The sequence below is a fragment of the Pelecanus crispus genome, chromosome 1, assembly GCF_030463565.1.
Source record: "Pelecanus crispus isolate bPelCri1 chromosome 1, bPelCri1.pri, whole genome shotgun sequence".
NCBI classification, from domain to species: Eukaryota; Metazoa; Chordata; class Aves; order Pelecaniformes; family Pelecanidae; genus Pelecanus; species Pelecanus crispus.
Genome location: NC_134643.1, coordinates 127,820,170 through 127,964,348, shown reverse-complemented (window position 1 = coordinate 127,964,348; position 144,179 = coordinate 127,820,170). Strand labels below are relative to the sequence as shown.

The 144,179-nt window shown below is 43.4% G+C and overlaps 1 protein-coding gene across 1 annotated transcript; it reads right to left on the bottom strand.

Annotated features, from left to right (window-relative positions):
• Window positions 1-93,453: 93,453 nt before the first annotated feature.
• PDXK (pyridoxal kinase) lies at window positions 93,454-143,900 on the bottom strand. Its single transcript, XM_075723811.1, has 11 exons — window positions 143,808-143,900; window positions 120,645-120,699; window positions 112,516-112,620; window positions 109,471-109,554; window positions 107,502-107,548; window positions 105,256-105,341; window positions 104,395-104,440; window positions 101,614-101,725; window positions 100,089-100,225; window positions 99,436-99,502; window positions 93,454-98,662 (listed from the first exon to the last, which is right to left on the bottom strand). Exons 1-11 carry the CDS (start codon window positions 143,898-143,900, stop codon window positions 98,550-98,552), a joined length of 945 nt encoding a protein of 314 aa, XP_075579926.1. The 3' UTR covers window positions 93,454-98,549.
• Between the last annotated feature and the right edge of the window lie 279 nt (window positions 143,901-144,179).

Sequence of the window (144,179 nt, the reverse complement as noted above, 5' to 3'; positions counted from 1 at the left end):
AGCGTGGGGAGGAAGGGGAGAAAGAAACAGGGCCTTGCTGTAGCGAAGGGCTTCTAAAATAGGAGATGGGGTTGTCATGCATCCACATCACCATGTCCTGTTCTGCCTTTGGTAGTTCAAGGATTATGTTCACAGACTGAAAAGTGTGTGTGGAAGAGCTTCACAAACAATTTCAACCACCAGAAAACAAGTTTTCAGCAGAAGGCTCAAGAAGGACAGCCATTACAAGTTTAAAGGGAGGAAAAAAAAAAAAAAAAAAACCCAAACCACCAAACCCACAAACTTGATCACAGTCTAAGTCCCCACATAGAAACAAGTTTTACAGCAGATTAAACCTCAGCTGTTAGAAGGAAAGCTTGGTAAACAAGAGCTATCAGCTTCTGGATGAAACTAAAAAAAGTCAGGTCACAAGCCACATATGTCAGCAAAGATCACCAGCCACTGTAACAACTCACCGAGGGCCAGGATAGTCTTCATAACTAATGCATCTTTTAAATCAAGTCTGGAAGTTTTTCTTGTAGGCAAGTTACAGTTTCAGTACAGATTTATGAGACACAAGGTTAACCCTGGGATAATTCCTACACCTTCAGCCTTTGGCTTATGACCTGAGAACCCAAGGGGTGGGTGTGTGAAGGGGCTGGGGAATGAAAAAGGGGCAGGAAAAGTAAGAGAAAGTACAGAAAAAGATATAGAGGGAAACAAAGACAGCATACTGATAATGAAGTAGAATGAGTAAAAGCGGCCTAAGAGAGAAAGCAAAAGGATGTACATAATCATTTTATTTCTTTTAGTTGAAGATGCATGAGAAGAAGAAAAGAAATGGAACAAGAGAAACCAATTCTGTGCAGGGGACCTGCGCTGGAGAGGGTGCAAGGAAGGGCCGTGAGGGAAAAGACAACTTACTTTCTTTGTTTCCTCAGATCACCGGGTACTTCAAGGGTGAGTTTTCCAAGCACAAAATTCCCCGGACCAGAGAACCTGGGACCAGCTTGCCATGTTCACAGAAGGGCAACAAGGCTGGTGAAGGTCCTTATGAGGAGCGGCTGAGGGAACTGGGGTTGTTTAGCCTGGAGAAGAGGAGGCTGAGGGGAGACCTTATCGCTCTCTACAACTACCTGAAAGGAGGTTGTAGCGAGGTGGGTGTTGGTCTCTTCTCCCATGTAGTTAACGATAGGACAAGAGGAAATGGGCTTAAGCTGCACCAGGGGAGGTTTAGGTTGGAAATTAGGAAAAAAATTTCTTTACGGAAAGGGTGGTCAAGCATTGGAACAGGCTGCCCAGAGAGATGGTGGAGTCCCCATCCCCGGAAGTGTTCAAAAAACGGGTAGATGTGGCACTTTGGGACATGGTTTAGTCTAGTCTACCCTTGATTGGTTTAGAGTGGACTTGGTAGTGTAGGTTAATGGTTGGACTGGATGATCTTAAAGGTCTTTTCCAACCTAAACGATTCTATGATTCTATGTGGTACGTCAGCCAGCCTTGCATTGTGTAGGCAGTACACAAAGCCATGTGACAATACGAAAAATGCTAAACCTAAAACATGCCCCCAGTCACTCTCACACACAGCCCGATTCTTCCAGGTGGCAAATCCTTACACTTAGTGATTCCCTGCCCAATGCTAAAGCAGATGCTCTATTAAAGCCACTGTATTCCTTTGCATGCTGCCTTCATCAATACCGCCACTGTTTATTTACTTTGTTGTTTCAAGCTCCGTGACAAGGTACAGCAGCAAAACTTTACCTGGACACCAGCTCTATGGGGGATCAGATGTGCGTGGGCATTGTGATCTATGCAAAAGGAAAGGAGACACCAGGACACCAGGTACCGATACACAAAAGCACAGGAAGCAAGGGACTACCTAGCTGGGCGCTCTGTCCGCTTCTTCAAGCGACAACTACAGGATCAAATAACGATAACCAAATTGCCACATAATGGTGTAAAGATCTGAACTTTATAGTCAGGGTAGCTAAGGTGGCAAACTATATAGGACAGATCAAAATGTACTGATCAATTCGTTAGCCATGGAGGCTTTAAAGCAGGCTGGTTTGTCTCGCTTACAGCTCTATCAATGAAAGCAATCAGCCTCTCAGAACACAGCAAGAAAGTTTATTTAGGGCAGCACAGCACGCTTCTCACCTCTGCTAGGTGTGGGATGGTAACTCGCTGGGGGAGGTGGGCAGAAGGATCAATTCCCTCCTCAGATCCGAGTTCACTCCTATCTTTGCTCTAAAAAGATCACATCAGCAAAACACACGCAAACAGAAACTTTTAAGTAGATAAACACTGCATAAAAGCTTACACTTTCTGCAACGGAGCACTCACTCTCATTAGGCAAAAAGAGGCAGAAAATACACACAGCATCATACACGTACACAAAAAATCATGGGCAAAACTCAAACTTGGGGAAAATAAGCCTCCTAAAAGCCTTAGGGAAGTAAAAAAAGGGGGTTTGTTTTGGTACATCCCCTTTTGCTTCCACCTACATTTATGTTTCATCCACACAGCTTCTTCCACTCGAGACTTAAAAACAAAACACAAAAGAGACAGACAAAAAAACCCACAACCACAGACATTCAAAGGCATGTTTCCCGCCACCACCAATCCCAAATAGTCTCTTTACAACTCGTGTAATAGTCCTCTGGCTCAGCTCAGTGATCCCCACACTGCATGAAGTAGTCCCAAGCAGTGTTCATTCTGGAGGTATCAGGAGGAGAGACAGAAAAAAAAAAAAACCCAAACACCAACCTTGCTAATGTATAGATATACTCCAGTGACTCCAGAATGACTCTGGGAAAGGGGAGCAGTTCTTCCTGAACACTAAAGACAGCCAGCAGTTTACTCACACCCCATGCAGAAAGACTTTGAAGTGTTAAACAGCATAGTCATAGAGAGATTCATTCCTTCTCGTGTGTGCGCTTCCCCCCCCCCCCCCCCCCCCCCCCGCTTCCAATCGCTCTGCTCCTGGCAGCTCTATTACTTGCGTTAAAGAGAGTATTCCTTTTTTAATCTACCTACTGCTTTTCAGATTAATTTCACAGCACAGTTTTTAAAAATTTTAAAAATCAAAGAAAAAAGATAACACAATATTTGGCTGTAAGAAAATAACATTGTCCAAATAAGCCAATTTTTATACAGAGAAAGAAAATAGTAAAATGAATTTTTAAACACAAAGAAGGGCAAAGGAAAAAGAGAAATGAACAGTCAGATACTGAGGAACTAAGTTTGCCTTCAAGCTCCATGAAAGACAGTCACAGCATCTATATATCAGAAGCCTGTTTTCACACCTCGTTGTCAGCCTAAGCATAGGGGTTAGGTTTCTTCTCATTCTCATTTCCCAGATACCACAAGAGGCTAAAATTGAACAGTGGAGCCACCTCCTACCCCACTAAGAAACTAAAAGATTTTAAAAAATTTTGAAAAGTGAGATGCCTCTCTACATCCACCACATTCATTTATTTCCACATATCATGGGAGGCAAAAACTGCCTCCTTAGTATCCTCACAAGAAACAGAAATTCATACGTAAAGACAGCATTTCCTAAGCGGAGGAGAGATTTAAAAAAGGATTGCTGTCTCAGGAATACAGAACCCAAAAAAACAATGAAACAATATGAATAATTAAACGTTAAAATATTTATTGGCACATGGAAGATAAAATTCTGTGTTGACAGAGCATCCTAAGTATAGTGCATTCAGCATTAAGTGAAGTAAGACCTCATACACACTTCAGAGGAGACACCTAGGGGGGTTACAGCTTTTCTTTTGCTAGTTCCCAGCTTCACTTCGCCCCCCCAACACAATCATCACCTTAAAATATCAAATCCCAATCCACTTTTAGCAAACCAAGAAACAAGGTTGCACCACTCGTGCTAGCTAACGGGTAACTCCAGCACCAAAGACCTGCGGATCCTAAGCAGACAGCCTCGGGCCCCCAGAGAGGTCCCTGGGAAGCGCTGCTGGCCGACCCAGCGCAGGGACTGCTGCTCCAGGAGCAGAGGAACCACACGCCGCCCAGACTGCCCAGGGCCTCCAGAGGAGCCTCCCCAACCTCACCTATCCCTCCACCTCACACGGCTCACGGGACTTGACCTCGCACCGCCCAGGCTCACCGGCCCAAAGGGATGGCCAACTCCACGTTCACGCCTTCTTCTTCATCCAGGGCTCTTTTGCAGATGAAGCGCCTCACGGCATCACCAGCGCAAGAGACAGCTGGTCAGATGCTTGCGTGTTTGCACACCCTGCTACGGCCAGATGTGTCCAGCCAGATGCACCGCTAGTATGTCAAAAGATTAGGAAGGCATTGCTGAAATGGCTGGCGCCAGCCCGTGCCGGTGCAGAGCACATCCGGAGAGGAACAGCAAGTATTTACTGACCCTTATGTGTGCGCAACGCCACTCGCATCCTTTAAAGATCCGGCTGCAATCTCATATTGCTTAAAATATAAATACCATTTTGAAAAAAGTCACAGAATCAGGGTAAAGGGCACAGGTAAAGCAAACACGCAAAAACCCTCTGGATCACCGAGGCCAGCCCTAGCGCTGCTCGTACACAGGCAGATGAATTTGAGAAACGTTGTCATAGACTTCAGCAAGTTTTACTGACCAGCACAAGTCAGCATGAGCAGATTTCTCTTTGAGTGCTTTTTACAGTCGGAAGGAAGGAAGGGTTATGATTTCTCCCGAGTGCATTTTGCCACACTTGCCTTTTCAAGCCAGTGTCCTGCCCTGCTGCCGCCTCCTACCCAGGCTACATCCAGCCCCTGGAAACATACTCGGCCCCGCAGCCAGTGGTTTGCTGTGCTATAAAGCAGCATTTGATTACAATCCTCAAACACACTTTGAACTATCTAGAAAGCGCAAATTATAGTATTATTTACCCATTTCATTATAATGTTATAACATGCTGTTGTAAGACTTTTTGCTCTTCAATTTACATACTGGTGACTAAAAATGTATTCTGACCCATATACAAAGTCCTTGCTGATTTTTAGACAAAGAAATGGTAAAACAAACACACAGTTCACACCTTCTGAAATCAGACACATTAACTACAACTGCAACCAGCATTTGATGCACTCCAAAGAAAAAGATGTTCGCTTTTCAGCACTGCAATAACCTGGATTAAACATCATTTGAAGCGCTGGTTACTACTGAGATCGGCATGCGTTACTGAACTCGGGGGAAGGTTTCCAATTATTTATTTCTAGGCTTAAAGTGCTGCCTATTGCTTGATTCTTACAAACAGCCAACTATGCTCCTGTCTTTCTCTTGGACATGGAAAAAAAATAAAAGAAAAGGAATATATGCTTAAATACCTTTCCAGGAGGGAATACATACAGTGGAAGGAGATAAGGGGTTTTTGTTGTTCGTTTGTTTTTTTAAAAAAAACATTAAATGCTTACTCAAACTAATAAACAACTGAATCTACATAGACCATTTATATGCACCTACATATAAGTAGTTTTAATAAAAACTGAATGCTTAGTAACCAAGTAACTTCATCACCCTCATTTCAGATAGGCATTCAGCTACCAAGATCAACAACATTCAGAGACTCCATGAATCTTATCCAAATTTGTACTACTAATGTGACTGCTTTTCAGAGGCTGGACTTTCTTGTAATATCCACACTAATCATTCTTTCCACAGCTCGAGATGGTTGTCATATTTTCTATTCAAAGATGGTTTTGAAACTATGGCCCCTTTATCAAAGTCCAAAATACTCTTTCTGAATGTTGATGATGATAATAATAATAATAATAAAAAAATAGCTTCATTCAGGACACATGGGATCTTGAAATCAAGAGGACTTAAACATATATCTGAGTGTTTTGATGAATAACAGGATTGGAAAGCATAGAGATGCGAGTACTTTTTGCCACGGAATGACTTTGCTCTTCACATGACAAATATGTTTCCAAAGCTGGAAACCTCTGCAGATGTTTTCTTGTTTCTTTAGAACATCAGATTTATTACAAACCTTTCATATAGTGTTCCAATGTATTTATTAGTTTGGAAGTACTGTGCTAAAGAACAATGGAAAACTAGGGAAAAAAAATATAAAAATCTCACCACACCAATCCATTCACTACCTTACCCATTTAGCATGCCTCTGCTATGATGAAGGCAATTTCATTAAAATGGGTATGACACTGTGGCCAGGAGCAGGGAAGAAAGCAAACAATGAGACACTACTTTGCTCAGCTGCTTAGAAACTATTTAATGCATAATAAAAATCTTGATCCTGCCAACAATGAAAATCATAGAATCATACAATCCTTTAGGTTGGAAAAGACCTTTAAGGTCAGAGTCCAACTGTTAACCTAGTGCTGCCAAGTCCACCACTAAACCATGTCCCTAAGCACCACATCTGCACAGTTTTTAAAGGTTTACAGCACTTGCAGTCACGTAAGTATATCTCTTTGAAGGCACCCTATTCATTTGATTTCACATTTGCATTTTTACAATGTTGAACCCATGGAATATTCCTTTATTATAGATTACTCCAATATCTTCATTTCAGAGCAATTTTAAAGAGTCTTATAGCAATGAAAATACATTTTCACAAGAGTCAAATAATCTCAAACTGAATTCACACACTGACGTATGTGTGTATTTGCTTACTGGCACTTAAAGGTTTTGGCTTTAAACACACAGACAAACACTGAGGCAGGGTGGTGGAAAGACAGCTGAGGTTTGAGGAAAGGTCTATCAGTTACGAAGGCTTCTAGGTTAACAGGCAGGAAAAAAAAATGTTCTCTGAAATTCCTACCAACACTTACGGAAGAGATCTAGGTTTCTAAGCACAGGCTGTTTCCAAGAGCGATCCGCAGCATCCATGTGGGACTGGCAGATGTGACACCAGACCGCTGGGAAACCTATACCCTTTGATAGTGGCGGCTCCAGGCCAGGAGAAATACCCTAGAGTGCCTAAAGTGACATTAGGTATTCAGATACCCGAGTCACTCCACTAGTCTCTACAGCATTTCATTAAAGCAGAGAAAATTACAACTGGATTTAGAATCAGCCCACTCCCTCCATCCTACCCCCTTCCAGCCAGTTCATTTGATGGACAGCCACACGATTTCAGCATGCAGGAAAGAAAGCTGCTTTCTCAGAGTAAATATTTGGAATACTTTGCATGTTATTGATCTGACAAATAACTGAAGAAACTTTTGAGAATAGTGACCACAAGAGGAAGAGCGCACACTAAAAACTGAGCCACGCAGAAGGCAAATAGAAGACAGCAGCATGAAAGGACTAGGCTTTCACAATACATCAAGGGATTTACAACACTATTTCCCACTATAGCTTTGTGAGAGATCATGGCAGTTTTTCTTTTTATCAAATAAAGAGCAAAATCAGTCTCCAATATGGAAGAACATACATTATGAACTAAAAAAAATGGCTTTTACATATCAAAGACATTAACTATAGACATTAGCTACCTGATACGCACACTTGCAGAAAGCGTTTTCTACCTGCACAGAGCTGCTACCCTGTTCTCCAAGGCCACCACGATTACTGATGGGAACCACCACGATACCATGAACAAAGGTGACATAAGCGTGGCTTAAGACTCCAAGTACTCCACCTTATCTTACCCAAGTTTATTAAGTTTACTCTGCTCACTGGCAGGACGTTAAATTTCAAATTCACACTAGGAATGACATAGATCAAAACAAAACATAACCATAGTTGATCTATAGAAAAAACCAAAACACTAAGCCAAAAGGAAGTGGGTTGGTCCCCCTTTGGGCTTTATTACTTTCACCAAAGCATTTCTGCTAGACAGTCAAAAGTACAAATACAAAATGGAAACAAAATACAAAACAAAAATTAGCCTTCAGGAATCTGAAATGAAACCAAGTCAGGAAAGCCACACATGGCCAACAGGAAAGACCACTCGTAAAAACTAGTTTGAACACTTCAGTTCTTCCAATTTCTATTGTGAGCAATGGCCAGCAACCAAAATATACCCATACAAAATAAATCAGCTTTGGCTGAAGTTTGATTTTTGACCCGATTACAGTCATCTTCCCAAAATAACCTCTCACCAAACAACTGAAAAGGCTGCAGTCAGGAACTGGCCAAAATAACCAGGGTCTTCAGTGAGCTTACACAGCTCCCTCCACATGAAGAAACTACTATTTCCATTGCAAGAACTGCAAAACTGTCTGTGTGTGCTAAGTTAACATCTGAACAAGTCTTAAGATAGGATCTCTACATAAATTAGGATTGCATCCAGACCCAAAGCAGCAAACTAGAACACCCAAGAAAAAGAAGAGATGCTGCCGTCCTAAAAAATGGGCAGCAGTTCTTAAATGCCTGTGAGAGCCCTCCAGAAAACAGTTCCTGCCTCTCACCCTCTGATAAAGCAGCGGAAAAATGCCTCGGCAGGGTACAAGGGGGAGGAAGCAGCAGAAACAACCCACGAGTTCATGGTGGAGGAAGTGAAGAAGTTTAACAAAGAGCAAATTCAGGGTCTAAAAGACAGATCCCGGGAAGCAGTAAGCGAGGCCAGGAGAGATGCGCTGTAGGAATCTGGAGCAAGGCAGGCAACGGGGAGTCCCAGAAAGCCACGGGTTGAACCGATGAACCCACACAGCCCCCCCAGCATCACCCCCCACACCCTCCTCTATTTCAGCCAAGACCCTTTCCAAAAACCCACTAGCTTAATTCATAGCGGAAATAATGGCAGTATCTACCCAAATGTGGATTTTGGGTTACTGTTACATTCCCCTCTGCTGGCTACGTACACGATGAACTCAAAGAGAGAAGAACTGCAGCCCCCACCTGAGGCAGACACACTTACATAAATGTAAATTCAAGAAAACGCATGAATAGTTAAAGGGCATTTTCACTCCCTTCACGTTCGTCCTCTTTCCCCTCCCTTCCCCACGTATGTCTAGTCTAGAAGAAAAATGGTTAGAGGTACAATAAAGAAAACCTGATCTAATTACACTGCAAGTACAAAAATGAAATACACAAAGATTAAGCGTTGCTAGTACAATTACTTCATTTATCATGCAACGCAGCATTAAACTTACCTGCTCGTTACTGTAATTTGGCAGCTGAATCAAATGCTTAAAAAAAGAGCCCTGACAAAACCCACAATAAGTGGGATGAAGCGAGGAAGAGGAGGAGGAGGTGAAAGAGAATTACACCAAGAGATCAAACTAAGTTGGAGATGCACAAATTCACTTGTCTGAGAAGATCCACCCTCTTCTAGAGAAGATCTGCAAGCTAAAGTTTCAAGCAAGAAAACTCAGGAAAAAAATCCCTACTTTGTAACCGAGTTGTACGTGCCTGGCACCGCTAGAACTTGCTAAACACAGCTGCTGTCAGACAGACACCGCTGCAGAGAGGACCTGTATCAGTGCAGTGGGGTTTTAATTTGCCTAACAATTATTCTCAGGTTTAGAAGCACACAGCTAATGGGGACTCACAGGCTAGCCAGAGCAAATGTGTATTGCGAAGTGCAGGTACTGGCTTTCTGCTGTTTATATCCTCTCTCATAGATGTAATTCCACAGGATTACACCAGATTTGTGAACTCCAAATATTACATTATCTGCAAAAGATGGAGTCTCCCAAGATACCAGGTCCATTTACCAAACAGTAACACCCAAAATGCTTCTAACATACAGAATCCCGTTTTAACGTTGTTCTGGAATGAAGGCAGAAATACAGCCAGGCTCCCCTCTCATAAGAGCATATGGCATTTTAAAAAGCAGCTCATTACCAATTCCCCAAACAGCTATCGAGTCATTCAATAGAGGCTCAATTTATCTTAGTTCTGTCTCTCCTACCTAGGCACATGCTCCATAGTCAGTGACAGGAAGACTGAAGTTCCTTGTGGTCATAAGGAGGCAAGTTGTGTCTCATTTATATTAGAGAGGTACACACTTCTGATGAGTTTTTCAGATAGAGTCGACAACAGCTCAGCACTGCCAAGGTTAGGCACTGGCCATTGCTGGGGAGAGAACTCAAAGAATGAGAAAAGTTCCTTGTGTGGAGCATCCTAGATTGCCTGTGTTTTACCAACACGCAAAGACCGTATGTCCTGCCAATTTTAGGCATACCACGTATAAAAGAAAGCATTTCAGGAAGCTGGATGGTATTTCTTTTCTGTTCATACAGAGTGACAGACCATCACAGTCCATAAATTTTCTGGTACTTCATCTCTAATACTCGCTAGCGAAGCGTTCACCAGTACAGGGAGCCAGGAACTTGGCTCAGATTTTAATTCATTGCTTATCATTCTGCAAAACTACTTCAGCACCCACCAGCTTCATGCAACAGCTGTAATACCAAAAGGCAAGCAGTACTCTGTTGTAGAGAGAACCCATGCTTGCATTGAAATTCTGCAGGCACATACCAGCTAGCTTCTGAATGAGGTTTACCCAGCCTTTCAGCTTTTGTTTAGTGCCCTCCACGCATTGCTGGTAGTTACCGCTTCTGGCCAGAGCAACTCTAAGGTACTTTGGCTGGTCATCAGGAATTAATTCTGTGCCACAGAAATTCACTGAGAGCTGAATGGCTGAAAAATAGCAAACCAAAGGACACAGGCACCACGGTCTTTGCAGTAGCTGGATTCAGGCTCCAGTTTGGAGGGTGATTGGTAAGGTCAACATCCTCAAGGCTTTGCTCCACCTCCTGCATAGAACAAACGTGGACCGCAAGTGAATTGTTTTCACACCCTTGAAGAGGAAGATATGAAGCAGCCACTAATTAAAAGGACCCCTTGTCAGAAAAGCTAAAATACCAATACCCTTCCTGAGGTCATTCAGTATGATGCACAGATTGATCAGCATTGCCCTGTGCTGGAATTCGCAGCACGTGAGGGCCCTAGAGCAGAGCAGGCTTAGAGCATAAGTCTCTACCAAAATAAAATTGCAGTGTGCACAGCTGAAGGGGATTTTAAGAGGTCACCTAACCCAGCTGTCCCCAACATTTCACAGCTAAGCTTCTTCATCACCTTTAACTTCTCTTCTTCATCACAAACACTAATTTCTTGCCCCCCAACCCCTTCCCACCCGTTATCTTGCATGGCAACATAAGGGATGAGCACAGACGGCCAGAACTTACATTCCTTGGCTCCTCCCTGCCCCCTGCCCACATCTTGTAAGGGTGCATTTCCCACCAGGGACCCAGCACTCCAGTCCCCAGTGCAGGAGCACCAAACCCCAACCCTTCCCACAGGCATCTGCCAGGATCTTTTCTTTTTGAGTTCTTTCCAGCAACAGAGATTTCACAACTCCCGCTTGGCAACAGAAAGCTTTTTCCAAAGCTTTCCAGCTCTCCCTTCTGCATCTTAAGTCCGTAACTTCTTGTCCTCTCTACAGTGGGCACAGAGAGCAGTTCACTCCCTTCTCCTCTTGCAGCAAGCTTTCAGGTTTTCTCTATGTAGAACAACCTTCATTCTGTAAGCCTTGTTTTCTAGACATCCCTGTGATTTTTTTCACTCAGTTTTTCTTAGAGCTTTGTCTGCAGGAAAAGTTGTTTCTTAAAACATGATGCCTTCAGTTGCATGCCATAGTCCAGCTCATGCTAAGTAGAACCATTTTGCAGGAGTGTGTATGCATCCCCATCTAGTGTGCATGCATCCCCATCTACTGTGCTTGCTTTTTTCTTTTGGGGTCAGAGAGAAGGGAGAGGTTTGAGGTTGGATTTTTTTTTTTTTTTTTTGCAACCACCTAAGACTGACTCACATTCAAGTTTGCAGACTGCTAAGTGGAAGCACCACATTTTTGGTTATTATCAAAACATACATTTGGTAGGAATACAGGCAAGCCCAGGGCTTTGTTTCCCCTTAGATGTTTTGCCAGCCTAGCTGTGTTAATGAATACCATTAAAGAAGAGACTCCAGCATAAGTACAGACGCACAAATGAACGTAGGCAATGATATCACCAAAAATTGAGTAAGATCAACCACAATAGCCTCAAGGAGAGGGATTAAGAGTACCAGCAAACAGACTCCTCCCTTCCAGATTAAACTGCAGTCCCACTAGAAAAGATGCTGCCAACTTTTTTTCAGTGTTGATACTCGTCTTGCACTGGGGAGGAACAAGAAGCCAACCAGATAGGAGGTAAGCAGCCGGTTTTATCTGCCCTGTGACAAAATGCTCCCACCCAGGAGTACTCTGCTATTCCACTACTCCCCACGCTGGATCAGGCATAAACCTGAACACACAAGAATACGGCTCTGTTCCCTCTTTAGGGACCCAGATCTCAGGAAAGTTCATGCCTATCAACAAGAAAAGGACAGGCCTCCTGGAGGAGTGGAGAAAAAAAAAAAAAAAAGAAAGCTGTAAGTTGGTTATTTTAGGTCACCCAGTAAAACCAAAGCATCTGCGTAATGCTGCAAGGTTCATATTTAGAACTGAATTCATGAGGTTCAGAAAGGGAGCTTACAAACATCACAGTATGCTTCAGACCATTCTTAAAGCTTTTTGGCCTGAACCCATCACTTAAAAGCCAGCAATTTTTTCACCAAGCCCGCCCCTCCCACACGCCTTCTTGTCACAGAGCAGCAATACAGTAGACATTTCTCTCCAAACAATTTAAATCCACTTCTTGAAGGAGGAGGGTCAAGAGGATGAGGGCACCATACTTTTAAAAAGGACATTAAAAAATAATTATGCTAAACCACGTATCAGCACAAATTAAAGAGAGACAGTAAAATTCCTGCTTTCGTCTTGCTTAAATATTCAATTAAAAAAGTGATCTAGGCAAAGTTTTATTAAAATACATCAGCTAAGGAAATGCTCATTAAACCAATCTGAAACCCACATTCTTTTTGGATGTTCCTTCACTGAAAAGTAAGTCTTCACTCTGCCATTATAAACCCAATCATGTCCTCAATGGATGTGCCTTCCTCCACAGCAGCAGCGGGCATGAAGAGCAACCAGTGCTAATTTCAAACACACCACCAAGTGAGGTAAAGCTTCTGCCCGTTTCCCTCATACAAAAACACATCCTCTGCCTTTCTCAGGCCCAGCAAGCCACGTTATCCACAGATAACCCTTCCTGGTAGTTCATAGCTTCCTTTGGGATCCATCAAGACAGCTTTTGAATTGATGCCAGAAGAATTACTGCAGATGGACATAAAGTACTGCCTTTCCACCTGTAATGCCTTGAAAGAAAACCAAAGGTTCAATCTTCAAACCAGACCTACCGTATGAGTGCCTGACAAACGCTGAAATCACTGCATTTGTAGAAAATGTTTAAGGTTTAGCACATTTTAAAAATTGACAGAAAAAAAAACAATGCAAGGGAATAAGAAAGAAAAGGATTATACTGCATTCTTTTCCTGTAGAGAAAGGTACAAGCACGTTACCCGAATGAGGTAAGGCTCACAGTGGGTTGCATACAGCAGGTCCTGTTATTTCAGTGATTATGAACACTGTCTATCTGTTTTTTACTGTGAAATATAACCAAGATGATGCTGTGAATGCCAGTTCATCGGGTAAACAGCAAAACAAGGAAGGTTGGTTTTTTCCTATGCATTCCTAAGCTAAGGATACCTTTGGATCCTGGAAAGCTACAAAGCCTGCTACTATATAAGTAGTCCAAGCTACAATACTATAGTATTCCAAGCTGCTATATAAAATTCCCTTTAATATCACCACTGCTTTGGTCAGCTTTCTTTCTCCAGCATGGTATTGCTACTGAAAAGCCAGTATACTACTCCAGCAATGTACTGGTGTATACCATAAAAAACCTATAGTACACGGACTAAAATGAAACTTTTTAGTCAGTAAAGCATATTTCCTTATTTGTAAGTTGCTAGCAAAAGCTTATAAATTAAAAAAAAGAAAAGTACCATGAAGAGGGCTTTAGTATAGGCACAGCTGCACCCAGGAGAGCTTGCTAGCAGTATATATCTAATAGCATACATACACATTTAACAGACACATCTTGATTCTAAGACCATACGCTCCAAAAACCTTTCCCATGAATTAAGTTATGGCCCTCAATTCACAGCAACGGCTACAGCTGCAACAAGCAAGCTGAAGCAATGCCATTTTTAACCTAAGTTTTCATTTCAAATGCAAGGCCGAACGTCTTTTCTAGTGCTGAGCAGGACCCAGGCAGCGAACAAGGACATCTGTACCAGGTCAGAGCTAAGGTTCACCCCATCTCACGACATGCCCCCGGCAGTACCCAGCAAATGATGGCCAGGGAAAAGCAGAGGACCAGGGCAAGCGTATTGCAACCCTGCTGCTGCCTACCCTCCCAGTGTCTAGCGATTTGCAGCCAAGGTGTTCCTCAACAGCTTAAGACACGCTGCTGTAAAGTTGTTAGAAAAGGAATGCAGACTCAGTCCCTTCAGAGTGGGCAAAGGGAAGGGGCTTGTTGAGTGTTTCAGATGAGTATTTGGGCAGGAAAGCTTGAAAGGAATCCAGCAGCGTTTGGCACCGATAGGTCTCATACCATCACTGAAAGACATTGGGGAAAAATGCAACTGGAGAGTTAAACTAGCCAGTTCAGTTTCCACGGTGAAAACCAATTCAAATTCAGATGACAAAAAGCAAACTGAATTACTCAATGTACATCACCTTTCAGATTAAGCCACCTCAATTCCTAAGAGAAATCATGTAAACGTCCTTGCCACACCACTAGCTAGATATGAAACACCTCTATTTTCAAACAGTTGTCCTCTCCACAGATGACACCACACACAAATTCAACACAAGAAACGTTTACAAGTTTCGGAAGAGTTAGTTATGAGCAGAGACTGCTAAAAGGCATGGCACTGTCCCCCTGCCATGGGTTGGCTAGGAAAGCAAAAGACAAGATGAAAACCTCAAAACACCTCAAAATACCAAGAGCCACCTCAATCCCCTGATCCCAGTGATGAGGATAGTTCACTGGAAATGGGGGGGGTGTCAGTAAGGATCTGGAATCTGGCCCAGATTTCCACTGCTGCTTGTAGTTTTAGCCAAAGGTACTTTACTGGCAAAGTGAATTGGAAAAAAAAAAATCCTTGAAATAGAGACAAGAGCCTCATGCTCCCTAGGAAGAGAGGGGCTCCAACCCTCTGTTCCGTGAGCAACCCCAGGAAGCTGTGTGAGGAACCAGAGGCATCACCCTCTGCCGTGACCACCAGAAGGAAAAACAACACTGCTCAGCAGGCCTGGGTCACAGCACCTTCACTGACCTCAAGAAATGAAAACCTTTCTTTCCCTTCGGTTTCAGCCTTCTCACAACTCAAAGCAGAGGCTGGCTATATGGTTAATAACACAAGGGCCATAGGCACCAGATGGATGCGAGAGAAGTTCAGCTCAGACACGCTGACAGGGAGCCCAAGACTGCAAGGAGGCATTTGGAGCAAGGGAGCCCACGGAAAAGTACACACTGTGCAGCATAATGTTGGATCAATCACAACTGCCATGGGGAGATGAACGCTTGCATTAGGCATTAAAGATGCATATGTCAACTGTATAGCTGCGCATATCTTCTCAGCCAGGAAGAGAAACAACGTTCACGCTGAAACCTGATGGAAGACTATCGGTCAGGCTAATGGGTTTAAAACCTACCTTTATCAAATAAACTGATTATAGCTGTGTTCTTTAACAGTGCATCAGCTGTTACCAAAATTTGGGTCCGTAAGCAGTCTAGCTTTTATCACTACCAGGAACCTGAAAGCTGACCCACTGAAAACTGACAACACTAAACCATCATATGAATTATGTTAAGAGGAAAGATGGACTGGTTTTGAACCAGCACATAATGCACACATTTCCACCATCGTGTTCCCCTGAAAAGACCAAATCTGCATTTGAAGTACCGACAACTTGGAATCTCCAGGGGAAAAAAAAAAAAAAAGCTTTCTTTGTACAGAGTCAAGCTTAGGCAAATCTTGCAACAGTAATTACAGACACTGCCTCCCCAAGCCATCTGCTGTGGCTTTTATAAATCCTGGAAGGGCAGCAGGCAGAGCTGGTGGAGGAGAAGAGGCACACATATCACAGTAACCAAAGCCATGCTGCGCAGAAAAGCTGCGACGCTGGTCTGACCCGAACAGGAACTTGCATCCTGGTTATCCAGACCTCCTTCAGCTTGCTAATACCACCAGTGTTCACACAGCAGAGGAAATAGCTGGGTCTGCAGCCTTTTCGGATCAAAAGGAGTTAGGAGCCCAACCTCAAGGCAACTCATAACCCTGAGCAAGCCCAGCCTGGCAAGAGCCCAGCGGGAAGAGTCTGAGCAGGACCTCATCCCACAAATGAGCAAACCTGCGCTCTGCAGTCAGTCTGAGCAACCCAGCTTTCACACATGGACAAACTTTACAGACACCAGCACAGCCAACAGCTCTGCACGCCTCTCCAAGAAGCGGTGCCAGTAGCATGGGCAGAATAATTTAGAACAAGCTAAATTCATCCTTTATGAGGATGCGTAGGGTCCAGCCTGATGTGTGCACCTGCATGCTGATGACCACTGCATCTGCAAAATGTTTTCATCAGCACAGCTACAGCTAGAAGAGGCAGAGAGACATGCTCACCCACCCCTTGCTCACACAACCACAAGTTTTAGCGGCGGGCCAAGTTGCAGGCACTTTGAAAAGCCCACTTTGGCAGTACAGCTGGAGACAATGCCGATTAATTGTTTTGCCATCCATAAAAAATTACTACAATACTCACTTCATAGGGTTGTCACAAGGATTATTTAACATCTCTGAAGAGCTTTGAAGAAGAAATAGTGGCTATTGTTCTCAGTACCACAGAATTTGGAAAGATCTCACATGAATTTTGCATGACCGTGCATGTGTGACAGTTGCAGCACCAGTATATTATTTTTCTCCACAAAAAAACCCTCATAGAAGCTCATTTACTCTGGGCAACACTTTAGTCAGAAATGTATTCTGGTTTGCTCATTAATATATCCTAAATAGATAAATCAACTTTGACTATTTAATTAATAGATTCAGGTGCTGTTTCTAGTCTTTCTTAATTACGGAAAACATTGCATTTTTGACAAAGAGCTCGGTTTAGGCTGTCAGGGCTCCTACCAAACACACTATAATTAACTAAGTAATGCTAACGCACAAGAACAACAACAGGAAAAAAAGGCAACTAAAAATTTCACTGAAATCCCATTTCCTTTACAGCAAATGAGAAAGTCTGTCTGCGTGGAGAAGAGGTGCTACACACAGAAAGAGGCCAGTGTCATACTGCTTACGCCTGACCATTAAAGGGCTCTTAACACTGATGCAGAAGCATTGTAAAGGTTTTTAATAGGTTTTTGCCATGAATACACAAATACAGAGGAGGTACTGGATTCTAAATATTCTGCCATGCACTCGGATCCACTTCTTCCGTAAGGAAAATTTCTAGCACGTTGCTCCAAATGTACAAGGAATCTATATGTCCCTTCATTCTCATAAAACATAGGGAGCTCAACACCTACTTCAAGGACAAGCTTTTTATTTTTTTCTTTTTCCCCAGCAGCCTCAAACTACAGTAGCAATCACAATTAGGCAACAAGGTTGTACCCAGGGTGGAGATGATCTGGCTGAGAGAACTCCCATTTCCACTACACAAAGCTTCAAAGGATCTTTAAACTCTTTGGGACACAGACCTCATCTTTTGTTTGGAAAGCAAACACCACACTATTGATACTACTGCAAGATAAACAACAGTATTAGGACTAGTCAGTATAGCGGCTTTCATTCCCCATCCAAGATACGACAGAAAGCTTCTTCCCATCTTTATTTCATCATAGCTCTCCACCAAGGAACCGACACCTATGGGTGCACAAAAAAATGCAGCATTGCAGTAGCAAGCCTTACCGAGCCGAAGTCCCAAGTTCCCCAATTCCCAGGGGAATCAGCAACCCAAAATTACATGCCTGCTCTCCCTAGAAAATGCATTGAGGAAGTTGCATGCCTGAGAACAGCAAAGAGAGAATTTAAAAAAAAAAAAAAAAGACCAAAAAGTGACATGAGCAGCAAGCACACAGCAAGGAGATGTACCATCAATCCCAGCTTTCCCCCGGTTTATGTCTGATAGATATCAACAACTTTCCCCTAAAGTTCAGGTGCCAAGACTATACCAACCCCCTCATAAAACACAGGCATGAAACAGAAATGTGGGACTGATCGGCTCCTTTGCCCATCAGTCTGATGGGCAGCATCCTCACGTAGTTTGAGCCGTACATCGTTTCAACACAGCTTTCCTTGCCTCTTCCCTGGAAGACATTATAACCTTCACCCAGCACTTCCTTGGTAATACACCAGGATACCCTGGCACAGCCGATCACTGCCCTCTCCTACTAAAACCATTTTGGTTTTGCATGGTTTTACAGACAGAAAAAGAGTCCCCACGGCTCTCGGTTCCTTTTTACAACACTGAATACTCATTTGGACAAGGACAAGAACCCAAGCCTCCTGCTTGGGTTGATGAACACCCGGTCTACTAAACCACAGTTATGCTAACCTGTGCAAGGTTAGACAGCTGCAGATGAAGACACAGTAGGAGGAGGTGCTGTTCCGAAGGACCAGATCCAAAGGCAGCGCTCATAGATTAGTCTTTTTAGAGACAAGCATTTCTTTCATTTTTGCCGTGACTTGTAACAGCTGTAAGTGCCCAGCTTCTCATCACTGCCACGTCTTGCGCATTCCTAAACACGTCCAGATGCAGAGGCACAAGGACATTTTTACAGGTAAATCATAGGTATCTACTGATTTTAGGAGCATCAAAAAATACGCAAACAAGGTTTGTTTCCTTTTTAGCCACTTGAAATTTGGACTTCTGCCATTAATAAACCAAAACAGGAAGCAGAGATTATTGGTTTGATGTACCTACAAATTAAACACTTCCTAGATTATCCTGATTCTACCTATAGGTGCCTGTGTCCTAGTGATAATCAGCCCCCACCTTAGGTGCTGACTCAGTCCTGGAATCCTGACGTGATCATGTATCAGATGGCAAACTGATTTTAATGTAACACTTTTAAGAGTATCTTCATCAAGCACATGGCAAAGACCTTGGGATTAGTGTTTCTTTTTCTCATTTTGTTGGTTAATATCATAGGTGAACAAGAAATTTGGATAACACCTTCTAATACCTCTCCATTCCCTTCCTTTTAGTTTTACTTAAAAAGATGGTATCGATTACTTATTAAGAGCTACCCACAAGCAGAAGTTCCCTGGTGTTAGCCTGAAACACAAACGTAGACAGAGAATCCTTATTACTAGGGACTTTGTACCAGAAGATCGTGGAACAGTCTGAGACAGAACAAAAATTTGGGTTCCCTTTGCTTTTTGTCATTTCTTTTGTTCTTCATCTTGTAATACTCAAGATAACGATTGCCTAGTCTCGTGTTCTTTGTTCAGGCACTGACTATAAACAGACTAATACACACACACCAACACTCAGTATTAACACTAAAAAAACCTCACTGGAAGAACAGGACATTTTTAGCCATTACAGATGATAATTACATTTCTTTGTCAGTATCTTGGCTATTCCTATTTAGAATTATGTTCTCATAAGCCAAAGGAGCAAGACTGAATGCAACCTTTCTTGGGTTTTTTTTGCATTTGCATAAAGCATAGAAGCAGCCTACCATAATTTATGGCTATCATAAATTTAGTATAGGTGAACTCATTACAGTTAACAGCAATACTTTATTCACACCAGTTCCCCACAAAATGTAAGCCTCAAATCCAATTATCCTGTAATAGTTTTGTAAGTAAACAAAACACCATTTAGGATTTGAAAACAATGCATCTTTCTGCAAACAGAGGCAGGAAGAAAAAGAAATGAAGCTAGCACAGGACTATGCAATAGTTTCATTTTGTAAGAAGATTAACACAGGGGCAGAAAGCTTTGGCTCTGGCTGGGAAAAGAACACACGCTTTGTGCTAGTAGAGTTCCCTGTAATTCTAAGTGGAATTTTGTCCTGTTTGTTAATGCATCTCTTCAGAGATAAAAGAAGTCACGCTGGGAAGAGGAAATAGCATCCTTATTTCTCTCCAACATTACCTTAACTAAAGCCCATTCTGATTTCTGCCCTTATCAGGTACAACTCGCGCAGCCTCGACTCAGCTATCTGCAATGTATTGTTAAACTGTAGTACAAAGTTTGGTAAGTGATCCTGCCATCTTAATCATGCTCAACAGGACAATCTGGTCAGGTGTTTTTCCTGTGCTTTTTGAATTCAAGCTGTATTTGGAGACCAACTGTTCTCTATTCTGCTTTCTCCAATTAAGTGTGTCTATAAGGGTGGGAGTCAAGAGAGAAAGAGATAATGAGCCTTTCTTCGAGTACGTAAGATTGCCCTTAAAAAAGGTTGAAAAAAGGTATTGAGTATAACGCACATAATTTTAATCGCAAAGGTTCAGTAACAACAGATGTGAAGGGGAAGAAGACTGGAGTACACAGAAAGAAACCAAAAGCCAAGGCTCCTGTGAAAGTTACAGGGAAGACCAGAACATTTATGTTTCAGATCATCACAGCACGAGGAACTCTGTAACAGCGCAATATCCACCGCAGCAAAGCAAGTTCACTGCAGGTTACAACAATTCCGTTTAACTTCATCATCTTACATACAGCTGCAGTCTTGAAAGAAAATGAATGGAAACTGTAAGGGTTTTACTGCTTGTAGAATCAAGCTTGGAAAAAAAAAATAAAATAGGCATGCCTATCTGTGATTATGTTGAACTTTACCCAAATGACCTGTAGTTCAGGCAAAGAGCCTGAAGTGAAGAGCGTCACCGCACAAGAAACGCTGCCGAGACAAGCGGAGAGCTTACCGCCTTACTCCCAAACCTGCTTGTACGTATCAGCGATTCACTGATGGCAAACATGCGATCTTGGACTCTAGCCTACTTCCCTTAGAGCGGGAGAGGGGGGAAAAGGCCACGAAGTTTATTTTGGACTTGAAATTAATGAGTTTGATAACATGATGAGCTAATGAGATTATTATTGCTTTGAAGAAAGAGCAGCAAGATTACTGCAAACTCTGCCACTTTCCTTTCTCATTCCACACCTGCACACTGGAGGGGAAGAAGTGTGATGCCTCACGCAAGCGAGGCATCAAATAGGCAACAGTCTCAACGCAAAAGTTCCCTTAGAATACAGTGCATTGAAAGCTACAAGGGGATAAACAATGCGCTTATTGATTTAGATGCCTGCACATTAGGTTAGCAGCTTATTAAATCCATCAGCATCCTCTGAACAGAACCCAGGCACAACAGCATCCTATTTGGTTGCCGCTCTCGGATCAATAGGGTTTGCTCTTCTCCATTTTGCACTCGCAAGCCCTGCACCCAGGTACAGCCTGGCTCTTCGGAAGCGGGCTTTCCTTCCCGTTTGTTTTGCTTTAAACCGCTCTCCCACTTTTCCGCCTATCCATCCTCCCCTCCCGCAGGCTCGGCGGCGAGCCCAGCTGCCATCCTCCCCGCCAGCCCGCGCCTCCTTCGCTCCGCACCATCTCCCCCGGGAGGGGAGGACGCGTTTCAGCCGGGGCCCGGCCGCGCCGGCGGGACCATTGTGCCCTTCCCCGCCGCGCCGCCATCCCGTGTGCCCCCCCCCCCCATCCCGCCCCGGGTACCCCCCCGCCGCCGGGCCCAGCCCGGCCCGGCCGCCCCCCGCCGCACAAAGGGCTGCGCCTGCCGGCAGCACCAGCACCGGCACCGCCGGACCGAGCCGGGCCCGGCGCGGCCCCTCCTGCCGCCGCAGCGGGGGGCGGCGCGCTGGGGCCTTTCCCGAGGGGCGCCCGGCGGAGCGGCCGCCGGCAGCGTGCGGGAGCGCCCGGGCGCGGGGCGCGGCCCCGGCCGCCGAGGGGCCGGCACGGCGCGGGCAGGGGCCGCCGCCCGCCCCCCTCCCGCAGCCCGGCACCCGCGCATCGCCGGCGGAGCGGCACCAACCTGCAGTCCCCGCCGCCGCCTCCTCCTCCTCGGGAAGAGCCGGAGCTGCCTCTGCCCGCCTCAGCCTCCAGCCCCGCGGCGGGCGGCCTTGCCTGCCTCCGCCTGCTGCTGTCCGCGGTGCCCCCCCGGCGGCGGCGGCGGGCTGGCTCGGCGCCGCTGCCCTCGGGAGGCGGGGAAGGGGCGAGCGGGGCGGGCGGCTGCGGGAGCCTCGCTCATTGAGTGCGGCAGCCCCAGCTGTCGTCGCCGCCGCTGCTCCCCGCAGCCGCTACTTCCTGTGCAGCGATGGTTCAGTTCCTCCCGGGCCGCTGGGGGCAGGAGAGCCGGGCGGCGGCGAAGGGGGAAGGTCGGGTCAGATAGCGGGGGCGGCGGCGGCCGCCGCCCCGCCCGGCCCCTCCCCGCCCCGCCCGGCCGCGGCCAGCGCGGCGGGACCCCCGCCGACCGCTCTCTCCGTCGCACCGCGCCGCAGGGCTCCGCGCCGGGACGCGATGCGGCGGCGCCGCCCGCTCCGCGCCCAGCCGCCGCCTGCGCCCCCCGCCGCGGGGCGGCCGCCAGGGGGCGCCGCCGCTGCCGCCCTCACCGCCCCTCACCGCGGCCCCGCTCCTCCGGCGGCGGGCGGGGGCGGGGGGGAGCCGCCGTGCCCCGCCGGCGGCCCGGGGAAGGGGAGTGCGGCGCCCCCGCGTCCCCACCGTTCGGTCGGGACCGAAACATCGCCCCCCTCCCCCCCCCCCCGCCGCTGGAAGCCCGCTCCCCCGCCTCAGGGAGCGGCGGCGCCTGCCCCCGGCCCCTTCGTGAGGAGGCAGAGCCGCCTCGCTCGGGCACGGCCGCTCGCCGGAGCCCTGGCTGGCTTTCCCGCTGGCCGCCCTCGGGGCGAGCGGGCTGTCTCCTGCCGCCGGCCCGGCAGCGCGGCGGCGGGGAGGTGCGGGGGCCTCCCCCGCCCGCCGGCCTGGCCCCGCCGCCCCTCGGGGCTGGGAGCGGGCGGGCGGCCGCCGGGGGGGCGTTGAGGGAAGCGCCCGGGTACGTACAGGGGGCCGGGGGATCTGTGCGGAAGAAACGCGAAGATGGCACCGCGAGGAATCAGTAACGGGAGCTCTCAGTAACGCAGGCAACGGCCACGTAACGCTGTTAATAAATAACGATGCGGCCCCGGGTCCCAGCGAAGGAAAAAGCGGGGGGCTCTGGGCTGCGGGGGCGACGCTCCGCACGCAGTAAAGCGGGTGCCCTGCCCAGGACCGGGCTTGGTGGAAGCTCTGCACGGAAGGAGCAGGATCTCGCCGAGGTTGTTCGATTTCGAACAAATGTGACGCCATAAACTGACAATACCTTTGTGTTCCCGCATGTAGGGTAAAGAAGCAGGTCAGAACATACCGAAGGGAATACCAAGTTTGGTCCGTTTTTCAGAATAAGTCGTGAAAGATAACGTTTTGGTTTGGCATCTTAGCTGTTCTCCTCAGGGTGTGACAGGACTGCGTGCGGGGGGCTGCAGCAGCTGTGTTTGTCCTGGCCAGAGAAATTCGGCTCGGTGAGGCTTTCAGGGGCGGTCATGAGTAGGAGTAAGGAGATCTTCCTCTCCTTGGGCACAGGATGAGGAAGTGGCAAAGCTTGGAAGTTACAAATCTTTTACATAAAATCTTTAAAATTGAAATAGCGTTTTCAAATACCAGTATCTAGCGTTAGCCTTTGAACACCTTACTGATGCCGCTAAATAATTGGGTTTACTTTTCAAGATGATGAGAGCTTGCAACTCTCACAGCTTTTTGTTCGAGATTGCATATGTTCATTACCTCTGAAAACAAGTTCCTTTTTTTTGGTTCCAGAATATGGATTTTGAGGAGATTCGTGTTAGGCAGTGACATGGAAATATAGTGGTCATAGTGCTCTCTGGATCATCACAGTAAAGCAAACACTACCCTCAGCAGTTAGGAGAGACCTGTAAAAAAAAAAAAATAAGAGGGAGTTAACAGTTATTCAGGTTCCAAACGTTCCCCTCTTTCACCTGTGGTATGTGACATTCAGAACATCGTAACTTGACCTATGTTAGAAAAGTACACACAAGTAATATCTAAGTATTTCAGTTCTATGTTCACTTGACGTGCCATTAAATGCCTTAATTGCTGCACTTGTACTGTCCTCACAGAAATCGCTATTGGTTTCCAGTTGTATGTGAGTTCTAGTACGAGGCAGAGATTCTGCCTTTAGATCAGGTGCCTGGGCTGCTTTTTCTTCTCCCTCGATCTGCTCCAGCACAGCATCTTACCGGCAGTTCTGATCAGCCTTATCTAATGCTGCTCAGCCCATACTGGCTTGGCCAATCACAAAATCTTTGGCTGGTCTCCTGGGCTGGGGTAGCTTTATAGTAGTCTGCCATAAATTGCAGCAGCCTCCGTGGCTCCCTGGAGAACATCGCAGGTGATTTCCATCCCTTGTATAGCTCAGAACTGAGACAGACAGAATTTATCTTTCCTGTAAGGGTCCCGGTGCTGAGCCTCCTGTGTGTCTTTGTTTCCCACGCTGGTAGTACACAGGTATTTGCAGCTTATTTTTCTGCAAATTCTGGATTTGTACAAGGATGCACATAGAGTACAGCTTCCATTTTTTCTCTATGTGAGCCTTTAGTATGCCTCACAAGTCTGCTTCCTAATAAGAAATAGCTCATTCAAGGAAATGATCTAAAAGAAGTAGCTTATGATGGTTTGATTGCAGAAACAGAGCTTGACATAATTTCTTCAGTCAGAAGACTTTTCAGATTGCATCACTAACAGAACAAGACTTAAGCTTGCCTGACCTGTTTCTGGTCTGCCTGAATTTTAACTACAGTAAAGTACAGATTCCCTATTTTTTTAATATACCGATAGTCCTACTTCACAGTGCTTACATGCTTATAGAGTCCACTGAGAGTGTTGTGCATGTAACAATCAAATGACCAAAACTAAAATCTGAAAGGATGGTGCATTCATGGGGTATTTTAGCATGAGACAGATACAGAAGAAGAAGAGAAAGAAAAGAAAATACATTTAAAGTTTGGGAATAAAACTGGTAAATACAGAAACAGCATGAAAAAAAATCCCAAAAGGTAGCACCTATAAAGTTTGCCAAGAAATTAATTTCCACCTTTCTGCTCAGCTGTGTTCTGACATCTTTCTGGCAAACAGCATCTTCTCTTTCTTAGCTGGTAAATGTCCTGGTTTCAGCTGGGATAGAGTTAATTTTCTTCCTCGTAGCTGGCATAGTGCTGTGGTTTGGATTTAGTAGGAGAATACCATTGATAACACACTGATGGTTTAGTTGTTGCTGAGCAGTGCTTACACCAGTCAAGGACTTTTCAGCTGCCCATGCTCTGCCAGGTGCACAAGAAGCTGGGAGGGGGCACAGCCAGGACAGCTGACCCAAACTGCCCAAAGGGGATATTCCATACCATGTGATGTCATGATCAGTATAGAAACTGGGGGGAGTTGGCCAGGGGAGGGATCACTGCTCGGGGAGGGGCTGGGCATCGGTCAGCGGGTGATGAGCAATTGCATTGTGCATCGCTTGTTTTGTATATTCTTTTATCATCATTATTATTATTTTTTCTCTTCCTCTGCTGTCCTATTAAACTGTCTGTATCTCAACCGACAGGTTTTACTTTTTTTCCCCAATTCTCCCCCCCATCCCACGGGCGTGGAGGGAGGGTGAGCAAGCAGCTGTGTGGTGCTTAGTTGCTGACTGGGGTTAAACCATGAGCTTCTCTTTCGCAGCTGGTAAGAGAGCTCCGTGAAGTGCTGACTGGTACCTCTGGAGTGAAACTGAGAGCAACTGTCCTGATATTTACCCACTATCATCCCCAGGCTTAAAATGAGCTGTTCCACAGAAGTAATGTTCGTTATGTGCACAAAGCAAGTTTTCAAATAGAGCACTACTAGCCTTTTCTATTGAGCAAAACCCACTAACACATCAAAGTGGTTGAAATCTACTTAAAAGCATCAGGAAAGCAGCTATTTCAGATCACCCCAACAGGTCTGCAGGGTCTGCTGGAAAAGAAGTCTCTTACATTTGATCTTCACTTGTCAATTTTTCTGAGAATGTGAATGTAATTAGGAGAAGCAGATTTTCTCTCCACCTGAAGAGACTTTCCTTTCAACATTAACGGGGGTTCAGTTCTCCTAGGTTTTGAAATGTATCCGTCTTGTAGCCATCACACCTGCTATAGCTCCCCCCTGCCAAATCTCCTTCTGGTTTCTCAAACTGTGAGTTGGAAAACACTGGAGGACATTTCCGTGTTAGTTTTCAATACTCAGCTGTGTCTGAGTCATGTTCAACACCTCGGTCCAAAGGCAGCTCCTCATTACTTCCCGTCAACTGCAGTGAAGCCCTGATTAACTTCTGGAGTGAGCAGAAGCCAGGCAACCATTTGCTGTTTTGTACAGCAGGCTCTGCACGAGCCATGGTACATCAGCCGCTGACAGGTCAAGGAGAATTGAAGCAGATGCTAAATGGGGTCTCACCTGTACTTGAAAATTTGGGGTGCTCCGGCAAGTGCAGATACATCAGGCACATGCATAAGTGAAAGCATGACCTAGCAACAACACTGTTATTTTCTAGTGCTGACACAGCCTATCCTAAACATAAGCTCAAATTCCTAATTAATTTGAGGTCTGAAAAAAAAGACATGCAGACACAATGCGTTAATGTGTATGCGATACAAAAGATACAGCAAGCCAGAATTCATCTCCCGAAGAGGTTAATACTTGAAATCCAACCTAACTGAATATCCTCTTAACTTACCAAATGTTCAACATTTCCTTTATAATAATTTCTACAGTATTCTCAGCTTTGTTGTGTCCTCAGTAGTGTGGTGCTGTTGTTTTTGATAAATGAGTAGATACCTGTACTATGAACACAGCTTTCTAACAATTAGTTGAAAATTAATTACCATTAGAGCTGAAAATTTCTCAACTCATAAAGCATTTTTTCTTCCTTTGGGAAAGCGCAATAAGCTTTCATTTGGTCACTTTTGAGTTATATGAGCAATAAGAAAAGTCCTATCACCATAATTACAGATACTTCCAGTATGATAGAAGAGCTATGACTAGAAATAAAGAAGCCACAAGCTAAAAATACATATATAGCAAACATTTCAGAAGGGACCGCTGGAGTGCCTAACTGTGCATACTTTAAGGGGCCAGCTTTTCAAAAGCTGTTGAGTTTGTATAAACAGTTCCCTTCCAGATGTCTCCATTACAGCTTGATTTTTTTTTCTCTCTTCTCTCAGTTCTAGTGTTGGTCTCCATTAGGAATGAACTGAGAAAGTCTGATAGACATGGTTGCTTATGAGACTGGGACACAGGAATTCTTGTTCTAGGAATGCCAGATCATTTTAGCCAGAGGTGTCATCCCTAGATTTTCATCTCCATGTGCATAGCTGAAAAAACTTCGGGCAGCTAAGCAAAATTTAAGCAGAAAACAGGCACCAGAGTGAGGTGGAAGGTGGCTTAAATTCCCTTCGTGCGCTTTACATGCCTAAGTGCTTAACTGCCATTGTGGTGGGAGGTGGACTTTAAATCGTATTAAATCCAAGTGTAATTTAATTTGGATTTTCCTGATGCCTTGTACATTTTTTGAATAAAAACTTTGTGAAACTACATACTGCCAACAACAGATAAATATGTGCATATGCTTTACACATACCTCTCTTTCAAAAGGGTTATGAAGTTTAAATCCATAAATAAATAAAAAGAAATGCAACATTATACTGCTTTATTGGGCAGAATTAAGGAAAATCAGATTTGTATCTTTTCCACTGGAAAATTAATTCTACTTCTTTACAGAAGAGTCTTCCAATACAAAAATCACATGATGCTGAGAAATAGGTCATGCTGCTAAGCAAAGAACAAAACCTCACACAATACACATTTTGCTGTAACTACAGATACCTATACTTTCTCTTGAAATTGCATTCGTTATCTTTGGATGCCCTGAGGTGAATTTCAGTTCTGGTCTTCTCACAAGGCACTCAGAGCTGAAGCAAACACTCTTGACAAGTATTGAAATTGCATTTTTTTCCCCCTGTAATCTAAGGTCTGTATTTTGTGCATCATCTTAAGGAAAAAATACCCATTAATGTTAGTGGGAGGTTTTCTGTACAAGGAAAGCAGGATCACAGTCATATCCATAATTAGAGCTGAGGAAATGTTGGATAAATGCTACTTTGATAAATGCTACCCCTCGCTTAACAGTATACTTTCAACCTCAGAAGCTGGAGCAAGGCCTGTTTCCTGCTGATGATTCGGGGAGCCCAGCTCAGTGTGAACATCTGTACTGTAGACGCCAAGTGTTAGGTGGAGTGAACCCAGCACACGCTGTGTTGTGTGGCTGCAGAAGTGTGGGTCTGGAAGGGACCCTGGGGATCACTTAGCCCCATGCTCTTTTATCTGATCCAAGGGCTACATAACCACCTCAGATAAAACTAAGGGATCTTTTATTGTAATGCACCCACACTAGTTTCCATTTACAAAGAGAAACCCTTCCATTCAGCTTTGAGTATCTCTTTACTAGGTTCCCTTTCATGAACTTGCTTATTTTCTTGCTTGCATGCATGGAAAGATGCATGTACGTTTGATACTGAGTTTTGGTGGCCTGTTCCATCAACCACCCTCTGACGTCTTATGAATCAAGCATGGTTCCCAGACCAAGTGTGAAAAAGACTGGTCCAGCTGATCTATAGAACATGTCTGTACAAAGAAGTAGGATGGGGTAATGAAAACCCCACTTAATGCATAGGATCAACGAGACAGAGCTCAGTTTACTGGGGATACTTAATTCTAAATTTTCTGATAATTGCTGTAGATGTAGGAAACGGATTTGACATTATTTGAGTCTTTAAAACAATTTTGGAAGCTTAGTCAATTGATTTTCCTTCGCATTGCCAGAATGGTGGATGTGGGCCAAAAAATGAATGCAAATGAGATTCCTCAGCTTCAGGACTGCATTAGGAGAGCTTCTCCATCAACCACAGTACCTTGCTTTCTAGCTCTAGTGGCACTTTCATACCATTCAGTTTCGTTATGTTTTTAATGGTGGTCAGCACCGGAGGCGGTGTCTCCGTACTTATAACTGAATGTTGACAAACCAACGTACCTATTTGATGCACTACTCCAGCAAAAACCTACCCACATGGAGCTAAGCTGTTGCTGCTGGTTTTGGCCACAGCTGCTGCCAGGCTTCCCTGTTATGTATAAACATGTAAAACATGAAAAGACAAAAGACTGCAATGTGCTAAGTCCCTAATATAGATGAAAGCTTGATTTCCTACCTCTGTGTGGAAGAAGTTGCTTTTTCCTGGTTTTGGAAGCGTTTGCAGTTCAGTAAGCTGCTCTTACATGGAAGGGGATATGCTTTCCCACTATGGTTTTGGTATACTTCAAAATGCTTTTGTTGAGTAATCCGTGGCTTTGCCAGCCTGAAACTCAATAAATATAGTTTTAAAAGGACAAGGACTTAGTGGTACTGCTGTATGTATCATAAAATAAATCTCTGTTGATTTATTAATGTATGAATGAAGCCAGAGAGGATTGTCCAATATTATCTGTCATCATCGTACCATCCCTGATCTATGGACCTGACTCCTTACTTGGTTTCTCAGGTGTGGCTTTGGTGACAGTAGCAGAATCAGACTGGCACTACAACAACAGACCCAAGAGGAAAACTAGACCCTATTTGTGTCATCAATTAATGTCGTAGGCTAAGGGTATTAGATAAACTCCCAAAAGCAGGTGGGAACTAGCATGCAAGACTGTGGCAACATTTATGTCAGACAGGCTTATTTGTATGGTTTCATAGTCTTTCTGTATGTGTTAATCTTTCCACATGAGTAATTTCCCCAAGGTATACCGAAATGAAAATTGAATGTCACAATATCTGTTTGGTCTGTACATCTGTTACTGATTCTCTGGTTTACGTAATACTGGTGAATTGTTGTGCAGTGTAGAGTACACACTGGTTTTTATTGCATGTTTCAATATAATTGTCACATTTCTGAAGCTAAGGAGAGAAGAGACAGGAGCCAGTGGACATCCCCATCTCTCCTCCCAGGAGCGTGACAGGCATTTATAATTGACATAGCCTTAGAAATCCCATGGCCAATGGAGCGTTGCTTCAAAATCCAAATTCACGAACCACAAGGTCTGAGAAGCGCCAGTTTCACAGTCCTGGTACAGCCTGGATTTGCCAGAAATGGAAATGAGAGTAAGGTACAGCAGATTTGGTGTCATTAGCAGTGCTTTAGCATATCTGCAGTTGGGAAGAAATGTTTGGATGCATTTGTGTCAGAAAAGAAAAGCAGCAATTGGTGATAGGGAGTCTCTTGAGGCAGATCCAAGTGGATCATCATATGAAACACTCTGTCTCTGCTGTCAGATGAAAAAAAAACCCGTATTTGAAAGAACCCAGGATTCATGAAGTGCTGGTTAAGTGTAATGCACAGTAATCAAATGCCCAAGTAAGAAAATCTGCTGCAAAGAAAATGGACAGCGGGTGCTTCACACGTTTAAGCAGGGAGGTTGGGGCTGCAAAAGCCTGTTATCATTGTGCTTGCTCCTATATATACACTGAGAATGAAGAGATTGTTATAACAAAATAAGTGTGGGACTGATAATCTGGAGTCTAGATTAGAAAACATTCCTTAATGCGAGCATTTTCTGGTTAGAAATAGTATATCCATTAATCCAAGTGCAAGAACTGTGACTGACTTCACAGTAAGACTTACACCTCTATGAAATCATATAGATCAGTCACTAATTAAAGGATTCATGGAAGAAGACTAACCATTGTAAACCAGAGGCTGAGTTTGGGGAACTACTCCTAAACAAGACAAGCTACTCCTTGTCAAGACAGATAACTTGTTTCTAATATGCTTGCTGTAGATAATTTGGTGGTAAAGACATAGTTAACATTTCAGAGCTCAAATCAAGCAAATCCAAAGCAACATACAGGCAAGAGGTTTTGAGTAGAGTAGCGCTATGGCTAAGAGTTGACTTCACTAGTAACACCATGTGAATCACTACAAGAGAAAGGGGACAGGTAGAAAAGAACAGGAGGCCACCTGAAACCATCCCAGGAAATAGCTCTACATTACAGAGTGAATCTACTCAAAAGGATGAGTGGATATTTGCAGATCTTCCAGAAGATGTCTGTGTATTAGCACTCCAGAAGGGAGGCTGGAAGTTGTAGATTTGACATGGCATTTGACATTTGCCAGCAGAGACTGATAAAAGCACTGCAAGAAGCAAAGGATACTTCTCTTCTGTAACACGCCCACAAGGCACATGGTCTAAGAACAGAGACCTTTTTTGTACAGCCCTATTTGCAAGGATTCATGAAATTATCACTTGAAGAATGGAAAAGATACTAGTGAGAAGCTGCATGACAAAGTTCACTGTCCCACACATGAATCCTTCTGCTTCAGGCTCACCAAAGACCACTGAGGGGAAACTGAGCTTCCTAAATCATCACAGGAAGCTACACACAGACGTACTATTTCTCACGTTCTCCAGGATGATGGGACCAAATCAATCGTCACTAAAGGCACAGAAGCCTTGTACGGTGCCTTGGATTCAGCAATGCTGTACTGCACTGGAGTATTCGAAAACTGCTGCTGCTTTCTTGGTTTTTTTTCTGAAACATAGTCCTGGGCAAGATTCACTGACAACAATAATAATAATGCATATTCCCTGGTGAGTGGCTTTTGGGATGAGACACAGCTCATAAGTGTTTCTGCAGGCAGCACAGTGTCAGGAGCCCTGCTATTTACAGACTTTTTGCAGGCTTGGATAATCATGGGGCTTCCCACCAGAAATTGTGGGATTCCCATGTCACAGTGCAAAGTGCAGTGGCTGGTGCCACTGGGCGCTGCTAGGCACTTGCCTGTGCCAAATGCGGATGCGGGGAGAGCCAGGAGATAGGAATTAACTCCAGCCACTTGTTACTACGCAACAGCTACCAGCACTCAGCGTGCCTTGAATGGGTGCTTGGAAGTAGGAAACTGGAGACAGTCCCTGGGATGGAACCGGCTGTGCTGGGTCCAGCCAGTGCTGGCTGGATCCTCGAGGGACGTGCAGGCAACGTGAACCCTGTGTGACAGGCTCACCACAAACCAAAGCCACCCTCAGGCTGGTGAGAAGGGATGGTAACTGATGGACGTGGACACCTTAGCAAACAGACCAAAGTGCACCAAGCTGTGCAAGATGTCAGTCCAGACCAGCCCAAAGACTTACGATAGACAGTTGTATAGTGTGTGCACTAATTAATTTCAGTGGAGATTTGAAGGAGAAGAAAAGTTACAGTGTTGCTTGGACTATGCATCTTGTGTCATAGAAGTGCCTTGTAGTATACACTATGGGCTCCCACCAAGGGAGAATAATATGGCATTTGCTTATGGTGCATTTAAACAATGAATATAGTTACTTGTATTAAAAAATTCTCTTTTAGCTGTAAGTATTTGAAGCTTAAGCATTATTGCACCAAATACATTTGTCACTGATGGGAGGATGTCACCATAAAAAAATACTAATTACTGATAAACTACTACAAAGAGAAGGTTATCATATCTAAACCAAGCCTGAAAATGTAGATGTCTCCAAAAAAGCATCTTTAGAATTTGTTGCCTTTAGTGTTAACAAGAGTTGAAATTACCAAATGTCTCTTTGCATGACCCATAAAGAGTAAAAGAAACAGCATGCTCTGGTTTTGGTGTTATTACCATCTCAACAAAATTTCACAGAGAGACACTTTTGCCCTTGTTAAAATTGACTGCATCCTCAAAACATGAAACAAAAGAAAAGGAGCATGTGGCAAGATATTAAAATCAGCAGCTGTTCAGTACTGGAATAAGTGTCATTGAAAAATTTTCTTACCCAGTGACTGAATAAAGTCTTGGAAAATTCATAAAATGTGAAGTCCAATTAATTGAGCAATTAGAACATCTGAAAAATACCTTCTGAGGTTTTTAAGTTAGAGAAAAGGAGTGGGTAGTCTTTCCTTTGTTTAATAATTTAAATGCAGACAGGTACCAGTGAAGGTTCTACAGCAAATAAATCACAGATATGAAATATTGACTTCCCACATTTTTAAATTAGTTCCATTCTTTATCAAAAGTGCTTGGCACAAATTAGTATCAAATTAATTTTCTTTTTTACTGACATTATATCACTCAGTACATTAAGAATGTAAAAATTAAGTGTTTGGATAAATGTATGTTAAAGTAGGTAATTATTTTAGTAAGTATATATACAGATTCTGTTTGCAAGAAAGAAGCATGAATTAATGTAAAACTATATAGGATTGCAAAATGACCTATTTTAATAATTCTAATGCAACAATAATCAACTTCTCCAAACGAAAAGAGCAAAAAGGTGAAGGACAAAAAAATACTAAGATTGATTATATAAATCAGTGAACATCCAACTATGCCTTAAATCATGATTGAAATGACTATGGATTCAAAATGCCATAATCGAGTACCACAGTTTCCAATCTATGAAAAACTTTTGCCTATGAAAAAGGGCTTTTTTCCTCATACAGAATTTGACAGGGGAATATTTCTTGCAGCAGAGCTTTTAAAACGCTAACTATTGAAATGCTAAAGATAGGATACAGGCACGTACACACACACGCATCTGAATGCGTGCAGGTACATTTTGCCTGGCTTGCAGCTCCCCAGCTACTCTTTGAGACAGAAAAAATCTGTAGACTGGGGATGAGCAAACCGCATCCCCCACCTCGCAGGCTGCCCAGGCAGCCTCTCGCCTGCAGGCTGCAAAGCACAGCCCAGGGAGCCAGCCGGGGCCCAGAAATGAAGGTTCGGATGCACGGGTAGCACAACAGCCTGCGCACCCACTGCGGCGTGCTGCAGGGCCTCGCCCAAGGCTGCCCGCTCTGGTTGGGTTTGCATCACATGCCTGGGGAAAAGAGGTGTGACAAAGCGGGAGAGAAACTAGTCAAAATGAGCCATGGATCGCAACCTCTTGTGCCTTCCACCCGGCTGAGCAATTTCCAGTCATGGCTGAAAGCTGAGCTATGTGCCATGGCTCCTGGCACACTGAAAGGTCATCTTAGAGGTCCAGTGCTGGGATGCCATCAGCTTTTCCCAACTTACTTAAGTGGCAAAAAACCACAGGGGACAAACAAATCCTGGTTTGGATCCTGAAACAAAAAATCATTGTCCTAACGTTATATATCAACCTGCTTTTGTTTCACGTGTGTACAGACCAGCTTTCCAGTTGTAGGACTAACTGTTGAAAGTACTAAGAAGGTAGAGAGCAAAAGTTAATGTCCTGATTTTCTTTTTTCAGATCAACAAGACATTACTTCCTTACCATATATTCCACCATGCGGTTTACAGAACAAGTACTGATGATTAGAGTGTTTCATAAAACAGTCTGAACATGTTTTTGGGGGAAAAACAGTAGAAGTAGCCATTTCCAACTGGGAGACAGCTCATTAAAAGGCATGAGATCAGCTCAAATTCTGCCAAGAGGGAGAAACGAGAAGGCAAAAAGATCCCAAGGTACTCTGTTACTAGTATGGGTTATTTGCCTTGCTTTAAATTTAAGACATATTTAACAAAGGGGATGTTTTCAGTTATTCTTTGGAGACTTTAAAAAGAATTCTACTCTGCTTTCTATAATTTTTCCTCGGGTTTAATTGCTCAGGACTCCTGTGTTGTGCTGTGATAGCAGTCATTAAATCAGTGGATGATGCACACCAACATCTCAGTGTTTATTTACCTACCTCTAAGCTTGGCACGGTCTTCCTAGTTTTTAGTGGGCGTTAATTATTTGATTATAAAGTACAGTGGGACACCTGTGCCTGAAAAATGCCTTGTGTGCCACTTGCCTTTTAAGTAAATTCTCCCAAGCCTCCCCAGTGTGGCAACCTCACTAGTTAAATGGAAAGGCAATCCTAAATTCACTCAAGGGTGTTCAATGGACTGAGCCTACCCTTCCCTGCTGCGTTTCTAGGAGCTGGTAACTGGCTTGTCTCACCAAGCAGCGCTCCACAGCCTTGGCCCTGTCGCCGGTCTGTATAGACAGCCCTTGCTTATTGGGGAGGGGGAATACAGACACCTTCTCACAGTAGCTACCTGCATGGAGGTGTTTTTTACCCAAACTTGCTCCTTCTGAGGCTGATTCAACACCTGTTAAAGTAATTGGGACCTTTGCATTGACCGTGATTAGGAGGTGCAGCAGGCTTGAGCTGCTTGGGTTTGGGTTGTTGATAGGTTTTCAAAGCTTCACCAGCAATGTTGGACTATCAAGTGCTGTAGCTGTGTAGGGAGTTTCTGGCCATCAGCATGGGATGACAGAGAAGAGAGGAGTTTTGCTTAAATTATGTTTTGAAACGTCACTGAGATAAGAGGAAATATCTGCCATCTTGAATTAAAGATTTTCTAGGCTCACTACCTGAAGATCATATGCATTTATGATCATAATATATAGATATACCTAACTATTCCCTTAACAGTGTTAAATTGTATAGCTGTTGTTTTACAAAACCTGCTGTTCAAAGCAGTCTGAAATCACTAAGTCAGGAGTTTAAAGGCAGCTACTTTGAGAAAAAAAAAACAAACCCAGCAACACAGACAAATGTACTGCAGAAAACCAGAAACAGTTAAGACAGGTCTTAAGAAGGATTAATTGAGTGTAATTGCCTTGTCAGAAAGAGGAAGAGAATGTCATGTTCACATCGTTTTCTCTTTCCCTAAATCAAGAAGCACAATTAAGTGAAACTGATGCAATCACAGCTCCAATTTGGCCATGATCTTGCAGCTGTGCCAAACAGTGACAGCCGTAATCTCCGCCATGCATACGGCCATGGCACAGCTCAGGGAGTGCGGGAGGCAGCTCCGTGGAGCCCTGTATTACAACTCTCTCCAAAGAAAATACCTTCATTTTCCCTCTTGTCCACTTGCCCCTTTCTTTCTTTTCCATTTTGTGTACACTAAGCGTTTTGCGTGGTACTATTATATTCTATAATCTGTCAGAAAATATGCACAAATATTTACAGTAAATACACACAGTATATGGCAGTTTTATTTGCCATTTGCCTGAATTCATCCACTAGTTAAAATTAAGATAAAGTTCATATTAAATTGAAGGGCAAAAGACACTTTCTGAACATGGCTGTCATCCCAAATTCAAGACACAAAGGAGCAAATCATGGAGAGAGGAGGGCAAGGAGGTGGTCTTGGGAGCCAAGGGGATGGGGCGGTGTTTTGTGCGGTGGGGGTGAACAGGGGCCCACAAGCTGCAGGAAGATGGTCTGGGGAATTCTGCACAGCCAGAAGTCATTATTAGGAAGTAAATAATAACTGATGAGACACTTGATCAAAGACAGTGGAGAGTGGTATGGGATAAAATTGTCGATGATTGCTCAACAGAGACCATGAAATAGTCAAGTCTGCTTTCAAAACAGTAATCTGGCTACCCAAGAAAGACAGGCAATACTTGCTGGGAAGTTCACTCTAAGAAAAAGGAAACCAACATCTTGCCCGAGGCAAACACAGAGACCACAGTAGTCCTCTTCCTCTCCTGGGGCTGAGCCTCATGATGTAACTCAGATCATATAGCCTTCCAAATGTAATAGGCCATTCATTTGTAAAGGTGCACACCAGCATTAGCATCACAGCCTCATGTGACACGTAGTAAATTTTAGAACTTTTGGGGAATTTGGAGGCTACTGAAAGAAAATAATTTCTGAATTAGGAACAGGAGTGTGGACAGGCAATGGCTCTGGAAGTGAGGCACACTTAGCAAGCGTGATGTGGGCTGAGGGATTCAGTTTTGATCCTCCAACCTGTATGTAGGCAGAAACCTGTGTAGTCAGGGTGGCCTCACTGCAGCAGCAGGAGGACCTGTCTTCCAAGGAAGTAAACCTGACTGAATCATTCAGGAGGGCAGCATGGGAACAACTAGTGGGAAAGAAGAAGAACAAAATAAGCATTGGTTTAGCAAAAAATCATGCCTGAAGACAAATTTAATCAAGACACCAAAGACATGACAAGAATGTCTTTAGTTTCCTATACATCAGCTCTTGATGACTGGGTAATAAATAAGATCTGGGATTTCTGAAGTAGCTCACACTGTTTAGCGTAATAGGGAAAGAGTGATAATTAGATCATAGACTGTAAATATCTATCTACACGGGAACAGAAAGCTGATAAGCAAGGGCTCTTCAAACAAAAAAGTCCAATTGACTAGCTAAAGCTATAAACTCTAACTAAAAATGACATGCAAAATCTGAAATGTGAGGATAGATAACCATTACCAAGCTGTACTAATGTTGGATTTCCTGTTTCTGACAAATATACTGGAAAGCTGTGCCAATGGCTATGGTGGATTTCCTACTTCTGACAACGTTAAAGTCAAAAAAAAAAGCTGTGTTGGGGTTTGGGTTTGGTTTTTTTTTTTGAGTGGTTTTTCCCTCAGAAGACATGGTTTTAACATGGTTTTTGGGAAGGTGGATTGTGTTGTAGAGATGCTCACCCTACATAATCACAACTCCATGTGGTTTATAATGTGGAAATCCCTCTTTTGTGCAAACTGATCTCTTCAAGGTGCTTAGCAGGGTCTATCACAGGTTAAAGGGGTAAATTTCTGTGGGAACTGCTTGTCAAAATATTGGCAGCCCCTCACTAAGGCATCCTTATTAAACATAGCTCCCTTTGAAGTCATAAATGTGAGTGAGAAAGACCGAGAACTATGCAGACCATCACTAGTAAAATTACAATGTTCTGTAGAGATTTTTCTCAAGTATATATAAACAGAAAGAAACTTAAATTGTCCAAAAGACAAAGGGGAAGGTCTGCAGTTGAAATTAACTGTCACATCCATCGAACCTATGGATGTAAACTTGGTAGTTTACACTAATCAAGAATTGCTCCCGAATTCCCACCTGTAACAAATAGATAGGCTGGGCTAACAAAAGAATAGATTAAATTGGACAAAGGGTGAAGGGAAAGCTAAAAGCTTGATAATTGTTGTTTTAGAAAAAGAAGAAAAGTTTCAGCAGAGACTGGCCAGTAGACTAATCCAGCCCCAGTACAAGTGAATACATCTCTAGCCTCCTGCCGTGAGTAATGTGGATGATGCAGCTGCACCGCAAGATGGAATAATAGCACTGACCAGTCATGCAAAGTGTGAACATGTCTGGCATCTGCCTTAATTTGCAAAAAATCAGGGCAAAGATTCAATAAAAAGGAGAAATTTTCTGCCCCTGTTCTCCCTCCCCATCTGAGGCACGTAGAAGCACGTTGTTACACAGTCTAGAGCCCAAGGGTTTGGGCAAACATGCATGACCATCACTGGCATATGAAGAATATGTCCACATATAAGAATAGAATACCCTGTAGGACTACCAAGACATGCAGTGCACTTCTTGGGTAATTTCTATACTTTATTTTTGCAGCTTTTCAGAACTGTACCAGAGTTTGGCCTCTTCTCTTATAACTAGCATGTATAGCCTCTTCTTAATATGGATTCAGTCAAAAGCAAACCGCCCTTGGTTTTTTGGGAAAGGGATTTCACATCTGAATTTTAGGCATACTGGTTTGAAATGTCAGATTGAAATAACTTTCTATGAGATTTGCTTCCAGACATGAGGCATTATTGATTGCGCAGCAAGATTCAAGATCAAATTAAATGCATTGATTTGCTCTCAGAAAAATCGTGTACAAAAGAAAAAGCTGTTTCTCTAAGGGAGTCTCCTAAAATTAAAACAAAACAAAACAAACTCCCATTGCTTAATAAGAACACTTCCTATCTGACAGAGTCTTTGTCTCTTTAGAGGGAATTATTTTTAGCTTTGATTGTGAAGAATACTAGTGGAACAGCTCTTGTGTGAGTCACAGCAGGTAAGCAGCAATGCTAAAAACGTGACTAGGATTTTGCTACATTGCTGGGACGGTAGTGAAGGAGATGTTGTGTCACCTAAGAAGATAAAAATTATGCGCTTTTTACAAATTCAGACAAAAATGTGATAGCAGTCAGATTTTGAGAAGGAACATTTCCACCTATTGTATCAAACTGAAGCTCATTTTCTACCCTAGTACAGTCTGATATATTTTGGGATATTTTCTTACCAATCTTTTTTCTCCTCTGCTAGGAATATAACAAACCAGTCAGCTTACAGCATTATACATCAGCAGCCAAGGAGAGAACAGGGAATAAGACATTTCTACCAGCTCCATTTGCAAAACTCATATTAATCAAAATCAAGCACTGGTACTTTTAAACAGCCATGGCTGCTGAACCCTGGAGCTTTAACTTGTCATTTAAACAGTGGGGTTACTGCTGTGTAAGCAGTCGTGTCGGAGCTCTCCATAATTTGGGAAAACAAAAATGTGAAGTTAAACTCCCCTTTTATTTCCCTGATTCTGTCTCAATTAGAAAGGCTGTGATTCCCAGGGTGAGATCCTGCTGAGCAATACCGTCACAGTATTTGCTTTTCATTCTGCACAATTAATAGATGATTTGCAGCACTTCATGGTGGTGAGGGCGAGTTCCTCCCCGCTCACTGCCCAAAACCTTGCCCCAGGCACCCACCTTGTCTCTCAGAGCAGAGCGTGGGTCCTGAGCCCTTGAAGTACTACTGGCGTTAAGGTCAGAGTAATACTTTCCTAGGGATATGGGAACCCCTGCCCCAACTGCCACAAAATCCTCGCTGGAAGGAGCTCTGGTGGGAAAGGGGACAGCTGGAGAGGGTTCCCACTGTGGGCCAGGGCCGGGTTCTTTTGGAGGAGGCCTCGGTAGGAAAGCATGCCTTTGGAAGCTGAGCACATGTATATATAGAGAAAGAAAGGTTAATCAATGAACACGTGTGGGGTAGCTGGAGAAGGGAGGTTCAAAATGGTCCCAGAGGAACGGGTGGATGAGGTGGGATGACATAGCTGTGACATATAAAGAGGGAGGGGAAGATGCACATGGCTTGTGCGTACAACCAGCCGAAGCCCTTGGCGTTTATTCCCCTTCTGTCCCAGCTCCTTTGGGCTGTACCCTCAGCTGGGGTAATGCAGCATACCCAGGCAGAAGCCAATTAAACTTCCTTCTACACACCAGCGGGGACTCTCTTTTTCGCTTTAGAAGGCATGCTCCCCAGGGCCTAAATTGAACTTTAATCTACAATTGAGCAGCACTATAGGGGCTCTGCTCTTGACTGGAGTATCTGGGAATTACTGCAATGTAAACAATAATTTCACAATATTAATGTGTGTTGTTAGATCGCAGAGTCACATATTACCGTTTAACATTCCTGGCATAAGGTTGCTTATGCATAGTCTTGCAGAAGATTTAATTGGGAGGGCTAGGTAGCTATGAAGGGGTTACTCTGATATTTCCTCTGAGGGTAATATGGGTTGCACTGTCTACAATCCAGTAGATCCATATGGAGGATTCTGCATTAAAATTGGCTATTATTCGAGGCTCTTCAGAGAATTTCCCTGCTTTGCTTTTTAAATATGGACACAAGAGAAAAGGAAAAATGCAGCTGAACAATTTCACAGTTGTCACTTGTGGAGTATTTTTTCTTTCATTTTGCTGTAGCTGCACACTATTTTCCTCCTTTGTAAAGCAGTTTTAAAATACACAGGCTAAAAAGGGTAGAGAGTGTGTATTTTTATTAAGTATTACTAGTTACTGCAGAGAGCTTATGATTTGGATAAATTTCCCAGGTGAATCCTTGACGTCACAGCAGTCAGTAATAACTCTCCACTGAACCGTGGGGCTGAGTGGAAGGAGAGCAATCCAATGGCATGATATTGTTGGTGTGTCCTCTTTTCCAGAGATACTATTTCAACACAACCCACACTGAGCAAAAATCTAAGCAAACCTTAGCTTGACTTTTGGTCTTACACTTGAAGGTCACAAGTCTCAGTTTTGTTTAATCTGCACATGAACCTACTTCTAAAAACAGTGGACTCTTCCCACAGGCTCATCTGGTGTCTTATCTCTGATGTCCAGGAAACGAGCCTCCGCACTACTGTCACACTGCTATGTTAAGAAGGAGGTTTTGTAAGATATTAAGAGTGAAAACCATACATGACTTTGTTAATCAAAAAAAAAAAAAAAAAGTTCTTGTACTCTGGCTATAAAAAAAAACCCAAGAAGGTAGCATAGGTCATCCTCATGCAGAGAGATACTGAAGGGCTGTGGAAATCAGAGGACTCCACAAGGCACCAAAGCTATTATACTGTAACACTGATGGATGTCAGGATTGTGTACATTGACCTTTTGCTTACCTATTATGATGACTTTCTGTTGTTACCTGTCATAGTGTTGCAGATATTCCCAAATTTGAGTAACAAACTAGAAATTCATGCTGAACTGCAAGGACTGCAGCAGTAATCAGTAAGATTCTATTTCCATACTTTGCCTGTTTTGCTTTAAAGTCATTTTGCATTAAAGTAATTTCTGTGGCTGGTTAATTACTTTTTTTCTTTTTCTAATGAGTTTGTTCAACCAGCTTGGTACATTGTATGTGTACATTCCAAATTCTGCTTATTTACAACACTGATCAGACAACTCCAGAAATATCTAGCTTAATTTTGTGGTGAGTTATGGGTGGTGGAGGCCACCACAAGTTGTCCTTTATTAGCCTCAACTCAAAAGCTGTGACAGTGATTGCTGTAAGCCTATAAAGCTTGAGCAGGATGTCGTAAAAACACAACAGTAGCAATAAGAAATGTAAGTATTTTTGATACCTGGAGACCAGATATTCTGTGCGGGCACTGTATTGTGTTACATAAATTTGTAATACTTCTATCTGTGCATCCTGTTGGCTGCAGGGCACTTAAGACTACAGAAAACTTGACTCTAACTCTCAGCAGGTCAGTCCTCCCCAAAACTGCAGCACTAGTTTGTACCACTAATAGTGAATAAATAACTCATTGAAGAAAACAAGTATTAGCAGTGGAAATGTTTGAGTGGAGGCTGAGTAACAGCCCACAGCAACACTCACAGTCTTTGCAAAGAACCTGCCTGTTTGCCATGTTAAAAATATGTGAATGCCTCATTTCTTATGCTCTTTCCCTAAGTATCTGCCATTGTCCAGAGCTGGAGACAGGGTATTAGACTATGCAGACCTTCGGTCTCACTCATGTACGTGTGCTTACACACAAGCACCAAAGATACACAAACCATTCCTCTCTGCTTCCTGCTTGCGCATCCCTCACTCCCTTCCCACCTTGTTTACAATCCTCTCACATGCACTAGCCCTCCCTCCCCCAAGTATATATGCCTTTGATGGAGTAAACGGTTAACTGCGGTTAGAAAATTGTCTTTTGAGAGGTCTTCCCATCCAGGAAGCGGGCAGCTAGACCAGGAGCTTACAGTCAACAGTAAGCAGGACATCAAGGAGCTTGATGAGATACAAAGCAGACCAGAAGTCGGGCGGAATAATCCCTAGAGTCTACGCCTGCTCCGTGACGGGTGGGTAAAAGTGGAGTCAGTGTGAGCCAGAAGTCAGGAGCCAAAGCCACAGGGCTACGAAGGGGACTGCATTAGGGGGAGGCTGGGGGGATGAGGCAGGGGCAGAGCAGGGCAGGAGCAGGAGCCAGGGCAGCGTTTGAGGCACAGATGTGGTTAGGTGCCAGGCTGAGCAGCAGCAAGCCCGGGCAGTCACCACAAATGGCAGCTGAGCAAGCAGCCTAAAAGCAAAACTCGCAGACAGTCCTCAGAAACCACCTGTACACTGGTTGCCTGGACAAGGCTTGACAGATGCCGATGGTTTTTATGTAGGAGGCGCCCATTTCCCACCAGCTCCAAGGGCAAGTTTGTTGTCTGTAGAGGGAAAGGGGGCAGGAGGCTGGTAACAGCCCTCTAAGCCCAGCCCTGCTCTCACAGCCCAGCAGACCCTCTGGAGAAAAGCCCATCAGCACCATTAGCCATCCCAGATAGCACCATTAGTTATCTGGGGGGTGACAAAATCTCCTGCTGCCCACCCCCTGCTCTGAATATAAAGGTGGTCATATCACCTTCACCATCTTCTTCTATCTCAACAGAGCTTTGACAAGGGGAACCAAGCTTCTGGCTATTACTGGACAGTCCCTGCCCCACAAGCAAAGGGGGCAGAGAATCCAGCTCCCCACTTATCTTGACCTTCCCTGCAGTTGCTGAGCAGGAGCTTAAATCATGGAGAGGTTTGCAAACAGCCCCTGGTGAAGGCAGAAGTGCCTTCAGCACAGAGGAGATGACTCCGCTGCTGTCTGTCCCAGGAGGAAGAGCAGCAGAGAGAAGGGGTATCCAGAGAACAAAGCTGAGGAGTGCCTTGTACACAGGCACCCAGGCTTTGACTGTGTCTAGTCACATCTCCTCTGAGGAGCCAAAGGAAAAAAAATCACAGTATATATGCTTTGCCCACTGATCAGTTGAAAAGGGCAATGTGAGCTGAATAGCTAGGAAGACTGTGGAAAGAAGGAAAAAAATCGTACCATTTGTGCTCTTCAAAAAAAGCCAGAATCTTATTGCTTCCTTCTTGTGTGATAGGTGTTAGTGGTAGATCTATAGGTACACTGTCCTGCACAAGCCCCTGAAAGTCAGTCTCTTTTTCCTAATAGCAAGTCTCCTAAGAAAGATGAAAATGCAGTAACTTGTATCTAGCTCCAAACCTACCATCCTACTGAAGCGAGACAAGCATTACTCTGCAAGAGCTAGAATGGTGCCTCTGCTCACATAGACAAAACTCAGCAGCGTTAGAGACCAAATACCTCAATTTCGCTGCACCTCTGAGTCATAATCCTTAATGAGGTACAGGCTGTGTAGCTGCAGCTCCCTGAGCTGACATTAAGGAAAATAAACATTGCTCTGTGAGAAGCACGGCTGAGGAAGCTCTTCTACGGTCTTGCATCCTACAACCCTACTCTCTGCTCTTCACACAATATCCCCTTCTTCCTTCCTTGCATCCCCTGCAATGCACCCTTTCCCTCTTATTTCTCCAGCCTCCCACACATCTACTAATCGCTGCATCCCATGGATGTGCCCATCCTACCTCCAACCTCTTCCCACATGCCCACATGCTGTCTAAATCAGAGGCAGCTTCTGTTGCGGCCAGTCCCAAGCCGTAGATGTGCTGCTCGCTTGGGCAGGATGCGTCTGCTGACTGCCTGCTCCACAGGTCAAACAAAACCAGTGACTGCCAGTGCAGGCTGCAATCTTTGCCAAAGGGGGGCACACATAGGAATGTCAGCATCTGTGTGTCTTCAACTCATCTCTCAAGTTCAGATGAAACTGGTCAGTTTTGAGCGGGGAAGTGATAGACAGTGTGACCTTTAGGAAACCTGTCTAGAAAGCACAAGAGGTTTTGCAGCTGGGGTCATGCAACTGCGCGATGCCAAGGCCCAAGCCTGTGTGACGTTATCTAGCCAATCTCTCTGGCTTTCTTTTGCCTGCCTTCTTTAAAGCTTGTGTCTATATCAAAACCGCCAGACCTCTGAGGCTGTGGTTGCACTGTCACTAGCAGCACTGCTTTAAGCTGGCTTAGTACTCCCCAGTAGAGTTGCGCTCATCCGCCTCTTTTAACATCTGTCCTCTTGAAACAGCCCCTCAGGCAGGGCTGACTCAAGAGTCTGTGCAGTTGTGTGTGGGACTGAACCTGGAAGCTGACCTGACTGCAGCAAAAAAAAAAAAAAAAAAAAAAAGGGCAAAGTGGGGTAGGCACAAGTGGCCTGGGAGCAACAGAGTATGTGGCAGTTAATTGCTTAAGCCAGCACCACTGTCAAGGAGCTGTTTGTCAAATATGCCCTGAATGTAGGAAGGGGCCCGATCCTCAGAGCTCAGGGAGGTAAAAGCCAGCCTAATACTGGCATTGGTCATTTGCCCAAAATAAGAAAGGATGAGCTGCAAGCATCTCTGCCCTTCTACAAGCCCCTTGGCTGTGAGAGGCAGGGGACAAAGCAGCATGATGCAGAAGCATCTGCCCCCTCTGTATGCAATGACAGCAAAGGGAAAGAAACAACAACACATCCCAGTGACTGAAAAGATAGATGAAAATTCAGCATGTTAGCTGTTCTAATGCAAACCCTGTATTATCCCTTAGGGGAGAAGAAAAGTGGCTGCATTCCTGCCTGGTTTTCCACCCAGGGTTTTGTGCAAAGAGGCAAGCAAGCAAGCAAGCAACAGGACACTGCAGAGCCATCATCAGTGTTGTCTTGTGCCCAAGCTAATAAGCCTGACAGAGACTGAGCTTGACCTTAGGCTCACTGCTGCAGCTCAGAGCATGAGTGAACTCAGCTCGCATCAGCAAAAAGGGCTGTATGGACATGGTCAGCCTTGAGAGCTTGCCTTGCAGAGCAGCTGCAATCACTGCTTAAAAAGGAGGTGATTATCCTCAACCAGATGACAAAAAATAAACCAGTGAACCAACAAAAAATCCCACAAAAAGCCTAGGGACTTCTTAAAACATCTACTGGGAAGTAGTGAGGAAACCAAATGCACACAACATGTCCATCACCAAGCAAAAGTTACCCATCTGTGGAGGTTTGTAACAGAACTAAGCCTGCTCTGAATGAAGCATGAATGGAAATGAGTGTGTGAAAGTACCAGAAAAAACAGAAAAAGGAAGGTTAAAAGAGTAGCCTCTACCAAGGACAAACTGACAGCAATAATATGCTAATGAAGGTGGTGTTTATGCCAAGACCCGAAGGCCTGTGCTCAGATAAAACCACAGCTGGGATGGTTCGTCAACAGCAGATCCCACAGGAGGAAGGCAACAAATTTACAGGATTTTGCATGGGCCATTCCTCTAAGATACCCCAAATGTGAAAGCACATGCCAACATTAATGGAAGAATAAGTAAAATTTTGAGGCAAAAGGGTCATACCATAACTGTTGGCTTCTAATGGGTATAAAAGGCCTGTCCAAACCCCATTTGCCATCACCGATGAAGAGGAACTGCTGGCCTTTGTCTCTTGTTCTCTGTTACACACAAGTGGTCCTTGGCCAGACCGCTTAAGCACACGCATCTACCTCACTGTGCATGACTGTTACAGGGTATGAGTGCAGTGGGTGAAATCTGGCCAAAAATGAGTGTGAGTGAGATAATTCTTTTTCCTGTAAAATCCCTTACATTCCCCTAAGACCTCACTTTGAGGCCTACACTGGTTTCCTACACCTGAAAGAGTAAAGACAAACAAATAAAAAGGTTCATCAGACCCGATCTATTCACCAGCTAGTCCCCTTGCTCATAGTTTTATGCCCTCCTAAGTGATTATGCTTACCAGCGGATTTTTATTTTAGCACTTATCTTTATCAATATCTGGAGTATCTGAAGATGTGGAAACGGTTTAAAAGTTGCCATCTTTCCAAGGCCATCTCTTTCATCTCCCAGGTCTTCCTCTTTCTTCTGCTGCTTTACTGGAAGGGGTGAACCATGTCCCATGTTCCTGGTTCTCCTCCCTAATCTCAACTATAGACCACTGTTTTTGGGAACTGTCACAGCAATGAGATAAATGATCCTTTTCTCCTAAGAGTTTCCCATTTCTGCCTTCATTTGGTGACAGCAGCAAAAAACAGAGCTGCAAGAAGCCAGATTTCAGTCAAGATGACTGAAGCATCAGGCTGGCTGTGGCCTGTCAAATCCCTCTGAAACCTTCTTTTAATTGCCTTTCAAAACAAGCACTTCCTGCAGAGTCCCTTCTTATGTTCAGCGCCTATTCTGTTTTGACCTGAGTCTTCCTGATCCTTAATGTAATCTCCAATATCCTGTGATAGTTATATACAAGACACAAACCCCATTTCTTGGGTTATTGGTCATTTTTTCTCCACTTAACAGGTACAGAGTAATCCTAGGTTCAGTGGCTCTTCCCTGTTCTGCAGGAAGTTGAGATTCAGGGTCATTAGAGAACAACTACCATCTTGCTGGGCACCTTGCCATCTTCTAATGCAAGGCATGAAAGGGCTTTTACCATGAAGCAGTGAAAGCAGAGACATGGCCTAGCTGGAGCGGGACGAAGGCATTTAGCAAGGGTCAGAACTGACTGAGACAAAGTGGGAGATCTCCCCACCCAGGACCCACTGTGCTGTGCCCAGCTGCTCACCAGTGACCCACAGCTCCCCGGGCTCTCCGCTGCTCTTCCCCTCTCCCCTAGCACCTTAGGGTGATCCAGAATTAACCACCTCTCTGCTCTTTTTGAAAGAACTGTGCTGTCTCCCCATTCCTCCCTGTCCTCTTGAAGACCTCCACGACCAGCCTGAGACCCTGCACTGTTTCCTGCCCTCTTATCTGTAAACCTAAGCTAAGGGGTTTTCTTGCTGCCCAGTGGAGTACAATGGCGAGAGGCTGAGCCAAAGCCGAAGCAGAAAATCACCTATGTGAATCCTTATTTGTATGCCTGCTGAGGGATTTGAAGCTTTATATCTGTGCTGCAGCTTCTTGTAAATAAAAATAGTGGGAGCCGGGAAAAAGCCTGTCGATTCGATCCCACCTTTTTCACAGGCTTGCTTTGTGACTGTGTATAATTGAACCCATCAGTGTCCCCCTTTACCTACTGGTAAGAAGAAACAAGTAATACATGTGCTATTTGGTTTGCAACCAGCATGAGCTTGCAGAAATGTGAGCAATCTGGTTAAGGAAAAGGCTGTGCAAGTGCAAACTTATGGTTCACAGTAAGTGAGCGAGAATTGTTTTATGGCTTTACTTGCCAGGTGCTTTGTAGAAACAAGTTCTGACTTTGAAAATTGCTGTCTCTGCTCAGTAGAAGTGGAGTATTTCTATCACAACAGTGATAGACCTTCCAGAAAGAATGGCAGCTTTCACATTTCATCTTAAATATTTATGTATGCATGATAGTACATCACTTCAGAAGAAAATGTTGGTGCATAATATTAAGTAAGGGTACAGCCAGGGATCAACTTGGCCAGCGCATTAAAGCTAATGCCTCCACAAGCTGAAGGCAGTTCTACCTGCTTTTATCTGAACGTGTGTAAATTATGGAATAGTTCAGCTATACAATAGTGTTACTGAGTTCTCATAATCTGTATTACCACTCTGGACCACAGAGTCATCTGTGGTAGCTATTGTACTTCTGGCTAAACAGAGATTTTTTCCCTCACGTATTATTCATGTTATATAGAAAGAAAAAATATAACTTTGCACTTCTCCAATAATTTTCAGAAAGTGAGAACTCCTCTGAGCCACAAAAGACAGAATCATCTTTTCAGCACTCACATGTCTGGAATAATAGCATAGATTATTTCTTGCAACTGTTTTACACCATGTGTTAGCAAACCCACACAAGAGGTAGTTGCTTATTCAAAATATCAGAGACATGATGTAGGCTTGCTGACGCAATGAGAGGCATGTCTTCTATGTGTGAGGGGTTGTTTTTTTGTTTCTTTTTCTTTTTTTTGCTGCCAAGTAACATTTGGATGCGAAATGGGAGAGGTCTGGACAGAGTGTTTTCTGCAGCTGAGTTGTGATAGCTTTGTTATTGTAGAAATCACAACTGATCTGCAGCAAATCTGTACAGCAGAAAGTCAGTGACTTAGAAGAGCCAGAACACGAACATGCTCTGCCTCATCCCTCTGCATGTGCTATGAAGAGCAACAAGCTGTCCCACATGACTTTGCAACCCAACACAGATTTCTCCCGTTGAATACATGGTATTTCTCAATATTTTTTAATTTAAAGGCTTCTTCACTCTTTGGGAATGGAAAAAAAAAAAAAAAAGTACCTGGGCAGGATCACTACAAGGACTTTCATTTCCAGCAAAACTAAAATGCATGTTTCCCTTTTCCCCCACTTCATTTTTTTCACTTACTTGAATGCATTGGTGTGTGCATGTTGTATTTTACTTAAAATAAACCCAAACCTTTCACTTGTTTTTTGTACCACCTTGACACATTTTAGCACCAGCCAGTGACCTGGTCTGAAACCACTGATTTATACAATTTGACCGTTTCATGGTTCAGACATTAAGACTATCAGAATATTGCTCAGAAAGAATCTCTGCAAGCATCTCACACTTCTCTGAAGAAAATGAGTACTTGGCTGTCCCAGAGCTCATAAGCATCACAGGGAACTTTCCCTTAGACCAGCTGGGTTTCATTTGTGATCAATTGAACTGGCACCTCAGTCTTCTCTTACCACAGAAAAATCATTATTCTTTGTATGATTATATTATCTGTAAAGAAGATAAGTGTGTTTTCAGGTAAGAAAAAAATAAGAGAGAACCATTATATAATCTCAGAGTGTTTTCTCCATTAAAGATAATTTTATCTTCTTTAAAATGCATCAGGAATTAATTAAAGCCTTGAAAATTAGCACCTTTGGCATGGAGCAGGGGGACTAGTCTTATCATTTAGATTAAAAAAAGCCCCAAAACCACAAAAAAAACAGAGCAGAGGCAAATCGTATATACTATTGCTGCCTATTATGGAAAACCAGAGCCATTTCTGCAAGCCTCAAGATCCTGCTGAGCTGGATAATGCCAAGTAACAGAGACACCAGGCAGGAACTTTCAGACCCAGCAGGATCGGCCACTCTGCTGTCCTTTATTGTCAGGTGGGTGAAATGCTGGCACTGCTTTCCTCCTTTCTGGGAAAGGGAAAAGCTGTGTTATCATGTTTGCCAACATGTGAATGCAAACCATAAAACTCCACACTGTAAGCGCCCTTACGGATTGGCCTCTGTGGTGTGCATCCTGTTCTGACAGCTATTTATTCTCCAGAGCTGCCTCAAAACTGATGAAAAGAAGTCAAATGTGGAACAATAGTGAAACATTTCTGTAAAGTTTTAAGACTTGCATAAGGGATTCCTGAGGCACAATGCCCTCAAAACCTATGGCTGTCAGAAGAAATCCTTCTAGCCTTCTAAAATCACTTCTATGGGAGAAAGTAAAAAAGACAGACAGATTTAAAATATCCTTGATTGGAAATTCTGCCAACCCGCAGCTAGGGTCAAAGAGCAAAACCATGTGCATGAGATACTGATGGGACTTAGGTGCCCAAATGTGGGAGTCACCTGTGACCATAGGATTCACCTTCCACAGTCCCACCTTGCTTTTGCCCACCTGCAAGGCACAGCACCTCTCCCTTTTCTGGGTGTACCACTGTCACAGAGAGATCTGTCCTGGGTAGATTTGTAAGAATTCTTAGGATGGACACATAGGAATTACTAGGAATTAGGAAAGCATCCTGATTCCCACTTCAGTCCAGCCCATTGCGTCCTCCCAGCTGGTCACTGGCTGCCCTGGCAACTCTCGTTCAGATCCAAAGTTGCTGTTTTCCATCTAATGCAGTATCACACCCTGCAGCACACCAGGTAGGTCTGCTGCATTTCCCTTGGCTAGGGACATTTCCCTCGGCTGAACATGAGCCAGCAGTGTGCCCAGGTGGCCAAGAAGGCCAAGAGCATCCTGGCTTGTATCAGGAATAGTGTGGCCAGCAGGAGCAGGGAGGTGATTGTGCCCCTGTACTCGGCGCTGGTGAGGCCGCACCTCGAATACTGTGTCCAGTTTTGGGCCCCTCACTACAATTAAGACATTGAGGTGCTGGAGCGTGTCTAGAGAAGGACAATGAAGCTGGTGAAGGGTCTGGAGCACAGGTCTTATAAGGAGCGGCTGAGGGAACTGGGGGTGTTTAGTCTGGAGAAGAGGAGGCTGAGGGGAGACCTTATCGCTCTCTACAACTACCTGAAAGGAGGCTGTAGTGAGGTGGGTGTTGGTCTCTTCTCCCATGTAGTTAGCGATAGGACGAGAGGAAATGGGCTCAAGCTGCGCCAGGGGAGGTTTAGATTGGATATTAGGAAAAATTTCTTTACGGAAAGGGTGGTCAAGCATTGGAACAGGCTGCCCAGAGAGGTGGTGGAGTCCCCATCCCTGGAAGCGTTCAAAAAACGGGTAGATGTGGCACTTTGGGACATGGTTTAGTCTAGTCTACCCTTGACTGGTTTAGTGTGGACTTGGTAATGTTAGGTTAATGGTTGGACTGGATGATCTTAAAGGTCTTTTCCAACCTAAACGATTCTATGATTCTATGATTCTAAAACACCCATCTTCCCAAGACGGCTGTCAGGGTAGTGTGCTATCATGTAACTGTGATGAAGGAGTGCTGAGCTTTGCTATAATACTATTATATATATAATATCATCTCTCATCATACTTATCATTAAAACAAACCAAACCACCTAAAGTCTTGTGCACTTGTCCTGGTTTCAGCTGGGATAAAGTTAATTTTCTTCCTAGTAGCAGGCACAGTGCTGTGTTTTGGATTTAATAGGAGAAGAATGTTGATAACACGCTGATGTTTTTAGTTGTTGCTAAGTACTGCTTATGCTAGTCAAGGACTTTTCAGCTTCCCATGCTCTGCCAGGTGCACAAGAAACTGGGAGGGGGCACAGCCAGAAGAGTTGATCCAAACTGCCCAAAGGGCTATGCCATACCATATGACGCCATGCTCAGTATAGAAACTGGGGGCGGTTGGATGGGGGGCAGCGATCGCTGCTTGGGAACTGTCTGGGTATCGGTCGTCGGGCGGTGAGCAATTGCATTGTGCATCGCTTGCTTTGTATATTATTATTATTATTATTATTATTATTATTATTATTATTATTATTATATCGTTATTATTATCATTACTATTTTACTTTATTTCAATTATGAAACTGTTCTTATCTCAACCCAGGAGTGTTTCTCACTCTTCCTCCTCCGATTCTCTCCCCCATCCCATCGGGGCAGGGGGAGTGAGCGAGCAGCTGCGTGGTGCTTAGTTGCTGGCTGGGGCTAAACCATGACAGCACTGTAAGGTCAAATCAATACATCCTTTCTTTTGGTTTTGTCTTTGCCCTGATGTTCAGAGTTTGTGTGCCATTTCTTCACCCACCTCAGACACCACCGTTCCCAACATTTCTTGGAAATAAGCATGCTGAGCAACTTCTAATTTGCTTTCATCTGAGAAATGATAGTCTTCTGCTCCCATTCCCACTAGTCACCCTTTTTCCTTATCTGCATTCCTCACTGGTTCTGCTGAGAACAAAAGCAAAATATTAATTTCATTTTGGTGACAAACTGGCTGCATTTATTTCCATCCTGTCCTCCCCACATGACAGCCCCACTTCTTTACTTTCCCGATGTCTGAAGTTTTTTATATTGTTTTTGCTGGGTTGGTTTGTTTGGGGTTTTTTTTACTATTTCTATTAATATCCTTTGCAACATCTATCTCAGCTTGATTCTTGGCAATTTTTACTTTCTTCCTGCACTTCGTTAATCTCAAGCTATCAGTCTTGCCGTAGGCTGTCTGTTTACTCTTAATGTCTATCCTGTGGCTGTTATTCTCCTCTGATGACTTTAGCCTTTTCCTAAACATCTTTCCCCATTTACTCAGATCCAAACTCCGCATTGCCATTAAATCAAAGATGCAAAACCTTTCAAAGCCCACTCTGCAATTAAGCTTTTAAGGACACCACAACAGCCAACTTCACAAAGATTGGCCCTTTAAAATCAAAAACATTGTTTATATGCCTGTTATTCCTTTAATTTTATTTGAAGAAATCACTTGATCCAAAGTTAGTTTCTAAAACCAGCACATTATAATATTCTTATTTTTTACCAAATCAAAACTTCAATGTATCTTCCTATGCTCACTTTGGAAAGCAATAACACAGCACCTACATAGACAGCACCATCCTAGTTGTTCTTTTTTCAAGCAACCTTAATTCCTGCCTCGCATACAGAGATTTTTTTCAGATTCAGGCCAGACCCTTGCCAGGCCTACAAGTGCATCTTCTGAGGGTCAGTGAGACTGGAAACAGTCCTGCTTGGAGAAGGTTCATTTTTTGGTCAGCCTCTGAAGGTTAGGACAGCAGGAGGGACAGAAAGGTTACTTTAGGATGGTAGGAGCAGAAACAATTCCACCTTTGGTCTGTAGTCCTCTTATAATGAATGAACTGTGGTGAAAAAAAGAGGTTTACTGTCTGTGAGTTTTGCAAAGCTGTAACGATTCTTGTTGCACATAAGCATACTAAAGAGATTTTCTGTACTGTTATAATTGTGCTGGTATCTGCTGGAAAAAAAAAAAAATCTGGGCTAGATAAAGCTCTGAATAATGGCTCTAAACCTTATCTGAAACTGAACTGTTTCTGTCTTCACTTTGCAACTACTTTTCTTTGAGATTTCTCTATGGTTTTGCATATTAAATTTAATTTCTCTAGTTCTCATTGGATACAAGCTTTGCTGATATATTAGTACAACTTATCATATTAGTACAACTACATCAGTTCCATAACTGCTCTGGGAAGAAAAAAACAAACTAAAATTCACTGTGGCTGCAAGCACTCACAGAGTTACTGGAGGAAAGTCTCCTTGTCAGACTTATTTTTGTTTCTGGGCATCCCATAGTTTTCACCTTGGATACATCTGGAGTCACAGAGCTCTTAAGGGGCAGCACTGAAATTTAAGAATTCGAACCAAACTTGGTTAAAATGATAACCTGCAGTGTAGCTTGGGAACCCATCTGTTTCTGACTGCTCTTTAGTCCTCTCATCATGCTGGCATGTTACATGCCCAAGATCAGCCCTATTAGAAAGCATGAGCACCAGTCAATGCCTGAAAATTTATGTTTGGACCTGGACATGTCACAGGAATGACTTCTGAATGCTTTCAGTACTGTATGGCTCAAGTCTGCCTTTCCTTGAGCTGACAAGTGTCTCACTTCCCACAGAGTCGTGCTGAAATGAGCAGAGTACTGAATGAGTAAGGCACTTCGTAGAGTAAGAGAAATGAGGACAGAGGATGGATGTTGAGGGCCTCTCTCCTCCAGCACTGTCTGATCAGTCATATTTCAGTACTGAAGATACCCTCCCATCACTGATTTGCATATAGTTAAATAGTTATCGACGTACCCTAATTATATCACTCTCCTTGTAGGCACTTCTTTCTGAATGGAAATACAAGATTTCCTGCAGTAGACAACCCCTAAGCTAGCGTGCTTGTTGAACACGAACAACAAAAATCACCCTTTTTCTTCTCCCACCAGACTTTTTTCCAGAAAAAGGAAAGGTGGTGTTTTTGATGTTTCCCTTGTAAGACCAGCAGCAGATTGTAAGGCTGCGACCCACTAAGGGAGAGCCCCCAGCGACTTGTCAGTACTACGGAGCAGTACCTGCCTCACTTGTGTGGCTGCCCAGGTGGCAGGGTTGGCTCTCTGGTGGGATGTCCCATCCTGACACAGGTGACAGTCCCAGCCTTGCTTCAGGACACGCTTAATTCAACAGAGAGAGCAGGGTAGCGAAGCCATGTAACGGCCACAGATCATGCAGCTTTATCAGGCATACATCAGGAGAGCCTGCAAGATGGAAAGAGGGTTTGGAGGAACAGGATGAGAAAGATGGATTGAATGCTGCTTTGTGCCAGGAGAGAGATTAGCGAAACCTTTCTTCCTGGTCAAGGAAATCCACTGCTCCCCTGCAACAGCTTCAAGCCGATACCCTCTGCTAACCAGGATGCAGGATCCACCCTAGCCATAAAACCTCCTTGTTCTTCTTGGCCACCTCCAAAGTGGGCCCTCCTCAAAATTCAGCTAGCCACAGGACCTGATTGTCAGATGATTTTGCTCATTTTTGACAGATGGCAAAGTGAATTTATGTAATTGGGATCCACAGTGCCCCTGTAGAAAATAAGGTTTTCATCCCTATGGACGTATGTACGCTGCACTTTCAGTGCAGTATGGATGTATACAATGTATTTTTACACTAGATAACGTGCCCACTCGCAGCATGGAGACTTGCACAGGCTGCTATACCTTGCTTTCCACAAGAAGTTAGCCTCTGCTGCGCTCTGTGCCTCCAGGGTGTTGATGTCTGCTGGCATGAGCTGCTTGGGTATGACCAGATCACACTGCAGCTGAATCTTCCCCCCCCCCCCCCCCCCCTCTTTTTTCCTCCCTCTGGCCCCTTCTTTGGACTGTCAATGAAAAGTGACACACAACACACTGTCCTTGCAGTGGAACAGACTTTGCAGATGCAGGTCCCCCAGCATCAGCTGGAACATCCACTCCAAAATACTTAAAGCAACATTTTTGTTAAGTATGTAATAAAGCAAAAGTGTTAGGAATAAATGTTGTTATAAAGCCAATAAGCATCCTAGTCACCTGCTCAGTATCATTCCCTCTGCAGCACATGACCCCTCACCCATTTGCTTCTGCCCCGTTTTGGATTTCTATATGTATCCACACAGTCAGAGGAGCACAAAGTTTAGCTTTGGATCAAAATCATGAGTTCATGCCCCAAATTTTTTATAAAGATTCAGTGGCAAGAGGAAGAGCGCAAGCCCTGAATTCAGGATTCAGAACAGCATTTGGCTCTGGCCAAGGCATGAGGTGGGGTTTGATTGTTGCTGTTCTTGTGCTCATCCAACTTGCAAGTCAGTCCAACCTCACTGTAATTCAGGATTCCTGATCAATTTGCATGTATGCCACTATTTGCTTTCAAAAGTCTCAGTACTGCACACAAAAATCCTAATTTAGGGATGTGGGAAATGACATACGGACAGATTAAGTGGCTGTTTCTGCCACAGTCGCACTGTGTGGTCATGAACAGGACTGTGTCTCCAACGTATTCAAAAATTTCTGTTTTGTTTACAAGACAATGCTTCAACCCTTCCAACTGTGGTAATCTTCATCTGATTTCAGGAGACTGAAGCAGCACAGCTAAAATGTTACCGAGTGGAAAAAAAACCCTGCAGCATGAAAAAAACCCCAAACTACCGCAAAAGAAACATCAGTTTCATGACTACATAAGATAGCATCTAATGACCACAAATGCCATCAGACACTGTGCTTTACGCATGACTTCAGATTAGTGTTCTTGCTTAATGAAAGTCATAAGCCACTGAACCTTAACAGAACAATCAAAATGATCTCCTATTCTGGGGACAATCATCAGCAAATATTTAAATGGTAATACTTTGGGCAGTTAGAGTCTCTTCCTTAGAAAATGTGTTCTCTCCTTACTGGGCAGAAACCGCACTGAAAATACGCAGGCAAAGCAGCCGTAGCAGCTGAAAGCTGCAGCGTCACCAACCCTGTGAATCACGACTTCGTGGTATTCACAGTGCTCTGCACAACTCAACTGTCCCAGCTAAAGCACTGCTGAACTTCAAGAAGAGAAAAAAAAAAATCTCCTTTTCTTTGTGATCCTGCTAGGAATGACGAGGTAAGGTTTATTTGGCTGGGATGCTCTCCGAGCGCACTGACGTGCGTGGCTGCTCATACTTGTTTGGTGCAAAGGGCTGACTAACTAGCTCATGTCTCTGCGAAGGGCCAGCAGCCGGAGACTGCATCCGAGTGATTTGGCAGCTGCCGAATATGGGCAGAGCAAGTAATCACTCCTTATTCGCTTCCTCCATGGTGTGTTTGCTTTTACGTCTCCCTGTCACATCTTGTCTCTCTAGCTGTCTCTATCAGACTGAACTGTCCCTGTCTTTTTCATTTCCACTCCTACAGCAATTGCTCCACAGCTCTCACAAGCTTTGCCACCTTTTTCTCTGTCTTTTCTGCTTTGTCTTACATCTTTCCTGTGATGACATGAGCAGGGCAACATGAACCTTTCAAGACGATCGCGCACCTTGGGTCTACAGAATGGCAAAACATCTTGCTTTATTCCCTCGTTTCTGTCCTGCTGGTTTTTGATTATCCATTTACCTTTTTGGCAGCTGCTGTGGGTTTAGCTGAAACTTTCTTGAACACCAAGAGAACTTTCCTCAGTGGTAATTCTTCAGGGCCCACCACTGTGCATGTGAAGTTGTATGCACTAAAATTAAGTCTACTCCTCTGCACTTGATGACATTGACTGTCATCTGCTATTTTATTCTCAAGCTATTCAGTACGATGAGATCTTTCTGTAACTCTTCACAATCAGTTTTGATTTTGATTACTCCAGGTCACTGAATGTTGTGGGAAATTTTGTCACCTCCAATGAAAATAATTTTTCAGGCTATTCATGAGTATACTGAGCTGCCCTGTGGCCACCACACATCCCTGTATGACCTTGAGTGGTGACCTTGCCCTGTTGTGCAGACCGACAGGTATTCCTGCCCTTAGTTTCTTGTCTTTAAATTAGTTGCTAATCCATAAGACAACCTTCACCCTTATGACGGCTTGGTTTATTTAAGGAAGAGACTTCACCAGAAGCTTTGAGGAATCCAAGTACACTGTGTCTACTGGATCAGCTTCATCTACGTGCATGCTGATTCTCGCAAAAAACCTAACAACAGATTTATGAGCCATGGTTTCCAAGCTGTGCCAACTCCTCTCCATTATTTTGTATGTCTCTATATGTCTACTACTTCTCACAAATGCCCCTCAGATGAAAATCAGATTTATGAGTATGTAGTTCCTTGGGTTCTTCTAGGGACCTTTTCGGAAGTGGGCATCACATGGCCCACTTCCTCTAACCTTGAGGCTAATTTAAGCAAAGGCAATTTAAGCAGTGGCTTATTTGCCACAGTTAATAGTTTGGCAATTTCATCTCTGAGCTGCTCTGAAACTCCTGCGTGAGTGCCATCTGGTCGTGCTGATCTGTTGTTAGGCATTTTATGGGTTTGTTTTAAAAAGGCTTTTAATGTCACTTCAGTTTGAGACCTTTCATCAGACTTGCCCAATTAAAGTTTTCAGTATGGCAACTCCACTGAACTCCTAAATTGGAGCGAACACAAATGCAAATAATCTGTTTGGCTTTCCTGCTATTGCTTTGCCTTTCTTTTACACTTTGATCATTTATCAGCTCTACTGAGTTTCTGCCAGCGACCTTCTGTTTCTGGCATGTTTGAAAATTGTCTTATTAGTTACATGCCTTTAGTGTGCTGCTACCAAGAACGTTTTTATTACCTATTGCTTTGTTAGGGTTTTACATTTCCTTTCCTAGAACGTGTATTGTCTTCTCTTTTTCTCATTTGTACCTTCCCCTCTCTTCCAAAAGTTGTCTTTTTTCTTCTGGTTTCCTTTACTTTGCTCTTTACCTGTGACAACTTTGAAAGTCTTTGTTCAACACATAATAAATCCCTACTCTGAATTTTCAATATGTCTTTAAATGTGTCCATGGTATCTACAAGCATTTTACTTTTTTAACTGTGTTGTTAATTTCTAAAAAGTTTTCTCATTTGTACATTTTTGTCCTTTCTGAAGCTCTACACTGTGGTCTTTCTGGCTTTTTTTAGTTCCTGTGGACTTGCTGAATTTGGGTGTGCTGTGGTCACCGTGCTAAAAGGCTTGGGTGATACTTGCGTCTACAGCAATTCTCTTCTCATGGCTCAGGTCAACACCAGGCGCCAATTTTTCTCAATTGTGTTCTCTGGCTAGCTGCTGCAACAAGCAGTTATTTACGGCATCTGCAAATATAATCTCTGCTTCATACTTTCTCATAACTTTTGCCAGGCTGCAGGACATCTCCGAGACCTCCAATCTCCTTTGTTTTCTGCCATTTCATGCTTTCTCATTACCCTTCCCATTTCTCAGTCAAGGTCACCAGCCTGGTCAGGTGGCTGAGAGCATCCCCCTGATGGATATTCTTCCCTTTTAGGTACAGTATTTCAAACCGCAGGGATTCTCCATTACCTCTATGCCACAGATGACTTATTTACCTGGTTTGACTCCAAGCTCTTTTTAAATACAGAGTAGCACAATGTAATCTGCAATTCCTTTATCAGTCACAGCCTACAAATATGCTATCCCATGGCTCAGTTTATCTTCCAAGTTTCTGGTATGTCCATTGCATCAATATCACCATTTAAAAGTCCACCATTTTAATTTTTAGCCTCCACCCATTTAAATTTTGGACTTCCAGCTTTTATAGAAAAGCCAGCACATATCTGTTCTTGGCTTTGATGATCAAGGTTTGGGGTTTTTTATTCATGACTGCTCCTTGTTGTCTCCCTCATTAAATTAATCAGCTTCAACCCTATCTTTTTTTGTTGCTGTTGTTATTTTTCCCAAGTAGGGATGTAATTGAGCACTGTGTATGGTCAGGAAAGATCTTCAAGTAAGTCGAGAGAGCTGCAGGATGTTTGCTCACTGATGTCTAAAAAAAGCTGGAGAGCACTCTGCCAGTCCCTGGCTCCTGCAGTGTGAGCTGTTACAGCTTTGTGCTATTACTTATTAATTACTAGCACAGAACTGGGCAAAATCAGTCACATCAAGAAGCAAACCAAGCTGGATAGCTTTTAAAATGCTCATGCTATATCCTCAAAATGAAAACTAATGAAAAACAGCTAACAAAGTATAGACGTATCCCCAATGTCTGGGCTCCCAGCAGTAGAGCCTAAGAAAACCTGCAGCTGCATGACAGGGACACAAGCAGAGCCAGAGAGCTGATGGTTTGACAGGTCGTCATCCTAAACAGGACTCTCAGGGCTTGCTCTGTCAGAAAATCTCCCAGAAGTTGGGTCACCGAAAAATAAAAAGGATTAAACATCCAAGAAACCCCATTTAACACCAGAGACATGATCACACAGCACTTGCTATCTTGCCAGATCTCATTGCCCCAGGGTAAAAACATATTATTTACCCTTACATGACAAAACCTACAAATTTTATCAGATTACTTTCACTACGGCAGCAGAAACTAGTTTTGTGCACCATCTGTCGCATCTCCGCCTGTGTGTCAGCCTGCTGCAAGACATCATTAACACGTTATCATTATTCACCTTCCATGTAACAGCAGCAGCGATGACCCTCCCACTGACCAGAAGGCCCCTATGATGGGGGCTGTATAAACACGAAATTATAATGCCAGCCCCTTCCCCCCCTTGCCCAAAGTTTGCAAACTGTGGAGCATGCAGACCTTTTTACAGGTCAATGTTTTGCAAGCATATAATGCTCTTTAAATTATCTAGCATGCTAGCTAGCCTTGAACAAATGCTGCGTGGGATGCAAAAGGCCCTGAGAAACTCACCGAGCGCTCAGGGTGGCTGAACCACACGAGTGCTGCTGTGGTTACTCTGCTCCGGAGTAGCAGCACCAGCCAGCTCAGAGCTGGCCTTGGTGTGGTTACATTGCACCTGGCTGAGTGCACACGTACTTTCCAGCCAGGTGACGCTCGATGGTCATACGCAGAGGTAGGATGAGAGAAGGTCAGCAAACATGACTGACAGTTGTCTTGGCAGACCAATGGTCTGCTTGTTGTCAAGTTCATTTCTGGCAAAAGCGACTTCGCAGAACATGGAATGGATGCGTACGTATTTGCTGGGAACAATTCCTCATTGTGAGGAGAGGTACAGGGGAAAATACATGAAAGGATGTGTTTTTATAAAGTACTGAGATTAAATAAAGTCTACCAGCAAGTATCACGACTCAGAAAAATCCATCTAAAAGCTCAAAAGGTCGCAATAAAACACTTTTCTGTGGAGAGGGAAGAAGAGCTGAACCCGCACCTTAACCCTTTTTTGCCCTCCAGTAACTCCAGTGACGAAGCGATTCCTCCTTCAGGCCCAGACACTTGTGTGAGCTCCACAGCTTGTGAAATTATTGTCTTTTATGAGTAAAAAAAGACAGAGGAGGAAGAGGGAGGAGAGGGAAGAAATAAAGGAGCTGAGCTGAGGCCTTCTCATCCCACCCATTCCATGATAGAAATACCTCCGTGAAGAAAAAAACACTCTCCGGGAGGATCCTGGCACAGAGCTCTTCTGCAGTCATGTTGCCCACAGCACAGTCACAGTTTTGGGTATGGAGGGACAGGCTGGACCTTGCTGTCAGCACAGAATAAATGTGCTGAGGGACCTCCCAGAGACCTTGAGAAGCAGCACTTGCTCCAGGCTTTTGGGCTGCCCTCTCTTCCGTGGTGACATTTCAACACCAGAGAGGGGCTGTCCCAGGTCTGCTTCTGAGGGGGTGTTTAATGGTTGCAAGGTATTTAACTTCCCTTCCCAAACCACCCTCCTCCCAAACGCCTTGTAAAGAGACTCCTTTTCATCTTCCTTTTTATGGCCAGATGTGAGTACAACTGATGTAGAGTCTTCCAGTTATCATTTCTCATTAGTTTTTAATTCAAGAGAAGAAGCTTATAGTCTGTTAAACGCTTTACTCACTGCCTTGCTGAGACTCTCATCTGATTTACTGATGGGTTGTGAAGACTTTCTTGCTGATTTTCCTTTGCTCTTTTATAGTATTACTCTAATAAAATAGTAAAAAGATTAACTGTGATCAAGTGGCTAACACAATTAACGTGCTAGCAGAAGAAAGAGAAGCCAGGGTAGAAGTAGACAAAGCAGTCCTGGAGCCACTAAAGGAGCTGGTCAAAGCACCCTTATGGCTATTAGCATTGACTTTTGAGCCTCCATCAATGACAGGTGGGAGACACCATGAAGCCTGGAAGAGGACAAAGCACAAAAGAGGAAAAGAGAGAACCCGGGGACTGGCCAAAGCTTCACTTTACTGAAATGAATGATGAAAGCCTGGGAAAATGTTACAACCCTTTAAACACGCAAAAATCAGGAAGCTGATTTAAAAACAAACAAACAAACAAACAAACCCCCCACAAAAATGCATATACATTTTAAAATCTCAGAGCTTTGTAACATAGCTGCAGTTGTGGAGGGAGTGTAACCCAAAAGTTTCTTAATACCTGGGTGAGTCAATACTGCTGACACCAAGGGACAAGGTAAGTTCATGTTTATGATGTGCCTGGGGAGATGTGGGCTAGCAGGCTGTTTCTTTATCTCTGAGATGCCAATATAACCATCTTCTGTTGCTTAGTGAAGTCCTTTCCCATGCAGACCCTGCACAGAGCACACAGTCAGTCTATAAATTAATTCCCAGTTCTATTTTTTTTTTTTCATTAAAATTGCCCCAAACACCACACAGCTCTTGTTCTGTGCAGAACACAGACAAAGGAAAAGGCAAGGGGATGTCCCATTTGGGACATAGGAGACAAATCTGGGGCAATTAAAAAAGAGACCTTTCTCTATCTGGAAGCCTAGGCAGCTAATCCATACCAGCAAAGCTGGAATCAGGGAAAAGAGGGAGAAAGAGACTTTTAGAGGCAGGCAAATAAAAAATAAAGCAGCATGCTGCAATTATTGAACTATCTGACCAAATAATATTGTTTTTCCCAGACTAATTAGTATTCTGTTCACCTCAAGTAGCAGTAAAAAAAAAAAAAAGCTTCTGACGTCCCTTCCACTTCAAGCTCCATTTCGATATTTATAGCATCTCTGTTTTCAAGACTGCACCAATCACAACAGTTCTGCCACGACCTTCGCATTTCAGTGAAGCCCCAAAGAAGGGAAGCCGGCCAAAACGGAGCGTCACAAATCTTGCATCTTTTGCTCTGCTTGGCCTCATTAGTGGCGGGCATATTTCATACTGGTACTTTTCTGAGATAAAGGATGTTTTGTCCAAAACCTGCAAGGTACAAGAGAGGAAGACCTGTCCGCTTCGTTTTGGCTCAGACCCTGCTCTCCAGCTCTTGCTGTCCGTAGCTAAGCCCATCTGAAGGCTGCCAAGCGCAGCTGATGGGAAGCCATGCCAAGGCAGATCTCTAGAAATCTCCTTGCCTCCCCGTGTCCCTCTTCAGCTCCTTGCACATTTCCCCCGGGGCAGCCCCAGAGATGATGCATGGGGCCAGGGCAGCTGCTGTGAGGCAGTGGTTGAAGCTTCTTTGTTAAAATGAAACTGAAGAGAGCTCTGAGAAAGGTGGGAATTTCTTTCTTATCCATTTCCCCCAGCCAAGAGTTGGAAAGTGTCTCGAGAATGTAACTGAAAACAGTACAGAGTTTTATGAATAAAAGCAGGTATATGGCTTCATTTTATGAGCATCCATGCTCCTCAGAGAAAAGCCGCAGATAGTGATTAGGGGCAGTAACAGTTTCCAAGAAGAAACATAACTTTTGCTTTTCCTGACTTTTACATGTTTAGAACTGACTTCTGTAACTCAAAGGCAATGAGTCTTGCTGTGTGTCTGTGTGATTTAGGGTATATTCACTTTTTTTTGTAACGTTCTTTTTCGCTAGGGTGGGAAAGGTGCACATGAACACCTCCAGACTGCAGACCTGTGATAACCAGTTGCTCAGCAGCACCGTGTCCTGCATGCCTTGGAGGATAAAAGGGATTGCAACAACAATGTTTTGACTATGAGGACAACGCTGTTTCTCTCCTACTTACAGTGCCCAGAGCATGCCCAAAACCTGACTGTGAGCATTGTAGTTCATCTTCTTTTTAAAGTTAGTTTTGGGGGTAGCATCCCAGTCTTCACACCAGGAGGCAGCTCTCCCAGGGAACCTTACAGAATGAAAACCTGTAAAGATCACCACAAAATACGCAGCAGCAGTTCTCCAGATGTAATATTTGGCAACAGACTTTTCTAGCATTTCAGCTCACTTCAGCCCAGAAAAATTGTATTTCTTTCATGAAATAATTGTTGATTTGATAGAGCTTCTTATGCTCACTTCATTCAGCATTTTGTGTGCTATTCATTTTAGAAAGACATTCTTCTGCTCTTGGCAGATGGAGAATCCTGTAGCCGAATAGTTCTGGATGTTATCCCAGGCCTTTTTTATTCCCTTTCTCATTCCCCTTCTTTCCTACATCTTCCCCAGATTGAAGCAGGCTTTGCACAGATTTGGGGGATTTTTAATTTCACAGTGTGTTTGAAAAATAAGAGTGACTCAGGGGATATAAAACATATGAAATGAAGCGATGACTTCAACTATAAAATTTTGAAAGCCAATGCCTTCTTATGCAGCGCCTGCATTAATTTGGTTCAATGAGTTACTGGTGTTTTCTGTATTCCAGCTATTCCTACAGATGCCTTCCTATCACGGTTCCCAAGAAAGAGCATAAGTAAATGCATGAATTTTCAATTATTTCCTCTTCTGCATTTCCTGAAATGTCCTGTTGTTCCCCCATCTCTTACCTTCACCCCTGTAGTGGCTAACAAAACTACCCCCGGGCTCAGAGCTAAGCCTGCAGACCAGGGTTTGCCAGACTTCAGTTTCTAGTCTGGTGTTAATTCCTATAAGCGTAGAACACACTGCAGATACATAGGGGCAGTGAATTAAAAACAACTCCTGTAGTTTTAGTCTTGCTACAGTGACAATGGCTCTAACTTCTTCATGTAATATCTTTTGCATTAGGAGCCAGCTTCTCATCTCTTGCAAAGGGACCTGTCTCTAAGGCACTCGGTGGGAAGGGTGAATTATCCCAGCTGAGTTATGCCTGTATTTTATGGATCAGAGAAACAGCATTTTCTTCAGCTATTCCCCCCCCACACCCCTTTTGTTTCTATAAATTTCATTCTGCAAACATTCCCTCTGCCCACATTTTTAGAGCAACTGAATCTGTCTCACACACAAATATTATTGAGCGTACCTGTGCCCATCTCAAATTTCTCAAGATCATTTCCTGAGACATTCCTTCTGAATGTTTGTATTCCATGTTTCCATTTTAACATTTGTATTCCATTCCATTTTAACATTTAAAAAGAAAAGAAAGTGAAAAACTGTTTACCCATCACCTGCACATACCTCACTTAATGCCCTTCTCATGCAGTTCACTGAATATTGTCTTCAAACTTCCTAAAGATGAGGGACAAACAATTTTTTTGTCCATTTAACTGACTCTGAAACAAACAGCTTTTGCTTTCACCTTTTGCTACGGAGAAAAGCCATGGAAAATCAACCCGTCTAGAAAAATATTAAAACAAAATGACTGGGGGAGAATGTCTGTCATGGTTTAGCCCCAGCCAGCAACTAAGCACCACGCAGCCGCTCGCTCACTCCCCCTACCCCGATGGGATGGGGGAGAGAATCGGAGGAGGAAGAGTGAGAAAAACTCCTGGGTTGAGATAAGAACAGTTTAATAACTGAAATAAAGTAAAATAGTAATGCTAATAGTAACAGTATAATAATGATAATAATAATAATGATATACAAAGCAAGTGATGCACAATGCAATTGCTCACCACCCGCCGACCGATACCCGGACAGTTCCTGAGCAGCGATCGCTACTCCCTGGCCAACCCCCCCAGTTTCTATACTGAGCATGACGTCATATGGTATGGAATAGCCCTTTGGTCAGTTTGGATCAACTATTCTGGCTGTGCCCCCTCCCAGTTTCTTGTGCACCTGGCAGAGCAGGGGAAGCTGAAAAGTCCTTGACTAGCATAAGCAGTACTTAGCAACAACTAAAACATCAGCGTGTTATCAACATTCTTCTCCTACTAAATCCAAACCACATCACTATGCCTGCTGCTAGGAAGAAAATTAACTCTATCCCAGCCAAAATCAGGACAATGTCCTAGAAGGGAAAAGAACCAAGAAAATGCCTCTAACTTGAATGCATGTGATTTTTTTAGCAATGTGTTATTGCCGTCCAGGAGCTCTGGCTGGAGGGCCATCACTGAGGGACTGCGTTATGCAATGCCTGTTTGGCACTCCAAGGAACACAAGCAGACATGTCCAGCATCTGTAGCAGGAATCTTCCATGGTCAGTCCCTGAATCCAGGCAAGCTGACAACCCAGCAGTGTCCATGTAATGCCCTTCCAGTGCCTCAGTGTCTTCTCCCTGCCTTGAATGTCATCTATTTCTCCAGCCCTGCAAGAGGAAGACCCACAGACTGACCACAGACATCAAACTGAATCCCAGAAGCCTCCCAAAAGTTACTTTAGGGACAATAAATTATTTTCCCCTTGTAGCGGTTGACCAGATCTGACTACAGGCTGAGTTTTGACTAGCTGGCTTGCATGACATGACCATAATGTTGTCCTTAGCTGTTAAAAATCATACTGCACAGATATTGGAAACCATCCTGTCGGCACATACAATACACTCTTCAAGGGCTCTGTGATTACCACCAGAAACCTCCTCCTCCCACCTTCCACATCCCCCAAAATTCCTAAAAATAAAAGGTTTATCAAGTGAAATGAGTACTGTGATGTTGTTTTGCAGGTAGGCACTCCCACACACCTGTGCAGTTTCCCCCTTCAGAAGTAGGCTTCTTCTGAAAGGATGTTCCCAGGTGCCCAACAGCCTGGGACAGCCAAAGCCCCGGTCTGTGCTTTCCTTCTTTTCTTTGTTCCCATATTTTCTCCCACAGCATAAATTCCTTTCCTTTTCCTCTACCTTGTCCATGACAAACGCACCGTCACAAAGCCACGGTATGAGCAGCAAGGGATGGCTATTGCATGTGACTGGTCCCCTGTCCTGGCCCTCTGTGCCTTTCTGGAGTTGCACCAGGAAGTCAAAGAAAGGGCAGAAGGAAAAGAAAGAAAAAGCAATGAGTCGGAAGTTATGGGTGACCACCACCTGAGGAAGAACACAGAAATGCAGACAAGCATGTCGCTCTTCAGAAGCATACTTGTTAAGTACATTGCAGTGGGAGCCCTGCCTAAATGCCTACAAAAGTTGGATGGGAGAGAGAGGACCTGGAAGGAGGGCACCACCGGGGCAAGCAGTCACTAGGCATTGTGAGGACAAAAAAAGAAAATACCTGCATGTTTTTCTCTGTTTTTAAATGGTGTATTCAATATTCAATTCAGTAATTTAAAAAAGAGCGTGTGCTACACCATAAGGCCATCGGCTGGCAGTGTGTGCCAGACACGTGCTGCCGCTGGGCTTTAAATGTTGAGGATGGCTTCAGTTGTGTCTGACTTACCAGCCACAGGAGTCACAGTAAGGAGGAGTTGTGGAGTCACAGGAAACACATAGGTAACATACATGCCTTATAACAAGCTATCATTTACTGAGGAAGCTTATTCAGGAAGCCAGCCAAAACCTGGCAGTCAAAGATGAATAAATAGGGTGCATGACCTGACTCCCCGTGTGCAGCCGTGGCGAGCTGGCGCAGAACAGAGAGAATAATTCATTCCTTTACAGAAAGCCAGTGTGAGTCGAAGACTGGGGAAAGGATGTGTAGAAAATAGCTTGTGGCTATTTTAAACTTAATGCTTGGTTCCTCACTTGCTGAGCAGAATGCTGATGAAAATGACCTTACCCCTGCTGCATGCTGCCCACCGTGGGGAAACCCCTGAAACCAAATAATTGTTTCCTTGAGCTCAACGTTTCACGTCAAAAAGCAGCAACTTTAAGAACATTATGTAACCCTCCTGTTTATTCCTGCCTTTTAAATTTCTCCAGGCATCTTCATCTGCAGCTACTCCATTGATTTTAATGCTGGGAAAAAGGTGGGAGAAGAATGGCTCTAGAGAATGGCACACCTTATACAACCGGGGAGCGGTACCTGCGTAGGCTGCCTTTCAGTGTGTCCTGGTTTCGGCTGGGATAGAGTTAATTTTCTTCCTAGCAGCAGGCATAGTGCTGTGTTTTGGATTTAGTAGGAGAAGAATGTTGATAACACACTGATGTTTTTAGTTGTTGCTGAGTACTGCTTATGCTAGTCAAGGACTTTTTCAGCTTCCCATGCTCTGCCAGGCGCACAAGAAACTGGGAGGGGGCACAGCCAGAATAGTTGATCCAAACTGACCAAAGGGCTATTCCATACCATATGACGTCATGCTCAGTATAGAAACTGGGGGGGGGGGGGGGGGTTGGCCAGGGAGCGGCGATCGCTGCTCGGGAACTGTCTGGGTATCGGTCGGCGGGTGGTGAGCAATTGCATTGTGCATCACTTGCTTCGTGTATCATTATTATTATTATCATTATTATACTGTTACTATTAGCATTACTATTTTACTTTATTTCAATTATGAAACTGTTCTTATCTCAACCCAGGAGTGTTTCTCACTCTTCCTCCTCCGATTCTCTCCCCCATCCCATCGGGGTAGGGGGAGTGAACGAGCGGCTGTGTGGTGCTTAGTTGCTGGCTGGGGCTAAACCACGACACAGTGCAAGATCAGTGAGCTTCCCCAAAGATGGAGGAGAATCACCAGGGCTGGTGAGGGTGGCTCACTCCCTCTGCTCACACGCTCCTTGACTTCGTGCCTGAGATTAAAAAGAAGAATCACATGGAAACTCTGATAACGGGGATTTTTTTCATGCTGCCTTGTTTGCTGATGGCTAAATGCAAGCAGCTCACCTGCTGGAGCTTGCTGTTGTTCCAGGGTGTCAGGCCCTGCGTTTGCTTTTGGCTTTCAGGGCAGCCCTAGGGTTTTTTTTTTTTCCCCCCGATGACAGTGTGGGAACTTTCTGGGAGCCACTTGAAATGCACATAGCTTCCACTTCACCTTGCTAAATACTTCAGTAATGGGAAGGAGTATCAGAAACTAGCTCATTCTTACATTTTGCAGAATTTTCTTAATTACTTATTTAAAGATTCCCTTACCTGATCAGTCAGTCTTGATCTTTCACTGTTTAGGCCGGCATCCATTGAAACAAGTCAGTTACATGGGAACACCAGCAAAGCTGTGCCTTTGCCTGGAGCTGTGCTTACGGACTCTCATGCAGAGTTTTGTGCTCAAGTCTTCTCCAGAAAGCAAGAAAGTGCTGCTATTGAATCAGAAATTAGGAAACATTTTTGAAAGGGTAATTTGATTTTCATTTTGAGTTTTGACATTCTTTTTTTAAAAAAAAATATATTGCAAAAGTCTCTCCTGATACCTATTTTTTAATCTTAGAAGTACAATTACCTTTTGTTTCGGTTATCACTTACCAGGGCTGAAGTTGAATTTATAAGAATAGGATACAACATTTGATATCAGCTTATAGTTACAGTACATTTGAAAGCCCAGCTGTCCACATATGCACGCATGATCAGTTCACATTTTAAAGTAGATGTGAAATGTGATGTATATGTTTCATAATTATTCTGCACATTGCATAGAACTTTAACATGCTTTGCATTATATTAACAGGACCTGGATAATAGTCATGCCTGACTTGACAGAAGGTAAATGGTTCAGTATTAACATCTAGACAGCATTTTACAGTAAGCATAGTAACCCACTCTCTGCTTGGTAGCGAGAACATTTGTTTTCTCCAGAGAAAAATTTTCTTTATGGAAATAACAACATTTCCTGTCAAATGCTTTGAGTTACAAGTTTCATTTTGTAGAAATGTGCACATACTGAAAATAAGCACATTAAAATGAATACAAGTGTTAAGGTGAATATGGCAAGAATCAAGAGACGTCTAGAGACCTGCATGCAGACACCATCCTAGGAAATACGAGAGGCAGTTACCCAAGTGACTTAAAGCTTACAGAACCTTATAGAGAATAATACAGATTTCGCACCTCTCCTTAACACACCAAAAGCTGCAGGGATATAGCGAGCAATCAGTAAATGTCATAAGGCATTTCTGGTGGTGGTGAACTTTGTTTCATTTAGTTAGCTCTCCCCCTAAAGAAAAATAATTTTGTATATTGAAACACCTCAACAGTATTAAAATATAGCTCAGCATTCTGGCCCCCCTAAATCGAATGGCAGATTTCCAAGCCAGGTTATAATAGCACCAATATTTCAGTTACAGATAGAAAATAAAACCCACCCAGCCTTTAGCAAGCTAAAAGCACCTCTGGTTTGAGTGGGACATTTTTAGGGACCTAGAAGATAGAAAAAAAAGACCTTAGGAGAATACTAGTGCATCAGATATATGCCATGTGGCAAAGCGATGAACAAAGTCTGTTACGTCCGGGCTGCGTCCGAGGCTGGGGCTTGGACTGCCGAAAACTCTGCTTATTCACATTCGCTGGCGAGGCTTCCACAGCGTCGGGGTGCTGCAGGGGCATCCCACGGGAGAAGAGGAGGGGAGCACATCCCTGCACGAACTGCCCGATGACACCCCACCTCCGTAGCGGAGGTGCCACGGTGTTGGGAGGACGCTAGCAGATAGTGGGAAAATGCAGAGATAAGCTAAGAAAGATCGGAGGGGTAGGGAGGGATTGATGAGGAAAGGAGAAAGCACTACGTATCTCATTTGGCTAAGCAAAGATGTAAAACTCTGCAGCTATTTAAAGTATGGGCTTGGAAGTGAAGGAGGGGAATTGCCTGTTTTACTCTGAAGGATGGAACACAAGCAAAATCAGTTAATCATAACCAGAGCGAAACCCAGCAAAGCGTGGTGCAGGGGAAGTTTTTGGAAATACCGTTCTTTGGAAGTTATGCAAAGCAGGTCTGGGCACAGCATTGGGCATCGCAGCTTTGGCAGCTTCAGCAGCTGCTGGGGAACCAAAGGGGAGAAGGGTGGATTTGGGAGGGGAGAGGATGGTGGCATAGACGGAAGCAGTCTAGATGAAGCATTCGCATTTCCTAGTCAGCAGTCATCCATGTTTTTCTGCATCTTTATGGTCTGCTGAGTGCCAACACACGGGCTGGGCTTTTAAAGAAAAAACAAAATAAGAAGAAAACATTTGAGCACATTGAACAGAAGACATGTTATTAAAATACCACCAGAGGTCACAGAAAAAGACGTTTCAAAGCTACGCAGGCTGTCCCATTGTAAAAACTGCCAGGTTTTTGCAGCGCTGCCTCTGCGGCTGTGACCAAGGCACCGCTGGCAAGCGGAGCCTCTGAAGCTCATTGTGGGCAACTTGGCAGCGACAGGCACTTTCTGGCAGGTGAACAAAACTCTTGCGGCTGGCAGGCCTCTATCAAGCCTGTGGAAGCAGAGGATATAAAAAGAAGACTGGTTTTTGGATCAACCGGAGACACGGGGCTGCGTTTGCAGGCGAGCTGCTGGTCGCCCGGCGGTGCGGGAGAGCTGCTGCCCCGCGGCGCTTGGCAGGGGACGCCGGCAGACCGGGCTGAGACATCCGCTCTTGGTGGAGCCAGGACAAGGTCATCATGGGTTATTACTAGGAAAAAAGAAAACTGACCTGCCTCTTCCAAAGTAGCTGATGTGCTGTGAAACTGGTTATGAAAGTACTCTTCATTTTATGTACGACTTGGCAACAAAACCTTTTACTTTAATCCTCTCATTTCAAAGTGCCTGGGGTAAAAAATGAGCTCTCCTGAGAAAAGCCTCAGTTTAAACAGATTTTATGGCAGCTCCATCAGGTATTTAGGTCCAGTTATTTTCTTATAAGGTGAGAAAGTTTCCAGTGACACCTGGATTCCCTTTTTCCTCCCGCAGGCACACTGTGCCCAGTCTGTGCTCTCACAGTAAATGTTTAGAGCAGGTTGAAAAAAAAAAACAGCTGCAGACTTGTGGGGGAAGAGGCAATCTTTGGTTGAAAAAAAAATTTTTTTTTTTTAAATGGCAGCCTTTCCCCCAGCTGAACTCTGAATCGGTTAGTGGTAGTCCCCATCCTCAGCTGACTCAAGAACCCCCCCTGAACACTTCAGGGCTCTCATTTCCCCATAAGAAGGTAAATCATTGCCTCATTTCTCTGACAGACATCATAGGAAAGCCTTGAGTTTTCATCACCGAGTAAAGAAGAATGCTATTAGGCTTCTGGATAGATCCAGCACCCCAGTCTTTTTTCATCTGCTGTCCTTTTTGACCAAGTTGAGGTGCTCAGGTTATTCTAGGTGTGAGAAGAAACAGACACCAGCATCAGATGACTTTGATGTCAGCTTATTTGTTAACAAGACCACACAAAGTCCTGCTTTGATGGAGAAACCATCAAGTTTTCCTGGTAGCCATGCTAAACCCCCTTTAGCCAGCATACCAGCCCCTCCCAGGAGGCCTGTTCTTTGGGTCACAAAAGCTTGTTCAACCTCCAGCAAACTCCTTTTCACATACTCATATGCATATACTTACACACCCCATCCCCTGAGTAATATGCAGCTAAAAAAGAGTCTACCCAAGGCATTAGATTACTTAGCATTTGCCTTAACTAAGCCCATCATGGGGACCAAAACCAGTTTGCCCAGTAAACTCTGGATAACAGAGTTTGAATTCAGAGTCAGCAAGGTATTCAATCTGTAACAACACTGAAGACAAAAGGTCTAAGCTCTCCTCTGAACTTCCCTGTTAATGAGCACATGCATCAAGAGGCAGAGCGGTGGCCCATGCTACCTGCCAGACTGATTGCTCCTGCTAATGAACAGCCCTGATTAAAAGCTGTTCTTTTCTGTCCATAATAGTATTCTGAATGAAGTTCCTCTAGTAAATTAGATCTTGAGCGAGATGATCATTAGAGGGTGTAGGTCGTTAAAGTATATTGGAAAGCTGCTAAAATGGGGGTAGAGTTGAAAGTACTTTTAATTAATTTAGGGTCAAATAGTCCCTGGGATGTCAAAGTGATCTGTCACTATTCCCCCCCCTCCAAAATTACACCTCCAAGAAACGGGTGAGAGAGGCAGCAGAATTTATCAGAAAACAAGTGGCAGGAGGTAATTAGCTGCTCCATTTCTATAGATGAGGCAGCAGAGAGCAGCATGCACACTCACACCGGCGTGCAGAAGGTGTGCAAGCACTGGCAGCTGGGCTGCCTCTGCTGGGGCTACCACAGGCTTCTTGCTTCAAAGCCTGTGATCAACATTCAGGGTGCCAGAAGGCTCCCAGGGGCTGAGCGAGGCTCACAGTGCTTACCAGCCCCTTGGATGGGCAAGAGCAATACAAAATAAGAGACTTGAAACGGTAACGAGCTGCAGACCTGACACTATCTGTAGGTGCAGCGTAGATCTAAGAAATGTGAACAGCAGTACCAGGGACTTGTTCAAAACAAATTCAAAGCTTTAGGAAACAGTTGGCATGGGAGGTACCACTATGGAGTTGAACACCATCAGGGAAACAGAGAGCTGCAGGAGAGGACCGCTCCTGCCCCATGCCTCCCAGGGCAAGCTCTTCACACCAGAGTTGTTGTAGCTGCACCTCTCCATGGGCTGCACAGGTAGGCCAGGTCACTGCTGCCTCGAAGGAGGTGCCATCCTGCTGCCCCCTAAGGGCTGACGTGGCTGAGAATTGCTCCATGTGGAAAGACCAAGGGAGACTTTGAGAGAGACTGGAGGGGAACAGCTGAGAGCTGCTGGTTAGCAAGGACCTGGAGGCTTCAGTGCCAGGCTCACCCTGAGGAACACAATAAAACCAGAAGAGGGACCAGGGGGCAATTTGTGAGGCTTGGTGCAAAAGGCGGGTCGAGGCACCATGACAGCGTGCCACAAGGGTTTCGGCACGCTGGGGCAAGTGGCTGAGAAAGGCCCTTTTGCTTGCAAGGGAGCCAGGTGAAGGGGGTGTTTCATGAACCCCATGGTTGTGCGAAGGAGAGAGAACGGGCAAGTAGGAACTAAACCTGACCTTTCATCCCTCAATATAGCCAACACAATCCCATCTTCTCCATGGTCGTATGAGGGGTGAGATGAGTTGGTACAGACTCCAGAAAATAAGCTCCTTGTCCATCATATATGTTTGGGATCTGAGGGAACGGTGATTAAAACACCTAGATTTTTAAAGATTTGAAGAAAGTAGCTAATCTTGTATGGCAAGGTAGCCTCTGGGTTACACTGGAAGAGGCTTGGGAGGCTGCCTGAGTTGTAAGCACAGCGTTAGGTTAAGGAATGAGAAAATAGTAGCGTCTGTCCCACTGCAGGCAGGAGTTGCCCCTATCCTGTGGTCCTTTACCCAGGTAACAGATCAGTCATTCCAGTTTTACAGAACAGAGGGAATTTACTTTCCTTGCACTAATTATTTGGATATGTTAATGAGTTCCCTGTCATGGCTAGATAATTGCAGGAAGCATCTGAGACCTTAAGAACTGCATCTATTAAACCAGATGCTTAGTTAATGAGGTCTTCAAGAAACCGAGCTAACAGTAATTAAACAGATAGCAAGTTTAACAGTTAAGAGCACCAAGTACTAATTTCTTTCCTTAGCAAATTATTACTAAATTAGAAATTGCCATTGCTTTGCTCTGTGGATATTTTTTAGCTCAAAATGACAACTGGAGGAAAAAAGCAGCTCACAAAGTCTTTGCTTGTCTCAGTTTTCAGTGTGGATGCAAAGCAGGGAAAGGAGGGAGGACAAGTAAACATCGCTGAATTTGGAGTGATGAGTACCTAGACGTGGAGAGGAGTGTGTGAGGAAGATAAAATAAAAACCTGCAGGCAAGTATTACAGAATTACAGCACATTGGGTTATGGTGACTCAAGGAGAGCAAGACCTAAGTGCTCCTTATGGGAATTATCAGTGGCTGACAACAAATGCATCCTCAACAGGCAAAGGTGGTGGCACAAGGAGAGAAGTCAGGGACTCCTCTGAGGCTGGATGGAGGATGAACTCTGCAATATGCAGCAGGGCACTTGCTTGGTGTCAGGGTTTCAACTCCCTGCCCTAACATACACATTTCCCACGTCATCTCAGGCAACTCACAGACCTTCTCTGACTCAGAGAGCAGCTGTGGGGACATGGTCCCTTCCCAGCTCACAGGGTGGTACAGTGTTTTTTGGACACCCACATACCTTGGTAAAGCAGGAGGGTGGGCATGGGAGACCAGGAATATGAAAATTAAGATTTAAATTCAAAATATATCGACGTTACAAGAATGAAGAACAGCATTAACACTGCTCCATATTGAAAAATCAAAGCAAAACCCAGGAAACACTATTTTCAATTTTTTTCCCCATTTCTATGACACTATCTAATATTGTTGGTACACCACTGGGATGTTATTATATCATTGTGGGCTATTACTGGAGAAGGTAATGAACCTGGGGAATTTCATGAATGAGGGCAAGATTGTGCTGAACAATGGGTTGGCTTATTTTACTGCCAAGTTTCCTGTAAAGGATAAGACACCTGCCTGGGAGAAAGAAGCAAACACAGGTCCCACAGCCCCCAGGACCCTTCATTAACTTTCCTGCTTTGCGTGACACGAGTCTCAGCTGGCCAGAGCCAGGGTGGTGTTGACAAGAAGGTTCCGCTGTTGTGTGGAGCCTCAAACAGGGAGCAGGTAGGTCAATCAGATGAAGAGGAGAGGTGTTTCTTGTGCAGGCTGGTTTAGTTCTTGGCCTTCCCAACAGAGACAGCAACCAGTGCCAACCACAGGGCAGGGAGCAGACCGAGTGAACATTGGCCAAGTGGGACCAAGGGCTATTTACTTTCAGTTTTCTTATTTCAATTAAGAAGATAAGGTATGCTAAAGGCATGACATGAAATACATACAAAATAGCATTTTTGTAGAAAGTCAAATGTTAAGACTAAACAAAGAGAAGGAGGGCTGTAAACTTATTCCAAAGTCAAGCAACTCATTGTTTGGTGGGGACAGAGTTGTTTCTATGAAAGCATCTTGGAGAACCAGAATAGACGGTACCTTGCTACTACCAGTAATAAAATATTGAGGAAAAACCCCTTCGGTAGTGCAGTCTGTCTGTAGTTGTCTTCTGCCGCGTCATCAGTGCAAGTTCCCGCTGTATAAGCATGGGGGAGCAAGGCTGCAGAGCATTAACACCTTCAGCTGGTATTGCTAAATACCTGGGCAGAGCAATACTCTGCATCCCCTTCTCTGTCTTTTAAATGTTTCCAGCCATGCCTCCTGCTCCCCACCTGGCACTGCAGCAAAGCAAGGGCTAAGATGCCCTCCTCCGTCTCCTCTGGGCCCGTTCTGGCTACTGTGAGTACCCCATGTGCTCGGGCATGCCACCCGCCCTACCCACACTGCAGTTTGCCGTGGGCACAGGGGCTGCTGCTCGCAGGCGGTTCCTACAGGTGACACTTTCCACTCAAGGGATGCAGCTGTAGCTTCTGCTGCTCTGGCCACTGGTGCAAACGCCAAGTTTGCATCACGCCTGCCAGCTCCTGTTGCTTTCTCTGATCCTTACTCTAAAAGCACTCCTCCCTACTGCAAATCTAGACCACTGGGACCATCATCAAGTGCTCTACTGCTGCACATGTTGCCCTGGCTACATGGCCACAACCAGCTGGTTGTCTAAAGGAAAAATTTGACCCTAAGCCCCCAAAAATATAGGAGTCATTCTCCATATCACTTCAGTGACCCTAAGCGTAGACAGCTACAGCTCATTTACTAGCACAGAGCAACATGGAGCCACACAAGCTCCTACCAGTAGGTGAAAAACAGCAGAAAATTTAACTGGAGGGAGCTTGAAAAGCTGACCCAGGACAGCTTGTGGATAGGATACCACTGTTAAAGTGCTTATGGTTAAAATACAGCCCGTGGTACTGTATCGATCAGTTTAAAGTGAGAATTGTCTGATGCTCTGCAGCACAGCAGGTCCAGGTGCTAGCACCCAGCCATAGCCACTATAACTCAGTTATACTTATCAGCTCCCCGAGTTCTTTGTGCCATGAATAATTCTGCCTCACATTTCTTTAAAACTGCTGGGCTTCAGTTTCCCACGTTATTGTTTAGCCCATTCCTGGCTCCTGGCTCAAGCATGGGACTAAATATCCCCATCACCTCAGAGCACGTGAGAGCTCAACAAGGCGAGGGAGCCCTTGCTCCAGCCCCAAGGTTAGTATGAAACAGTACCTGAACCACTTGCATGTGTTTGAGTGGGCAGTGAAAGAACAGAGAGATTGCTGTTCACTGGGCATCACCTGGGCAGCGTTATTGTAGCACCTGAGCAGAACTTGCTGGCTGCAGCTGCAACACTTCCAAGAGGCAGTGCGGAGGTACCTTCCACGTGCATGCGTAGGCATTGGCAAGACGATGCACATTGTGATGGTTTCTGGCTACTCTTCCCTTCCTGAGGTTTATAAACAATTCCCCCAGGCTGGTCCCCTGGTTCTGAGGTGGGGTAAGAGCCTTCAAGAAAAAGATGAAAAAACCCCCAGTCATTTAATAGTGAATTAAGACCAAAATCAATTTATAATTGTTGAGGTCATGAGTTAATGCCTTGAATTATGAGTTTCCATTTTAAAATGGAAACCATCTTACAATTCTTCTCTCTCAGCCTTTCCTTGGCCTTTTGCAAGCCTACACAGTCTGCGTGGCAGCTAATTAAAATGGCACTTCGGGATGCTCCCCAGTACCCTCATGCTACGCTGCAGCCCCTGTGCTCAGGACAGCACACAGGACCATACTGTGTTCTCAAAGGCAGCGCTTTAGGATAAGGTCTGTTAATTGCTGAACCACAGCCTGAGCTTCCTGACTACACAGCACCCTCAAGATGCACGTTCCTGGACTGCCGCAGTAGGCACCAGCCAAGTATTGGGATTTCCCATGTGGGCTGAAGCTTTAGACAATTAAGTGCATGCTTTATACGTCAAGGTCATATTTGATAGATAGACTCCCTTAAGTGAGCTTTCTCAAAGTGGGGTAGACACCTTTTACTTTATTCTAATTTATCCTGTTTTTTCTGCATCTCTATTATAATGACAATTTGCTATTTTTAGATTAATTTTGCATAGTCTTGGGCAATTTCCTCAGTCAGCTACTTGGAGCCCTTTGGTATTTTTCCCCCATCTGCCCTCTAGGACTGGCAGGGGACCTCCAAAGGACATGAAGAGTTTATCAGTGTCAGATCAACACAATTAGCCTGTTCTTCTAATGATAACTCTGGAGAGTAAACTCTGGGCCTCGTCAGTAATGGTTCTCCCACATGCACTAAAATTTAAAGCATTTAATTTGTCACTTGCCCATGTTCCCATAAAATGTGCATTCACCACAGATTAATGAAAGGTAAACAATAAACAAATTGCAGCAGGAGTACCCAACCTGGTCTACAGCCAAACCCTTTTTCTTCTGAAGCACAAGGGCCTCCAGTGCCTTAAAGAAATTTGCTGCACGTGGCATGAAGGGACAAATGTCTACATTTGCATGCACATACATGCACGTTATTAAGGTACCTGAGCATCCCGGAATCTTTAGTACAGTTGCGGGAGGCGAAGTGTACTCATTTCACAGAAAATCTGAGGTTACAGAGTTGTTACAGTAGAGCAAGAGCTGGTTCAAGTACAAACCTCCTTTAGCCACCTAATACAGGTAATAACAAGATGGGCACAGCAGCACAGAGCAGTCCTTTCTGGCAAGCTAGTCCAGCCTGGCCCAAAACCCATGCCAGCACAGCTGTCCTTAGTTTGCTGTTCAAGTGAAGTCAATCAAAACCTGCGGAGGCGAGCATCCCAGCCCCGACAGCCCCGAGGGGGGCATCCCAGGGCCGACCAGCTCTGGTTTCTGCTCTACAGCCCAGAGAAATGCTCCCTTTGACTTCCTCAGGCCCAGGGGACACCTCAGGAGCACGTTAATGATGGCAGCAGGACTTGACCCTGCGTGGGAGAAACCAAACCCGGGGCACAGCTCTGCAATGCTCAGAGGGAGGCAGCCGACAGCTGGAGGCTTGTTTGCTCTTCCCCCACTTCTTCTGGCAGGGGAGCATAACCCACCGCTGCTCCCTCTGTCCGTCTGTCTGTCCTGCCACCAGCACTGCAGGGTCTGAGCCCTGCACAGATGCAGTGAGGTGTCAGCCTGGTCTGTGGCTCAGCTAAAGCCTCTCTCCACATCACCAGTGGGTTGAACTCACCTTTCCACGGCTTTTCTTCACCGATTTCCTCTTCCAGAGCGTGACTAATGCCCCCGCCCCCCCCAACCTGCTGTCCGCTGACAGACGCCTCAGTCAACAGGAATCAAGCAGAGGGTCCTCCTCTGCCTTTTCAGCAGTCGAGCAGAAAAGCAAACCAAACCTCAAGAGCTGCCGAAGCTCCCAGTGGAGGTTAATATCCTGCCAGCAAGGGCAGGTGGACCTGCAGCGGGTGGGTGTAGGGACAGCCTAAGACCCGCACCAGCATGGGCAGATGTGGCCCAGCACAGGGAAGGGTGGGAGAGGGATGCAGCTGGGGACAGCCCCCCAACATGTCCTGCAGCATGCACAGAGCAGCTGGGAGGTCAGGGCAGCCAGCCCCAGCCCGAGGGCTTGCAGTGAATCTGCACAGCCATGCCACCAAACCCAAAGAGTGGGGACCCCTTCAGCACCTCCTGTCCCACAGCAGACAGCAAGCACGTACCCAGCTCCATCCTGCCTACCCGAGGAGTGATCACTGACTCTTCCTGAGTCCCTGGCAGTGATGCTGCTGTGACTAACCCTCCAAATGACTCTGGAAGTAATATTTCCCATTCCCATTAGTAGAATCATAGAATGCTTTGGGTTGGAAGGGACCTTGAGAGATCATGGAGCCCAACCCCCCTGCAGTGAGCAGGGATTGAACCCGTGACCTTGGCGTTATTAGCACCATGCTCTAACCAACTGAGCTAACCAGGCTGGTCAATATAAAGGGATGGAGTAAATCCTGACCACAGGTGGCAGATTTAAGTGCCGTAACAGTGATAGGGGGGCTTTTGTTCTTTCACGGGCTGAAGATAGGAGGCTAATGTCTGAACAGCCTTGCTATGAAATCACCAAAGGTGATCAAAGCCAGGATTTCCTTGAGAAAAAGGGTATCAGACTTGCTCAGGAGCTCCAAAGTAAAGAGGGTGAGGGATGGTATGCCAAGCATACCCTGACACCACGAATCCTTCCCACCGACTGTCACATTTGCTCGCCTGTTTGCAAACCCCTCATCTCTGCGATGTTCAAAAGCCTTGCACAGAAGTGAGTTTACCCCATAGCTCTTCCTTAAGATACAGAAATATTATTCCCTGTCTACAGACACAGAAATATGTCTACAGACACAGAAGCAAGGAGGCACGGAGACAACACCGACTGCCTAAGATCACACAACTGTTACCTTCACAAAAGCACCAGAGCAGGGCACCACGTCTCTGTTTGGGAAGGAGCAGGAGGGTGCTGAAGAGCCTCCCATCGTGCCTGGGATGCTGTGCGGTGGCTTGTAGGGGCAGCTGGGCACCTCCGGTAACAGCGTTTGGCCGCGCACCAGACACCCTCCGCTCGCCAGCCCGTGGGCACCTGGGGGGAAGGGTGAGCAAGGGAGAGAGGAGATGGTGGTCCGAATGCTGCTGGCTCAAGGTGAGGTGGAAGAGGGAGAAGAGTCAACAGAAACACGCAACACAGCTGAAAAAGGAACAAGTAGGAAAATATGGGAGGGATAAAACAAGGAAGAAAAGAAGTAGGCGGTGGGGGAGCAGGAGAGGGAGCTTCATCCAAAACCTGACTGACTGCTTCAGGCTGCAGTAGCAAGGGGGGTAGGGGCTGCTCCCACAAAGCAAGAGCGTGTCACTGAATTAGTCGTTCCCGGCGAATATCAAATAAGTGTCTGTCACTTATAAATAAATAAATAAAAGTTTTAAAAAGCAGGTGTCCTTTATGGGGAAACGTTAAAATCCTTGCTCCTCTGAAAGTTGTTGGCGGGTCCGTGCTCCCGTGCCAGGCTCAGCTAAGATGCAGAGCCTGCAGAGACACTTACGTACGTGCTCAGCTTTATGGCAGGGAAGAGCCATTAACTTCTCAGGGGAAAACTCACCGGCCTCAGTCCAAGTACTGTGGTTTTGTCAGACTTTGGGAGGGAAGAGAGAAAGGGTAGGTGGGGATGACCTGGGGAAGGTGGGAATGACCTGGACATAGCATTTTTACCATGGAGGGAAAAACCCCACCATCCCCACCTCACTTCGGAAGAGTCGCCCAGGAGGTCTGCCCAGAAGGGAGCGGCGGCAGAGCTGCCACCAAACACTGAGCCCGGCCGTGCTGCCTTCGCTCTGTGGCATGACCAAGGTATTTCCAGCCCTGGTGAAAGTGCAGCACTCCCATGACAGGCCAGGAAAATGCAAACTAATTCCTCTGCTACATTTTCCAAAATCATTAAATACACCACAATAAAGGGAATTTTCTTTTGAACACTTAGAAAAAAAGCTGAGACTTTTTTTTTTTTCTTTTAAAACTGCTTTTTTTTGTCTTTTTAAAATTTTTTCTCCATTGCATTTTTGTCTGCTTAACACTGTGGAGATTTTCTTTTATATTTCCAGTGCACCATGCCCCTCTTTCAAAAGGTTATTCCCACCCACCTCCAACAACTCTGGGTTTCCAGGTAGGCACCTCTTGGGGTTCTCCACAACCCTCTATCTCAGGCAATGAGGAGCACCCCTCACCTTGGGGAGGGACACTGCTGAGCAGCCCACTATTTGGGGGCTCCCGGGGTCTCTGAGAAGGGGGAAGCAGAGAGGGAGAAACTCCCCAGGCTCTCCCTGGGGCACCGGGACCAAACCAGGGAATCCATTCACCTGCCGGCTGCCCGGGTTTGGCAACCATCAGAGCACTTTTCCATGCCAAAAGTTAAAGTCAAACATTTCCTATTTAGCTAATAAATCAGCAGCTGCACTATTTCTCAGCTCTTGCATCATTATTATTTCATGCCTTACTCTGCTCTGCAGGAAGCCATTTAACAGGCAATAAAACAGTCCTTGGGGAGCACGGGGTAAGTCAGCTCCACCCAGGTTCTCTCACAATATTCCCCAAAGGCAGGGCCTGGGAGATAAGTCACCTCTCCGGTCCCACGGGAAAGGCAGGAACAACACACTTCTTAACCACATTTACCTGCCTGTATGAAGCAAGGGTCTCACTAGCTGTCTTTAGGTGAAATGCCAGGATTACTGCAGAAAGAGCCTTTATGCTGAGAGTTGACCCACCCTGGCCCAAGGCCTCCCAGTGAGCTAATGAGTTGTTAAGGGCTCAGCCAGGTGTTGAAAATAGTCTTTATCCACCTGAGTCTCAGGTGAGCCTGCTTGAGCACAGCCCAAGAGATGCTAGCTACTTTGGGGAGCTCGGGGCAGGCTCCCTGCTCTTAAGGCTGGGGAAGGGCTTTGAGGAAGCTCTGGCTCACACCCCGCAAGCAGCTGGAGGGTGAGGGACAGGCTCTCTGCTGGGTGTCCTCCTGGGCACCTCCCAGGAGAGTGTGCGATAGCTCCTCAGCTTGCTCCAGAGGAGGAAAACGAGCCTCTCGGAGATGCTTTGAGGATAAGGTCCCAAGCAAGTTCTTAAATTTCTGTGATGGATTTGTTTGAAGACCTTTGTAGCCATGCTGGCTATTTTGGCTGCAATAAACAAATATCTCTCTCCTCCTGGTGGGAGGGTGGTTTCTGATAAATTTTCCAACTTTGAAGCACATCACATCCAGATGCCCATTCTCATGCATGCTGCTCCTCTGTGTGGGTTGATTTCAGCCCTGGTGATGAAGGGAGCAGGGAGGTGGGGAAGGGTCTTTGGTGAGTGAAAGCCAGGAAAGGGCTCTGGCGTGAGGTCAGGCAGCAGGTTGCACAGCTCGGCGGCACCGCTCTGGCTGAAGCCTGGGGCACCGGGTGTGATGCGTCGGGCCCCACCAGTGCCAGGATGCTGCGGTCAGTCCCTCCTTGCTCTCCTTCCACCCTCTTGCCCCTACCCTTTTATGCCTGCACCGCTCCTGGCAGTGTGGTGACTCAGGGAAGTGACCCAGCTGAAAAGCAATCCTATTTTTCTGTAGTTGTGGTTTCCAGCAGGATCAGCTCACCGTGGGCTTCCTTACCAGCTTGAAGGCAGGGCTCTGGGGCTGAGGGGCAGGGGTTGGTGGGGCCACAACAGCCCCGCGCTGGATCCACCCTCGCGGCTGTGTAGCTGCATCCTCAGCTGCTTTGAACCATATGCATTTAACTAAAAGAGCACTTGGAAAATTCACCACATCCCCAAAAACCTCGTCTCTCCCTGCCCACACCACCCCGACCCCTCCAAGGAACGTACAGCCCATTGCAGCCAGTGCTGCTGAACCGGCTGCTTGCTCAGAAGCTGCGAGAGCCTGAATTGTGCCAGCGGGGTAAAAACGACAAAGTCTTGAGAATTACTCAATTCTAGGGAATAACATCAGTGACCTCTAAAAGTGGGTCTTAGAGTATTTTGACATGTTTGCTCTTACTGACAAGGGCACCTGTTCTTTTGTAGTACTAATTTAGCAAAACTTTGTTTAAATATTAAACACAAAACTTAACCTTTACTAGCATTAGTAATGTTTTCGTGCACTCAGGCAGGCTCGCTGGATCAACAGCACAACTTAAAAACACCAGCTGTAGGAGCCCAGGCTGAAGATACCCGAGTGGGTTAGTGCCATATCATCACCCTCAGCACCTGGGACCCAGCTGTGAAATGCTGGACACTGGGTACCAGTGAAGGGGAGCATTAAATTCCTCCCCGGCTTCCCTGCAGTTAAGGTATTGCTGAAAGCAGAAGATTTAATTGCCTTTGTCTTAGCAGCCACAGCTAACGAGCATTATGAATAACGCCATGGCTTTCCAGCCCTCCTGAAGCCATTCAGCGGACCTGACTCATAATTCAGCTCAATTCAAAAGGCTGCCAATGCTGTGTATTACCCTTCTGTTCATTTTTTACGCATCTTTGCTTATTATTCAAGCTGGTCTTCAGAATAAAAGCGGGGCAAGGGGGTGTGGAGGTGGTGGCAGCTTTTGTTATTTCCTTAAAATTCCTCTTGGTTATGTGGCCTGCAACAATCTTCTGTTGTGTTTGAAACTAACCTTACTTAGCAGAGGAAAACAGGAAAAAAAAAAAAAAAAAAATCCACTGTCTTTCTATGACAGGGCTAACCAGCCTGCTCCGTGGAGAAGGCTCGGCTTTGGGCAGCCATGGTCCATGGCTGAGACAGGAACGTGAGGACTCCAGCTCCTTTCATCCACAGCAGCGCTCCTGGGGCACAATTAGGATGAGCAGAGCTCAAAGGCAGAATGTGGCCTTTCTATAGCAGTTAAGGTCCCTGTTCAGAAGCCGAGTTACATCCAAAAATACTCCCTGGAGTCACACCTACCTCCTATGTCTTTTTGTCCTTTAGTTTTGTTCCCCCTTGCTGCCTGGTCCTGTCACAGCTCCCGTGTCCTGCCAGCTTCACTGCCCGCGCCCCCCCCCCTCCCCCCCGCTTCAGACCACTCTGATGACGAGCAATGCAATGGCTCAGTCCCTATGCCACGACAGCAGCATTCAAACCTGCAAAGGAGGCAGCAAGAACAGTGTTTGTCACCCAACTCTCAGCTTTCCAGGCTGCTGGCTGGCTCAGGGAAAGACCTGACTGCCCTGGTGATCTCCTGTGCATGCATGAGATGCTCCTTTTTTCAGGAGACACTGCTTTTTTTGGGACACATGAGAGCCATGTGTCTCGCGTCAGCCACACAGATCCCCCGGAGGTTGGCATGGCCCCGCAGACCCCCAGATCGTATTGCTGGCGTGGGGAGGGCAGGTGGGACTCTATGATGGAGAGAGCACGTGGCAGCCCCTGCTGCTGCAGAGGGACCTGCTGGAGGCTCTGCTAGATTTGCCCAGGAGGAGGGACCACTATTCTGAAGTCTCTCCTCACTTTGCATGTGTTCCAATTCTTCTCCTAAGCAAACTGCAAAGACAAGAAGAACAAGAAAGGGCCATTGCTCATGACAGAAGAGAGCCCCAGCTGGTGCGGTGCCCCATCTTTGAGGACAACAGGGCTATGAAGAGGACAGCAGCTTCAGCACTTCCCCCTAAAACATTCAAGTCTCCTTTTCAGCCCCTTCCACCAGTTCCCTGTCTCCATTCCACAAAGCCAACAGCTGCCAGGGAAAACTGGGCCGTGCTCCCTTCCCCTCCGCACTCACTCCAGGTGCCAGCTGGAGAAGCCAGCCAGGCTGGCTCAACACACACCTCTTCCAAAGGCTGTGGTGACAGGCTGCTGCCGTAAATCAGGCACGGGCTGGTAGAGAAGGGCACCGTCACCGTGCTGTCAGGCAGCGGTGACAGCAGTGCCTGCAGGGGCAGGGCATGCTTTGGAGAGGGAGCATTTCAGGAGGACCCTGGAGTCAGGAAGGTTGAAATGTTCTGGCTGGGTTAGGCTGATGATAGTATCTCCGATGAATACATAGAACGTGGCTTTCTACTATGTACGTATGAGACGTATGAGAAGTATGAGAGAGAAGTATGAGCAGTATGAGAAACAAACAGGATGAACTGGAAGTGTTGGTCAGCTCCCAGAGCTACGATATCATTGGTATTACTGAAACTTGCTGGAATGAGTCCCACGATTGGAGTGCTGGCATGGAGGGCTACAGGCTGTTCAGGAGGGACAGGCAGGGCAGGCGAGTTGGAGGTGTCGCACTATACATAAGGGAGAGGTTGGATTGCACAGCCCTTACAGTTAGTGATGATATGGTTGAGAGGCTCTGAGTGAGGATTAGGGGGATGGAAAACAAAGGAGATGTTGCAGTGGGTGTCTACTACCGATCGCCCAGCCAGGATGTAAGCACTGATCAGTTACTCTATAGGCAACTAGGAGAAATTTCTGGATCAGTAGCCCTCGTCCTTCTGGGAGATTTGAACTTCCCAGACATCAACTGGGAATACCATACTGCTGAGACGAGCAGGTCTTGGAAATTCTTCAAGTTTGTAAGAGATAATTTCTTGTCACAAGTACTCGGTGAGCCAACTAGGAAAGATGCCCTCCTAGACTTGCTATTTGTGGATAGAGAAGGACTCGAGGGGGATGTGATGGTAGGTGGCTGTCTTGGCTACAGTGATCATGAAATGGTTGAGTTTAAAATTTTCAGTGTAATGAGAAAAAAGGACAGCAGAGTTGCTACCCTGGACTTCGGGAGAGCAAACTTTAAACTACTCAGGGAGCTATTTAGCAGAGTACCCTCAGAATCTGCTTTTGAGGGCTTAGGAGTCCACAAGTGCTGGTCAGTCTTTAAGAACCACCTTTTAGAAGCACAGGAGCAGGCCATTCCACTGTGTCGTAAGTCAAGCAAGCGGGGCAGAAGACCAGCTTGGCTGAACAGGGAATTCCTCTCGGAGCTCAAGAGGAAAAAGAAATTGCATGATCTCTGGAAGCGAGGTCAGGCTTCGCAGGAAGATTACAGAGCTGTGGTTCGTATATGCAGGGAGAAGACACAAAAGGCCAAAGCTCAATTAGAGTTGAAACTGGCCACTGTTGGTTCAGATAACAAGAAGGGCTTTTTAAAGTATGTTAATAGCAAGAGGAGGTCTAAAGAAAACATTGGACTGATATTTGTAGAAGACAGTCAGCTGACTAATAGGGATGCAGAAAAAGCAGAGGCATTCAATGCGTTTTTTTGCCTCAGTCTTTAATAATTTTGATAGACCCCTGAGTTGGAGGACCATGAGTGCAGGAACAGTGGCTCTCTTTCCATTTGTGGACACTGAAATTGTGAGGGACCAGCTGTGTCAGCTGAATGTTCACAAGTCCATGGGGCCTGGTGGGATTCATCCCAGAGTACTGAAGGAGCTAGCAGATATCAACAGCCGGCCACCTCTCAGTCATCTACCAAAGGTCTTGGGAGTCTGGGGAGGTCCCTGCTGAGTGGAAGCTGGCCAGTGTTGTTCCAATCTACAAAAAGGGCATGAAGGAAGGCCCAGGGAACTACAGACTTGTTAGTCTAACCTCAGTTCCTGGAAAAATTATGGAGAAGATCATACTGGGTACTATTGAAAGGCATTTAAAGAATAATGCAATCATCAGCACAGTCAACAGGGGATCACAAAGGGAAAGCCCCTTTTAACTAATTTGATATCCTTCTATGATAAGGTCGCCCGCCTAGTGGATGAAGGGAAGGCAGTGGGTGTAGTTTTTCTGGATTTTAGTAAGGCTTTTGATGCTGTCCCTCACAGCATCCTTCTGGACAAGTTGTCCAACTGTGGGATGAGCGGGTTCACGATGCTCTGGATGAAGAACTGGCTGAAGGGCAGAGCTCAAAGGGTTGTAGTGAATGGGGCTACACCTGGCTGGTGACCGGTCACCAGCGGTGTTCCTCAGGGTTCAATCCTAGGGCCAGTGCCGTTCAATATATTTATCAATGATGTGGATGCAGGAGTTGAATGCACCAGCAGCAAGTTTGCCAATGATACCAAACTGGGAGGTGCTGTTGACTCTCTTGAGGGACAAGAGGCCTTGCAGAGGGATCTAGATAGATTGGAGCATTGGGCAGTGATTAATGGGATGAAGTTTAACAAGTCGAAATGCCAGATTCTGCACCTAGGACGGAATAACACTGGGCACAGGTATAAATCAGGAGAGGAGTGGCTGGAGGGCAGCCCTGCAGAAAGGGATCTGGGGGTGCTGGCTGACAGCAGGCTCAATGTGAGTCAGCAGCGTGCCCTGGCATCCACAAGGGCAAACTGCATCCTGGGGTGCATCAAACACAGCATAACCAGCCAACCAGCTGGTCAAAAGAGGTGATTATCCTGCTGTATTCAGCGTTGGTGCGGCCTCACCTGGAGTACTGTGTGCAGTTCTGGGCCCCACCATTTAAGAAGGACATGAAGGTCCTTGAATGCATCCAGAGGAGGGCAACAAAGCTGGTGGAAGGGCCAGAAGGCATGTCCTCTGAGGAGCGGCTAAGGACTTTGGGCTTGTCTAGTTTGGAGAAAAGGGAGGCTGAGGGGGGACCTCATTGCTCTCTACAGCTTCCTGAGGCGGGGAAGGGAGAGGGAGGTGCTGAGCTCTTCTCCCCAGTATCCAGTGATAGGACGCGAGGGAACAGTTCAAAGCTGCGCCGGGGAGGTTTAGACTGGACATTAGGAAGCATTTCTTTACCGAGAGGGTGGTCAAACACTGGAACAGGCTTCCTAGAGAGGTGGTTGATGCCCCAAGCCTGTCAGTGTTTAAGAGACATTTGGACAATGCCCTTAACAATATGTTTTAACTTTTGGTCAGCCCTGAAGTGGTGGGGCAGTTGCACTAGATGATCACTGTAGGTCCCTTTCAACTGAAATAGTCTATTCTGTTCTATTCTAATATTTTGTTCTCTCACATGATGATGGACTTAGTTAGATCATTAGCAGGAAGACACCTTGATCATTCAAGAGTGCACCTACACCTGGGATTAGCATTCACAAAGTGCTGGGATTAGCCATGTAAATAAAATTGAATAAATCAAGGCTCACAAGACAGGATCAGGAAGGCGTGTAGCTGTTGTCATACCTCTCCTCTTGGCCTGCCGTTCAGGAGACCATTCAGGAGACCTAACCCAGCAGCAGCCAGCAGGCCTGGTCCCCCTTTTGGCGCTGGCCTGAGATTTACTGCCCATTCTTACCACATAATTTGCAAACAGTGAAACCTCAATAACTGCAAACAGAGGCTATTTAAATACCTCAAATCCCCAGAGGAATCCAGTGTGTTTTACCTAACCTTATTCCTCACGGTGAGGTTTTGTAATGTCCCGGCCCAAGCAGGGTTAAATACTTTCCTTCTGGGTTTTAGGCATTCTTCACAATAAATATTTGAAATTAGCCAGAGCCGCAGGAACTGGGGGGCAACTGGCAGTTAATAGCAAAGCACTGCATCGGGGAGTGAGATTTCCTTGTGCGGGATTCCCAGGAGGAAAGCTCCGGCCGGCCGGCTGCAGAGGCCACTGCCCCGTGCCGCAGCCACGGAGGTGGAAGGGAAGCAGAGGAGAGGTAACACGCAGCAGGACGGGCACAGCGCTCAGCTCCGCGTAACTCACGGCAGGCGTTTGCCAGAGGGGGGAAAATGCCAGCAAGTGAACCCCACAGCTACCATCTCCCGTAAAGCTGGGCACTCCCACTTAACTGGGGAAAGAGAAACATCACCAAGGAAAAAAAAAAAAAACCACAAACAAAAAACATTTAGGAAAGGAAATGTCTTTTATTGAAAAAAAAAAACAAACCCAAAACCCTACATTTCACTTATACACCATGAAAATACCGAGTTGTGTGTTATTTTCATAAGAAGAGGTTAAGACTTTCACAAGAAAACCACATTCTTTATTACAGCGTTACTCCACAAGATGAGGCTCTGGTGGCATCTGCACTGGGCGTTTTCACTAAACAGTAGAGCAGGACTAAATGTGCTTTGGGCAAAAACCCTAAATATTGGCCTCTTCCAGATGCTACTCCCTGTTGAAGACATGGCACTCATTTGGTCAATATTGAATTATTTCTGAATTAGAGACAAATCTCAAATTTTCTCTACTTAGATCTTAGGCAAATTCTCGGCTATCCCTCCCCTCCATTCCTAACAATCTTGATTTGTATTTCCCATTCAGCCAGCTAGAAGCGTATTAAAATGGCATATATGCTGTCACCCTCCCATCTTCCAGAAAGAAAAGGGGATACATTGCACTAACAATCACTAACAGCAAATGACAAGATCACTGGATGGTGCTAAATTCTCCAGCGCTTCCTCCCATCATCGCATGTCCAGCAACAAGCCCTACTGTCTTCTTCCCTGGCAAGGCACGTATTCACATATAGCGCATATTTAGGCACGTGAATACATGTGCTGTACTAAATGCAGGCCACAGGACAGGACTACCTGTCTGCAGGCGGTATCCCAATGCCATTTGTCACAGGCGTATCACAAGAAGGATGCTCTGCTCCAAGCCAGCTGTGACGGGCTGTATCACATCGCTTGGCAAGGCACCTGCCGAAAATCCCTTATGAACTAGAGACCTTTGGTGTGGTAAGATAGGCAAAAATAAATAGTAATGCCACTTAAATGCTCAGGTAACTTCCCTTATTTATTTATTTACTTACTTACTTATGTGATTTCTTCCTTACTGAAAGGGGACAGGGAGGAAAAGAGCCAGACCTGGACAATTCTGACACCATGCAAGTGCTGTGAAAGCGGACTTGAAGCTTTCTCCACCTACATCTTCCTCTATTTTCCCTAGTTAGGTAACTGCTTTATTCTATGCTATTTTCTACTCTGCTAGGCACAAGCGTCACACAGAGCATTAGGAACGGTCACACAAAATCTTTTACTACTCTCATGTTTTTGCAATACAGGGGACGGACTGGATTGAGAACACCAAACTCGGATTACTGTATCTGCAGCTCTTCTTTCAAGCACTTAGCTGGCAAAGAGTTCTTCTCTTTATCACTAACTGCAGCTTTGCAATTAGGTTCTGCTTACCCAGCATCTCACTGCCAGGAAAAGAGGCAACCCCATTCTCCCCCTTCTGTCCAGCTGCATCTTCCCAACCCCTCCCTAGGAGCAGCACAAGTGCTTATCTGTTCCCAGGATGAGAAGATTGAGGGAAATAAAGGAGATGAAAACTTCAGGGGGTTTGGCTGGATAAATTCCCCATTGGTTTCAGCTCCTTCACTTCACTCGTTATGGGGACAGGCAAGTACCAGGGCCAGCACGAGTGATGGGAGAGGAAGGTTAGGGTGCAGTTTTATGGTGTAGCTGAGCTGGACAAGTTAGATCTATCATAGCAGCTGATAATTTTCCACCTTTCTTTTCCAAAGAACAAGAGCCTAGCCTAAATTGTCTGAATAATTCACTTCTGGAGTCTCTCACACTCCACGGCCTACAGATGAAGTCTAGGGAAATTGCATGGCTAAACTAGGTTCCTAAAACAGGGAGGAGAATGAATACCCTGCCGCCTTACATCACAGCCAGGAAAGCAGCGTGCTGTTCATCACGCACTTTAAAGTGCATACAGAGTGGTGCTAAACCAGAGCTTTGGTACAGCACTTTGAAACGAACAGCCCAACAACTTCCCACAGCCCCCATCTCCCACTTGCTCTGAATAACTCCTCTGCATTTCCCCCGAGGGAGAGTGCAGGCAAAACTGTCACTCTGCCACCACTGCGGGTATACTGCACCCACAGATTCCCAGGGGAGGAAAAGCGAGGCACAGCAAAGCGTGCAAAACATAGCTGTTCCCTTCCGTAGCCTCTCTCCTTGACAATGCATTATTAATCTCGGTGGTATTTTTCTTGCTAACTCAGCAAAGCAGAAGTACTTCTCTTTTAACACATCCAGAACTCAGGAACTCTGGAGAAAAAAAACTTCTGATAAATTCTTCTCTACTTTTTGCAGTAGTGATTTATTCAGAAGCGTGGTGAGGATGCTGCCACATTTCTTAAGAGAGACATAATAAATGATGCTCAGTTTTTCCAGATCACCAACTGTTGCAGTAGAAGCACAACATTCAGCAGAGAGCCATACTCCGCAAACTGATTTATGTTGCAGACCCTTGCACTATCTAGAGAGCTCCCAAATGACAATCAAAAAAATAAATATACATATATATATATGGACGGTTGTGATTTAGCCTTGGTCTCCCAGCCATAAGAAACAAAGACTCAAATAAGTATAGCAAGTATGAAAAAATCATGCTCTGATTTTCAAACATGTTAACAGCTCGCCTTTTGACTGAATGGGATTTTGCTGGCAACTCAACTCTTCTGAAAGCTAATATATTTATGAATTTAAATTCAGATCCCTCTACTAAAATTCTTCACATTATTACAACTGACAAACTACAGGGGAAAAAATCTTTACTTTTTCCCATTTAGTTTACTCCTCTATCTGTTGCATGCATTCAGCACAAGCTATGAAGTTAGCTCGGCCAGGTTCATAAAATGTGAATGAGCTAGTTTTGTTCCAGTCACTTGGCTTATCCGTTCATATCTTGCTATTAAGCACTTGTAAGATCCCCTAGTCTTATTTAATTAAATAAACAAATCCCTCACCTATTTTCAACCTGTCCTAGATGTATTTGATATTTCATTCCAATGCAAAAGGTAAATTTCAGGCTTATGCCGCAACTTACCTGATTTTATAATGGATAAGGTAGCAATATTTAGGGTTTTCTTTTTAAACAATGGTATCTACCATCCTATTGCCCCTCTCTACAATCAAGCGTACAAGCCTTACTGCAGACAGAATACAACTCGTAACCGCCAACCAGAAAAATACACAATCACTACAAAAGCCTACAGTTTCATTAGAAATTAAATAATTTGCTATTACACAGAACTTCATTGTTTTTCTGGCATGAAAGTCATTGGATTACTACATACGCCTCAAGGACGATCATTAAGACATGTAAACATATAACAGGTTCACCTAGTCAGTACAAAGCACCACACAAACTTCAAGTACATAGAAAGTTTGCTCATAAATATTTCTTTGTTTAACAATTCAGCACTAAAAAAATATTACTTAAAAAGGCATCTTTTATGAAGTTATTCAGTTTGTCCAGGGCTGGTGGGGTTGTACTATCCCTATGGTATTACAGCCACTTGACTCTCTTTCCAAACCGTTCTACTTTTCTGGAAGAAAAGGCTATGTGCGGCTTGGACCCAAAGCTTCAGCACAATCTATAAAAATATAATTCTTTAAGACCTTCTGCTCACATCCTGAAGGCCTACACAGCCAGCCCCCAAATTCTGTTTCCCACCCCCACCACATTGCAAATAAAGCTTCAACACACACACACACACAGAGTACATAGATTACACTCTTCTACACACAGATTTTTCTAAATAGCAATGCAACCACCAGGGCAATAGGTAAGGAGTACATGTGATTTCAGTGGTAACATATGGCACAGCCTTCTCATATTGCTGGTTTTCTCTATCTGAATAATGTGCTGCCTTATTTACTGCTCTGCAAATTGTGGGTTTATTACTATTATTTGCAGTGTAGAGGCACTAAGTCAGGAACGCGTGCTTATTTAGGAGCTTACTTGGGAGCATCCCGTTTGCCTCGAGGTCCACTGCTGCTGGAGCAGTAAAAGCACCAAAGTGGTGGCTGGCGGCGCTGGGGCTGTCACCTGGCACTGGTTTCCTGGTGAAGCAGACGGGAGCTTTCCTAGGCTGTTGAAAGCCAACCCGCATTCTCCCCTTCCGGAAAATGTGAGAACTAGCTTGGGCTCTTCTGAAAAAGTGTGCTGACGATAGCAGCTCCCTTGCATTCTGCATTCAACACCCTTTGCCAGGCGCTTAGGGCGCACTCCTCCAGTTTCTGATTGAACCTCATGGATTTACCTTAAATCTGCTCCTGCATGCATGTATAAACTTGCTGGTTTACTCATTTATTTAAAAGAGAAGAGCTATTTTCGGGGCTGTGATTGAACATCTCAGAGCTTAGTTTCCACGGCTGACGTGTCTTTCATGGATGTGTTTTAGAAAGCTACAAAACTGTTCAGCAGTAGGCTCTCACTTACCAGAAGCAAATGTCTTTCATGAAGAACAGCTCTCTGAATAATCTCATCCTGTGATTCTCATAGGAGTTGAATGACTCATCAATGAGCCAATAAGGCTGCAATGGGATGTAAAAGAAGGGGGTCCTTTTCCATTTACAAAGAAATACTTTGGTTTCAGACTGACCAAAATCTGTAACACTTAACGCCTCAGCTTCTGAAAGTACTCTTCAAATGGGCAAGGACCTTTACTCAGGAGAGGTGGTTTTCTTGAGTATAAACACAAGCCAAACTTCTCCAGTGGGCATAAGCATAATGACGTAGCACCTTCTCCAATAACCACTGCTCTCATTAAACTGGATACCCTGCTCTCTTCCTCTTGCAAAACACTGCCATAGCAGAGACACTGTTGAGGGCTGACAGAACCACTTGTTCTGACATGCAGGAACAATTGCTTCCTACTGTATAGTCTTGTGTGCTCTAACCTATGCAGGAAGATAAAAATTACTCTGCGGAGGGGAGCGCAGCTAAACGCTGCACAAGAAACAGACCTCAAAATGAGTTGTGGTTCTTATTCCAAGCCCCTCTTCTCACCTTGTATGCAGGAATAAAGAGCGCAACACACAACACAGAGAGGTCCTACACATGCAAGTAAGAGGCATACAAGAGCAGTGATGCAGAATGCCAGCAGTTGTCTTCCCACGAAACTTCTTTTTAAAAAAAAAAAAAAAAAAAAAAAAGAGACAAGGATGTTACTCACTTCCACATACCTACTATCTTACAATAAAATGATTACAGCGCACGAATGTGCGCTCTTCCATTAACTACCCCTTCTCCATACTAGGATATAACTAAGGAAACCTTTAATGATGTCCACTTTATTCAGCAAGACTATCAAACTGTTCTTGTTCTGTTTAATTCTGAAATGATTAACATATTCAAAAATAGGATCTAACAATTTGTGTGTGCACGGTATATTAAATGTAGATGCTTTTATTACAATCTTCCTTGCCACATATTTTGAAGTAAAATAAATCAATACAATCACCGTTAACAGTCTCAGACAACAAATTAACACCATCCAATCAAGACACAGTTAAAATACTCATAAAGGCAGTACGAGTAGCTGGAAACCCTGGTCCTCTGATTCTTTTGTATAACACATTGATTATAGATTTCTCCCACTTATGATAAAAATCAGAAACAAACATTAACAATTCATACTGCAGATTTCTTAAATGTTTATATCAATTGTGAATAGCGTAGATGTTAGCATAATGTCTTTATGCATGTCTCCCAAAGAGGTACATGGGAATTTTAAGCATGTAGAGACTAATCCAGGCCCAGAATAGAGTAGATCGCTTGTAAGCAACTTTTGGTCTCTCCTGCACAATGGCTCCACATGAGTGCACTTGCAGTAATCAAAATGGCTGACCACATACACCGCAAAGTTCATTCCAGAAAAAAGGGCTCCAACAGAAATTATTTCCAGTAAGCAAAAAGAAAGAATGGTGGGGAAGTTGACTGGACACAAGCACAAAGCATTCACCGCTCCCATGCGTACATGCACTTCAGCGTTAGGAGCACCCTTCGCTGCTAACTTCACACGTATACACGGGCGCACGCGTGGCAGTGAAGTCAGCAGTCCCTAACTGGTGAATGCTGGGCTGGTGGGTTACAGACACCTTTCATGCTGTTAGGACGGTCATGGAAGATTATCCATCGGTTATTGACTCCACTCTCTGGGCTAAAGGGCTTGTTCTTCTGTCACCAGTTGGGACCTAAACTAGTTTAGGCTAACCGTTTTTCTTTACCTAAGGATCTGCAAGTGGATCAGACAACCCTGACAGGGCTCCTCCAAGCCCTTAAATAAAGAGTGGGCAGCTGTGTAATACCGAGACACTTCCCAGCTGCACCAGACAGACAGTAGGAATTCAGAAATAGATTCAGATATTATATGCAGGAGGAGAGGAGGGAATAAAAGATTGGGCAGGACTGTGCTGAGCCTTTGAATTTTGTTCTGCAAACGTTATGGAAAAGCGCTGTGTAACTCTGAAAAAAATGCATCCAAGTATCAAGTACGTATACCTCAACATTTAAAAATACCTGTTAGCCTGTTGTGACTACAAAACGTTAGCTACAGAATATATTTACATATCATTTCTGATGTTTGTTCCTGGCAAGAGATGCTAAGCCTGATTCTTCACTGAAGACATAAACCTGACCTAAGGTAGATCAGGTCAGTGGGAGTTTAAAACAGGTATCACATGAGCAACACCCAGGGACTTAAGCAGAAGCAGGTAGCAGCCCATTGCTACAGAATCCAGCTACTGCAAAATATGAACTTTTGCAGATTGAGCACTTTTTTTTTTTTTTAACATGGATGTGTCACAGATTCTAAGGAAGGTGTGACTTACTGAACCGATCCATTCTCTGAAGCAGTGGGAAAAGATCACACCTGACAGGAATAAGCTGCTCCAACAAACATATCACTTTCTCTTTGATGGCAAGATCACAGTTCATTATGGTTTACAGATAAAACCTTGTTTGCAAAATAGCTTTAAGTTTCCTAAATTCTAAGCTTCTTTATTTCAGAGAAAACCAGTCTTTCTCTCAATTCCCTTGTGAAAGTCTGGTTTTTTTAGCAGCAAAAAAAAATTGTGCTGTCTCACACTTACTAAAAGGGCTTTTCTGTAGTACATGCTTGTAACAGGTAGGGTTCCCCTGACAGCAAATTTTGACAGTGCATACTTATTGCTGCTTAAAAAAAAATTAAAAGGCCAATTTTGAGCTTATCTCTCCTGTTGATCCCCTGATGTGAAGAACTGAAGAACCTCAATTTTGCACTGCACTAGTGCAGGGATGGCCGCCATATGGCTCTCAATTTGGCCCCATGCAGCTCCCAGGCCAGGCCGTGTTACGTGACTGGCAATGAAGCTAACGCTGGTGCAGGGGGTGCAGGGCAAGCCACAGCCCTGGCTATAGGAGACAGCGCACCAGGAGCCACCTCCAGACCCAGCTAAGGTCTGTGCTGGAGCCACGGGACCACAGGAATCAAATGTCATCTGCTGCATGTGAACTGCTCCTGGTATTCACCTAATTCTTGGCAATCTGAGGGACACAGTAGAGGTCTCAAAGCTTGGCTGACTGAAGATTTCTGTATGTGACCCATAGGAGCTGCAAAGCTGGGTACAGCTGAGTGAGGGTGTCAAGCATAATGCTGCTAAGTCGACCATAATATGTACAGGCAGGGAAGTTCAGTATGTTGATCCCTTCTTCCCAAGAGGATGGTAGGGATTATACACTTCCACGTGAAATAGTCTAATTTTAAAAGATAAACTCATAGTTATGTTCTGAATATGGCATGCAACACTTCTTTAATCAATGCTAGAAACGGTTAAAATCTTTTTGAATTCAGCTGTTGAAATGCATCACCAGCTACAGTATTTAAATACCTTTGCTGAAAACAGCTGTCTCAAAAAGGCAAAAAAGGCCAGGTATTCCTGGCACAACTGCCCAAGCAAAAAGGAGCTTATCTAAAAAGGGGGCGAATTATTAATACTCAGCTATTTCCTAGCTTATCTGGAAGTTTATGTCTCGGGAAGAAAAAAAAAATATTTGCATCAATTTAAAAATACAGCACTGTAAATAAAGGCAATTTGTTGTACTTTACAGAATCACAGAATGGTTGAGGTTGGAAGGGACCTCTGGAGATCATCTAGACCAATCCCACTGTGCAAGCAGGGTCAAGTACAGCAGGTTTCTCAGGGCCGTGTTCAGCCAGGTTTTGAATATCTCCAAGGATGGAGACTCCACAGCCTCTCTGAGCAACCTGTGCCAGTGTTTGATCACCCTCACAGTGAATTACAATTTTTTAATGTTTAAACAGAATTTCCTGTATTTAAATTTGTGCCCATTGCCTGTTATCCCTTCATTGGGCACCACTGAGAAGAGCCCAGCTCCTTCTCCACTGTTTCCCATCAGATATTTATACACACTGTTGAGATAGTTCATGTCTTTTTACATGTTGGATATCAGCCATGAGCTCATCTCTGTTACTGACTGCTAATTTTAGCAACTGTTCATATCACCAAAATTATTATTGCTAGAAAGTTATTTCATGGCAGTGGTTACTAAAAACTGTAGCAGTAGAGTCACATTTAGTAGGTCATTTCTGGGGTTTTTTTTTCCCCTTAAAATTCTCAAGTCATATGATCTTTTCTTTCATTTTTACTGACAAATGCATGAGAAGAAATAAAATTATTATTAGTTGTTGAGAGTGAAAGCCTGAAGTATGCCTCTTACATTTATTGCAAAATGTGTTCATCTCTTAAATTTCATTTGCTTCAGTGATACTGAAAATGAGGGATTTCAGAAATGTATTAATTATGAAGTCTTACTCTATGAAAAAAAGCTATTCAGCTAAAAATTCGCTTCAAGAATAAGTTACTCTTCTACTAGGTAAAGCCAATTAACTTTTACATTGGCAGAAAATCCACAAAAATGGTGGGATATGTGAAGACTCCAGTGGCCAAAGCAATCTCCAAACTAGCCCTTCTGGGGACTCCCAAGCTATGCAAGTGACAGTATCGGTTAGGCTGGTATGACGAGGAAGATGCAGGAAAGGTACCTGGGAGATACCCAAGGGTGAGCTTCCTGAGCATACTCAGGTAACCAAGAAAAGCTCAGCCCTTTCCTCTAATACAAATTTGCTTCATGTCACTGCAAGTAGAAACGCAATTTTAATCTTCCTATGCTGTCTGAGACAAATAAAGCTCATTAACTGAATTTGGATTTAACAATACACTAGACACTTCCCTTGGGGAAGCAAGAACTTCAGTCCCATACAGAAACCATACGGAATTACAAGTGGTCAGTACCTGTCAGCATATCTGCCCTACTGGTATAATATGTGGCTGTGATGTATAGGATGCTGAAATTATTAAGAATCCCGTTTGGAAGCCTTATGAAGCAGAATTTTGAAATAAAGATGCATTAATAATAATGCATTTCTGTCACCTCTAATCAGCATAGGCTGCAGAGACTTACATTAGGAACAAATTAATTTTGTATGTTTCACTGCATTTGGTAAACATATGTAATTTACTAAACCTTACTAAACTAAAAATATTACTTTTACCACATTACTTCATTGATAAGCCTGCCAATAGTACTTGCTATTGTTAAGCGGAAGTGCCCCGCATAGTTTGTAAATACATCCACCCATGAAGAACAAACTAGGGTAGCCAGCTTTCAGGCTAAGAGCTGCTTTCTCTTTTGTCCTTACAGAATGTTTGTCCTTAGTTAAAAACTAAACAAAGAATCAAACCTGGCCTCGGAGGTGGGACTACAAACTTCTAAACAGTGCTACTGAATAAAGATATTATCTTAATAATGAAGATGTTTCTGGAGCAGCTTTTGGAAGAAAATCGTGTGGGCACACAGACATTAGAAAAAAGCAGCCAATACCTGCAAAACCTGAAACTGCGCAGCTGTTCACAGACAAGAAACAGGAACAGTTATCCGTAATGTGAATGACACCTCAAGGTCACTTCAGAGTACTTAAATGCCAAACATCTTCAAAGTACTCCTACACACAAACAGAACTTTGTGTGTAGTTTTAACCCTGCTTAGTTTCACAGCTGCTGAGATGCTGAATACCAGAGCAGGTAACCAGATATCTCCAGGAAAAGGGAGCATGGAGCCAGCTACATTGGCACTAGATGCCATCTTGAAATATATTTTCCAGTCAGTCAAGCATTCCATTAGCAAATTCACATCTAAAGTTTTTGGCAAGGCAGGAACATTGTACTCTCTTGCCCTGGGTAATTACACAGACTAAGTGAATTTGACAGCCATTTTGATACCTGGTAATATGCTTCAATGCACACTGACTGTTTTGTTTTTAAAACTGAGCAAGGCCAGCACATATGTTTGAGAGTGGATATCTGCCTATGCTGGGCACTATTTCATGGAAGTCAGGTTTCAGTCACAGATCTAAGGCAAATATTACAATTTACAGGAAAGAAATGAGGACATCAATACATTGTGCGTTATTGGAGACATACAGCCTTTATAACACGGTGGCTTTCACTATGATCTCTGGGTTTTCTATGTCCTTTCTGCTTTGGACCATTCTCAGTTCCAGGTGGGCTGAGTTTGGTTTGTTTCCTTCTCCAGCTTGTGCTAAAAAGATGACATCAGAATGTCATTAAAAACAGCAGTATAAAAAAAAACAAGTTACACTGTTCTGTTATCCCACTATTTTTTTTACCCTCCTCCCCTCTCCAATCTCCCTTACTACCCCCTCCTAAAGGCTTCCAAGGTGGAAGATCCAGGTCAGCACTGTGATTTCTTATCACCCCTGTTCTGCACCTCTCTCCAGGAAAGAAACATGGCTCTGCTGTTATTAGAAAGTGACATGGACATGCTCTGAGAACCCACAGATCCCATCTGGATCTCCTTAGGAATTGAAAGACATGGGAACTCCAAAGGGAGAGAAGCCAAAAAAAAAAAAAAAAAAAAAAAATCACTCCTCACATGGCCAACACAACAGACAGTTTATTATTAGTTGATAAACCCTTCTCAATACTAAACACATGCACTCAAAGGGTAAGTGAGCGAGCTACACTTAAAACAGAACCTCTCTTGCACATCAAACTCAGCATTTCCCCAAGTTCTTCCGCCACTGTTTTGCAACACAGTCAACCGCAGTCAGCATGACTGCAGTCCCACTACAAGCTGAACAGTGACATCTTCAGTCGGGTGTTGTCAAAAATAGGCTTGGAGGACACAGTAAGGAACATGCACTGACAAGACTACCAAGCTCTCATTCTGTAAATTCTCTGGCTGCTTCTGCACTGAGGGCTGCCTTTAGCCAGGAAACCCAGAAAGCTCTTAGAATGTTTCTTCTGATGCAAACCCAGACAGAACAAGGGAACAAGGTTTGAATGAATTACCTTTGGCACTCTTAATGGTCCTTTGCAGAACATGTTGCATGGCCGACACAGTCTTTTCACATGCCACCTGCATGAACAGAATATATTCAGGTTTTAGTAAAATTTCAGCTGCCTAGTTTAATATTATTATTTCAAAAACACTGCTATTAAGAGGCAAACATGACTGACAAGACACAAACAGGATGACACCTATGTAATATAGAGTTTGGGAAAAAAATTTTAGACTCTCTTAATTCTCCCGAAATAGGTATTAGAAACCACGCACCTGTACTGAGGACTCTATGTGCTTAAGGGAAAGAAACAGAAAAATATATCTGATAAATTATTTTCAGTGCTTATTATGAAGTGAGGGCAAAAAATATAATTACAGATATGCATGGAGTCTCTCTCTCTCTCACTGAACATCTTATTTGGCAAAATTACAAAATCCATGTAACTGAAATGTGACCATCCAAAGCTGTACAAGCTAAAGTGTTTTGGCAAAAGGGAAATTCTGCTTTTTTTCCTCTGAGGTAAGGAGAAAAAGCCAAACCAGAAGAGATCTTTAAATAATGTCATAGATTAAAAGTTAAAAAAAAAAAAAAAAAAAAAAAAAGAGAGAGAGAGAGAAACATAGTCTAAACATGCAGAGACACAAATAACTTCGCCCAGACCTTCAAATTGTTTGGATGCTTATGTGTCCATGCCAAAAGCATAGCAGCAAACAAGTCTCCTGTTCCAACAAAGACAGCATCCACTTTAGGAGACTCCACTCGAATCCTTTGTGTCACTTTGGTACCGTCTGCTTTAGCTACAACACAGATAGAGAGTTAAGTAACAGACCTGGCAACTAATACAATAGCGTTTACTATAATTTAAAAGTGATTTGAATTCCCGTGTTGTTTGGAACATAAAGATGCTAAGGAGTCTTGTAAACTTTGTACCAGCTCTTTTAAAAGGTGCAACCTGTCAAAACTTTGCCAAGTTGGGATAGCATTTACAACTTATATACTGTAGATACTTCACTTAAAAGGCAGCAGGTAGCTAGCACCTTCATTTTCATGAAGGACTGAGAGCCAACTATTTTCATTTAGACAGCAGCAGCTTGATCAGGAAACCACATATTTATGGAGACTGCTGAATCCTAGATGGGGCATCCCAAACCATAATCGAGAATATCTTTGGGTTGTATGAAGGCACCAGAGCAGCCGTAGACATCAGCAGAGAATATCTGATCCATGTGCCATATTGTAGTCACCATTAGAATGACCGGACTTATTGCAGATCTGGCATGTACCGAGTGCTAAGACCCACCAACTGATTGTTAGTGGAATCTGTTTTAAATATCAAGACTTTTTCAGTTCCTCAGCAGTCCAGAACGTGATGCCCACATTTAGATCCCCTGGATAAACCAGAAAATGAGATCATATACCATCCCACATAACTATGCCCTTCTCAGGTAAAAACATCCTGCGACAGTCCAAACGCACAGTGAAATCTTGGTGATGGTATAGAAGGGGATATAAAGAAGTAGAAGGACATTTTACAGCCTCTCAGGGGAGGCACAATCTGCTAACAGGACAGCGTAACTTTTCATAAAAGCATTCAAAGTTCCTGTTTTATACTGCTACTACTTGTCAGGGCCACTACTAAGGGCTTTAACAGCCCTGATCAACCTCACCTAGAACATCCTTCACCCATGCACCCTCTGCCCGCTTGCCCAGGAGCTGCACAGAAGCTCAGGCCCAGGCGCAAGCATCCTTGCCTAAGCTATGTCGCAGGCGTACCTGTGTACAGCCCTGCTGTCCTGACTTACTGATTGGATTTTCCAGATTGATCTCGGACCTGGCTTGTCTCACCTTTCTCCGGTGATCAGTGGACTGCCAATGGGACCTGTCCGCTATCGCCACCCCTGCCCTGCTGACCTCATCCAGATACTGTGGGCCTGTGCCCTTTTGGTGAGGGCAGTGCTCTGCCTGTGCTATCATCATGCTCAGCTCCCAGCTTGTTGTCTTCCCTCATGGAGGAGCCCCACGCTTACCACTCTGATACTACTGTAGGAGAGGAAGTTCACTTGGGGATCTAAGCTCCTTCCATGCACTACAAATGGGTCTGATGAAACTACTTCTTAAAAAAGTAACTGAAAGCACAGAACAGGTTAAAAGAAAGCACAGTTTAACAAAGGAGTTTGTGACTTACTTGTTCTGTGGCTTCCCAGGGCAATCAGGTAGTCATTTCCTAGAGGCGCCTGTAGATCTGAGCTTGTAATCACCACAGTCTCTGGTCCCATGGCATGGAGCATATCCATTACCTTTCCATGTGCAAAAACGTAGGAATCAGTGACTGCAATACGTGTTGATTAAACCTTGCATCATTCATACTACTGAGGATTTTTGACAAGTGCCTTATTTTGGCATCTTTTGTAAAGAGAAAAAACAGTTTCTACTCGAAGAATTCAGTTGAACTAGGGGAAATAATTCTAAATAGGGGAATCGAAACATCCGTATTTAAGTGTACACACTTCTTAAAATATACAAGCATCTATGTATTATCCTTGGATGTTCCTCTGTTTCAGCTGTGATCAGAATTTTTGTCTGCCATCATGTTTTCAGAACATATTATCAAAAGAATAAGAGAACAAATATACAGACACATGCACCTGAGCTGGCATCTTCAAACACTTGCTAGAAAGTAAATAACTCCAGGTCGTGAAGTCTTATTTAGCTACTACTTTAAGAGTTAGGAAAAATTAAAAGTTAAAGAGCTAAATCAGAGGCACAAGTGTGTCTCTCTCAATCTTCTTTTCTCATTCTGTTTCAAACCCCAAATTACACCTGTGAATTATGTACCTTTGCAGCTGTATTTCCACTCTGCGTTTCTCACTTAAACTCATTAATACTCCTGATGTCACAATTGGTTGCTACAGAAGCGATTTTGATTTCACAGAAGAAAGAATGACTTCAATAATGAGTTTAGCATAAAACACAGATAAAATATTAATTTTCCCAGAAGAGTTTAACTAAAAATCCTCTCAGGCTAGCTATGACTCATGAGCAGCTGAATGATAAGGATTTATTTCTGCTATTTTTTAATTCTCCATTGCTTTTCTTTCTTGTCTAAGCCTCCAAGTTTCTTCAACTGTCAAACCTCTTTGCACAGACATTGGTCGGTTTTAAAGAAGCAGTAAAACTACCAGCATATGCTGACATAATCAGCCTGTGAAGTAATATTAAACTCAATTTCATTTCTCAGTCACAATTCACCAAGAACCTAATCACCAGTATTTCTAGTTGTAGGACTTAGCCCCTTTTACATTAATATTATGTCATATTTAATTTTATGTTAGAAGACTATACTGCTGTCACTAGTCTTGCTAAAGACATGAATGAAGGCATGTCACCATAGAAATCAATGTCAGAATTCCTACCCCCTCCATAGGGGATGAATTCCAGCATGCATTATTACTCAGGATAGACCTATATATGACACGCAGCTGGGCAGACAGACAGATTAAAATATAATATCCTGCAAGCAACTGTTTTAAAAATGTCTCCATTCCTAATTCCATCTCTTTAGAAGAGTTTTTTTAAAGCCCATCGCAAATAAGAGCTATCACAATTCAGACAGACTGTCAGAAAACTAACTCGTAAAATTGTTTAGCACACGCAACTTGTCTTTGCAGCTGAAATACGCAAACCTAAAACTAATGGCTGCTCAGCAAACAGCGTTGTTCTCAAGACCGTGGTTCCACTGGTGAGGATGAGAATAGAAGAACTGAGTTGTAGTTAGCAGCTAGTGGCATGAAGCACAGTTCTTCACCCTCACCCAGCACAGTGGGGTAATGTAAAACAGGGGCAGGGGGGCAGGAAGTAAGAGAGCTGAGATCTTTGGAGCTGCTTTCTGCCATGAAGAGATGGTAATCAACACATGTTGCATGATGTTGCTGGAGGAAAAGAAAAAAAAAACTAAACATTTGGGCTGACAGACCCCCGCTACTCTCCAGGGTGCCACCGCAGCTGCTTTTTGTTTAAAGATTTTGTGTTCCTCTGAAGTTCAAAACCAAACTGGAAGAAATAACATCATCCCATTATTAAAGCACTTGACTAGTCAACAAAACAAAGAGCTCAGCCCTTCTCAAGACACCAATAAAACCATATTCCTATTTTGTCCTTCATCACCAAGCCCTGCAGCTTTTTATTTTCTGCAGTTTGTGTAAGAGGGTAAAGCCTTTCACCTCAATGCAGTATATTTGTGGACGATCTATCATCTCTGTATGGCGATGACAGCAGCTATCACTGCCGTGGATTTGTCTGTCTTTCACCAGGAAGTACCCAAAGGCCATCGCATCCAGTCTGGTTTCTCACCTACGCGACCTATCCTTTTGCAACCCAGCTCTCATCCCCTTTGAGTCAACTTAAGGAAGAGAAACAGAGCACCAGCACACACTGTCAGGAAGAGATTCAGAGCGTATTCAATCAGTCCCTGTAAGAGTTTGCTAGCAAGCTCTCTTCCTTGCAAGCAGTCTGTATGGAGAACGAGAAATGTCTGTCCTGCCGCTCAGCACGGCTCTTGCACGACTCGCCTGTGGACAGCAGAGGGAGCTACTCACGAAGGTTTCTCATGCTCGGGGTCACCCGGGGTTTTCCCCACCCCAGGGCATTTCCACAGCGCTGACAGCATGTGGGTTACTCGCCAGCTGTGCTGCTGCTAGCCTTCTTACACTGCAGGAAAACAAGCTCGCAGAGATCTACTCGTTACCACTGCAATGCCTTTACCTGTGGTTCTTTCGGGAAGTTTTTTCACAAGGCCGGCACTAGAACAGAAAGTGTTTTGCACCTGGAGTGCACAAGTTTTAACGATAAATGGAGAGAAAGGACAGAGGCCAAAGTGACTTCAAGGTTAAGGACGAATGGCAAGCTGCAGCACTGCAGGCAGGAATACAGGAGGAGATCTTACACATCCTACCACTTGCTTACTTACCTCTAAAGTGTCTTTTTCTGTGTGAATCTTCCTGCCCGTGAGTAACCTGAGAATGAAACAGAAATCTTAAAAGAGCGCAAGTTCTCCAGGCAATGACTGCTTTGTTTACTCAAGGAGGATAAGCTTGGACTGCACCATAGAAGCCTAAACAGTCTGTAGTTACACAGACAGTCTGCTGTACCAGACTGCCATCTTTAAAAGTTATGTGCACAGATACACAGCGTTTCTGAAGTGGACTCACACCAGTCCTAACCTGCCTCCTGTAGAGATCCCTGTATCATAAAATTCCCCCACAAGTGTCTTCTCTCCATCTCCCGTGTAGCTGCTCCCCCACTTAGGGGGACAGCCTGCGATGTATCACAACAGACAATCTCCTGACTGAAGTTACAGCTATGTACACAGGATGGGCAGGAGGCATTTAAATTCTTAACTCCTGTGAGATGTTGCCATGGTAGTATTTCTGAATCTATTTTGGGGGGTTTGAGTCAAACTATTTCAGTTTTAATATTCTGACATACAATACAAATTTTTCTAGGAATGGTTAAGGATGGGGAAGGGAAGAGAAGTATTTTTTCAACCTGCCCTAGATACGGGCCTCTGGAGACAACAAGAAGTAATGAAAATGAGAGACCGGAGAAAACCAGAGAAATCTTTTCCTCATGTAACTGCCAGATTTTTTTATTGGTTTCAGTATGGAACAGTTGGAGGTTTGCTGAAAAGCACCACTTGAAAGTAACAGCTAAAAACCAAAACCTAACACATACATACTGCACTGCATTGAGACAAATAAAAGAATGGGTATCAGTCTCCCCTGCTTTTATCCCCAAGTCTATTTGGCTATAAAAGGAAGTAAGTACTTACTCAGCTTCAAACTGGTTAGGAGTAATTATATCAGCAACAGGTACAACTTTGTCCCTGTAGACTGGGAGGAGATCCTCGGGCACATACTAGGGGAGAAGAAACAGCATCAAATGTTGTCCGCAGCATCTGAGATGTGGGACTGCAACTCTCCTCCCCTCAACTACCATTCATGCTGTCACTGAGGAACCTGACAGCTCCCAGCATACTATTATGCAGCAGTAACTAAAGCAGCAGTGCACCCTCCAGCCGGCGACAGCACAACCAACAGCCCTTCTCTTGCTGGAAGCGACGGGAAGCACCACTGAGCGGCGAGGCCTAAACTGGCAGCATTAAAAGGAAGCATTGCCTGGCTGAAGAACTTTCGGGTTCCCTCTCACCAAGCTGACACAGCAGCAGCATGAGGAAATGCAGTGTCCCAACATGGGGAACCCTTTCTCATGTCCTTACCCCCAAAAGAAACTACCCTGTTGTTGTACTGACAGTACAGTGGTCCTTCGCTGCGGCAGCGTGTGCCCACATTGATTGTGCTGCATTGTGGGGCTTAGGAACAAGTAACAATCCATGCTATGCGTTATTTTGCCTCCTTCTTTCAGTGCAGTATTTCTAGGGTGTGCTGTACATCAGTAATGCGTGAACAGGCACAGGATTTGTAATTTGTTCGGTACAACTTAATCTATAAAACCGTTCCGATAAGGACATTAAAAATATTTTGCTTGTGTTGCACCCAAGTCTAACAAAACAATAGCACACTTCACTGCCTGCAGAATCAGCTCTTCAAGTAATGGGGGCCAATGCTCCCCCTTCTGCCTGTCTGTTCCATCTCTATCCTATCTTCATTAGATAAATATGGCCCATCAGCAAAGGGAGGTTGGTTGTCTAAGCAGGTGACGTATACTAAGACATAACAGGAGCCCACCACCCTGCATGCTCGTCAGACTCAAGGCTGAAAAGCATCGGCTGTTTTGGCACACAATGGAGCTCAGCTGGGAGGTCGGGTTAGTTGGGTACAGGGGTCACCTCACCTTCCTGAGTCCTGTAACTCAATTCAACAAAACCTTTAATAAAAGTTCATTGTTTACGACGCAGTGCAGGGTGCCTGTATACGCGTGCCTATGTATTACTGTCTCCCATTCTAATTGTATCAGCAACAGGTACAACCCCACGACAGTGTTGACTGCTAGGTGCTACCAGAACACCCATCATACTGATACTGAGCTCACTCATGCAGCCATGGTGAAGCGATGATGTCACAGGGACTTTGCCTTTAGACAGAAATGCAAGACTAGGTCACATCTAAACCAAGGCACTTTAAATAATGATTTTATTACTTTTTATGGCAGGAATGACTTGGTGGGTTGCATGTTAAATAATCTCCTCTTTTTCCCCTCTACCTTATCTTCCACCCAAAAGACACAGGTAGGCCCATGGTTATGACTTCTCCCAAGAGTTAAAGCTTTGCAAGGTGACTCTACAGCTGCTAGATCTCTGCCTTGTTAGAAAAAGCCCAGGACAATAAATATTGCAATAAATGTAAAATGAAAGAATAGAACACAGAAGCAACGGCTAATTTATTACTAAGTGCTACTTCATGTGCTGTTTTATGAGCAGGTAAACTGTAAAAAGGTACAAGGACAAAGAGCGATTCATAGTGCATGACTAGCTAAGGCAGAAGAAAACATAAAATATCATTATTGCTGATGTCTTCCCACATTGCATTTTTACTGAAATTATTTGCTAGCTTTGATCAAAAAGGAATGTTTCTTTGTCAGTATGCAGTCTCATATTGGCACACAGAACCTTTCTGTCACTGATCACTGTCACTGCCTAACAGCTGCTGGATCTCACACGAAATAAGTCATCTTCAAGTGGTATGTCAATTCACATGATCACTGACAATGCCAGCCAGGCTACCAGCCAAAACAGAGCTCTTGACAGAAGATGAGGGAACTCCAGTGAGACAAGGAAGGGGAGCAGGGGGTTATTTTCCTGTGGACAGGGTCTGTATTCCACCTGTTGTCTCAGGAGAGAGTCAGAAATAATCCCAGGGCTCTACAGCCACCGTTCTTCCCAGACACTAAACTCATTTAAATACAGGACATTAAAGTACAAACTTACTTGATGCTGGAATCCAAAGCCACACTTAGGTAAAGTAGCTTAGTTTTGGTGTTTAAAAATTAATAAATCTTTATACATCTTTATACAGCAAGTATTCACTATACAGAGAATCCAAGCAGATAAATACTAACCATAGAGCCTTCTCCATTCCATTTGTCACCCATGACTGGATCGCATACTGTAACAGAATAAATCTTGCTTTAGAAATGGGGTACAGTTATAGAGACTCTGGTGGGAGGGAAAAGTTTTAGTTAACAGTAGTGGCTATGCAACAACACTGAGTACCTGATAGCATATATACTCTCACAGCTCTTGGAGCACACTCAACCTGAAATATATAACTGGTGGCTGCCAATTCTGAAAGAGTAGGCCATGTGTCTTACACAATTGTCGGAGGGTTGTAGTCACCCTCTCCTACCTGCTTCCATGTTGTTATGTCTGAAGGTAATGAGGATGAGAGGGTCTCCTCCTGAGAGTAAAAGGGCTTTCATTATGGAAAACGCAGAGAGCCCTCCCCTTCACTCCCCAACCCAAAACTGCAATAGTAGTATGGTGGGGAAGAAACATGGGAGAAGTTAATACCTGTAAAAAGAGTCCTGTTTTTACTTTAGGGTAAAAAGATACATGCCAAACATACACACCAAAATGCTGTGTGTACACATAGAAAAACTATGTGTATTATAACGAAACAAGAAGAAAGTCCATGCCATACCTAAACTCATACTTGGTGTAATAATATTAACACACATTTGGCACAGGCTCTGAATCATCAGCCGTACTGACAACATATTCCAAGTGCCCTCAGTTTCAAAGTGAGGATGGAAACAGCCTAGCCTTGTACTTTAAAAAGGAACATTGTTCATGGTATTAAAAGAGCTTTTAGCAAGATAAAAAAGAAATACAAATCCAAAAGTATCAAATCAATGTCCAATCAGTATTTTAGGAAGTTTCTGTGAGTAAAAAGAAGGTAATTTGGTTTACATTTTAAAAGAATTTTCCTCACATTAGAATCTCTTTATTTAAAAATACAGCATCTTAGAAGCCTAGCTGTGTTGTCACCATCTGACCACTTCCCTTCTGTTCTATACAGCTAGATGTTTCTTTCTGCTCCTACTCTAACAGAGTTTTTAGCTTTCACTTACTAGTACAAGGCTCTGGAGAATCTGGCAATGCAACAGTGCTAATAAAGGCTAAAAAGCAACAATGCCCAAGCTCATGAAGGTATCTCTGCTACATTTTTCTAAATGAGAACTGTGCTTTGTTAATTTTACGTCAGATATTACACCTTGCAAATCCGTTGAACCATTCCAGATGTTTCCTGACCACACAGTTTACTGAACCTGAAGGTGAGAGGCTCAAACCACCATTCACAGCTTTTTATCCCACTAAATCCCCACTGTTGCCCTGTTACTCTAAACGTTTTGCCCAATTCAAGCCTACACTGGTTAGTTCAAAAGTCCTGAAACACTCAGACAGTCAGGAAGGCAAGAGGAGAATCTTTTCTCACAGGTTTACGCCTGACATGTTACCGACAGCAAGTTGCTACAGTCTGCTGATATTTGAGTGCTCCTAGGTAATCTTAGCAGAGGGCACCATAGTTAAAGAAGCCTTGGAGTTCAGGCTAAATTATGAAGCTTAGAAGGCACAGTGTGACACTTCTGGGATGTAACAGTAAACCCCGGCAGGGCAACACAGGAGAGTCTATCCTGCTTTTGGATGACTTGGAAACCAAGGAGAGGCTTCAGCTATCAGCACTTACAGCCTATGCCTCTGAAATATGAACAGCAGCAGCTGGCTGGGATTTTACAAGCCTTTCTTTGATACAGACAATCAGTCCTCAAGGCACATTCTCCTTTGGACAGCATAATGCAAGAAACATACTGAAAGGCATAAAATCAGAAAGATAAAAAACCCCAACTCCCTCAACACTTAAGCAATGCTGAAATGAGACTTCACTGGAGCCTCAGCTGGTCCCAGCCAGGTCAGAGCACAAGATGGTTGTGAAATGGTGTAACATCAGAACATCATTTCATCCTAAAACGTGAAAACGATGAGCATATACACTGAAGAAGCAGAAAGGATTATAATACACATCCTTACCATATACTAGGTTAGAATTCTGTTGCTTCAACTCCTGGACAATATCCACCACCATTGCAAGAAACGATGTGTCTCTTGTATACCCTTTGGAAAAAAAAAAAAGACACTTTTAAATTCTGTTTTCATGAACAGTTTTGTTTTTTTTTTTTAATTTTGGATAGGAATGCTGCATAATTCTCATTCTTTGGAACAATGCATTTTTAGAACGGAAGCGGTTTAGTATTTCATTCAGGAATAGTAGGTGGAAGACAAATTCAGACAGTGCTTGCACAACTACAAATATAACCTTAAAAATCCATTTACTAAGTATGTTATATATGAAGGGCTCATACAACTTCAAAATGTTTGAACATATATACAAAAAGGTCAGGCTGAAAGGAAAAACCATTCCTTTTCTTCAAAACAGCAGTCCAAATCAGTACTATTTATCATGTAGTAAATAAGAAATATTTTAAATTCCATATACTTTTCTCGTACGCTGGTTTGAAGCAGGTTTTTTATTATTATTAATGTTGGTGCTGATACAGTCCAACACATTAATGCAATGGAGAATTAATCTTGACTATTTTAGAGCAATGGCCAATATACCAATAAAATTCCTATTTTTAGGCTTAGCGATGAAATAAGCTGGAAATAAGTTTTACTATATCTCAAGGTCCTAATCACAATGCTAGCACCACAATATTCTTATTTAATCATGAATTTCTTTATAGATGTTTTTATTTATATATTTATGTATTAACTTTATTTACTACATTTATTAATTAATAATTTTATTTTCATTGATTTTAGTTCATTTAGTAGTATTACTTTTAGCAAGGTAGCTTCTTCAAACCTTCAGCTTGGAAATGTCCACTTTACTAAAATATTTAAAAATACATTTTGGCAATTTTTTTTTTTTTTTACTCGCAATTGATCAATTCTTAGATGCTGCAGAGAAATGGAAAAAGCTTCCAAAATTTTTGGCCAAAATGCTGTGTCTTATGTCTATGAAATGCTGATAATCAGTCCAAAACGCCAAGCAAAGGTTTTTGTTTAAAATGACCTGTGATGGTAGACTGGCTGAAAAAAAAATACAGAGTATGATTAACATTATTGACAGAGGTATTTCCAAAAAATTACACTGAATTGGAGTTTATCTCTTACCTTGAGTGTTTTACTGTAAATGGAACAAATCTACAAAGATCGACAAGTAACTAACAGTCACAAAAGTTAACAAAGTGTTATTTTGCATCATCAGCCTAAAGATAATAATTTCCATCTCAGCCAAGATATCTACAGTCATCAGACATACAATTACAGTCAAATCCCATCTGTCTACAAATTAATTTGTTTTCGGTGTTTGAATAATCACAATCAGGTTGTTGGAGGTACAGAGTACAGTTGTGCACTGTAGTGAATGGCTGTTCCTGTTTGAAGAGAAAAACCTGTCTTTTGGTCCTGAATGAAAAAAACCTGAATTTTAAGTTCAGCCACAGTGCAACTGAATACTAAACACTGACAGTGTTATTAGATCTTAAGAAATGAGTGTCATTTCTACCCATGCCTTGTTTTTGTCCGTACTGAAAATGGCTACACTGAATGAGATTTTTAAACAAACACTGACCCATCTACCCACAAACCCTATTTTAAAAGGCATACTAATAAATATTCGGGTTTTTTCTCCAAAATTTCTTTTTGCTGAAGATTTCTGTTTTTCCTTCTACCATTTTTAAGCTCTTACATTCGTTTTGCCAGAATAAGACAGTGATAGGAAAGGAGCAGGGGTCTCTTCCAAGAGTTGAAAGTAAAATTAAAAAAAGGAACATTTCAGATAAAAGAATACTCAAACTTTATTTACAAATTTTGCATACTAATATCTCCTGAAAACTCCTACAATACAGTGTGCTTTTCCTGGAAGCATTCTCTGTGTGAGTTCTTTCAAAGAGAGTTTGTCTATTTCTCAATCACAAAGAACCTGTTTATGCTGAAATTAATTTCTTACCTTAGTTCAGTCTATTTTCTATTTAGTCTCCTTTACTTTGGAGATACTCCCTGAAAAAGAACTGACAATAACTCTTCAGTTGTGCCACACCCTTCAAGGCAGAATGACTGCTTTGGGGTTATAATCCATACACTTAAAAGTCTCCAGTTTTCCCTGTGTATAAAGCACTTTCCTACATGTGGAAGCCATGAAATCAATCAAATCTGGCAATATATTTCTGTTTACTTTTAAAAAGTGACTGTTCACTGCTGTAAAAAATTGATACTGTAATTTAAACCAGATGCATATCTCTTATTGAGGTGAAACCCAATCAGTAATCTACATCTGAAAAGCAGGAATTGGATGAGAAGCAGTCTTTAACAAAAACTGCACATAGAATCTCTCCTTTCTACAAAGTATTCTACAAGAAGTTCTCTTTGCCTATATTTAAAAACACTTTGTACCTAGTGGCAAGCAAAGGAAAACACTGCACAATCATTATGTCCTCCAGAACTGCATCCACTCAGAGGACCTACACAGCAACAAGAACAAAAAATCAAGAGGTATGACAGAGTCAAAACCAAAATCCAACCCTGCTTATACTTTACTCCATATCCAAAGCACTACCCCTTAAAGACCAAGTAGAAAAAATGACGACAGACAACTGTGTGTAAAATCATGCTATAGCACCACAGTGCCAGTACTGCAAATTTAGGCAAAAGGGTTAAACTCATGTATCCATAATAAACTTAAAAATAATACCCGGACATTCCTCATCCTTTTTTCAGTAGAGGCACTCCCAAGACATTAATTAAGCTTGTACACGACTGGGCTGTACAAGTCTGTAAACTGTACAAGGGGATCAATTTACCCACCCAATTACAACCTTCAGGCTGGAGAACACTGGCTGTTTCAAATTGAAAAGCACGAGCAGTTGAGACTATAATATGCAGATGAAACTGCAGGAGGAATCAAAGGAAGGAAAATGTAATTGCTTGGTTTGGAATAAGAAGGGATACGGTTTATATTTCTTTACTTTTGGTTACATCTCCTGGGAACTCCAAGGAAAAAGCTCTTCTTACCTGTGAGTACATAATCATACCAGTTGACCTTGTTCAGCTTAAGTCCTTCATACAGTTCATGAAGTTCACCTGAATTTAACACCTGACCCTTCCAGTGGGCATAACCTGCAAAGTAAATGTCAGATAATTTTTCAAGAGCTAGATTTTCTATTTAGGATCACAGAGATTATACACTTGGAGGGACCGTATCAGATATTAGCACCAGAAAGCATTTCCATCTCCCCTTCTGTAAAACGCTGTTGCCAAATGAAAGCTGCTGTCAGCAGAACAGTTAATGTGCTCAACTTCTTAGCACCTCTGTTTCCCAAAGGAACTAGAGCGACTACACTGGAGTTTGAGACTGTCCATTTATCAGCAAATCGAGCAGAGCACACACAAGCTCCTGCAAGTTTTCCCATGGAGCCTATACAACTAGCCCTATCCTGTGTGGAAGGGGACAAACGTATGTTTTAGACTTCACTGGACGAGGGTGTCAGTACAAACTATTTTTGGTATTTTATACTATAAAAAAAAAGAAAAAGATTGACAGCTAGATGACCAGCTTAAACAGGCTCGTGGGTCTGTGTGGACACAGGCACACAGCACTGCTGCACACAACAGACAGGGCGTTTACTGGGACGTGCATGTAACGAATAGAGTGACCACAGCAGAACATTGTCATGGATGCTCTTTAAACATACAATGTCACCTGACAGATTTTCTTCCAAAAATAGCACAGTTTTAATGCTGAGGATACTGGAGGGGGCAAATGAGTATCAGAAAGACACTGTAAACAGATAAATAATATCCATACGCTCTTATCCTTCAATGATATCCAAGAAAGACAAGCCAATATTCTTGGCTGAGAGGTGGATGGAAGTTGAAGTTACTTGGGAGAAGCTGAACTGATTTCAGCAAACGATGGACCAAGCTCCATGGCAGCCAATTTCACGGGGGTGGGGGGGGGAATCTTCCTTTACAGACTCTAAACTTTTGTTGAAAAATGTAAATGCACCCTGCATCTTGTCATCAAAGCCTGCCCGTCTAGATGGCAGCCATCACTCCCTTGTGTACAAGAATGGGGCTTCCTCCAGGATATTAGTTGAAGCACCCACAACTGAACTCTTCCAACCTCCATAAATTCAGAGTTTGTTAAAAAGCTTGTATTTTTATTAAGTGGAATTAGGAAAAGTGAAAGGTTAAATGAGGTATCTTCTTCCACACCACCCCCGTGTGAAGACAATGGGATTTTGTTAGTTTTAACTTCTGCTCTTGGAGTTTGAAAATTCTGTGACAAAAACCGTTGGCTTTGATTATCACTCTAAACTGTGTTATTAGAGTAACTGCCAAAAGGTGCCTAGAGCCTAGCATAAGCACATTTTTCAGTTTTCCTTCTTATGAAAGCAAATACACCCACAGCAGGGTGAGCAGATGGATCATTTTGTTCTCCTCAGCTCACAAAAGCCTAGCCTCTAAAACACAACTCGCTGCCAGCTGGCTGGGGGACTGACTCACATCAGCCGCTACAATTCTCTCCCTAGCAAATGCTTTTTAAAAAGTCTCCATGAAGAAATGGACAAAGTGAGGGATTCCCGTATGCTAGGGCTGTAGTTCCATTGTAGAACACAGTGATATTCAAAACGGCAATGCCTAACACCTAGGTACACATCTAGTCCCAAGTATATGAGGAACCATTGACTACAGCTAACTCAAGTATTCGGCTTATTTAACATATATGCAGACGTTTGTTCTGTCACCTGCAGCTTCAGAGAGAAATAATCTGCCCTCTCCTCTTCCCTGAATCTCTACTTCTATTAGCACTGCAAAGCCAGCCCATACACGACATAACAGAATCCCTTTTTTTCCATTGTGCCCATCAATGAAACCATGTGCAGTTTTCACCCAGAATCAAGGTCAGCTGGCAAACGAGCAGTCATTCATCTTACACATGGCCATAAAAATAACTATGATAGATTGTCCATACAATCTAGATACTCGCGGGAGCCATTCCTACAGAGGGACCCTGTGCATTCACTTTTTAACTAAAAGTTCACCTTCCTATGTCAAGCTGTCTTAAACAGTCAGTGCACAGGGTCCGTGTCACACTGATTCTCCACTGAGGGAGGGAAATAAATACAGAAACAAAATATTAGGTAGCAGCCCAGCTTAGCTCAGGAATTGGTAAGTTACCCCACATGGGGCAGGGACATTGTCCGAACTCTGTAGCAATGACTTCCAAGGGTATCTAAAGGATCTTTTTACCACCTGGTAACACGTGTACTACAACCCGAAGTCTAATCACACGACAGCTGGAGGCAAAAAAAGCCCTAGGGAAGCTCTCATGGAAGCCCCAGCTATTCAGACAGAAGAAAAAGGGCAATGCCTTCATTGGATCTAGAGAGAACTGTGATTTCACTAGGAGTTGAATTATGTTTGAGTAAGAGGAAACAAACAAAATCAAAACTGGCAGCAAGATGGAAACGACCCTAAGCCCTTTGCCCAGGGTAATTTCATGTAACATGATGAACAAGGGGCACATCCCACAACCCTGCATTTATTGTACTCTCCTGGTGCAATATACAACCGAAAAGCAGCTTCTGTAGTGGGACAGAAGAAAAAGCCTGCTACTCATGTTCAAAAAGTGTTCCACTAACTGAAGGATGGATACCTTGGGGTCACAGGAAGAGTGAGAGGGATTATCTTGAAAGGGGAAAGGCAAAAAATCCAGAGAGATACTGCGTGGTCAAAAAATCACTGCATAGCCCTGAACCCAAAGCTAGTTAAGCAGGGAATGCCAACAGTAACCTTAAACATGTGAGGTCCAGTTGGCTTTAGGGAAAGGCACAAGTGGTTGGAGTTATGGATGACAACAAGGAATCGCTGTCTTCCTCAGGTAGACATAAGAACTCAGCTGGCAACGAGGACATTTGAAGGCTCAGAGCTGCCTTGCAAGACCTAAAAGAAAATCAGCTTCCTAGAAATGTTATCCCTACGCCTAAACCACTAGATGTGAATATCTGAAAAACAGCAACAGAAAAACTTAAAGTCTTCTGTTTAACTGTCCACTTACTGTAACTCCTACTCTGCAGTAATATTTCCACTGTGGCACTCAACAATACAGAAGTTCAAAGTCTCACAGCACCTGGCTATTTGCACACATTATACAAGAACCACAGCCAAGAAAACTAAAGAATGAGGTTCAAGTTTGTACTTGGCAAAACAACTGCATCCCATTTGGAGACTACAGAGCTGGTTAGGCATAGCAGCTAGATCAAATTATTACTCTTTTATCTTGGATATTAAGGTGAGATCTTGGCTCATATCTTCCATGGAGGAAGAAAGCTGAGTCTTCCTTGGTTGGTTACAAAACCACCAAATAATTCCCCTCAGTCCTGGACTGAGAGAGCAGAGAGAACACTGCCAATCATGATACAGCTCTCCAAAACTGCACTTGGCTCAGACTGACTGCGTAAATCTCCCAGATTAGTAATAATTTTAAATGCACAGATGAACATAAACATTTAAACATCTTTATAACCCCTCTGCTTATCTACGTTATGGCCTTTTATTGCAATTAAATGTTATATATTTGCCTTTAAGCAGATAAGGGAATGTAAAACAGGTAAGATGATGCTTCTTGTCATGTATCCCTCTAAAATGATAAACGTATTCATTAGTCTCCAAGGAAGTGTCTCAGTTCATCTGTATGAAAAAGAAAAAAACCTAAAACCACAACCAAGAGAGGCAGCTAATACTGCACCCAAGATTAATTTATGTACTTTTCTTTCTTGCCTTCCTCCACTGGTACATTTTTTCTCTCCTTTGGAATGTTTTTATAAGCCTCTTAATTACTTTCAAAAACAAGGGGAAAAAAAGAATAAAAATCCCATGCATACAAAAAAAAAAACAAACCCCCAAAACAAAACAAAAAAGCTACCATTTAAGTATAGCAAGACATGTAAGATTTGTTTCCCAACCCAGAACATTCTGTTCTGAGGTCTGAGTTCCTCCTGTGGTGCTCCCTGTGAAACTACTCCAAGTGGCTTCAGTAATCAAGTATTTTACCTGGGAAAAAGGAAGAAAGATCTAGTGTTTAAGGCACATGATGGGCAGGCAATCTGGTCCCAGCTGTGCCACAAAATTCGCATGCAAACTCTGGCAGACAACCCTATCTAAACACATGACTTAATCTTCAGCTACCAGGAGGCCTTCAACAAAACCAGAAATACAGTACCAAATTCTCCATTGGATTTTTTACAGCTGGTCAGTGTAGGAGTAAAATACTCCAGTGTTAGGAACGAGTGGAGATCTTTTCTTTTTGTCTTGCACTGCACAGGTGTGAATGACTGCATATGGGCGGTAGACTGTGAAGAATCACATCAACAAGACATAATTATAATTTCTCATGTATTAGACCTACCAGCCAACCAACCACCCACTACACTCGCACTAAGTGGAAGTCCAACAGTGCTTTGCTTAAAAATAAACAGAAAAGGAACAGAAAAAAAACCCACGAGCTACTTGTTCTGGAGCAGTTTCAATGGTAGGATTTGGATGGCAAAGTAAGCACATTATATGCTTACCATTAACCTACGAATTAAAAACAAAAATGCAAATCACTGAAGAATTAAAAATGCACCCCCCAAAAAAATCAATGATACAATAAAAAAAAAATCTAGATTTTTATTTTTGCATATCAGTGATAAGCTGCTTCTGCAAACAATAAAGTAAAATAGAACAAAAAGCAGAGAATCTTTATAGGTTGCATGACAGTTTCTGTTATTTGTATATGAAGCATGTCATCATTCAAGTGAGTCACTCGAATCATAAAAGTTCCTCACCAAGCAACATGACAAACTGTTCTCCCAGGGGGACTGATTTAAAACACATTTTCCAGATTTCATGATTATCAGAGACTAAAGAAAGCTGAATTTTCTGAGCAGGAGTCAGCAGAAACAGGCCCGTGGTATCTTACTAATTTAAAGACAGGGCAAAAAAAAGCAATAATGATTCATCAAATAAAGCCTGTTAGTCATAAATTCTCTCTGCCTTGTATCTTTTGCTGACAAGACCAGGTTTAAAGACAGGGATGGGGAAAGAAAGAATGCTATGTCCGAAACCCCACACACTTTGCTACCTGTGCCCCCTCTGGTATGTCACATTCTTTTAGAAATTGGAGCTCACAGTTTTTGAAGCAAAAATTTGCCCTTCAGCTTTAATGATGATCACAAAAAGGTTTCTCATAAGATCTTGTTCTTGTAGGAAAATCAAGTTATCTTCGGCAGTTTATCCAGCACGCGATTCCTGTGTATTGTGGCACTGCTCCGGACACAAGCCACAGCCCAGCATGACAGTTTCTGTTCATTAATCCCTGCAGTGGCACAGACTGCACGTACACTGATTTGCAAGTACTAGTGCAAGTTTGTGTGCAGGCACGTGTAAATGTTCAAACTTGGAAAGGTCTTCGTATGAGGCCACCACATGTTCCTACATGCCTCTCTCAAGGAAGAGGTGCAAAGCCACTGGGCTTAGAATCTATCCTTCAATTTAAGAAAGGATAGAAAGGATTTCATAGATAAACTGCAGTGTTACAAAACTAGCCCTGTCATAAAAGGGAATATGTGCCCTCCCTTTCTTTGCCATTCCTTCCTCTTTCAGCCAAATGTCCAATACTTCTAAATACATTCTCCTTTTACTCATGCTGGGCAAGTGCCAAACACTTACTGTATTGTGATTTTTTTTCTGAAGGCTCTGCTTCCCAATGTCATGGGGTTGTGCATGGATCTTTGGGACTTTTTAATACATTTACTAAGACAATCAAGATACAGAAAAAAACTTGATAACGTGACTCCTAAACACCAGGAAACAAAATAAAAATTCAAAATATTTTAAAGACTTGTGATCTTTGAGACTTTTTTAGTTTTGGGATGTTCATTTAGGCCTTTGGTGGGGAGGAGGAGGATCACTAGTTTGTTGTTCCTTCTGCTATCTTCATTGTCTGCCAAGCCTTGAATGAAGCACTGGTAACCTTTCTCCAGCTGTGATACTATTTAAAAAAAAAAACAAAACCCCAAAAGCAAAAAACCAACCTCTCCTCTTCTCTGTTTAAAGAATCTGGTCATCCTATTGGTAATGTAGTTTTCCTACCTTCAGAAACATTCAGTTTATGGTCCAATGAAAACTCTATTAAGCCCTATTAACGCCCTATAAAGCTGATTTAATCTTGAAACTGAAAGCAAACAAACGACAGGTGCTCATCCATTTTGAGCGCCGAGTTATTTCACATGAAAAAAATGCTTCATTTCTGGAAGATTACAACAGTTCTACCCAGCTGTCAAAAACTAAACGACAAAAAATCCCAAACTCCAAAACTAAATAAATTAAAGAAACATAAATCACATCTAAACATCTCTTAAAAACATTAGAGAACCTCTGTACTGTGCTAAAGTGTACAAGCAGAATAAGCAGCTTTTTGCCTGAGCCAGGAAAGACATCCACCCCTTGTTTAATTATTACCTCTTTTGTGCCTTTCCTCAAAAAGCAGAGATGGCTTTCTAGCTACCTTTGAAACATTAATTTCTTCTTCCTAGGGTGACACTAAATTACTTCCACATTAGGAACACCTTGTAACCTCGAGAGCTGCATGGAGCTCAACACAGTAAGAGAGGACAGAGGCTTCCTGGTACGTTCTCTGTTCCAAAAGTTTAGCAGTTTATTAATAGAGCTGTACCTGTGAGATACTACGAAAGTATCGCAACTTGTGTCTTTTTTTTTTACTTTGTCAGAAACAATTTTTGCTCTTTTACAAGATGTTGAAGTCAGAATTTGTTCGTTGTTTACTTTTTAACACACCCTTAGAATTTCTTTACCTAGAGTAGATCTTCTGTCAAACAACCTGCCACGACCATGTAGATGGGGCTCTACTGATTCAAATACAGAAAGTCACTTGGAGCTTTATGGGTGAAAGGTATTGCTAAAACAAACATAAATTTCAGCTTTCTTTTGAAAAATAAAGTCCTCTAGCACAGTGAGTGTTAGGAAGTCTAAAAATACAATGAGAGTGCATCACATTCAGGCTTAGAACCCAAATGTATTAACACCCTACCCCTTTCCTCCCTCCAGAATGTAATTTTAGGATAATTGCTAGCCTTCTGGGTGGGCACATAAAGAGATGAACCATTGCATCTAGTTCAGTATTCTTCTGATGTTTGGATTGGTAAGATGATTCTGAGTGTCATAGGGCCATACTGCACAGGAAACAGTACTGAAGACTCTCCTGTTCACAGGCCTGCCTGTAGATGGATGTTGCTGTGGTTTGACCCAGCAGGCAGCTAAATACCACACAGCCATTCGCTCATTCCCCCCGCAGTGGGACAGGGGAGAGAAATGGGAAAAAAGAAAAGGAAGATTAAAAAAAAAAAAAAAGTCAAACTTGTGGGTTGAGATAAAGACAATTTAATAGGACAGAAAATAAAGGAGAAATAATAACATGAAAAAGAATATACAAACCAAGTCATGCACAATGTAATTGTTCACCACCTCCTACCTGATGCCCAGCCAGCTCCCGAGCAGCAGACCCTGGGCCAGCTTTTCCCCTAGTTTATATGCTGAGCATGACATCATATGGTATGGAATAGCCCTTTGGTCAGTTTGGGTCAGCTGTCCTTGGCTCTGTCCCCTCCCAACTTCTCGTGCACCCCCAGCCTACTTGCTGGTGGGGTGGTGTGAGAAGCAGAAAAGGCTGTGACTTTGCACTGCTCAGCAATAACTAAACCATCAGTGTGTTATCAACATTATTCTCATCCTAGATCCAAAACACAGCACTATGCCAGCTACTAGAAAGAAAACTCTATCCCAGCCAAAACCAGGCCAGCCCTACTTGTGTTATTTCACTGTCTGAGTTAGATTACTGCCTAACAGAAGAACTTACACTCTGAAGTGGCAGGATATTACCATGTCATATCATGTCCTAATCCCAAATCCAGACTCGAATCAAAACATGAAAATTACATTTCTGTCCTATATCCTGAAAATGTGGGCAAAAATATAAGACCAATCTCCTTTCCACTGTCATGTGATGACATGAGCCACATCTTAAGTAGAGCTGAGTGACTCTGGAGTGGTATCTGAAGACACATGTAAAATTTTACCTGTGTGGTTTGAAAACTGGACAGAGTTCACCGTATCAACTTCAAATCCCAAAACCTGTAACAGAACACAGGAATATTTCTTTTACTAACACAGTTTTGTCAATATGTTATCACAAAACGCAAGAAAAGATTCTTATTTCCCAGTGCATATTTAAAAATCTTGAGCTTGAAAGCTGAGTCAACATACATGCAACATAAACAAACAATGCAGTACTTTACTACAGCAGTAGACATGGAACAAAAGTGACACTGGCAACAGCACCAGAAAAACAGAGCTCTGGATCCTCAGCCTAGAGTTCGTCTGGGGATAAGGATGGAGAGGCTGGTCCAGCAGCAATCACTGAAACCCTGAAGAAAGCCTTGGGTAGTCTTTCTTGGCAAGAAAAGCAGTCTAAATTTCAAGGTACTAAATTAATGCAAAATACGGAGGGAGGATGCTGTTAGTATTCCAGAAAGGCAATGTTTCTAAAAGAAGGACAGAAGAATCTTAAAAGGGATCAACATTATGAGCCATACTTGGATGTGACAAGCAGTTTCTTTAACAACTAAAAGAGAACAGAAAGAAATCACAGAGGATTAATTTGTGGCATGATGAGGCAATCAAAGGGTCTTAAAAACACAAAGTAAAAAAAGCCTAAAGTATGCTCCAAAAGCCACCTGCTACCTTGCATTACTAGCAATCCAAATATTGAAATATCCAAGAATTTGCTAGTGCAATCAACGAACACATTCTTGTTGCCCAAAAAGAGATAAATATTATGAAAATAAGAGCATTCAATCAGGAGAAAACTAATGAGGATTTTTAACCTGACAATACCTGCTTAACACGACAGGCATTGCTGTTCTAAGCCATTTTTAGACATTTTTATCTGCCACGAAAGAAATTCTAATGCTACAGTGACATAACAGTCTGACATTTAATATTTGTTTCCACATCCTACTTGCTCTGAGTAAGAATTCTTCTCAAAAGACAGGCTGCTATATATGGCCCAGTGAGTCATACCGGGAGATAATAGTAATGATGCATCGCTGTTTATGATCCACTTTCAGGCAATTTGCTGGGGAGGGGGGAGTGAACAAATGAAGCTTTTGCCAGTCACGTTTTTCACCAAGACGCACACCTCTCCCTTTTCATCATGAAGGCAACCCATTCACATATATGAAAAATCTCTGGGTGTATGGTGTCGGACATTAGGTCTTCCCCATGCATGTACTTCCTCTTGCACATGAAAGCCGTTCAGCGATAAGCCCCTTATTTCAAACCCTGGGCCGTTGCAAGATGGAGGTACACGCTGCAACGGGTAGTTTTCCTTCTGCCTGCAGGTGCTGCATTTCTGTCATTTTACAGCTCAGAGTGCACACACGTCTCTGCAGAACAAGTCTCTTCTTTCAATCTGCATCAAAAGCAGCGTGGCCAGCAGGTCGAGGGAGGTGATTCTGCCCCTCTGCTCTGCTCTGGTGAGACCCCACCTGGAGCACTGCATCCAGCTCTGGGGCCCTCAGCACAAGAAGGACATGGACCTGCTGGAGCGGGTCCAGAGGAGGGCCACAAAAATGATCTGAGGGCTGGAGCACCTCTCCTATGAGGCCAGGCTGAGAGAGTTGGGGTTGTTCAGCCTGGAGAAGAGGAGGCGCTGGGGAGACCTTATTGTGACCTTCCAGTACTTAAAGGGGGCCTACAGGAAAGATGGGGACAGGCTTTTTAGCAGGGCCTGTTGCAATAGGACAAGGGGCAAGTGTTTTAAACTAAAGGAAGGTAGATTTAGACTAGATATAAAGAAGAAATGTTTTATGATGAGGGTGGTGAAACATTGGCACAGGTTGCCCAGAGAGGTGGTAGAGGCCCCATCCCTGGAAAGATTCAAGGTCAGGTTGGATGGGGCTCTGAGCAACCTGATCTAGTTGAAGATGTCCCTGCTCACTGCTGGGGGGTTGGGCTAGATGACCTCTAAAGGTCCCTTCCAACCCAAAGCATTCTATGATTCTAATATATAACACAGGTTTCTGTTCATTCCTAACCAGAAAGCAAAGTAATCTTATGTTAATGATAGACAGAATGGTGGGTTGTCTTGGCCTGATCAAGTTAAAATTAACCTCAGCTTCTACTCTCACCCCAGTTTCTTGTTTCACCTTGGTGAATTTTATTTTAAAGACCCAGGAATGAAAGGGGTGAGAACATGGCAATACTGTTATGACCTTAACCTTGATGTTTGCACATGCTCCTCAAAGAAATAAATGAGAATGCTGCTTCTAACAAGACTGTCATCCCATATTCAGTTCCCCTCCCTGCAATGAACAGACCTAGGAAGTTCTGATTTCCTTCAAAGATTTTGGCAGTGATTGTGAATTAATCCATTTCTGTGCAATTTTTAGATCACATCTCTCCAACTGTTAAACACCTGACACTACAGAACACACTTATGATTTAAACCTAGTGCTTTAGGGAAGAAGAGCATGCACAACTGCTTGTAGGGAGGGCTGTGTTATAATACGGCTATACCAGCTGTTGGTCACCAGAAAGAGCAGTCCTTCTTTATTGTCTCCACCAGCACTAGCTACCATTTGATTTCTCAACAAGCTTTTCTGTAGGATTAGGGATTTTTGGTTTGTTGTCGCCAGTTGATCTGCTTCAACCAGCAGAAGGGAGGCCACTTCTAACCTGACACCTAGCTGTCTCCAAGAGCTTACTTGTACACTTGGTAAAAGAGAGTTAAAGAAAGTGCTTTTGAATAGTCAAGGAAAGGCATAGACAGCTCAAATTCGGCAAAGGAGCTTTCTCATCAGTGCAAAACAGGCTAAAAAGCCTTTAAAGCTCTCCCTAACAATCACTTAATGCTGCTAGTCTACTCTGTCACAGTTTCAAATTTGCCCTAAAGTTTTATTTTGAATAAATGTACATGACTGTAATCTAACACACCTAATTACATATTTCTCTATTTCTGATTCAACCCTCAAAGTAAGCCACGGTTGCTCTACTTCAAGAATCTTTGTAAAAAGAAATCCCTTATCAGAGAGAATAATTAGGAGTCATAAAGTGTCATTAAAAAAAAAAGTACAACTAAAACTCCTAATTTGTACTACCTTTGGAATGAGAACAACAGATGTTGAGGTCTACGCCTTAGTATAAAGTAATAAAATAATGAAAAAGAACACTGAAGTCATCTTAAGCCAGTATGTGTTGGATACCAAGGCAAACTGTATTGAAAAGTCACATGGAATTTCATCATCAGAAGACGACCTGAGAATAGGGTATATTGAAGTGCTAAAAGCAGCTTTTGACAGCAACCATCTCCTCTACAGCTACAGACAAAACTGTGTCTTAATTTTGGTTTATGTAGTTCATTTTAACAACCTGATCATTTAAAGTGGATAAGGAAGTGTTAGCTTCCTCCTTTAACCAACAATCAAAAACCAGTACTAGTAACTATCATCCTTGCATATCTAAAGGACCATACATTTCTGATTCACTGGATGATGAATACTTTCCCTGCTTACAAAGGGAGCTGTATTCAAAAAAATGTCTTGTTACATCTTTTTAATATACACTCATATTTTTAATTTCTGGGGCAGAGCTAACTAGAAGCAAGGAATTTGAGGGTTTTTTAATTTAATTAATTCTACCCAAACCAGAGGTTAAATAAATGTTAAGTGAAAGTTAACTACCTAATTAGAAATACGTGATTTTCGCATGTACAGACCTAGAAAACTGAGATCAGAGCAAACATATTGAATCAGATAAATCATACAAAAAAAAGGAAGACTGCCTCTCATATTTGCACACAAAAGTACCAAATATCACCCAAAATTATGCATTTAGTTGGATATCAACAATTTTACCAATGTCATAAACCAGTAAGAATCAACCTTCCCTTTGGAAAATTACTAGAAAGTACAAATTTAAAACAGGACTAAACTCAATTATTTATATCAAGTTTCTTGCTTGTTGATATGAGACACATTTAAATAACTTATTTTAATTAATGGATTTAAAAATCAATCCACTCTGGATACTAACAGTTTTTTCTACATACAGAAACAAACCTCTCCGTGTTTCTGAAGTACATATATAGAGGCCACTTAAATTGTCACCTCAACACCCTTCCTTATTTTGTGAGCAATCAAAATGCTGTAATTCATTAAAGACTGCATACAGAATGGTAACTAAATATGAGATCTATACAGTAATTTTGTGGCGTTCAGTCAACAGAGAATAAATTCAAGATGGTAATGGTTTATCATGGTTAACTGAAGTCTGCAGTTGTCTCCATGCTTTGCTCAAAAAATACAGCAGAAGCCACAAGTAGCATTTTGCCAAGTCTACCTGTGGAAAAAATGCCTTTATTGAGATACTGACAGTTTCACCTTATACCCGCCGATGCACCACTTTCCCTTCGCTTCCTGAATTTCTTTGTGTATCAGCCTGCTACATTTCCAAAATGACCCAACTTCAGGTGTTAAAACTGTCATTTTTCTCTGTGTGTACGCATGTATGTGTTCCTTGCACCTCTGTGTAAACAAACTGAAGGAACTCACTCCGCTTGGATGTTGCCTATGTCAGAAATAATGCCTTCAGATCCTATTTGATTAGTGTGAGGACTGACCTTACTAAGAAATACACAATAATGCTTAATTTATTGCTTCTCTATACCAGCGTGTAAAAAGTCTGTATCTGTGTTACTTCCCCTGCTCCCTATAGAAAGGGTCGGTCGTGTGGTTTTGGAAATGTAGGTTACAGCAGATACTCTGCAAGTGTCCACGGCTCCAGCTGCCAGGGACCCACGTCATCTACGTTACCACTATCCCGTTTTGGATGATTTGTTCTCTTACAGGCGCCTCCAGCAGAGAACAATTCCTAGTTTCCACACTCTCCCTCTGCTGTCATTCTGTATAAATACCATTTGCTCACAAACTGCAAATCCTGGGCAAATCTAAACCCATAGCCACTTTGGGTAAGGATGATAAGCAGTCTTCAGCGGAAAAAGATAACTGAGCTCATCCTAAATCTCTCAGCCTCCAGTCTAAACACGTCAAGCAATGTTCCTCTTAAGACCCAAACTAAGGTTGCCTATATCACATCATATAGTGACATTTACTGCAATTGAAGTCTCAGAGCAAAATGGGCGATTCCAACATATTTTTTAAGTATCTTCAAGCAAAGGAGGCAGAACTGTTACATTTCTAAAAATAAATCACAAAACATCAAAACCAGAGGAGTTTTGTGTTTGGAAGGCATGGCTGGCAGGTCTGAACAACACGTTTCAGAAAAATATTTGGAAGATTAAATCAAAATACACACACTGGAGCAGAATGTGTTTGAAGAAACGGCTAACATGAAACACATACTCCAACATTATGCATGAGATCAAATTGGGCTTAGTTCTTCCTCACAAATAACTGAAGGAAAGGGACAAACATCGTCCAGTTCTTCCCACAGCGTAGAAAGTGCTATCCCAGCCTTGCAAAGAGAAGGTGCATCACCCATGCGGGCACCTAGTCTACAGAACTCTTAAAACGCACATCTTTGAACTAGCAAGTGCTCAAGGGAAAAATCAACACACAAGAAAGGAAGAGACTTCAAAATACATGGACAACCTCTAAGTAAGTTGGGTTTTTTTTTAAAACTGGACCAACAGCTTAGTTTTTCTAAAAGCACAGAAATAATTTAAACTTATATCCAGCCACCAAGCCACAAGTAAGAAGCCAAAAAATGGATTTCCTTCAGGATTCAAATTTTACAAATGATAGCAATTGTTTTACTAGTAGAACAACCTAAAGACTTAGACAGACGGAAAATGTCTTGGGTTATATAGGTTATATATATAGCTACATCTCAGTTCTGGTTCACCTCTAAAAATGCAACCTTTTGAACTTTGCCACGGTGTTAATGCAGGAATTAGAGCTTTGTTTAAAATGTACAGCCTCTCTTCCTCTCCTTTCCAGAAAACATTTCAATCATACATATACTGAAATATGCTATTTTTTCACCACAAAGAACTAGTACCTAAGATTGTTAGAAATGAAAGATTACAAACATACATTTCCTTCAAGAGGACAGCCTAAGTTGTGCCTGTTATGTAAAGGCAGGGGGATTGTAAAACAACAAGAGAAAGAAAACTGTTCCACCTTATGGAAAATTGTGGATGTAGCAACAGAGAAATTAACACAAAGATTTTGAAGCAAATGCAACACCTCAAATTCAGTTTTAATGATTGCTAAGCTTTATGTTTATATTTGTGTAATCTACATTATGTACCAATGGTCTGGAGACAAAAGTACTCATTTTTACCTCCTAATCCTATTTGCTATTTGATTGTTAACACCACTTGAGACTGAAAACTATTAACTTCAAAGATTAGCTCTGCCTCAGAGTAAATATTAATATAAATTCTCATTTAATAATTTTATTTACTTTGAGAAGTGCTTAGGAAAATGTGGAAAGCTGTTACTGAACTGCTTCTGTTTAAAATTTGTATTGCAGCTTTACTATGCTTCTGCAAGGGAAAAAAAGTAAATTTTCAAAAGTATCATGCACTTTATAGTACTCAAGAAGTTCTTTTTCCCTTGTTTGTATTGAGCTTAGGGAAAAAAGTTAAAAAAAAAAAAAATCTTAAATCTCCTAAGTGTGTGAGAAAAACTGTCACTTGAATTACATGAACTCCTGAATGGAACTAGGTTTTATTGCTTTCCTGGGTACTAAACATTAGAAACAAACAAAACAAACAATTTCCGATGCATTGTATATACATATTTAGAGAAAGAGAGGTATAGAGGGGGCTGAGAGAGATGTAGTGGAATCACTGTCCTTGGAGGTTTTCAAGACCCGAGGACAAAGCCGTGAGCAACCTGGTCTGAACTTAGTGCTGACCCAGCTTCGAGCAGGACGCTGGGCTGGGGACCTCCCGAGGTCCCTTCCAGCCTGGGTCGCTCCCTCATTCGATGATACTGCTACACAGAAAAAGCTCAGCTTTACCCGTTGTAGAACTCCATATGTAAAATTACACAAAATATAATCACCTGCTACCCAGCCTAAAGTTCTGATTGTAAGGATAAAAACCAGTGGTATGGTATGTTTACACTGTTAACTATGCCAGCTTTGTCAGTAAAGATAGTATGCCCTTTGCTGTTGAACGATCAGCAGACCAATTTCACTAGAATGTCTGAGTTTGTACTTAATTTAGACAACCTTAGAGAACAAGGACCTAGTTCTGCAAGAATGAAATTCAATTAAAAATACCCCTCTACTCTGCAACATAGTCGGAACATATTTCCCTCTTTGGGCACTAGGTTTATGCCGCCGGTGGCATTTCATTTTAAGGTTTGAAACTAAAACCACAAAGCAGGACTGCAGCTCAAGTTAGAGGAAAAATCTGGAACAATGAGTGAAAGGCAGAGTAAGGGGAAAAAGAAAAAGGCAGTGTGAGGAAGACAAGGGGAAAAAAAACCCAATTGTATAAAAACAGACTGCGTAAACTGCATACGTTTCCTCCACAGTATTTATGTCCTCTGATACGTGTTCACAGGTTGCTATCTATATTTCATGAAACAAAGCTGAGACCTCCATCCAACTCTCCAGTTCCTTCAAAGTTCTTAATTTTGGAAAATGCTAGCTTTACCATACCAGAACACACCAAAACCAATTTCCCCAAGTGAGCCCACAAACCAAACTGTTTGTAAATCACAAATCCAGGGAAAATATCAAAGGTTGAAGTTGAAAATCAGGCTCAGCCAATCATTCATACAAATTTTTTTTATTGTGAACACAAGGTACCTGATTTATTGTATGCATAATTAGAGCTTCACATTCAGATCCAAGCTACAAATGTGCCACAGGTGAAAATCTTGCTATATAATTTATTTGTTCATATCTCTAAAAGGTGAGCTTATCTCCAAGGGAAATGCAGTTTGACAAGAAAAGGGCATTGGCTAAGAAGAAAGACAGAACAAGATTCTGCTAACTGGGAAAAAAGAACCTTTGAGACTCCACTTTTGAAAGCAGGGTTTGACTTTCATGCATCCAGTTCTCCCCAAAATAAATGCAGCATTGTATTGTAACACTTAACTTCCTTGCACTTCAACTCTTCTGCTTTGTAGCAAGATACTCGCTTTCTAAGTAAAGTTTATGGAAAAAGGATGACTCTGTTTCAATTAATATTCAAATGATGAACTATCCAAGCCAGGTATGTCCTGTCCTGTGTGCCAATGGATGGTAACAGCCTGATGACTAAGAGCAAAGTAGCAATAAATATTAAGAATAGTGAGAAGGTTAACACAGACAAGACAACTGAACCAAAACCATCCAGAGCGAGCCTAAAAAGGCAGCAGAGTGAATTATGCGCAGGATTCCAAATCAAGGATCCAGGTATGTAAACTCAGCTGTGCTACTGATTTGTTTTCCTTTACTGGGCAAGCTCAACATGCAGGTATATTTTCAGAAACAACCACTAATTTCAGCTGCTTTCCTACTCGATGACTAAATTGTGATGCCTAGGAATGATTCACAAAGTCATGAAACCCAGGCAGATCTCACTGCTTTCACTTAGAAGTGATGGTCAGTCTTGTCTTTATTGCAAGCTGGCTCAGACTCTGACCTACACCCCCACTGAAATCTCTTGCCAGAGTTGAGAGCAATTGTCTCTGGAGAGAAAACACGTCCTTGCGGAGAGCCTGAGAAGTAAGGAACCACAACAGACATGAGGATGTCGGTTTAAGCCAGTTCAGAAAGAGTATATTACCCTCATAACTTTTAGTGCATGCACTCATCCTCCTGGTAAAAATAAGCAGTAAGTGCTACTGAAGGATTTCTCCGCTAGCTGCGCTCTTGATCAAGATATGTAAGTTCTAAAGCACAGGGAGATCATCACAATCTGACCTCCAGATCATTTCGTATTTCCAGACCCTTCCTAACCATTGTGCTGTCATTTAAAGAAGTAGAAGGAAGGCATCTGGAGAACACGGTCTACCATCCTGCTATCTTAAGCATAGCACTACTACAGATTTCAGTGACAGAAGTTGTAAAAAAAAAAAAATGCTGTTTTGAATACTGCATATTTGCCTCCTTAAAGCATTAAAAATGTAAGTCTTCACAGACCCCTGTGAACTGGACAAGCGTTATGCTCATGTGAGACCATATTATCGATAAACAGTGACAAAGACAGGACACCATCACTCTGCAAAGCATTGTGCTTAAACTAGTATCACTTGAACTCAAATGTAAAAGCCAATGTCCTCTTCCTCACACATACAGTAACAATACAGCTAGGAACAAGACACTGGTCCTTACCCAGCCGCCAAAGAACAGCTTAGAGCACTTATGCTGTGCAGAATCAATTATACTGCATTATATGTACTCTCTCTGTGCGCTGCCATGATCTGTACAATACGTGTGGTCTTGTACTTTTTCAGAACACAGACCATGCCACCTGCTGCTGCAACTACAACAGACTCAAAAAAACTCTACTTTTCTCCACAAATTAATGGCTTTTTATGGAAGCCTTCCAATATACTCAAAACAAAAAGTAGTGTTTAATTTTCAAACGTTAATGGAAGCACATGACAAGCCTAGGGGCTCTACAGAAAGGAAAAAAGTCCTGCTTCAAGAGCCAGTCAAGCTTTTCGAGTAATGGGGAAGTGCTTTGATTTATATCATTTAAAGCACACAGTAACATTTTAAAAAACAGAAATTAATATTAAAGAGCAAAACCTACATCTCTAATATATACACACAAAATACAAATAAACACACTAGTTTTTATTAAGCTTAAGATCATGTGACGTTTATCCCAACACAAACATCTTAACTGTGACTATGAATTTTAATTAACATACTTAATAATTGCCTAATTGCAGTCTTACTTCTCTGCCTCCACAAACATCGTTAACATAAGGAAATTCAACAACAAGGTGAGTTAGCATAAGGCCAATAAATGGATCTGGGCCAAAAAAAGAAGCTGAAAGCAGACAGGTGTACCAACAGAACGTACCCAGTGCCTCATGCGAGGGGAAGGCATCTCAAAAGTATTAACCAGCAGCCCACCAGAACCAGGATGTATGTACTGGAAGTAAAAGAGTTCCCTGCACATGACTGCACAAGGCACATTGATTTACTTCAGAGGGCCTATATCTGAGAGAACATGACAGCAACATGGAACCAATCACGGGCTTGAAGAGCCCCACTGTATGATCATATTTTCTTCCAGAGGACCTCCCTCCTCGTCCAAATTTAGATCACAGATGGCTTTATTGCTATTAACAGGACACAAATGGTAGGCCCTACATCGACAGGAAAATTTGTCTTGTAGCAATGCAACACTGACAGACGCATCAGTCAAAGGACAAAGTTTTATAGCATTAAGACATATATAAACAAAGCGGGTTGCAGAGACTTAAATAAACATAATTTATGAAGAATTTTCAAGAAATCTTGTGGTAAGGCCCCAAACTGCTGACTTTTAGCAGATCATGTGTACAATCCACAAACTGAATTAGCCAGTAATACCTGTATTTGTCTGCAAAAATCCCTATATCACATAAACCAAAACCATTCCATCCCTTCTAGTTTTTTTAGATATATTAAAAATGAGCTTATCTCAAAGTCATTAACAGAGTTAACTTCAATGCCACAGTTAAAATTACCCCGTCAAACAAGATAATTGAGTTTTTGGGCGTTTTTTTGCAAAGCAGTGGGAGCAATACTTTCCAGTAAGGAAGCCTCTGTATCAGGCCATGAAACACTTTATGTATCCATTGTATTACAAGTATGCATGTATGTGCTGATGTTTATATACTACAGTTTGGAACTTTACCTTACCCGGCCATCACTGTAGTTCCAATAAACATCATTGCTCCACTGTATTCCTCTGGACATGGAACAGAAACATATTTAAAAAGGCTGAATTTCTGTAGCCAAATTAATTTGGAGAGGGAGAAAGAGAAAGGATTTCCCAGTTGCAGCTTACACCTCAGTCACTGTGTGCCAGCTCTTGCATCTCCTTCCATTTGATACCGAATCAAAAAACATACATTGCACTGGGTGTAGAAAACTAGAACACAAATTCAGTTTGAGAAAAGGAGCTTGGGAAAATGAAAAGGCATGTCCTGGCAATTAATGAAGCAGGCATAATTGTTGGCGTGGGTTGATAAACCGAACTGAAACTGCTATTGACTAACCTGATCTCTTTTTTTCTCTTTCTGAGCTTTTAATATACCATATCAAGTAGATAATGAGAACTCTGTACGTATAATACAGCTGTATTTTATTGCAGCATTTGACAAAGCACTGCAAAGACAAATCATTAAGATATTGGAGATATTGTGCCAGGATAGAAATACAAGAGCAAATAAACTAGCTTAGGAACAGGAATGCTGGAGATGTATGTTGGTGATTCATTAATCCAGAGTCAGGTACCAAACAGGCCACTTCAAATTCTGAGGTTAGAAACAGACAATTACAAAACAGACAATAAAAAATACAGCAGATGACCTTGGGGGGGGGGGGGGGGGGGGCGGGGGGGAAGTTATTTCACCAGTGACAGACACAGGAAACACAGGAAAGGCTGTTACAGATATAAAAGAACAGTACTTGGACAGTATCTGATACTTGTTAAAAACGAGAGAACTTTATAGTCTTTAAAAAAACCCTACCAAATTGTCGTGGTTTAGCCCCAGCCAGCAACTAAGCACCACGCAGCCGCTCGCTCACTCCCCCTACCCGGATGGGATGGGGGAGAGAATTGGAGGAGTAAGAGTGAGAAACCCACTCCTGGGTTGAGATAAGAACAGTTTAATAATTGAAGTAAAGTAAAATAGTAATGATAATAATATAATAATGATGATAATAATAATAATATACAAAGCAAGTGATGCACAATGCAATTGCTCACCACCCACCAACCGATACCCAGACAGTTCCCAAGCAGCGATCGCTACTCCCTGGCCAACCCCCCCAGTTTCTATACTGAGCATGACGTCATATGGTATGGAATAGCCCTTTGGCCAGTTTGGATCAACTATTCTGGCTGTGCCCCCTCCCAGTTTCTTGTGCACCTGGCAGAGCATGGGAAGCTGAAAAGTCCTTGACTAGCGTAAGCAGTACTCAGCAACAACTAAACCCATCAGTGTGTTATCAACATTCTTCTCCTACTAAATCCAAAACACAGCACTATGCCTGCTACTAGGAAGAAAATTAACTCTATCCCAGCCGAAACCAGGACACAAATCCACTATACAAAGACTATACGAACAATACACACACACCAAAAGGAAAAAAAAAAAAAATCAAGAATATACGAACAAACTTCCTGATTAGAACTGTTCACCCTCACGCTAAAAAAAAAAACAAACCCTGAAAAACCACCAACCACCATGCCTTTCCCTACCTGAACCTACCTTTCACCTCAACTTCTTGTAGTCTGAAGACAAACTCCATGCATCTCTTAAACTGCTTGCTTTCCTTCCCAACTTAGCTTTTCAGTTACAAAAGAACATACATGAGAAGAAACTGGGAGTCTGGGATACTGCAGCTGCATTTATTTGAAGCTTCATTGTTGCTCTATGGCCACAAGTTCTCAGGTGCAACAACAACTAGCAAAACATCAGCAAAAATAAGACAAGATGATAATCACCTCAGGTAGCCTAATGCCCCTTTCTTGAGCGACACTCCCTTTTCACCTCTGATCAACTGCATACCAATTTTCAGGATTTACAAGTTGACTTTAGCATTGGACACCACAAAGGACATACCAACGACTGGAGCGAAAACAAATGCCTCTCTCTTTTGCCAGAGCAGACTGCAATTTTTGCCAAAGTGACTTACTGATAATTTGCAGATGGGCTGATCTAGCCCCATGTAACATCGTGACCATCTGAACAGAAAAGCTAGAACAGCCTGAGACTGCAGTGAACTTGTTCTCAAATACTGAATATTTCTTGATTTTTCTGAAAAGTCTCGCAATATAAGTACGTAACTGAAACACAATCAGGCCAAATTCAAGGTAAGGATAGTAGTGCCTTAAAAATGCTCCTCCAAATAAGCCTGGAAACACAGGAATGCTTCAGAGCAAATACCACCAGGTCACTCAGTTTTACTTTCCACCCTGACAGACTGATTGGTATGCATTGCTAACTGTTCAATGCAAGATACTAAGACAACATAAAATACGTGCCTTTATCAAAATTCCCTCTAAGCTGTTTTGTTCAGCACTAAGAAATTCCTTGTTCTACATCATCAACATTTTTCATAGGCTACTCAAACAAAACAGCCTCTTGTGCCTGCAAGATGCACACGCTCATCGCCATCACTCCATGCATTACACCAGTTCAGTTCAGGATCGACCCAACTGCAGAGTCAAAAAATTTGTGGTATAGCTGCTCTATTAACCTTCCTATGGGCAGGAGGTCATTCCTTCCATCTGGTGTGGGATCAAGTGATGGATCTGCAAGACACTGATTTGTACAGGCTAAGGTAATGAAAGACAAGGAGATAACAGCTTCTGGAGAATGAGGTGGTGCCGTGCATGTCTGACTGCCTTCCACCCAAGAAATAATCGCTCCCCCCATCCGGAGACTGTTTACTGTTAAGTAAGAGTGACTTTAGATACTAATTTCAGATGGAGAAGTTGCAGATCACATATTCTTTTGAAGAGCTGTAAAATCTGCAGGTTCATCATCTTCATGCTGCTTCCTTCTACACTTGGATATAATTTGACAAAAACACCATACTTGTCACTGCAAACTCCTGCCAACTGGAATCTTGCACAGTGCTACGCAAGGAAGTTTACAAACACTGATTAGGAGAGGCAAACATACAGAGCAGCAATAGGTCCAATAGGCATGGACTTAATCTCTTGTTTATTTTAGTGAATGAAACGGGGGGGGGAATCCCACAACATATTCTTTTCCTCTGATTTTTCTTTTCTTTTTTTTTTTAATCCTGCTGTTCATATTATGGATAGCTAGGTCTCTAACCACTAGTCCATTAGCAAGGCGTGGCAAGCATATTATGTACATCTAAGGTAGAGTTATCCTACAAGAAAGAGATTTGTTTCATCCAGCACATATGCTTTATTTGGCCTTCTTATGCAAACTATGAATGGATCCCACTCTCCTACCAAGGCTTTAGACGTTAAACTGCAAGATAACAGATGCCTGTAAAAGCGCAACAGGAAACAACTCCCTGAAAGAGGCGTCATGTTATGTAAAGATCAAACCAAGGCCACTGCAGGGAAAGAATGAAGCTTCTAGAGCACAGTTAAATGTCTCACCAATTCCTTCAGAGCAGTCAGATGTCTTTGAGGAATGTTTCCTTCAGCAGATACCAGGTGCAGAAGCCTGGGGCTTGTTCCTGCTCTGGCACCTCAGTTGTGCCAAAAGAACTGTCTGTGGGGCTGTGTAGCAAACTGGATCAGGATATTGACTTGCAAGATAAGTAAGTATTTTCTTCTTTTCCCTCTCTGTCAAGTTATTTATAACCTGGATGGCTTCTCAGAGCACTTTACCACATGGCCTCACAAAATTACTTTCCTTGAAGAGTTGAAGTGGACGGTAAAATAGTGCAGGTGGAAGAACCAGCTGGCAGTGGTAGGTGAAGAGCACGAGTCTCTCCGGCTTTGCCACTGAAGCCAGCAGATCGTGAAACTATACCCCAGAGGATAGGTGACAATATAAAGTCTCTCAAATTTAAACACTAAGTTGCCATATATTTATTTGTTTGGTCATTGTATGAATAAACAGAGGCACATTACTTTCTACCAACTACAGTGAGAACAGAAACAACCACCCTGAATATAAAGCTACCAGCAGTATTTGGCTACAAAAGGGATGAGCTGTGACACGGGTTGTAGCTTGTGCTGGTCCACAAACAGCAACAATAAGTAATTAATGTGCTGCAGGAAATACTATCCCTGCTGGCCTCAGTTTTAACCATTTTTTTTAAACACTTTTTCCATTTCTGTTAGCTGCTCAGGTGTCTGATGGTTTCCACAGGTAACGTGGTACGCACCCCTATGAGAAAGGGGCTGTATTCTGCCAGAAAAGTGAGAGTAACCACATTGAAGAGCTGGACAGATGGAAATAGACTTTTCCTTCAGCCTAAACTTGTTCAGTAGTACTCATCACCCAAAACAAATGCTGTAAAATACATGAAGATACACAGATTTATAAAAAAATACATATATCTTTTAATTTATTAGATTTAGACCAAACTTTACTAAATACATCATCATAAACCCCGGTGTATAATTCTGCAAAAACAGTATCAAATTTTGAGAATTTGGCCAACATTTTTTTCTGTTATAATGTATCTTCTTTTGCTTTCCTCTTCCAGAAGATGGGGACAGACTTCCCACGTACAGAAGCTATGAACAAACACAGTAAAATTCAGGAAGAAAACAAATAATTTAGTGTTAACAATAAGTAAATAGAGAACTATTAAGGGGAGTATGAAAGAAAAGATACTTGGCTTTATTAGCTAGCAATCTGCCAAGTTAAGTAACAGGAAAAAATGTTGTCTTGTGCTGATATTGTGGGACAGACCAGCACTTCACTTCTTTGGCAGTTTCAAGTATGATGACCTAATGAATGCTATTCTTGAAGATTGCCATGGATTCCTCCCTTCAACTTATTAATGTCATTGATAGCTGTGTCATAGTTGCTTGAGATTTCCAAACAGATCCTCTTCTGAGAGCTAAAACATGACCAGACCCTGCAGTGAGAAGGGGAACAGTTGTGATCAGACCAGAAAGGTTTTGTTGGTAAGGAAAACCATTTAGTTCTCTTTTCAGTAACAACTGCATCTACAGATCAGAAAGTGGCTCTCCAGCTTTTGCTTTGCCACGGGGAGACTCTCACCATGTTTCAGTATGTGCTCTAGCACCTCCTCAATCCCACACGTCCCTCTGGCAAGAGGTGCTTCGCATTCATTCCCAAGAGGGTGAAGTTGAATCACCATGGAAGGATTTCTACTCAGCCCAAACTAGTCCACATGCTTAAAATTTACATAGGATGACAGAAGGTGAAGTGAGGTTTGGGTTTTTGGGGTTTGGGTTTTTTTTGTTTTAAATGAACCATGTAAGATGCTTTGGTATCACAATTCTCTCTCCTGCTCTACGGATAATTGTTCCAGATGTTAAGGGAACTGAAGCTCAGAGGTGTCACAGATGAATTAGCATAAACAAATACAAGTCCTGAACAAAGGCTTGAAAAAATTTGGGTAGCTCAGCATAGCCAAATTTCAGTTCAGTAATACTTTTTTGCTATAACAAGTTACCCCACTGCTGCCAAGCCACAAGATGATGAACTAGTCTGGCTTCTGTTGGGGCACATATTATCTATCAACATGGATCTGCTTGGCATGTTTCAAATTTTATCTTCATCACTTCTTCTTTTTTTCCCCTCTGTATAGATTACTATACAGCTGCATACTCTATCACACAGTAATTTCAGAAGAATGCGCATTTTATGTACCAGGACTAACATCCGACTCCTCACATTAACCTTGCCTCACCAGCTCAAGCCCATTTTCCACACAACACAAGCAACTGAAGTGGAACTTCCACTTGCATCTTTTCAGCCTGAAGAGGCTGAAAATACCTGCCTGACATGTGTTCAGTCAGCCATGGATAATACTGTATCCCTTATTTAAAATGACTAAATATGCTCTTCAAGAAAAGGTGACCATAATTTTGGATATAAATAGAAAAAATGAAAAGTAAGAGACAACACTTTATTAAAAAGGAGATTTTACATGAGTATCAGTAGCTTTGTATGTCACCTATTTTTCTTCAGGCATATCTTTGTACCATCCTCATACATACAGTTAAAGATTCATTTTATTATTTCAAATTATCCTTTTATTTTTTAATTTATCTCAGTACATTTTAATATACAAATTAACTTTAACTTGAAGCTCACTTTTTTCAGATATCTGATCAATATTGACTCTGTGTCTCTCCTTTTTTGTTTTTTCAGGAAAAAAATATTCTCTCTACTGTTTCATTTGGAGCAGAAATAAGACATAATAACTGCAAGAATTCAAACAATAAAAAAAATCTAAGGCTTAAAGCTAGAACATAAGGCCATTTCCTAACAAAAACAATGCCTTAAGCAAGTAAAGACTTGCTACTCAGTCTCTGAGTACATGATATTCTCCATACAAACAGTGCAAATCCACCTTTAGGCAAGGTTTTTCAGTCCTTTAATAAGATTTGCAATTTCTTGACAACTGAATTTTTTTTTCCCAAAGCAAGTGGGTCAATCAAGGTAAGGCAGTTTGCTTGCTCTGAAGTCAAACATTTGCATGTGTTTGTAGACACCAAATGGGATCCTCCTTAATCTTTCTACTTTGCTGTGTTGTGTTAGATCAAAAGATTACTACTCTTTCTTCCTACAGCACACACTCCAGTGTAAATATTATGTCAAATATCAGTCTATGCATCTGCATAGTTCCAGTTTTCACAGTATACTGTGAAAAAGTTAGCAAATTATAATAATGATCAGTCACTGTAAATATTTATCATCTCCTTTTTAAAAAGTTTAAAATGGTCAACTGGCTCCATACACACACTGCAAAATAAATTTTAATGCATCTTAAAATCCTTTTTTCAGCTTTTAAACTGTAATATACAGTCAACCTGTGGGAACATCCCTCAGCATTTCTGTATTTTCACGACAAAAGCTTATTTAACAAGCTGCTACAATTAAGTGATTTGTAAGAACAGTTATGGACACTACTATCACACACTTAGACTTGACCTCAGATGATGACCATTCACTTAGTCCTGCTCTCTGTTTCTTAGAGACTCTGCTCAGTCTTGCAACTTTAGAGTCCATAGCACATCAGCAGGCCTAGCTGCACTTCTTTCAGGCAGGCTGAAGTTACCCTAATTTTTCAAATTGATTATTTTGCATTAGTAGTTGAAAAGATTTCTGTAAGAAGTTTGTCAAGAAATTTGGGATCTCTTAGTTTACAGTGCTACGCAAATGTAAATAACTGCTGTTAAGTGAGATTCCATTGTTTTTCCCAGTTCTTTGCCTCAGTCTAGTCTGTCTTCAAGCAATGTTAAGAGCCGAAAGTGACCACCACCCCTATTTTATTCTATTTAGCTTCAAGTTTTCCACTTTCTTGTCCTACTCCCCTCCCAGCTTACTATACAGGTCCAAAGTCCTCTCCTACAATCTTCTCAGAAGTTCAAAGTTCTCACAGTACATCAGAGCTCCTAGAGAGCCAGAGCCATCCTTTCTTCATGGGCGGGTTAATCTGGACAAGTGCTTTCTGGAAAGTTCTGATAAAGTCTTTTCCTAGAAACCCAGACTGCCAGGAACCACTTGGTTAGGACCTTTTAGATTATAAGTCTTTTTCAGGGCGTAACCTTGCACATGGTATTCACCGGACTTTTGCAACTACATGTACTGACATCCACATAACAAGAAAATGCTATTTCCTTAGCTATGAATAAGACTTCCTGGAAGGGTCAGGAGGTTTTCCGGGTTTTCTTTTTGGCTGGTGGGGGTGGTTTTTTGTGTGTTTTGTTTTGTTTTTTTTAAACTTATCTGTCCCTTGTTTACCTTTCTTACAAGAACAAAAACAGGGGCGAGGAAGAAAACCATGCTTCCGCAAGCTTCTTTTGAAGTATGAATCTAGAGCCACAATTCTTGTTTCAGATATGTAATTTAGGACAATCTTTGGATATTACAAAGAGAAAAGATTCTTTTATCTTTGTATTTATTTTTTGTTTAAGGGGCAGGCTTTTTCGGCTTTTGATCTGCAACAAAAATACAGGCTAGCCAGTAGGGACATTTCTTACCATTACTCTGCAAGACTTGATTGTTTCATCCTTCTTCTAAGTCATATAATTAACACAGGTTAACACAGTAGGTTTCGAAAAACAGAACAAGTAGTCATCTTAAATGAAAGATGTTCTTTATCTATCTCTCCTTCTATACAAGACTTAATCTGTTTGGCCACACTGTTCAACAAAAGAAAGGAAAAAAAGTACCTTAAACTTTTTTGCTAGGACAGCAGATAATCATTAAAGATAGGCTGATAACGGTTTTGGTCTCAGCATATGAAAGCAAATTATACCCTTGGCCTTGAACAATGCAATTCAAGACTATCCTTAAATATCAAAGAAATTACCATCTGTGCTGACGAAAGTTGTTTTCCCATCTTTTTTACAATTAAGAGGATCTAAAAATGTAGACTTCTTGTTTCTTTTGCAGGAGAGGATCACTGAGGACTAGTGTAAGAATGAGAACCATCTGCCCTTATTAATACCTGAACAGACAACTACTTCCATTCATCGGGGGGGGGAGAAAGAAAATCATTGAACAGATTTCAAAAGGCCATCTTATCCTGTACTGTAGAAGCTGTTTATGGTAGTGTCCTGTAATTCAGAACAGGCAATTTCATTCTCCAGACCCAAATAATTAACGGTATTTGTCCATGCTTTTAGCTCCATCTTCAAGGCAAGCAGATATAAAAGTCAAGAATTAAGCACTCAAAACAGGGGCAAGATTTTCTCAAATTCTATGAGTGTTAAGGCAGACAAAAAGAAAAAAATACCCCAACATAATCATGTGCCATTAGCATTATCAAACAAAGTAAGAAAAGAAAATACAAAACTCTCTGGATCTCACTCTTACCTATATATAAGCAAAGATCAACAGTTTCTGGCTTGCAGACGGGAGTACAACCTAATCCAGTGGCAACCAAATGCTCATGTCCAGTGCCCAGGTGAAATCGGCTGGGACTTTCTCCTGTCCCCTCCTTGTACTTTCAAACCTTTCTTGGAAACTCAGAGGCCCAAAGGACTGAACATACAGGCCAAAATACTCATTCACAAGAGCTGATGTTATGATGGCTGTAGTGTATGAACCTCAAATTCACTTGCCTACCAAAATTTCCCTGATGGTCAGAATTAAGTCCCTCTGCAGAAGAGAAATGAGCTTGCACTTCTGTATTCACCCTGTGGTTTGAGGACTGCAACTCTCTGCTTGCCAGTACTGCACCCTTTATTTATTGCCACATTCTACCTACCTAGAAGGTGGGGCAGGAAAGGTAAGTTAAAATGTTATTTAAAATTAACAAGTAAGAGATCCCTCTAAGGACAAAACCACATATGATAGAAGTAATGTTGAATGGCAGGGTGAAAACATACATTTTTATTTTATATCATAAAAAGTACGACAACCCTTAAGTCAAGTAGGAGAAACAGTCTTTGGTGTTTTAAAACAATTTATCTGACTGACAGTGGCAACTGCGTAAGTTAACACACACCCTATCACTCTTCCTTTCTTAAATGTTGCACAATCCTAAACCATTTCCCGACAGCAAAAGCTGCTGAGGTTACGGGGTTGTGAAATAACTTATGACTATTTTAAAAATAATTCAGAACCACCCTCAGAACTTTTAAAGAGACAGTAAAACCATGCAAGTAAAAACTATTTAAACTCTTGACAAGGCAGAATTACAAGCACAGCTGAGGACAGTTCACTTCCTGGCATTTTACTACCTGGAAAATGCATGTGTGCGTTTCCTCTAAGACCTATTAGTTAACCTAAAATCTCGATCTACTTAAACATATTTTATGCTGAAACAGTGTAAAGGGTTCTAGCATTTCTCACTTCAGCTGTATTACTTCCATTATTATAACCGCTCTCTCTAATATGTGGTCTAACTCTCTTTTGCTGTGTTTGCTATATAGAAAGCATTTACCACATACTTCACAGACAAAGTATTTCCACACACCTACTTTTCAAATACTTTTAGAATACTTTAGCTTTTAGTGTAATGGAAGCCTGATAAAGCAAAACCAACTGGTTAGAAAAAGACACTATGCGGTTCTTTGCTGTGCACAGTGCTATGCTAGCTATTGCTAATAAATAATGTCATAGACTTCCATCAAAGATCAAGTCATTCAAACATGACTGATGTTTTTGCAGAAGTCTGCAAACAGCAGGTGAAACCACGTCAGGTTTTCTATTTGGATGCTGCTGTCCAAATGCAGGTGCCTGAACTGTTCTGTCAGGATTTCAGCCCATCAGACCTCACACACATCTTGCCTTGCACTCAATACTGATGAACTCAGAAGGCAGCCCCATTTAACCATTACTGGTTCAGAAGACCAAAGTAAAAAAGAGAATGGGAAATAACATAAGCATGCCAGATTTGTACCCATCCTCAAGACTAGCATCAGGTTTCATTTTTTTATATATATATAAAAAAATAAAGAAACTCAGGTTTGTAATTCCTTTCCTTGTTTGAAGAAAACATAAAAAAGGGAAGTTTCACTTGGTGGCAACTTGCTACATCTGATGTTCTAGCAAAACCAGGGTTTAAATAACTTTCTAGCAAGCATAGCTTCATTAAGGGTTGCCTACACAGGATTTTCAAGTGCTTCCTGTAGTGATACGAGTTCACTTGTTCCCCAACTATCTTTTTTCCCGCCACCCCGGCAACTTCTTGTAACGCTACATGCTGAGGAACATTACACAGTGTGAGTGTGATAGCCTCCTAAACAGAACTCAGAACAACATCAATAGGACTTTTTAACTACAGTAGTGTTTTACAGTGTCATTGTTTACAGGAACCGATTTGCCAAGTCATACGAGACATTCATACATACCAGACACCCACACAGAAGCTCACATGCCACAGAAAGGCTGAGTTACAGAAAAGTAAGGGAACCTTTGATACGGAATTAAAATGAAGACAGCAGTTTAAGAGACTGGAGATTTCTGGAATAAGCACTACTGTGTGCCCTTCTGCTACCACAAAAATAGCTGGGGGAGGTTGGGGGGGGCGGGGGGAAGCACAATTTAGAGATCATTCTGTTGGGAAAGGAGGGACAGTTGGCCTGCAGATCGTGACAGCCTTTCAGGTATGGGTCTCCACATACACAGATTTTTCCACAATAAAGGGATTTCATAAGTGCATCACCCTTCACCATATACTAACTTTCAAGAGACTTGGTTACATTATAATTGGATGGTGATAAGGGGGTGTGATGTTAGCTTGTTGCAGGCCTGGTCTCAAGTGCATCATTTATCAGAGCATACCATCTCTCCTGCCTAGTCCAGTGAGGTTACACCACCGTTTGTTAAGCCTGCACCAAGATAACCGATGTCACAATACACCGTGTTCTGGCAGTGAGATTCTTAGACAGCAAGCTTCGTACAGCCACACGTGTGTCAAGGAACAAAGACCTCTTGACGCGAAGGCCCCAAATTAACCCGCTCACGATACAGACACTTCAGAGAGAGAGAACAGCGAGGCGTACGAAGGCTCGCCCCAAAGCAGAGCGATGTTTTCCCACCGTCAGCTAGACCTTACTTAGCAAGGAGCTCCGAAGCCAGCACATGACAGCCACGAAGGCCAAGATCCAATTACACCCTCCAGCCCGGAGCCACGTAAGCCAGTTTCTCTGGCCCAGCCTTGTACAGTCACGAAGCGGTCCTCACACTCCAGCGCAGCTTCCCTCGCTCCTCAGAAACCCAGGGGTGGGGGTTCACCGGCTCCACCACCCGCGGGGACCGGAGGGGCTCAGCTTTGTTCCAGCACAAGGCCGCCGGTGCCCCGAGCCCCGCTCCCCGTCCCCACGGCGGGACACCCACGCCCAAGCTGCCTCGGCCGGCTAACAGCAGCGCGGAGAGCCGCAAGCAGGAGCGGCCGGCCCACGCCGGAGCACACGCCTCGGCGGCGGGCACCGGCGCCCGCACGGCACCGCGCTACGAAGGCGAGCGGACCCACCAGAAGCGCTCCCCTCGCCCCCCGCCCTCGCCGCACCGCAGCCCGCAGCCAGCAGGAAGAAGACATGGTGTTAGCGGCAGCCGCGGCCGCACCGTGCGGCGCGGAGCCGGCGGGAGGCGCAGCCGCACCGGCCCCGGCCCCGGCTCGCCGGGGTGCGGGGAGGCCCGGGACGGTCACTGCCCGCGGCTCCCCCCGCCTCAGCCCCGCGCTCCGGCACTTGAGCGGGCTGCTTTGGGCCGCCCCCCTGACTTCACCCCCGCTTGGCAGGAGGCGCCCGCCCGTCCGGGCGCCGGAGCCCGCCGGGCAGCCCTTGCCGTCAGAGCACCTGCCCGGCGCCCCTCGCCGCCCCGCAGAGGAAGAGCGGCGGGGCGGACGGCGGCGGGAGGGGTGGTGGGGGGGGGAGCCCGTCCGCGCCCGCTCACCTGCAGGGGGAAGGTGGCCGCCTTGTTGCCCACGTAGCCGCGGACGACGTGGCTCTGGATGGAGAGCACCCGGCACTCGCGCTCCGGCTCCATGGCTGCGCGCGATCCCAGCCCCGCCGAGCCCCGCCGAGGTGGCGCCGCCGGCAGCAGGCGCGGGGGGTGGAGCGCGGCTGTCGTCACGCGCTCGGCCTCCCCTCCGCTCCCCCCCCCCCACACGCACCCCGCCTCCCAGCGCGCGCGGGGAGGCGGGGAACGCGCGGGGCCGCCGCTGCCGCCGCACCGAGGGCGTCAGGCGATGGGCGCGCGTGCCCTAACGGCCGCCTCCGGCTCGGCTGCCCGGGGGAGGCGGCAACCGCCGCGGCGCGGCCTCCC

What these genes read in the sequence shown, in the direction of transcription:
- PDXK (XM_075723811.1), bottom strand. Translation starts at nt 143,900, where the DNA reads ATGGAGCCGGAGCGCGAGTGCCGGGTGCTCTCCATCCAGAGCCACGTC. An exon ending in CCAGTTTTCAAACCACACAG is followed by an intron (nt 112,621 to 120,644) that starts GTAAAATTTTAC and finishes TTTACTTTGCAG; the next exon opens with GTTATGCCCACTGGAAGGGT. An exon ending in CCTAACCAGTTTGAAGCTGA is followed by an intron (nt 104,441 to 105,255) that starts GTAAGTACTTAC and finishes TTTCATTCTCAG; the next exon opens with GTTACTCACGGGCAGGAAGA.